Below are 121,896 nucleotides of genomic sequence, written 5' to 3'. Positions count from 1 at the left end.
ATTAACATATGAAGAAATCCAGTTCTATTTTAAGTTGCAACCTTCTGAAATAATAAATTCTGTGCAGCTTCTCCCTCTGTTTCACCAACTCACCAAAGGGTGAGTTCTTGTTTTTCTTGGTTTAGACATAAAGAACATTCTCACCTGTCTGTAATCACTCTCTCAAGTGTAAAGATGGATACAGACATAACAGGTTTTGCACGCTAATGGCTTCTGTTGGTGAGAGAACTACAAAATTTAACATCTAAAATGCACTTGTAACAATGTGTGCAGTAGGCTTGGTTAATGTACTACAGCAAAAGTGATGCCAGGCAGGTATCTGGTACACTTCTTCAGTTCCCTACTTGCACTTCTTATCCTAGTCATCAAGCTAAGGCTGATGTAGATGTCAATGGACTGAGTCAGACAAAGGGGTTTTTCAAGGTTTAAAGGTTTCTGGAGGCGTCTACATGTTAGAAGCTGATACCAGCAGGTACAGCTTGCAGTTTGCAGCCTCAGGTAAAAGCATGTCCGTGTTCCTACAGTGTTGTCTTTTGAAGCAATATACAATCTAACTGCACTTACACAAGCTCTAAATATTCACAGGAATAACTTTATGATGTCATGAAATTAAAGATGGAATAAAAATCTAAATGCCTCATTTTTATTTAAGCGGTCCTTTGAAATGCATTATTTTCAAAACTGGAACTATCTACAGTAAAAAGCTTAAGCATTTCTAATTCCAGAGGATGCATAGTGCCTGTAACAATCAAAGAATGTAGTGGACCACCTAATTCCACTGTGGACATCTGATGTAGTGTCCCTGAAGCAATCTTCTGATCCGGAGCACCCACACGTGCAAGGCCAACACAAATTGTGTTTTCAGTAACTTCTGTAAGAAAGAAGATTAAATGCTTAATTTATTGACTAATGGTCCTATCATAAAGGAAAAAGTACTCAAAATGCTTAAACCCTAACACTGCTTTCTTAAACCTCCAATTAATTAATCAGTGGGCTGGCCTAGAAAGAAAATAAAGCTGTATCTTAGGGATGTTTAAAAGCAAGAATGGGAAGGCAGCATAAGTAGAATATGAAATTCATTCAGGAATTGTATTCACTTTGAGGAAACTGCTGCTTCTGATTCATTCTATATAAAGGATAAAATGAAAGGATTTTCATTTTAACAGTATTTAAGGAATAAACTTTTAAAAGGAGGAATATAGCTACATGAATTTCTGTTACAATTTTTCTGTGACACAACTGAGTCATCTTTATAGCTGCTATGATTTCACCCTTGGTCTCTAAATATCTTTCATTTTGCTCTTGACTACTGTTAAGAATTCAAGGCCAACAGTTGTGCATTGTTGGGTTAACCTAGATTCATGCTGGTATTCATGTAGAGCAGAGTGTGACCAGTCTAAATAAAACATAGCAGAGATTTTTGAAGCTTGACTGATCAGAATCCTTCTGTCTCCTGCAACTCTAATGGATCAAAGAGCTCATAGTTAAAGATGGATAGAAACAGCACAGGGTTACCAAAGTGAGGCTTTGACTAAACCTCCAGGAGCCACTAGTGCTCGTTCATCTGTGCTCACTGAACTACACTATGTGCAAGCTCTGCCAAGTCCATCTTGTGACTAGGATTTAAGGCAGCCCAATTCCACTGCAGAGCAAGAGAATGCTAAGATTAAGGGGAAGAGAGTAGAGTTCAGAGACTCATCAGTAAGTGTGACTTGAGAAGGGTAGTAGCAGATAGAAACACTGCAGTAATAGTACCTGGTTCTTCTCCTTGGAGCCTCCTGTTTTGAATAATGGCAAGAAGCTGTTCTGCAGCTTGATTCACACTCATGTAGCGTGGTGGCTCATAAATCTTTCTTCCTCTGCAGGGAAAGAAAAGTAGAGAAATCTCACATATAACCCATTTCATTATCCCTAGCATTCTTACAGTTTATTTCAAGAAACCTCTAGACCAGCAAATTGAACTTAAACAGACAAGAGTGCAATTTTTAAGGAAGACAGAAGTCTCTTGTGCTTTCACCACACCTGTGAAACAGCAGGGCCTCCAGCTGGCAGATCATTTGAGTCTTAAAAGCAAATTCAGCTGCTGGAAGCAATATGCAGGTTTTGCAGCTACTCCTGAAAGATGCATTAGACTTAAATTCAAGGGCAAACTACTGTTTTTCTATCAAATGCCCTGTAGACAGATGATTACAGACCAGAAATATATTCTTAAATGAAATGCTGCTTTCTTTGCCAACTGTGGAGTCAAGCAGATTTTATTTTGAAACTCCAGAATAAACAAACCTCAACGATACTGTGAGACTTTACAAATGTTAATTTAGACCAGAGTTGCAGCATGCGTATAAAGTAACCATTTATAATCACCACTGTCAAAACATACAGATTGCAGGGAGTTGATTAAGATGTGGCAAGAGCCTTTCTGAATACAGTTAAATGAACTTAAGAGCATTTTCCATATATTGCTTATTTAGCTGTTAAAAAGGGTGGTGTGTATTCAGTACTTCACACTTTCTAGCCAGTGTAAGGAAGAACGAATTCAGAACACTGTTTCAGCTCTTAATCTATTCCAGGATGGGACAGAACAGTAGTAAAATAACACTTCATTTGCCAAGCGGAAAGCTTACCCCATTCTGACTTAATGCTTCTCACAGAAACAAAGAAAAGATTATGCTCTGCTGCAACTTCATTCAGTTACTGTAAATAAAGCCAGGTCCTATTGTAATGAACAAAAAAAGTTCCACTCCTTGTAAGAAACAAAAGACCGTGGCTACTGAGAAGTACAAGAGGAGAAGGCAGGTAAGTTCATTATTAGACTATGGGCAAAGCACCTTTGTTCCTTGTACAAAAAAACCCTTTGTAAATACACTGTGTTTCTATATATTTTCAAAATGGTGACTCACTTCATTAGATTCTCCAGAGACTGCTCCTTCACTTTAATATCTGTAGAATAAAACAGATATTAAAACGCAGGTTCCCTAGAAACTTCCCACTTAGTTTTCTATGTAGGTGAAGCTTAATTTAATTAGCAGATTCTATAAACTTTGTAACAGCATTTTAGCTATTAAAGGAAAAAGGAATATGGATTACATACTACTGTTTCATGTTAGTTAATCACAAAGTATTGTGATTTATGCATGTGATTTTACCCAAAGATAGGGCAAGTTTCACAGATTTCAGAGCAACACAGACAAATAAAAATGCTCCTAAGTATAGAAATCGCAGGCATATTACCACAGGATAGCTAAATGCCAGCATGTTTAAGCACACCACGGCATTGGGACTACTCTTAAATTATGAGTACATTGTGGTCACATAAGGTAGAACAGTGTGACTGATCGACAGTGATTGCATCAGTGCCGTGCAGGAACCTGACTTTCGTTAGCACTTCCTTTCTGTCCCAATCAAAATTCAGAACAATCTTCTTTTATGGGGGAAAAAAAGGATTTGGACAAAAATAAAATACAGAAGGGGTCAGGTAAGACTCTGCACATCTGCAATTTTATGAAACTAATTGACCACAATTTCTCCAAGAGGCATTCGAACATTATATCTGTATTCAAATGCCCTCAAAATATTATCATAGTGAAAGCTGGATACATTTTTAATCTTGATTTTAAAAAAAAGTATTGCTTAAGTTATACAATCAACTGAGATTAAAATGCAAAGCTGCAAGTTTATTAGTGCACAGTTTACCAAATTGCTTATCTGTCCATGAAGTCACTTTGAATTCAGAAGTTCATCAGCACTAACCTTTTTATTTCACATTTACTTATCTGGTAATCTAGTCTAGTTGGATAAACAATCAATACATACCAGACTGACCAAGTAGTATTAAGGGAAGAATTAATTTGGAAATTGGTAGTTTTCAGCTGTGAGCTACAATTAGACTCAGGTACCACAACTGTCCCCAAAACATGAGATTTATAATGCAATTTTAAGGTTTCAAAATGTATACACTCTTGCTACTGTATAAAAAAAATTAAAAAGGGAGACTGTAGAAATGATTATACAAAATACCTAAAGAATACTTTGTTTTAACATATAGTTGTAATAACCCTTGTTTAAAACACTTGTGAGGTCATCCTTCTTTAAAACAAATTATCAGAATTCTGATTTTTAGTGAATTTTGAAAACAAGTTTCAAGGCATTGGAAAGTCTGATGTGCAGTGACGCTTAACATTTAAATTGTTTCCTGCTCAGGATCCTCCAGTTACCACAGACTTTGTTTTTACTCAAAATACTAATTTATTTAGCACTGAGAGATCCCAGCTGTGTCTAAAAGATGATACAGAAAGGTGTATATATATACACAAATATGCAAGTGCCTTATAGTTTATATGCAGGCAGTTCTATAATCTTTAAGGAGTTACCTAGACTAGGAGAGTTACTCAAAAAGTGGCTTTCTGCTGAGGATTGTGGGGTAGGATAAAGATCAGATGGCACCATGGGAGAGGCTGGGGACAGTGGTCAGGCGGGAGCAGTATTCCGTTCCAGCTCCATGATCAGCAAGGATTTTTTACACCACTGAAGCTTCTCACATGAAAATCGCCTTTTGCCAAAACTTCCTTAGATAAAATAATTTAGAAAAAAGACTATCACATTACAAAATAGAAATGTGGTTAAATGTATGATTTAGCTCCCCGGAAAGTCAAATGTGTTGAGCTCTAACCTAATTACATCTTAAGATAGCTGCTAGTCACTGCAATCTGACTAGATCCTGAGCTACATCTAGCTTAAAATCACAGTGATCTTTAGAGCAAATATGGGCCTCCTGCTCTTACTTGACTTCTACAATGGCATCATTTCTTACGGATTTTCTGAAGAGGAATTAAGAAATTCCTGGCTGCTGTAGCATGAACAGTGGCTGAACTGACTCTAGGTACACGTATACTAATGTTCCAATTTTTGGTATATTTTCAAAGATACATGTTAGGTAAGAATATTTGTTTAATCACAGACTTCATCTAATGCTACCACTATTGTCTCTGGATGCTGTGGAAGATGGTAGCTAAGGAACCGGGGTAGCTGCTGCTTACCAAGTAAGCACAGTGTGTGCATTCCACTCTGCCTGTTCTTCTCGATCTTGTCAAAAAAGCTTTCTGGCTTCCACGTATCTGTCCAGAAAACTATAGAAACTGTCTCTCCAAAACTGTACAACTGTAAAACAAAGCATATGCAGTAACACATATACACAATAAGAAAAAATAGAGCATGCAATAAAATGCTATGAAAACCATGAACAATTGGCAGCACTGAAAAGTCCTCAGCCTAGTTAAGAAAGAAGTTTCATACCACAGGGAGAGTAGTCTCCTATAAGATGCTTAAGTTTGCTCTTTCATAGATCCATAACAAAACATCGCATTAAAAATAATGCTTCCTTTTAAAAAGGCTGCCCTGTGCTGCTCTCTCTCTTGCCTAGTTTTAGTGCATTCCGTTGCATTCCCTCCTTTCTTTTTAACAAAATCCATAATTAGTGAACTGTTTTTTCTCCTTCATAATAGAGATGTGCTGTTCTTTTACTCTCCAAACAGTAAAGCATGTTAAAGAACAACTAATGAACTACCTGTAAAGTTTTTACCTATCTCTGCATTCACCTTTCCAATGGATATTAACTAACTTTCAATCTACCTTCTATTCTTCGTTATTTAATTCTGAAGTCCTTTTAAAGGCAAAAATTTTGTAAGATTAGCACCAAAATTATTACTTATTATTTCTTATTTTGGTTAAGGCTAGGCAACTTCTAATAATGCCATAATACTTACAATGTTTTGATTCTACTGATACAGTAGTATTTGTATTAAAACAGCACTTTCCTGCAGATGAAAGCTGTATCATGCAAAAGAAGTTACAGTCTAAAGAGACAGTGGATATGAGGATCTGAAGACAGGGACAGATTGTGCATGAAGCAGAGAGGTGCAACATTTTTTATGCACATATGGTAAGAAGAATATTGCTAGCAGATTCTAGGTCAAACATCCTCACTGATTTTATTCTCAATCTTAACACTATTACTGTAAGTCCCTAATCTTGGTGAAGACATTTGAAGCAATAGTCTTGCCAATCATTTCCAGTGATGCAAAAGCAAAAGTCGTGTGTAATGTAAGGCAGCATTTGGCTTGGAAGCTTTTGTAACCAACTTGAAAAAGGGCAAAACCATGCATCAATTTTGGTCATTTCAGCTCTGGAATGGGGCCATCCCAGATGGATTTTACAGCTTGCCAATATTCTGTCTGCTCAAGCCTACCAGAGAAGCCACGACTATATGGACTAACCTCCCCGCTTTCTCTGTTAACCTGGAAGGAAAAACTGCTTTTCCAAGCCCACTACAGAAGGCACTGTGCGTGCTGTTAGCAGAGAAGAGGACCCTACATAAAAGCAGCTCTGTGCCATCTGGGGATTTCCTTATACATACTTATTTTACTGTGCCATTAGGTTGTGGTTTTAACTCCTTTATGCTGGCAGAGTAGAGTTTGAATCAAAGCAGAAACATGTTTGTTTTCAAGGGACCAAAAGCTCAAATTTTAACCATTCATGCTGATAGGAACAGCATTTATTCAAAGGTTCCTGGAATATTACTGAAAATGTTTCCTCTCTTGAATATTTCATTCTAACACAAGGACAAGAACACACAGTGTACATTTCACAACCTAAAGGTTCTTCCAGTATGCTAAATATAGGTTAAACCAAATGAATTGCTCCTGATGTAACTTGTTAACTATTTCAAGGCTGTGTTCTAGAGAGAGAAAAAAACCAAGCTATGTTTTGCCTATTTTTCATGTGGCTAGCTAGAACTCTTTCCATTTTGTACCAAATCTGAAGAAAAACTATTAGAACAAGGAGTTTCTCTTTCTCCCCTTCACGGTTAGAGCATCTGGGAGCAAGTTAGCCTTTAATCTCATTGGTAGTATACCTTCAGTCATCAACAACTGCTGAAATGTCCAGTACCAACCTAACTAGCTAGCTTACCATCTGCCACCTGAAGGCCACTACAGTCATTTCCCAAAAGCAGCAGCCCTCCTTCAGTACAGAAAGTGGCCTCAATTAACCTCAAATCTTATCTGAGTCTCTTTGGCATTTTGATAACCTGAAGGAGAGAAACTTCTACCTCTGCCTTTTAGCAAAGAAATGGATGTGGAGAAGTGGGCAAAATGTTACTATCTGGTAAGTATTTTGTTGGGAATCAGATCTTTTAAACCACTCTGCCACATATTAAAAACAAGTTGGGCATTCAACTTTATACCCTACAGCACTTGTTCTGATTGTTATTTTTCTCTTTTCCGTTGATCATTACAAAGATTCTCCATCATCTTTGCCAACAAGAAGTTAAGCAAGTTATCCTTTTTGTGCAAGCACTGCCAGTCAGATTCACTGAATCTGTCCTTTGTGTACCAGGTTTTGCATTAAAACTGAAGTCTGAATGTCCAAAAAGAATAAAACATGTTTGTCAGAAATGGCCTGTCTATTCAGTAGAAATAACTTCAGAATATCTTCATGAAGTATTGATATCATAGAAAACTGTACTTACAGTCTCAAAAACCCACACTTGTTATCTCAGCACCTGGACAGCAGAAGTAGCTTCTACACCAACAAGATGGAATGGGGCATATTTTACTACCTCCTAGAAATGCCTTTGAAACTTATACCCCTCTACTAACTAAACTTCTAAAGAATAGATTTCCTAGCATTAATATGCACATATTTTTACTTTAAATTAAAGAGGGGAAAATACTGCTCTGGAAACTTTCTGGTACACCAACAATCTATGAATGCTGGGAAACTGAAGCAATAAATGGATACCCCTATCGTGCTTGACTACTTGTAACCAATTACCTTACAAGCACTTCTACAGACATAAACAAGTATTTCTTTCTCATCCAGCATTTGATCTCTGTGGACATTTGACATTTATGCAAACATAGGCACCGCTCTTCCACCACAGCAAGCCTGCATTAAAGCAGCAGCACGTAAACTGCATCAGAATTACATTTTTAACTCTCTCCCTGAACCTCATGCAGATTCAGTTTGTTCCTAATACAGTTTCCTGTGCTGTGTTCTAATTTCTACCTCTTGAAATCTAGCATGAAGTATCAGACTTTCAAGAAAAGCCTTGCTGCAGAGACAGCAGTAAATACCAAAAGTTCCATTACTATCCTAAGGATTCAGCAGTTACAGTGGACAGCAGATCTACTAGAGCCAGAACCCACTGAAATTAAAAAAAATTCTTTCCATCAACCATAAAGGACTGAATAGGGTCCCAAAATTCCAGAAATCATGCTTGTTGTTGGAATAAAACTGACACGTTTGTTAACCAAGGTATATTACAACACAACTAAGGATTAATGTCATGCTTTGAGATTGTTAAGAAGTTTAGTAAGACAATGAAGAGCTCTGTATATTTTCAGTGAAACAATCATGCTCTACAGTTGCTGGCACAGCTTTAATGAGAGGCAACAGCAAATGAGGTTTCACAGCAGTCTTCTGTGTGCTGCACTCCACATTAAGCAGCTGGGGTTTAGGAGCGGGCAAGATCTGTTCTGTACAAGCTAAAACATCTCAAGCATCACACTTGCACTAATCATCAGATTTGTTAGAGTGCCTACATTCTGCTCAGGCACAAAAGTGCCAGAATTTCAATGGAGCTCAGTGAAATGGTTGGACAGACATTTCGTGCTCTCAGCTTGGAAACTAACCTTCTTACCTTCTCCCTAATGCTCAAAAACTTCACAGAAAAATTTCAAAAGGTCATTTTGAAAGACCTCTGTCTTTGGAAATACCCCTCCCCCCCCACCCAAGTAGTAATTGGCTTAAGCAAAGCTTTGTTCACTCAAATTTTGCAATGCAATAGCTGAAGTCAGGAAACGAAGCCAGAACTCTACTCCGAGGCTCTGTCTGCTCGAGTTTTCTGCCTCTCACAAAACACTGCAGAAAGCTGTTCTGCAACTCACACTTTCATTGCCTCAGAACAAGCTGTAACCTCCTATTTTATTTACACACATAATATGAAAGAACGTCTGACAACTTTTGGTACTGAGGTGCCTGTTTTCAGTTAGTATTTTTAACCCTTCTGTTAATGACACTTCTTATTTGTTGTTTATATAAGCAGAATTGATTACTAACTAAGAGGCCAGAATAAATGATGAAAGAAAAAGTGCTGTACCATGACCTCAGCTTGGAAAGCCTGCACGCAAGCGAAATTTCAATGAAACTACTGAACAACTCCGTTAATGGCCAGCCTGAATAACATCAGACACCTGAAGCTGTCCAGATCAACAGTCCTCACTTAAAATACTGGTGTGGCTAATCACCACAAAAATATAGGGCATAAAAAGAAGGAACAAGCTGAGACTAAATAGGGAAATTAAAAAAGGAAGATCCCCCAACCCCTCTAAAAAGTACTAAAGCAAGCAGGAGAGAAGATGCAAGATAATATTAAAGGTCAGTAGAGCAACAGCTGCGGAGAAACCAAGAAGTAAAAATTTCAAAATGCAGACATTTATTTTTACAGCATCTTTCCCAGAATTACTGCTGTATCAGCTGCAACAGTGACAAAGCAATTCTTCACTTACAAGCCTACCTCCTCTCCTAAAATTTCAGCTTCAGAACTGGATATGTGTCAGGGGAAGAAGGTAAAAAGGAGTCTAATCATTACATTTTTCAGACCTGGCACCTGTATACACATGCAAATGCCTGTAAACCCTGTAGGACTGAAACGCTACTCAGCGATGTTCTGTGTTGAGATGGTCACAGGTTATGCTGCAGATGATAGTTCTCACAGGACGGGTATGTTCTGCAAATGAAGATACTGCACAGCCTCATCACATCCCACTGACAGACACCAAGAGGCTTTTTCTCCTAAGGCTGTTCCTCGATGGAATTTGGAGACCATAGAGCACCTTGCATTATCCCAGGTTGCTCTTGATAAATCCCATACAAAGAAAGAACATACAAAGAAAAGCTAAGACATGTTTTGTTTATCCTTGTCATAAGAGTTTTGATGTGATGCTATGCAACATTCATCCTCAAAACAAGAAACCTAACAAGTCAGATTTTTTCCCCTTATTCTCTGTAACCAGTTAACAACCCTCCAGACCATATACATCAGATTAAAGGGCTCCTGCTGTTCTTTATATTATATATTACTGCCAGAGAACAGCTTAGGAAGTAGGACAGTCATCAACAAAGAGGTAGCAAGAATCAGTCAAACTTCATTTTTACTTGTAATTCATCACATGAAACAACCACAAGCCTAGCTCTAGCCCTTCACACTATCTTATTTAGTACCACAGACCTTTAGCAACTTTGAACGCCTCTCATGAGAGCCTTCACATAAAATTGAAAGTTTTTACCATCCACACACACAGGGCTATGACTCCTTTTTGTACTGCAAGCCAACAGATTGGCTCAACTGTCCCCAAAACCTCCAGTCGCCTTTAGTACATGCCAGAGAGAAAGGAACTGCGAAGAAAAGGATGTTTGGCTGAGGGAAGCCCACTCCACACGATTGCAGTCTTCAGGAGGCAGCTGAGACAAATCACATAAAAGCAGCTGAAGGAAAGAACACATTTTTCTCTTAGCTGCCTCTTGTATCAGTACTTAGGAAATAGCCACCCCACAAGCAGAGCAAAATTCAGCTATCAAAAGACTCAAACTCCAAGCAAACTTGAACAGGACAGGATTTTCCCTCCAAGATAATATCACCTTATCTTCTTATCTTTAATAACCTCATAAGAGTCTTCCCAGCAATATCAAACAATCATTCCTTCCCACCCTGGTCGGTTGGGTTACTAATCTGAAATGAAGATATCTAAATTGAGAAAAAAATCTATTTTGATTAAATTGATGTTTCTGGGTCATGTTTGCTGGTGACAAATGGCACTAAGTTGAACAGCAATTGTGATTAATGAAGTAGTGTCACTAGCACTGATTTAACCTTTAATTGGTTTGAGAAACAAATGCCGACATCTAAAAGGCTCAGAAGCTGGTAGTAAAGGAGAAAACCAACCAGTGATGGAAAACAGTTTGTTTTAACTGTCAGTGAAAAAAAACATTTTGCAAAGAACCCCTCCTACTAGAACAAAGAGCATTTTTGAAGATTAGGGCACAGAGAGAGAGTGGAACTCAGAGGTTCTGCTCCTGCAGCTACTACAGGTTTTCTATTTGACTATGAGCACAGCAAGTAACGATAGCATCCTTCAGCTTCCTTATCTATAAGTAATATTCTTCTGCTTGACACCGAAAATGTACTCACCTGTTCAGTAAAGACTCAAAAATAACATAGTAAGCACTGCTTTTGCATTTAAGTGATCAGCTAGTAGTGAAAAGACAAAACTATTTTATAACCGTAATTGTCTTACAAGAATTAACTGGACTGCAAACAAAAAAAAAAAAATCAAGATGAGTCACTGAAAGAAACAAGAGGACATGCAGATGTTTGTACTGAAGCTATTCAGGTGGAAAGTGGGTATGTCTCAAAAGAAAGGCAGGTCTTTGCCATGACATGTTTTTTTCCTAGCTACCCTACCAAAATAAAAAGTAAATGCTTCTCATCCCATGGCTTGCCTCCAGCTTTGCACTTTAGTTCTCAATCCTCCTTTTTTACAGTAATGCCATTATCTCAAGCCATTTCAAGTTGCATCTTTCCTTCACATGCACAACAGGTCAGTATGATGCAGAGTCTTCCTCATGTGTTTGACCATCCATACTGCTGCCTCAAAGATATGTTAACAGAACTGGGTCAGAGAGGATTCTGGCCTGAGAGCACCACTCTGGCCAGTGAACTTCCTAAACTAACCCAGATGTCATGCAGATTAGGAAGAAAGGAAAAAGGTGTAAATTAGAGGTCCTGAGTTTTCTGCCTATTTATTCTAAGCCTAAAAGCCTTAGCGATCAGCCCTATTCTGAAAAACTGAGTGTGGGTGCAGATAAAGCCATGGAATTCAGTCTAGGTTCTCCCTTTGTTCTCAGCCTGCAATGCTGAATCCTAGTCCGATAGAGCCAAGGCAATGTCTTGCTCACAGGGTAGCTGAGCAGTGGTAAAACAGAGGTAAGCCTGTTACCTAAAATACTCAGCTTTCCAAAGCTACGGAACTAAGTGCAGCTGCTGGTGAGGAAAGCTGAACTGTCTCACTGGTTACCACCCACGAGAAGTGCTCTCTGAGAATTCTGGCCTTCCCCTGGGGACTTCTGTCCCCTCTTCCTGACTTCCCTGGCAGTGTGCCTAGATACCAAACTGATGACTTTCTTCACCAGTGGTTGTTCCCCACTACAACAGGAGACGGTGATCAACATACCTACATGTCAGATTCCAGGCAAGAGAGGTGAACCTGCAAAGAATGTGCTAAGAGGCACTCACACACAGGCACTTTTCCTGGCTTCTCCCCCTTGGCAGTGTTCATTTGTTTTTGAGGGAAGAGATGTTCCTCAGCCTTGAAAATAAAAATCTGACACAGTGAAGCACAGCAAGAACAGTGTAAAAGAGGGAGCCACAGCAAGTCATAGAGCCTTATGCCCAGTCAGACTAATGCTTTGCTAAGTTATACTATCCCCTGCTTTCAATAGCTATAGCTCATTGTATCAATCTGTGAGAGCTTCCTAGATGTTCAAAAAGTTTAATTTTCAAAACTAAAAACCTGTTCTTTGTACAAATACAATCTTCACCTGTGCAGCTTTCAGAACAGCTGCACTTATTCTGTTAAATGGGCAAGACAGTAAAAAATAAAGTATTTGAAAATATATATTCACCCTTCTTTACAATTTGGCAAGAAATACATCTATGAATTGAAGGTGACAAACCATCACTACTGCTCTACTGACTTCAGTAACTCACTGCTGCACAGGAAAAGTGCGCAACTACCAGAATGTTGTTGACTGCACAGAAATATTGCTCTGATGACAAGCGACACGTTTGTTTGTGAACAGACTGGGCTGTAGCTGCATTTTACTGAGGGCCTAATCAGCAGTTACAGCTCACTACGCACAGAGCTTTCAGAACAGCGTATAAAGGTGTTTCCTGTTTTTCTCTAGTAAGAAAGAAAGAGGTTTTGTATCACAATCAGATTAAAACAAGAAAAAAAGCCAAGCCTTTTCTGTGGTGAAGCAAAAGAGGAATCCCTACTATACTTCACAGCAACTTTGCAATCTGAAACACAGTAACTCCAAAACTAAATTGATGGCAGGAGACAGCCATGAATGTAAAGACTGTTGAAAGAAATTACAAACTTCCACCACAACTCTAATTAAATCACAGGCTACTTTTTTGTAAGACACCCCTCACTTGCAGTTTATGCCTATAAGGAGCAATGAAGAGTTAAACACACAGCTGGTTATAGTCTGTCTGGTAATACAATATGATCACTATTTCCTAAAATGCTTTATACAACAACAGGAATGTTGAATTATGAGAAGGCAGCCCCTCCCAAGCCAGAATGGAAAAGGGGACTAATGCCAGAGTGAATAACATCACATTTCCTTCACGGTCTGTTCCCTTCAGCATGGGATAAGGAAATAGTAAACTAATCTCCAAAACTCTGTGTATGTGAAAAACCTTATGGACTGTTTGCAATATATTCCCAGTTAGTTTTCTGCTCTTGTTTTCAGTTAACCTAGAGGCTCTATATTCCTCCTTCCTATGCCTAGCTGGAGTTGTGGGGGAAGCAAACTTCCAGAAAACTTAGTCACCTGGTCTCTTTGGGAATATGAGCCTTACATCTTCCTTCCTAATGAACGTTCAAGAACAGTAAAAAGATAGCAGGTAGCAGAAACTACTTCTCAACAGCTTGACAGCAGAAGCAAACTTTGTACCACCATGAAGCCAAAAGGGGAAAGAGTGAGCCCCGGCCTCAACTATTGTGTTACCCGCCCCAGTAAGTGCAGTCATGCGACAGCTGCCATCTGTCTGCTGTACATGTAGATTTTAGACACCAAGGAGCCTATTTCCTTCCTAAAAGATAATTTTGCCGAAGTCTTACAGCAATAGGCAGGTATCACTAAGGAAGTGCTCACAGGAAGAATTATAAAGAATGTGAATCCTGTCCTGCATTCCCTTTAGCGTTAGCATTCATATCTCAGAACAGGTGTCAATGCAGCGCTGCTGAACTGCCAGATCAGACAGGGCGGTTGTATTTCTAAACCATTCAGATGTGATCAAAGCCAGAGATAATACCCAACTTATTGGAACAGATTTTCTGCTGCTGGGCAGCATTGAAATAAGGCTACTGGAGTCTGTCAGTGTAAATCTGAAGGTGTCAATTGTTCGCTGAAATTAAAAAAAAGGTGTTCTTTCATGTTAAGCTAGGGAGGAATGCTTCCTCCTTCAGTGATGAAAACTTATTGTTCAAACCCTTAACTCTTGTCTGTAGTACACTTACATTCCTGTGCTTGCTTTTGGTTTTGGTAATGTGAGAGCTTGATTTAGGGGTTCCCACACACAGGGAACCGTTCTGAACCTTAAGAGGGCAGGTTCTATGTTAAAGTAATGAATGAAAACAAGAGGGGGAAGCTTCAACTAATTTATATGTGATTAGCTATGATACATACACTGCTGTAACGTTTTTCATGCAGTAAAAGTAATGATGGACCTATACATGTGTAAAAGGAAGTAGTGAAGTATTTTCTTGGGGGACACTAGACCTTTTCTACTTTAGCCATTCAAGAAGCACAAAACCTGTCATTTCTTCTTCTAGTTCTTGGCTCGGCAAATCCCTCCTCACTCAGCAGGTGGGTAGAAAGTGAAGACAGGTCAATCTCAGAGAGAAAGAATGCATCATATAAAAGATTTTAGAATTAGTTATGATCTGAGTTGGGCTTATAGACAGGCTTGTGCATGTATCCCTTTGATGACAAGACCAGCACATTTCTCAACAGGATAACAACCTAATTTAAGAATAAACTTAATTTATAAATTTATAAATTTTTTAAAATAAAAAAAAAATCAGGTGACCATCAGTAGTAGAAGGAAGCCAACATGAGCAAAGTTTTATCTGTAAAGTAACTTAAATATCAATGTCTCCTGGGGCAGAGGGAGGTTAGAGGGCAGAGAAGAATAGAAGTGCTACTATTCATTTTCACATGCGCTCATCAAAAGGAACTTTTGCTGACATGTAGCACACTGAAAAGGAAGTGTTAACAAATTCTGACAACAGAAGTGTACGGTTGCTACAGATCTTCAAACTTCAGATTGCAAGGTGCACTGCTACATCAGTAGCAGAGCTTACCAATTCTAAGTTTAGCAGTTGTGGAATGGCATATATACAAAAATGTTACCTGTAAGCCACAGCAGCCCACTGCATTCATTATTGAAGCATTATGAATGACCTTGTACGGAACCCCCAATTTTACTGCACGTAGTACTAAATCACTGTGCGTTGTGGCCCTGTGTTAAGAAAAGAAAGGAATTAAAGATTGAAAAGATAAAGTGACCAAGTGTTACTAGCATTATAGTTTGTTTTGAAAGTAAAGTTAAACCCTTCACAACTAGAGCAATGCAGAGGTGCCAAAAGGGCAACAATAACTTGACTAATTGTTATGGGAAAGCAAAAACTCCAATAAGGCTTCCATATGTCATCTTCCCTAGCTGAAAATACAGGCACCCTCAGTATGTTACGGTTCTTTGAAGCTTTCTGGCATCATTAAAACTGTAACACCAACACAATTGCTGCTTTTTAAAGTAGCTTTGGCAAGTACTTGAAAAGGAAAGGAAAGGAAAGTTCCATTTATCCTTTGTCTTCTGCAGGTGTCTGTTGGACATCTGTTGAACTGTAAAGGTCAATTCTATTTGGCATAGACTTCAACAAAACTCGAATATTTCCTTACTCGCTACACAGCCAGGCCTTCTCCTATCTGCACCAGTGCATGCCAGGAAAGCAACACACTCAGACAAGAACTTTGAACAGACTGAGGTAAACTGCATGCAGTACTTAGAAAAAACATCCTTAGACTAAATCAACTTTTATAATATTTAAGCCAAATTACTCAAATTAACAATGCCTAAGTTTGAGTGACCATGTTTATTATGAAATAATTAAGAAAATTCTAGTTAAGCTTAGAACTGAGCTAAATTTGGCTCCAGGTCTAATGGTCAATAAACACCTTGCAGTGACTGGTGCAAGAATCACTGGGCTTGTAAACACAGTTGGGATTAGGGTCCTTCTAAGATGCTAAGTATATACAGATCCAGCAAATCTTTGAACTGCAACAATGTTTACATATGTATCTTGCTTGCATGTATGCTTACATACATGCTAGGCACTCCATTTTCCATGTGAAATATGAAAATGCATCTACCTGTTGCCTAAATTTACCAAACCTCAACAACGACCTTAGCCATCTCGTTCCCACACATTTCTGTGTGGCCATTCCAAAGAATGAAGCAAAGAAAGAAATAGCATATGCCAATCAGAATAATTAAATAGGAGGACTGCTTTCACCCTGGCCTGGTTCAGAATAACAGAATTCCCCTCATTTTTAGTCTGATAATCTTGACACTGCATGTCTGACTAGCACCAATCAGCAGATTAGGTGCTTCAGACTAGAACACAAATGTGGCAGCAGCGGGCAAGGATCAATCATTTAAAAAAGAAATCAGTTTCACTGGAGGAAAAAAAACAGAGGAATCTGAATTTGGGAAATCAGAGACCCTGATACAAACAAGCTCCCAGACCTAGGAGAATGCAGTAAAGTGATGTAAAACACCACTATGGTTAGTAAACAAACTATGCTCCTGACTTCCGCAAGCAAAGGTGATTTAAGAACGCCTGCTCTAAGAGAAGGAGGGACTAGTTTTACAGCCTTGTATTATTCCCTTCATATACACAGGACAGGAAGCACTGGAGGATTTTGTGGTTATGATAATATTGACCAAGGGATCAGCTGACTTTATTCACTGAAATTTGCTCCAGCCAGTATCTTCTCCCAATAGATCTGTCCATAATGACTGTTATGGCTAAAAGCAGAAGTGCCCTCACGAACACTCAGCTAATACCAGCAAAGGCTTCATAGTCAGCCCTCTGCACCCAGAGCTATACTAGTATTTTCTGTCACCGATAGAGATTTTAAGTTTTATGGGTAGTAGTAATATGAATGTTAGCACCAGGCTAGATGAAGGTGGGCTTTCCAGTATACTACTGAGAGCGTCAGGTTCCTGCTAGCACATCCATAGCTGTTACCATACATGCAGATAAAAGCTTGCAGTGAACAACAGCAAGGAGAGGGACACAGCTTGTCTTATCACTTTAACCACTAACCACCAACACCTGAGACCTCCTAGGGCTGCCAAGTACACTTCTTACCTGCAAATATACTTGAAACTCTACGATCAGCTGCAGTCACATGGTTTCTATCCTCCTCCCATACGGCTTGTCTTAGGACAGAAACATTCAGTACTCTTTCCTAGTAACCTTATGAACTCCTAAATCCTTAGGGCTCTATGTGGGCATAGGAGCAGGTCTAGCTGCAATATTAAGAGCTAAGAACATAAACATTTAGAGAGAAGCAACTACAATGATGTAGTATGTTAATCAGAGTTGAAGTATTTTGACACTGAAACTAATGATAACTGAGGCAGATCAAGATACTGCTTACAAGTAGCAATTACATTTCAATACATGTAGGTTGGTTTTTTTCATCTTGTGTACAGATAACATGGCTCTACACTCTACATGAATCCTAATTTTAATGTTAACATGCATTGAAAGTATAATTAATATTTCTGAAATACAGCATCATCTGCCCACAAGTACTAGTTTAATATAACATTCTCTTGCCGATTCCCTTCAACATGTATTTACATAAATTATCCGCTTTTGACAGATGTGCACACTGCTCCTCTTTTTCCATACACTATTTTTTCACTCACAACTAGGGTGCTCAGTGATTTGATTTTTCCTGTGCCCCTTAACACTGTGGTATAAATCTCGAATCACCAGCTGGAGACTAAAAGCTCTTCTGTATGGCTTGACATTACAGATTGATGATGCCTGAATGAAAAGACAGAAGGAGATCCTTCTGGTGATAGAAAAAGACTATACTTTTCAGCAGGAATAAAAAGCAGAAACAAAAGCCTTAATAAACCAAAATGAGAAGACATTTATAGCAACCTAAGTGATTTTAAAAACTAGCATATATCAAAGCAGAAGCACTGTACAACCAACAATCAGTATTCATTCTAAAACAACTCAACATAAAAGCTGTTTATAAGTACAAATAGCAACTAAAAGAATACTCCCTCAAAACATAGCACACTTCTTAATTATGCGATATCCTAGAATTTCTTCTGTTAGCAGATAAAACCTGGAACAAAATATTCTCTATAAAAGCTAGCATGGAGAATGAAACTATAAGTGACTGCTAAAGGAAAGATTTATACATCCTGGAGGGTCCACATTCCTATCTATAAGGGGTATCTGGGCAAGGAAACTCCAAAGCAAGATAAAGCGTAGACAATTGCATGTACCTTTTTAACGCAAGAAAAAATATACAAAGACATAAAACGTGCTTCTGGCCTGAAAATCAGCTTCTCCATAAAGAATTACTGTTATGGAGTATGGCTCCTTCCTATTGAAAAAAAAGAGAGTGATCAAGCTACAGCAATAATTAAAATGTTGCTTTGTCTTACCCAAAAGGATCGCCAACTACAAGAAATGCGACATCACAAACATCAGCTTCTTTTAAAATGCCATCTGCTTCTTGTTCCACTGTTTCTCGGTCAGCCAAAATCAATTCTTTTCCATAGAACTCTTCCTAGAAATTGAAATTAATAAGAAACACCAAAATAAGACAGATAGGAATGTTTTCGTATCTCTCTGGGTGCTCACTCAGGAACGCAGACAATGGACACTGGAAAGGCCAACTTTATTATTCTCCCCAGCAGTCTGACTCACGTCATATAGAAGAACCCTGCCTCCCCTTGCAAGAACACCTAAGCTTCCCATAAAGCAGCTCCCAAGTTGACAAAAATTAGTCAAGCACATTATGCTGATACTGACTTGGTTTTTTATGCTTTCTCTGTCAGTTGAGGAGCTGCTCCAAAGGTAGCTCAATTACACCTGCATACTGAAGGTACCTGGGTGAACTCTGGGTATCGTTAATTTAACTGGTCATCCTACTGTAAGGCATCCCGTCTCACAAGTCTGAGCCTAACTGCTTAGGTTAGTTATAACACTGAAATCAAACCAGATACAAACATGACACTAGCTATACCACAACCTAGTGTTTTAGATTTTTCCTTAGTACATTGTAACTAACCACATCTAAGGAATGACTTCATATTAATCCTTCACTTTCAGTTCTCTGTAAGAAATACTTTACTATGGATACAGGTAAACATGTATTTGATTGTGTCCTTCACTTTTCTTCAGCAGCTCAGTAATCATTGTGTCTCTTTGTATGTTTTAAATGCCTTTGTTTCTAGAATCAACCTCACGTTGATTAATTAGAGAATATATAATAAGCACTCTCCTGACAAAAACTAAAATGTAGACTCAGTGGGACGTCACTGGGTCCAAACAGTTCTTTTACCAAATTGAGGGCTGATTTAGACGGTCAACATCAAATAGCTTTTAATATATGTTTTAGGCCAACAAGATAAACTAAGCAAGTCATGTCATTTCGAGATCTGATTTTAGAAGCATCAGCACAGGAGGATTTCTAGAAAATCCCTGCAGGAGAGAATCTGTTCTTTATCTCTTCAGAGCTTTCCCATAACTTCTCATGTTGCTTAGGAGAGACTGACCTTCAGGGGCTGTATTATCAACACTTGGTGATTAATTCCTATATTCTCTCTTAGGCAGTTTCAGGTAAGACAGCAACTCTTACTTTGTTTTTATTGATCACTTTTCCCAATTACCTCATCTTTGAGACTTCAAGGTTTCCAAAAGACTTAAAACAATGAAAAACAAAACAAAGAACCCCCCCCAAAATAACCACGCCAAAAATATTCAGCATTTTTCTATTATTCAATATTTTATTTTCAGCTGGCTAGGAATCCACCAATTTTTTTCATAGCAAATGCAGATTCTGCAAAGTAAATATCCAAGTAATCACTTCTATTCTGCAATTTTCCAACTATCCAACAACAACAAAAAAGTAACATTCTGTTCTGAATGGGTTAATTTCAATTCAGATTGCTTCAGTGTACTGAAAAAAACAGAAAAAAATGGATGTCCTGGTTTCGGCTGGGATAGAGTTAATTTTCTTCTTAGTAGCTGGTACAGTGTGTTTTGGATTTAGTGTGAGAATAATGTTGATAACACACTGACATTTTAGTTGTTGCTAAGTAGCACTTAACTTAAGGATTCTTCAGTTTCCCATGCTCTGCCAGCAAGCAGGTGTACAAGAAGCTGGGAGGGAGCATAGCAAGGACAGCTGACCCGAACTAGCCAAAGGGATACTCCATACCATAGAATGTCATGCTCAGTATATAAACTAGGGGGGAGTTGGCCAGGAGGGGTGGATCGCTGCTCGGGCATCGGTCAGCAGGTAGTGAGCAACTGCATTGTGCATCACTTGTCTTTTCTTGGGGTTTATTTTTTAATTATTATTTTTAAATTTTATTATATTCCTTTTCATTACAATTATTATTATTGTATTTTTTAATTATTGTTAGTATTACAGTTTATTTTACTTTAGTTATTAAATCGTTCTTATCTCAACCTATAAGTTTTACTTTTTTTTTCCAATTCTCCTCCCCATCCCACTGGCAGGGGGGTGGGGGAGTAAGCAAGCGGCTATGTGGTGCCTAGCTGCTGTCTGGGCTTAAACCATGACAATGGAGTATATCTTAATTTCAAAACACAGCAGATATACCAGAGGTGGCCCCAAATATTCTAGCCTAGCTTGTATCTGGAAACCACATAATGCTGACTACAAGCTAAAAGTCTCACATGCTGTATGTACGTACAGGTATGCATACAAGTACATTATGCCTATACAGCATCCAAGACCCAGAGAGCATCTCTGGATAGTACTACACAGCTTATTCAGAGGTGAGATCCCTGTTCTGTAGGTAGGTAAGCTCTTTTTCTGGTATTGTTTCAACATTAAACTTTATCTTTCTATGACCAGTGAAGCCATCAGAGTTATCTGTACATTTTTACTGTCTTCCACCATAAGGTGTGTTTACTAACAAAAAACTTATCTCTATGTTATTCAACAACCCATCTCTGACTGAACTGTATACATTCTAGAAGTCTCAACACCGTGAGACAGTTTGGCCCACAACGAAACATGGAAACACGAGACAGGCAAATTATTATTCCCAGCAGGCACAACATAATAGCTCAGGCTGATACAGAGGTTCAAGGCACCAAACCATGTATTTTTCTGTTATGCCTTTTGATTTTTTTTTTGTTTGTTTTTAAACAGATCAGACATTTTTCTAAACCAGTTCTCCAGTATTTCAGGATCTCCATACATGGTTAGAATGTGAGATGAAAACCAGTGTCCATACTTGTAGGAAGAAAAATTTTATTTTCATTCCAGTCTTCTGACAAGGTAGCGAAACGATTTCTCCTATAAAATGTAGTACGTGAAGGTCACGTATGCACTTTTTCCGAGAACGTGCACCTTCAGTATCTCCTGTTGGCGTTACTGACCGACCAACCCCAGCATCCCCCTCACTCCCTGCTACGAGGCGTCGGGCCTCTGGGCGACAGCAGCGGTCAGACCTACCAGCGCTTCCTTGCCCACCGTGAGCACGGACGTGTAGGCCTCCAGGTACACCCTGCGGCACCGCCTCACCGCCTCCAGCCCCTTCACTGTGATGTCCTTGGCATCTCCCAAGCCCAGACCGACCAGGTACAGCATACCTGGGGAGGCCGTTAGGACCGCCAGGCCCGGTGCCGCCGCCACCTATCACGGGAAGGAAACGGGCATCAGCCGGGCTGCCCCACTCCCCACCACGCCGCCGACCGCCGAGACCTCGGCCCACGTCTCCCCGCTCCTCCTGCCCCCCGCCTCTTCACGCCAGGGCGCACGCCTTCCCCGCCGCCCCCGCTCCTCACACGCCCCCGCGCGCGTCCACCCGCCGCCAGCGGCCCAGCTCCCGTCACCTCCCACCTGCCTCCCGCCGGCCTCGCCGCCGCCAGCGGCCACACCCCTTCCGCGGCCCCCGGCGGCCGCAGGGGCTGCCGGGAGGTGTAGTCCCCCCCCGTCGGGGAGCGCGCGGGCCGCAGCCGTTGGGTATGGCCGCGGCGGCGGGGGGGCGGGGCGCACGGGTGTCCCGCGCCGCCGCTCGCCAACGGTCGGAGCATCCCGGTGCTGGGGCTCGGTAAGTGCCGCCTCCCTCCGAGAGACGTTGTGAGGTGGCGGGGGCCGCCGCAAGGCCGGGCCTGGGCGGCTCGTCAGGGTTCGGCTCTACCGTTGGCCCACAGCTGGGCTCGCCGCGGGGGGGGGGGGGGGGTTGGGCTTGAGCCTCCTCCTGAGGCTGCCTGCGCAGAGCTAGGCGGTCCCTGCGCCCCTGCAGAGCCTTGTCTGTTAGCGGGTGAATCTTCGTGGTCCTGTGAAACGGGGCCTTCTGGGGCTCCTCCCGCTCCCCTGCAGATCTCTCCTTCCGCTTTCCCCACGGTATTATTCCGTGGTTTGGTGGGGTGTTGCTTGCTTGTTTTTTCTTATGAGGCCTGGGAGCAGGCTTTTCTTTAAAGCAGACTTTCGAGCTTGAATTAATCTTACTGGAAGTTTTTTTTGTCAGTTGCACCTGTTGCAGTCGAAAGCCTGTGTAGGAATCTCAGCTTCGTGAGAGTCGGAAGGCCTGTGCCTTGTGGTTGCAGGAACACGTGGCCTACGTGTATGTTGAAAGAATTCAAACCCTGGCAGTGTATCAGAATCTGGTGTGTGATTTTTTTTTTTTTTCATTATTACTGTTATTCTTATTGAAAACCAAGGTTTGGTGACGTTATATTGAAAGTTTACCAAACACATGGTTTTGGCTGTTGCTCATACAAATGTGTATGATATTTTTAATATTTTTAAATGAGAAAAAAAGTGTGCCTGCAAATATGAAAATGCAAAGGGAAATTGACTTTTACAATTTACATTTAATTTTATTATCAGTTGTGCAGTGAGAAGTTCTGCAGTATAATTGGTTAAACTCTTAAAAGAATTTGTTTTCTAAAACGTGAACATGGGGAAAAATTAGAAGTTCTTACAAGACCGTGTTAGTTGTCCCAGTTATTGCTAGTGATAGTTCAGGAACGCTACTGCATTCAGTCCTAGCAAAACAAGACTACAGCCTAACCAGAATACACTCCCGCAATGAGAACTTGAGCATGAAAGTGTCTGTGAAATTTGAAAGGTGGTTTTTTTTTTTGTTTTCTCTCTTTTTTTTCACAAGGCAAGCAAAGCATTTATTTTCCCTCAGCTCTTTGGGAAAAGGATTTTCTTTTTTACTGAACTGTAGATGGTATAAACCCAAGATTGGCTTGCTGTAGTATACTCCTTTTAGTTGTACATAGGAATGTTGGCTTTATACTATTCCGAATTCCAAATCCATTTAATTGGTGGATTTGCTAATGGTTCAAAAGAGCCAAACTATTAAATGATTAAAGGCCATTTTTCCAAGACAGCATAGGACCATGTGAGCAGAGGAGGGTTAATACCAGTAATTCTGTGGTGTCAGAGCACTGTCCATGCTGTACAAATAACAGAAACCATTAACTTCCAAAATGGGAGTTGTAGCAGAGTGCCTGGAAGGTATGCCACAGAGGCAAACAGGTGCGTATGCATACCAATGACCATTGCATACTTGACCAGATCTTTCTGGGTTTTTTTGAATAATTGTCTTTTTATATAGTTGACATTAGTTTTTATTTCTTGTAAAAGTAAGGAGTTAATCTATCTCTTGATTAAAGCCTCATGTTCATTTGGCACAGTATTTGAGCATCTCTTTCTGCTTCTTCTTAAGAGTCTTTCCAGAAGCCTCTTTCATTCATAACGTATTCTAAAACATGAATACCCTTCCCAATCAGTCTTTCATGATGCAATTTTATCATGGGTCAATTTGATATCCCAGATTTTCTATTATTTTACATAAACATACAAATCAAAGGCACTTATTTATGTTCTTTGTCTGTGACACCAGAGTTAATCAGTCACACAAGTATCAAACTAAGCTATAAAGTAAAATGACCCTTGTGCTCTTTTTTCATCTTTATCCTATGAGTGTGTACTGACTTCAGAGCAATTATTTAGGATTTTCATTAGTATAAAGGAGAGCAAAATTGGAGCTGTGGATTTTAGAGCGTATTAAGCCACTTAAGTCAATAGGAGTTGGCCTTTGATTTTAATAGGGCTGTTCTTTCATCCAGAAATACTAAATGAATAGATAGAGCTTGTAATGCTTGTTTCGAAGTACCCAAAGTCATTTGAGCTGCACGTATTAGTTAAAAAGTTTTAGCAACTCAGCATCATCAGCCAAAAGATTTAAAAAAAAAGAATTTAAAAGTCTACAAAATGTTGGTAACTGCTTTACCATGTGTTTATGTGCATACACTGTTCATAAACATGTGGTGTGTGTATGCCCAATGTATGAATTTGTTATTTTAGTACCTGTTAACCTTAAGAATACTTGATGCAGCTGTCCCTTAGACAGTCCTTATATAATGAGCAAAAAGGCCTATGTTGTTCAAAATTACTGGGCTTTTTTTTTCCTTTTGCTGTTTTTTGGGGAGAGTGGATTGATTGGTTGTTTTAACCTGCAATACTTTTTGCCACTTTAGTTCACTTGAAGATTTTTTTATAAACATTTTAAAAAAAAAAGTAAATAGTCTTTTTTAGAGAGTGGACTCAGTTGTCTTATGTCCATTGTTTCAGTATATGCTGAACTGTATTTCAGACTATCTACAGAACCACCTTTTTTTTAATTGGAGATTCCAATACATTTCTTAGGTTATTGGAAGAATAAGCTGACTAGAAAGTAGACAGGCAGAAAGACTCCTTTGTACTCTCTACCAAATAGCAGGCAGCTTGCTGTCCTTTCATTGAAGTACCAAGTAGTTGATTGTCAAGCCTGAACTCAAACCACAGTAAATGGATAGTAACGTATAAGACCAAGAGAACTAAGTCTGATATTTTCTGGCCCAATAACTTCTGTCAGGTATGGCTTTCAAGGAGCGTCTCTTGACTTACAGTGGTGTCGTGAACAGCAGGATATGGTTCTTTGACTTCACTTACCTATTTTAGTCTTGCTAGAGTAACACTTGACATACTGCTTTTATGTTCTGCAGCTTTTTGAGGATCTTGTAGTAGATAGGGACTAGTCAGGTAATTTTAAGAAATCCTTGACATATGTCACAAAACACTGTGGATTTAAGAAAAGGGGGAAAAAAAAAAAAGCTCAAGACTCACCTCACTTGATTTTGTGCTCAAGCTATAAATACCATAATATGCAGCCTAACACAATGGGATCTTTATCTGTGGTAGGTGTTCCCACTTAACTACTCTTTCACAAATTAATGGCTTATTTTTGTTACAGCCATACTGCATTAACTAATGTTTGCACTGCAAAAAATTTACTCAGCTATAAAGTAGAGGAGAACTTTCTTCAATGAGGATGCATTTTCTGCAAGGCCGTTTTCTGCAGGATTTAATATTTGGTTGTTTCTTTGTCATTTCTTATCCCTCTAAACATGCAGACATAATTGTTATCTATGAGAAGTCCTCTTTGAGGACTTGTATGTTGTGTCTGTTGTTAGGTAACCTTTGTAAAAGCTTCAGAGAGAGATAAATATGCTGTGTTAAGATGGTTGCAACTATCTAGTCATGTCAATTGGAAGTCAGCTCAGATAGGTATGCAAGTTATTTCCAAGTGATGAAACCTCTTTTGTAGCAACTGAGAGCTGGAGTAGGAGAAATGTAAAGTGTTTCTTGGCCAGACGATGTTACTCAAGAGTGCAATAGAGCCTAGGGTAGCATTCTGTCAAAAATACCCTTTCTTTCTGTTCAAGCTTCAGTTGTCATAAGGTGTTGTGGTTTAACCCCAGCTGGCAACTAAGCACCACACAGCCGCTCACTCACCTCCCTCACAGTGGGATGGGGGAAAGAATCAGAAGGGTAAAAGCGAGAAAACTTGTGGGTTGAGACAAAGACAGTTTAATAAGTAAAGCAAAAGCTGTGTGCACAAGCAAAGCAAAACAAGGAGTTCATTCGCTGCTTCCCATTGGCAGGCAGGTGTTCAGCCGTCTCCAGGAAAGCAGGGCTCCATCACGCATAGCGGTTACTTGGGAAGACAAATGCCATAACTCCAAACGTCCTCCTGCCTCCTTCTTCTCCCCTGCCAGCTGTATATGCTGAGCATGACGTCATATGGTCCGGAATATCCCTTTGGTCAGTTGGGGTCAGCTGTCCCAGCTGTGTCCACCTCCAGCTTCTTGTGCACCCCCAGCCTGCTCACTGGGGGGTGGGGTGAGAAGCAGAAAAGGCCCTGACTCTGTGTAAGCACTGCTCAGCAGTAATGAAAACATCTTGGCATTATCAACACTGTTTTCAGCACAAATCCAGAATGTAGTCCCATATTAGCTAGTATGAAAAAGATTAACTCTATCCCAGCCAAAACCAGCATGCTGGGGTGGTTTTTTTTAATGGGCTTCCATGTCACAGCTGCTTTGGCTTCCAAATTTTTGTAGGAGAATTTCAATAAGTTGGTCAAGGTTTGATGCAAAAGAGGAGATGGGAAGGAAGGAGGTTAACTGGTCTTTTATTAGGCTACCATTCTCTTTCTGAAGCTCTGTGCTTGCTTACACAAACTATTCTTGGTGAGGAGAATCCATTTCCATTAAAATATCTAGTGAGAAGGATGGATTTGTACACCAGAGAAGGCGATGTAGTGTGCGAAATTTATGATCAGCCTGAAAGGTTACTTGGAATAACATGCAAAATTCTGTACATTCAAAATTCTGTATTTACTTAGATGCATATTCATATTGTGTTGTATCTGTCTTGTGTCCAGCAGAAAGACAAGTCAACTAGCAATGGTAAAACAAGCTGACTTTCCTGAGACACCTACTGATTATTATAAGGCAGCCCACCTTTATGTTAGAAATATGCTGTATAGCTAAAGTTTTAATCAACAAATAAAAATAATTTGCATCTTGTTTATTGTATGATTATAAAAACTGTTGACAGCTTTGTATTTCTTATGGTTTGATTCTAACAATTGTGTTAGCCAATATTATTCATATGTAGAGGGTCAGGCATGTTTATGGTCAACAATAATTTTCATTACAAAGGCTGCTTTCAACTAGAGTAGGCTTAATTCTAAAATGAGTTGGCATTTTGGCCCTAATACTTGATACAAATGTAAAGCTGTGCCCCAGAGAGTACATTACTTCATAATGGCTTTAGATTGCTTTAGAAAATTGATATATTCACTATCTTGGTAATAAAATAGCTATAATTTGTTTCCATATTTGCAAGACTTACTTTATTAGTGTTTTAGAAATACAGGGCAAATACCTGATATAAAATGACACTGTTTTGAAGTTGGTGTAGTTACACTTTTTCATAGGAGCTACATGTGTCTGAGAATCGCATACTTTGTGAGTCTTTGTACTATAGTAGAGAATTACATATTCTTACATTGTCTTAATTTAACTACAGGATACTTGGTGTTTACCTAAAGCAACATCCTCAAAAATGGATCACTTGTGAAAATGGTACACACAATATCATCCTTTTCAGGCTTTGAAAGAAAAATACATAGTTTGTCCTGTTCATGCTTACTCCTGTTAAGTAGGAAGCCCCCACTTAAAGTTGTCACTTTTTTTTTTTTTTTTAAAGTCTGAGGGGTAAAAATGCTACCCTCTAAAGCATTTGGATATAATTTGGTAGTACAAGGGCTTTTCATCTTGTAACTGAAACATTAGGAAGCTTCTTCAAGGTCGTGTGCTGAATGGTTAAATTCAGCATGGCATCGCTCTTTGTTGAAAGGCTTTGTGATATGAGGGAAACTTGATAGTCTCTTAGTGGTAAAAAGTATTTGATTTGTTCATGAATGTTACCAACACACTTCTCTTGGTTTTATAAAAAACCCAAAAAATTGCCCTATTGCAAAAGGTCCACAAAACACCAATTATAGATATCTCTTAAGGCTTGTTCTGGTCTCTCTAGTGAGACTGTCTTCATCCCCTTGATATGGTAGTTATATTCCCATTAGAAGAGGGTTTTTTTATGGTTTTGGTTGGTTGGTTGGGGTTTTTTTTGTTGTTCTTGGATTGGGCTTTTTTGGACAGTAATAATAAAATTCAGGGGCGGTTGGTCAAGTAGCATGTGATTTCCTGACAAGATGTGCTGGTGATACCAAAAATTCATAGAATCTTTTCATGTAAAGTTGCTTTCTGTGTAATCCTTGGGGTAGCTAGAATTAATAACAACTTGATGAGGTAAAAAGTTCTCTAATGATCCCCCTCCTATTAAAGTATAAAATTAATTGCATGCTTGTTTGGGAAGGGGCTTCAGGACAGGCAATTACTAAACAAAATAATCAGGTCTTCGTACTCATTGTGTCTTACCCATGTCACACACAGTGAGTATTTTATTAATAGTAATGATGTTCTTTATGGAAGATCATTCAAGAATGGACAGTGCCATTATGCTAGGCACTGTAACTGGGAAAGCAGTGAGGTACTGCTCTGAGCAGCTTCTAGTCAAATAGCCAAAGCCTGGGAGGAATTAAAAATCAATCCCAATAAATACTATGATGTCAGTTAACTTATAGCACTACTATCTTGCTTAAATAGCATTTTTACTGCATTTGTCAGTATGTTGCACTACTAACATAGTAAAATAATGCACACAAACACACACAGAATCCCTCCATGCTCAAGGGAAACCATTTAAAATCTCTCTGTCCTCGTTTCAGGGTGTTCCATAGATAAGATTCCTGATGTTCAGCTGTAGTTTTATCTAAGTAAATAAATTGTAAGTTTTTACTGACTTCGCTGATTGCATTGTTCAAGACATTGCATTGTTTGCATTGCAACCATACAAGACTTCTTGTATTGTTCCCAATTCTTTTCACGAGTGGTATTTTTCTGGAGAAAATCATAGAATCAGATTACTCCACTTTCATTACATGAGGTTGTGTTGGGTTTTTTTTTCATCAAAATGCTACATATAACTTGAATCTTAATGCTGAGTGGAAGTATTTTAACATTCATTTACATATTACTAATCCAGTTACCTACTTCTTAATTATTAATCCCAGAGTTGCTCATATTCATTCTTAAATTTAGCTGTGGTCAAAAAAAGACCCAGTCCTGTGGGGATTGGAATCAAATGAGATTTTGCTTTTCAATTCAATGGCAGTAGCATCAAGCCTTCACTTTTTGTCGTTCTCTGCTGTTACTGCCTTTTTTTTTTTATTCATGGCTCTTGTTTCTTCATGGCTTCAGTTCTTAAGGAAATTTATGGAACAGTGGTCCTGATACCAGGACCTATGGCACTCCTCCCTATTAATCTTATCCTGTAATAAGAATCGACTGTTTATTTCTTCCCTTTGTTTTATGTCTCAACCATTTTTTTTATTCTGTTGGGACTTTGCTTCTCACCCATGGTTACCAAGTTGCCTTAATAGTCTCTTGTGATGAACAAAATGCCACATCTATAAATCTTTCTGTCTCAATTCATCCACTGTTTCAGTAGATCTGACCTTGAGAAGTTCTACTTGAGCTTTGAGGGCCTCCAGATATTTAACTTCTCTCATGTACAAAATGTGGCCATATCCCAGGCAGCTGTGCATTTGTAGACAGTGGAACAAAGCAGTATCCTCTCCTAACCTGACTAAACCTGCTAGGCTCCTACCTTCCTTGCTTTCTTCTAACTTCAACTACTTCCAGTCTGGTGGTGTTTTATTCCTTAAAAAAGACCGAATGCTGTACAAATATTGTTTTAAAGGGTACTAGTAAATGCATCTGGGGCAAAATGTTGGGCGAATTTTTGCTTATATCAGAGTGTACCCAGTACAGAAATAATTTTTTTTTCTGGGGGAAATTGCTGCTTTGTCTCTGCTGCCTTTGTACACCTACAAATCTATGAGGTCAGCTTTTTATATTTTTGCTGGGGGTTTTACCTTATTTATATTTTGACATATGAACTGTCATTTAATAGCAGAAAGATAAATTCCTTTCTCATGCTGGATTCTTTTTGGTAATGACCTTGTTGCCGATGTGATACAGATGAATTTTAAATGTCCATCTCTAAGTAATAAAAAACAAATTTCGGTTTCTATCCCTGTTTAATAATTAAAGCCTTTATCAGTATAAGCAGAGGTACTTTATGTTTATGCTTTTAAATTTCCTGTTGCCATTAATACTTTTAAATGTTACAAGCTTAATTGCCCACTAGATGAACAAATTATTTGTAACCAGTTTGAAATGAACAGAGAAGCAAACTCCAGTGTATTTAACTTTTGTCTTTCACCATGTTTCTGTAATGTAGAAAAATGATACCACACTTGGGGGGGGCGGGGGGGGGGAGAAAGCTGACTTTTACCTTTCAACCTTCATGTAGCAGATTTTAGTCATCATACCTTTTTTCTTTGCCAGAGCTCCCTAGAATAGTTTTGGCAGCATTGAATGGTGATGTCACATGCTGTAACCTAAATTGCAGTAGTTCCTCTTGCCTCCAAGTGGGGAGGAGGGTGGTGCTGATTCCTAAACTTTCTTCACTTCTTCTAATGTTTATGCCAAGAACCTCCAGCACAGAGTGATACAAAATCCTCATTATGGGGGGATAGAGGAGAGAAAGGGTAAAGCCATCTTTGTGGCTTTACATCAGTTTCATAACTGTAAGGTCTGTTCCCCAGGCTTAATGCCTGAATGGAAGTGCTTTGCATTTTAATACATACTATTCTAAGGTTGAATGTGCTGTGTGAGAGGAGGGGCTACAAGAAATGTTGTTTGTCTTGGAAACCTTGAGAAAATATATTTTAAATTCTTAGATGATGTGGGGGAAAAAAAAAAGTATTTGATCAGAAACATTCTTTATTTTGTTCAGTTTTAGTTTGCTCTGTGGATAGCTGTATTGCTGCTGTCCTTCGAACTCATGAACACAATTAGTTAGCAGTGGGACACTGCAATTCTCAGACCTTGCAGTGTCATGTAGTACTGCAGGAGTAGAATCTTGCCGTGATTTACAATTGCACTTTGTGAGTGGTCTGGTAGGTATAAAGGGCACTGTTATGATGCCAAAAATTAGCCATCAGCTTGAATGTCATCTTGAATTAGGATCTTATAATCATGAGTTATTGTACATATATTTTCATCTTGAAAGCTACAAGTCACTATAAATTGCAGTTCTCTTTATAATTTTTTCTATAATATTATCTTTATCATATTCAAAGTGGTTTTGAATTATTGGTTTCATGGTCAACTACTTAAAATTGCTCTCCCTTTAATTAATTATGTTGATTTTGCTTAATCACAAATTATTTACATAATTTATTTTTAAGTCAAACTTTCACAGCAGGAATGATTATGATAATGTCCCACTTAAGTACAGAGTATGGGCTTAATTATATATTTTTTCTTTTGATCTTTTTTGTGGAAGTTGGAGAAGGAAAAAATTGTCACGGGTCTGTCTCATTTATTGTGAAGTATTTCCAAATGTCTAATGTTGTTAATCAATTAATGTAATCTTTATCAGATAGAGTAGTTTAAGGGGGTGTATTAAAGGGGAGGAAAATAATATTTTATTCTATCTATTTATTTGCTGTACATAGTGCATATCCTTATTAGTTACATAGTTAAAAGTTCTGTCCAGGTATGATAAGTACTGGAAGTAATTTCAATTGAGTTAACAAAGGGAATAGAATGAAAATCATTTAAAACTGGTTCACACCAGCAATTCTTCGTGCACTATTAACTGCTAAGATCTAGTCACAAAACATTATTCTGAGGAGAAAAGGTTTAGTGAACCCTAGAAATTGGATTTGATTTATGCCAGAAAATCTGCCTTTTCACTGCTTGAGATTTCTATGGAAGGAAGCCACAGTCTTTTACCAAATGGTTTCTAAGGTAACATCTTATAGCAGAGCATCTGAAACCAATTTGGTTGTTAATGAGAAATAGTTCTCACGGTGGTGGGAAAGTGTGGAGTGAAAGAAAAGGCTTCAAGATTTGGCAGTCTGTCTGTGAAGGCATTTAAATAAACGTGTGCTGCTGCTCTGCTTATGAAATTTCTACATGGATTACACATTCATAATTGCCTTTCAAATGTATAGGTCACTTTCCAGAGTTGTCCCTCCCTATAAATTTCAGAAGTTCTGCATGGTAAAAATATTTGTATACAACAGCTGAATAATTTAAATAGCTGGCACTTTCTAGTGGAAATCTCTTTACTCCTACAGAAAAATATTTGTATTTTGGGGGTGATAGTGTATTTTTGCTGCCAGAAATACATTAGTGAATTGGTGCCACATCAGAGCCATAGTATCCCAGTGATGATAGATGCTACTTGCAGACTTTCTGGACTTGTTGTGAGACATGTTCTGAGAAGTTGCTTTTATACCTCCTTTTCTGAAGTTCTGACTAGATAAATGGTAGGTCAATGATCAGAGATATATGGTCATTTTACAGTAGATGATCTGAATATGCTTTACAGTCAGGGCCTCCTTCGGGTGAAGGGAATAGAGTGCTTCTGTCAACGGTGGCTAATTGCCATTTCTTCCTTCCTCTCAGGAAGAGAGAAAACTATCAATTCTGGCTTCCCTTTCCCTGGATATGTAATAAACATGTAATGTCTCTCTCCTACCCTTTTGCATTGCAGCAAGGCTGTATTCCTGCACTCTGTTCCTTGGTGCCTGTGTAGAGTTGCCTGAGTAGAATTGCAGAGCTTAAAATCACGCTTGCCTACTTTTCTTCCTCATGTTATTGAATTCTATAAGCTTATTCTGAGTCACACAGGAGAAAAACAGTCCCAGAGTGACCCCTTTGCACTAAGCAATGGATCATATTTAGCGCAAAAAAAGGAGAAATGTTACCAAAGTAAAACATATATATATATATATATATATATATAAAAGTAATATCCATAATCCAGATAGCTTTTACAGAGGCAAGAGAAACTTCATGGTGTAATCTCTAGACTTTACATAGGCCAGGTATATTAACAGTGTTTCACTAGCATAGTGATATTATTTAGGAACATGAAAATACCACATTCATACAGTACAGCTGTAATGCCATGAAATGTGTGTAAATGCAGCAAAGACCTCTATTGTGAATTCTCTGGTGAATCTTGTACCAGTATGTTGTTACAGTATGGAAGTACCTGCCTTACTGCGGTGCTGGCAGAGTGGTCCTCGCTGTCCTTTGAAGTTTGCAGAACCAAATTCATGCCCATACTTCAACTACTCTAGCTCATGTTGCACCATGCTTGTACACAGCAACCTCTATCGGCACCTGTTTATTGGAGTTACAGCACTGCATTGGCATTTTTGTGTTGTAGCCACATAAAATGCAATTACTCCTGCAACTTTTATACAGCCTTGATGGTCTTAAGTGACTAAGTTTTAGTTAAACCTGTGTGCTGCTTTAGTTCTGACCAAAGCACTGGTATATAATACAAGTCTGCTCAGTGCCTTTCTGTTATCGTTGACATTGTCCTACCAGTTCTTCTAGAAGTCCATCTTCTCTATAGGTTCCATTCCTGCAAGGGCAGCTGCTCCATTTATATTTACATTAGGTGCCACTCTTGGAGTCCGAGTGAAATGTCCAAGTTATTTTATAAAAGTGATTGTGATTAAATTTGGGTCCCGTAACTTGAAATGCTCTGTAGTTGCATTATGAAAATTGTAGAGTATAATAGCTTCATAACGAGCTTGACTTTAATTTCACCTGCTGCAGAGGGAAGTCCTACACTCTAAAAAAGAAAAGAGAATGCTATGAATACTTCTGTCATGTGATACTAAATATGATTTTCAGAGTAACTGACCCTGTTAGGTGAAATATAGCAGTAAGAACACTTGGTTTCTAGTGCTGTGGTTATAGAAAGTCAGTGTGCCATTATGTGGTTGTCTGAGCGCAGCTCTGGGGATGGTGTTGGGGAACATAATGGAAAGAAATGCTCCAGGAGACAAGTTTGTAGAGAAGGTCTTTCTGATCATTTGGTGGTTGACTTGAACACAACTGTGGTTTTTTGGTTTTGTTTTTTTTTAATTTTAATAAAAGCACTGACTATATCAAATTATTTAACTGCTGTTGCTAAAGGGGGAACTTTGCTTGCCCCATCCTTTGCCCAAAATTCAATGTTTTTTCCCCTGTGGGGAGTTTTTCAGGTTCATGAATAATTCTAAAACTATATGCTTTTTTTGGCCATTTAACAATCTGAATCAGCTTGTTAGAAGATCAGATGAATACAGAAGTAGGTAGAGGAGGTAAGACAGTAAGCAAGGACAAGCAAGTAAGGATTGTCTGTCCTTGAGCCATTCCATAGAAGAGGCATGTGGTTTTGTGAATGGATTAGCAATAAACCTTGAAATGTCTAATATGTTCATTTGCTCTATGTATAGGCAACATTTTATGTTTTATCATCAAATGTGCTCATAAGGTAATCAGTGAAATCAAACTGTGTTGGAACGAAAAACTTTAATATATTCATAAGATGCATTGTGGCCCTAATGTTGATGTAATGTTGAAATAATAGAAATAAAACTAATAGAACAAGGTATTTCAAGCCTGTTATGGTATACAATACCATATATATACACAATGAGTATGTAAGCATTGACACAAGGATTGAGCTTTTGCTTTTGAGAGTTCTTTTCTCAAGTAATTACTTGGAGATAAAAAAAATCAGCAAAGGAATGGGCATTTTTGTACTGATGTCAGAAGATCATTAATCTCTGATAGGATCTCTAAATATCCTGGCTGCAGTTTCACTAACAGGAACTCTTCTAATTTAAGTGATTCCATTGATTTCAAGTAGCCAAAGGTATTAATGTCACAGATCATTTTTATATATTCAGATAAATAATATTTTCACAGAGAACATGAAGACACACTTCTCCACAAAAGGAGGGGGAAAGAAGAGATAGAAAGTAGGTCCTGATTCTTTTTTGAAAAATTGTTGGTGCTTTGGATCTCTAACTGTAGTTCTACAGCTTCTGTGAAGGAGAACAGAAAGTTTAATGAGGCTGAGAGTCAGCTGAGATGGTGCATAAAACTGGGAGAGGGGGAGTAGCGTTTTGGTTTGTTAGTTGTTTTACATTTTGGCAAAGGGGAGGGGTGGTGTTGATTTTGTCTTTTGGGGGGAGGTTGCTGATTGGGATTCCCTCCCCCCCACCCCGGTCCCTGTAGCAACTGCATTGCAAACAGGATTCTGCCTTCCTAATAATCTTTGGAATTTTTATGGATTGCCAGAGCATGTTTCTCATCCCAGTTTTGATAGTAGTGTTCAGGATATCAAAAAAGTGATGAGTAATCATGACAAAATAATAACATAACAAATTAAGCCTATTTTTCAATGGATTTGTGTCCTTTGATCTATCCATATTTCCACTGCAGTATCCTTGTCCCTCCCAACCACCAATTTTCACAAAATCTGTAGGAATGTAATTATCTCAGATATTTTCAGATCTGTCAGATTTGTTAGTTCCATCAGTGAGAGAACAGTGCTATTCGCCTAGGAAAACAAGTTAAAATACTAGCTAAAAAATAGGGAGCTTTTCTAGACTTACTTATATTTGACTTCATTTATTAAAAGGAATTCCTATTTTTTTATCAGAGAATTCTAGAATAAAAATATATTAATTCAGTATTTTTAGAAACAGTAAGGGGATGGCAAGGGTGCTAGTTCATATTAGTTTTAAATACGAGATTGGATTTTGTCTTGTAATTCACATTGTACATGTATATTTAATCTCTGTGAACAAAGGGTAGTCCCAAACATGTAAGAATGTTAATGTGCTGAAATAATGTTAAGTCTGGATTTAAAATATTAAAAAAAAAAGAAATTTAAGTTACTCTACCTTCTTTTGTCACCCTTCTGCATCTATGAATAGTAACATATTTAATCACATGAGTAAACACAAGAAAACTGTGATTTCTAAAGTCTAGAAGCTGTTATGTTAGTAGCATAATTAACTTAGAAACCTGTTGTTTATGATTAAGTTGGCTTGCAAAGTAGTCATATTAAATAATTGTTAAGCTTACTTTTTAATTACTGTTTAGTGCATCAGGACTGTTGTAGTTCATTTTTAGGTGTAGAAATTGAGATAATTCCCTCCAGACTGATCTTGGTCTCCATTTCCTGTGAAACAAGTGTGCATGCCATCACTGAATGGGGAACAGTAACAAAATCATTCTGAATTTTTCTTCTTTCCCACTCTCCCTTTAACTTAAAAGGGTTAAGTTAAAAAAAAAAAAAAAAAAGTTGTTTGTCCTAAATGTTCTTACTGAAATCCATTATGCATGAAAAGAGTCCGAGTCCATTTGCAAGACCTCTAAATGAACTCCATTCATTCTGTGCTTAGAAATGTCCATTCAGCCAGAAACAGACACAATAGTTACAACCTCATTTATTTGGCACCAATGCCAGCTTATTAAAAGTGAAGGGATTGTTATGAAAAAGTATAGTAATTTTTCTATGCTAGTTATATAATTCTTTAATAAAATTCCTTTAGGATCTGAATAATGTAATAATTGCATCTATATTCTTTGCCCATAGTTGCAATGTAGTAGCATTGCATTCATTTAAAGTTCTTAAACATTCATGAAGATTTTGAAATAGCTATTTTGAAAACATAAGTTGATCTATTTTAACTTATTTTCATGTAAAACAAGTTATAGGGACATCTATTTCTAAATGACTCAGAAATTAAGCCAATTATTAATCATAATTAGTGGCTGTGGAGGAAAAAGTTTTAAAGTTTTGTCTTTTGAAACATTTGGGAGGTAAAATACTTACAATATGCATGTCAAAATTGTAGGAATATAGTATTATAATTTCATCACTTTAAAATCCATGAAGATAAATCAAGAATTCAATACTGCAGATTTTGTAGGTCATAAACTTAAAGAGGGGATTGTCCCATTGTGATCAGCAGAATGTCATGATCCTCAGGTGTATGTGCGTGATATCAGACCACATTGTATCTTATTTTAAATGACTTGGAGTATTGAGCAAGATTACAGAGGTATCGCTGGCTTTCCTTCTGATATTAGGAATGAACAAAAATGATAAACATTTAGGAGAACCTGGCTTGCCTTACATGCAAGTAAGACTTTTGTAAGTTCTCCTCATTCTTGCATGCGTTCTTACGACATGTGTGAGAAAGTCATACAGACTCCTGTGGGGGTTCTCCCTCCAGTTCAGGTATGGGAGGTTCTGAGGATGAGTCTAAGGTAACTGTGTGTGTTTTCATTTGTTTGCTTTTTCTGACAGTCTGGTTGCCTATATACATTTGTTAATTTCATAATTATGTATGTAATGTAGAAATAAATATTATGTTTGGAGGGAAAGAGAAAGTTAACAGCAGATACATATTTTTACTTTATATTAGTCATCTTTGACCTGGAGTCCTTTATTTATTCAGATTCAGCAGTGGCTGAAGACCCTGTTGCTGTCAGCTGTCACAACTGTACAGGGCCCTTCTGAAGTCAGTGACGTAGCCATTTGCGTGCCGACTACTGTTGCACTAGGGCCTTTAAGTACTAATCATCATCTTGGACAGTGGCTTTGGTAGCTGACTGGAACTGACTGAGCATTTCCTCCAACAAACTGTAGAAAATACTGTTTGTGGGAAGTGTGTGACTGAGGGTGAATGGGTGAGGGGCTCATGGCAGGAAAAACAACTAACAGGAAAGGGTAAGTAGAAACATCATCCTCCTTGCTCTCAACCAGTTCTTTATCTGACAGTCCTCCTGCTGGTTGCTTTTCCTGCAGAGTCTCCTCCTCCTTCCGTCCCCTTGACATGCAAAATACACATCTAGTGAATACCTACACAATGAAAGTTACAGTACTTTGTTACTGAAACTCCCTGTATGCCTGTTCTGTAACTCTTGTGTAGGATTCCATTGTTTTGGTTACTGCTGAGCTTGACAATATGTGAGTTGCACCTGCGGTATGGTCCTGTCTGGGGTTGTACAATGCAATAATAACCTGAAGCTACCGGGAGTTCAACAGAGTAAAGGTTTCAGGACATGCTTTCTGCAAAGTAAATTGCTTTTTAAGTTGTATTTTATTTCTTATTGTTAATATTTTCATCTGTAAATGTTGTGCTCCTATAAAGGATGTATTTTGTCTTTGATGTTCTTCAGCCTGACTTCTGAAATCAGTTCTTTACAGTTAAATGCTGTTGATGTTTGATTTTGGTGGAGTTATTTCTGATCAGCATCAACATTCTAGCACTTTATGTATTTTCCCAGCCTAGAGATCTGTCAGTTCCCATTTCTTTACTATTAGGAAATGAAAATTGAATAAGAAGGTTCTGTGACAATATACAAAAAAAGGAAAACAAAAATTAAAAAGAATTAAAAAATATGTCCTTCATAATTCACTGCTGACAATTCATATCTGATTTTGTTTATTTAGGTACTTCCCATCAAGGTGGCTATTCCCATGATGCTGTGGTCCATGCATTACAAAAATGTGGCATTCGTCATATTGACACAGCAAAAAGATACAGCTGTGAATCTCTCCTCCAAAAGGCTATCAAAGAGAGCGATGTGAAGCGAGAGGACCTCTGGATAACTACCAAACTGTGGCATAGTGATTATGGCTATGAAAGCACAAAAAAAAGCCCGCTTAGAATCATGTTGAAAGACTTGGTGTTGAATATCTTGGTATGAATCTTTACATATAACTCATTTATTGTGCCTTCTGTGTGAGTATTTGCAAAGATGAATGAATTCCTGAAAAAAACTATGTAGTACAGATAGATCACAGACACCAAATTCTGCCTTTATACATTTGCAGATTTCTTGTAATGTTTCTTCTCAAGGAAGTTCACATGCATATAGTTGAGACCACAGAATTTTTCCTTGTTGCAAATGTTTTAAATCAGATCAAGGTATGTTTTGTAAAGTTACATTTCATTGTTAAATCGATTTGAGGAACCACTACATGAGTTGTATATTTTGCTAAAAACACCCAAAACCTATGAAACAAGAATTCATAAACTTTACAATAATTTATTGGTAACTGGGTGACAAAACTGCCACATTTCTTCTGCAGTCTGTTAAATCTCAGGAATGGGAGTCCTTTCTAAAACTTATTTTGTAGGTCTATGTCGTGGTTTAACCCCAGCCAGCAACTAAGCACCATGCAGCTGCTCACTCACTTCCTCCCCCACCCAGTGGGATGGAGGAGAAAATTGGGAAAAGAAGTAAAACTCGTGGGTTGAGGTAAGAATGGTTTAATAGAACAGAAAAGAAGAAACTAATAATGATAACACTAATAAAATTAAAACAGTAATAATAAAAGGATTGGAATATACAAATGATGCACAGTGCAATTGCTCACCACCCACCTATCGATGCCCAGTTAGTCCCCAAGTGGCAATCCCTCCCACCCCCCCTCCCCCTAGTTTCTATACTAGATGTGACGTCACATGGTATGGAATACCCCTTTGGCCAGTTTGGGTCAGCTTCCCTGGCTGTGTCCCCTCCCAACTTCTTGTGCCCCTCCAGCCTTCTTGCTGGCTGGGCATCAGAAGCTGAAAAATCCTTGACTTAGTCTAAACGCTACTTAGCAACAACTGAAAACATCAGTGTTATCAACATTCTTCTCATACCTAGCTCAAAAACATAGCACTGTACTAGCTACTAGGAAGACAATTAACTCTATCCCAGCTGAAACCAGGACAGTCTATTAATTTTAAAAAATTCTGAATAACTGCCTTTGGTTTGGTCTGTCTCATGCAATATACTTTGAGGAAAACGTTGAATGTACCTACAAGACATTGAATTAGACTTATGCACTTTTAAACTTACCCTGATCATAAACTTCTTGTAGTCAAAGATGTCATTGTTACTGTCTTACTAGACAGGCAAAGAGCTGCAATAATGATGCCAATTAATTCTTTGCAACAAGTCATAGGAGAGGAGGTACCTGATAAAAATAAACATGATATTTTTTTAAAATGCTTTTGCTGCTTGTTCCCTAGCTGGAGCAATGAAAAGAAAGTGGAGGTAGAGGAAGATGAATTTAAAGTAATAATCTAAATAATGACACTGGTGGAGGTAGTGTTTATGCTGGTAATCAAGGAATAATTGACCTAACCATCAGACATTATCTGTCAGTGTCCTGAAGAGCCTCATTTTGCTTCTCTTTCCTCACCCTGTCCATCTGTTACTAATAAATAAACTTCAATGAAGGAGTGAACAGCTTTTGTGAAGTACAGATTTTGCAGAATTAATGGCATATAATATTAATGGCAGCTGTGTGCTGTATTCACTGGCTTTTTTTGCTTGATGAAGGGGGAAAAAAAAACCCAACCTATCTCTGTTAAAGATGGATACTTGTATGCACTTCTTTGGCTCCATTCTTTCTGGAAATGTATCCCTTAACTTCCTGCACCGGTACAGAATAATGCAAAAATGAATTAAAATCTGTTTTTGTCTGTCCCATGCAAATACAGGTCACTACAAGGAGACTTTCATAAACAAAGTTTCAAGCCCTGACTTTCTTCTCTAAATTAAGAAATATCATGTTTCCTCCCCTCTGCTTTCTGCTTATGTCTTGTGTTTGCTTTCTTTTTTCTTCTGCTTGCTATGACACTGGTGCTGAATGTCGATGAGAGAAAAACTTGACTGGCTTCCAGGAAATCATTTTCAGTGATTCCTTTTAGTACTGCAGTTTGCTTTTATTTTCTCAGGTAGTAGACTGATTAAAGTAGGTGGTCACACAAATACTCAGTTTACTGAGTATTGCTGCTAAGCAGAAATATGTGAAATGAGGAAAAAAATATCTGAGAGCAAAAAATGCACAAATACTGTCACCATGTGAGTGAATTCTTAGACTGGCATAAACAGAACTTGAGTTTGTCAGATATGTTCAGCTCTTGAGACTTCTTTTGCTCATATTACTAAGACAAATTAAGGAATATTACAACTGCCTGTGCAATCTGCCTCCATACTAGATTTTTGTCCTCTTTGGTTTTTTTAATACCCTCACCCATCTTCCCTCCTTCTTCACCTTTCTTCCACTGATGTGGAGATGTCTGAAAAATTTATAAAGCTCTTCCTGAACCACCACTTAGTCTGACATAGTGATCTAAATCAATGCTGGCTTTATCTTGCTTTAACTTGATTTGTAAACTGTGGTGGCTTAGAAAATACTTCACATGCAATTCACTTACCTGTCAATGAGGATGGTGACCTCCACAAGAAGGATGGGATGGCAAGTGGAGTAACGGTTTTGGCTGCTTGAGTTTAATCTCTGTTGGATCAGCTCCACAGACCGTATTATGATCTGCGCTTGTGTGAAAGAGATAAGGTTGAGTTCTATGTTTAGTGCTTATGCTGGTGAAGTAGACCCTTAGAGGAGGTACAATACATGGTGTGTTTCATGGAGTTCATAGAAAGCATCATGCTTTAGGGAGTCCCGTACCTCCTGTCTGAAAGCACTCAGAAGTGCTTTATATTGGAAGGATTTTTCAAGCAAAAAGTGGCAATATCTTGAGACGTGAACTTTTCAAGTGTTTCAAGAATGCTTAGAATAAGAGCTTTTTGTTGGAAATTGAGGCTTATCACAAGTCTAACAAAAGTAACTGAAACGCAGAAGATTGGTTTAAAAATATGGTCATAGCCTTGTAGAACTAAGCTTAGATATCCTAGCCGTTTTCATTCATACCTGCATTTTGTGTCCCTTTTCTGCTGGCCAGTCTATACCATAGAGAGGACATGAAATCCATGACAAGAAGAGATCTGGCAATAACAGAACAATTTGTGTCCAAGCTTATTTAGGAAAGGAAAGTAAATTCTTTAGTTACAAGCATGTGTTAAAGCTGGCAGTTTTTCTGTGGAATAGGAATGTGAAATAAATGTATGTGAAAGGTACCTAAATCAGTATTTCTTGATTTCATTATATGATATTAACCAAATATGTGGGGCTTTGTAGCATTTCCATAAAGATACGTGGTTCATATAGAAAACTGAAGGATCCTAAATAATATATCTGTGATGGTAGACCTTTATGTTGGAGGGAAAGTTAGCCATTCAGAAGACTGCAAAAAGAAAAAGCTGTAGGAGCCCTGGCAGCTAAATGTGCAGCTAAGCTCTTTGTTTCAGGGAAGGTCCTGTTAATTTTCTTGAGGATCCTTATGGGCTACACAGTCCCTCCATGCAGAGTGAATTAGAGTCTTGGGAAATAATCTAACAGGAATTGATAAATCTGTGCATTAGCAGTATATAGAATGGCTGTTGAAACATTAACTGTTGAAAGCAGTCGCAGCTTTTTAAGAGAAAAAGTGTTCCATGTAAAATACTGTTATGAAAGCTTTTTGATAAACATTTTTTGGGCAAATGGTATTAGGAGAGCAGTGTTCCAGGATTTTTATTTGAATCAGTAGATTATATATCCATGAGAAGCTGGAAATTTGTATTATTTGTGGGTAGTGGTTGTAACAGATATTCTGCTCCTTGCATTTTCTAAATGTGGTCCTTAACTAGCAGTGACAGTAAACCAATATGAAATGGCAGCAAATCTTACAGGTTTGGCAGTAGCAGAATACATTCCTTGGGATTTGGATCAAACCTCCAAAGTAACTTCTTGAATGTGATTTGTGGGTTACTGAATTCATAAACAATTTTATTTTCCTTTTGACTGTTCTGAGTCTATCACATTCAGGCAAATCTAACCTATCCAACAAATACCCAACTGGAGTTGGACAAATGTTCTATCAGCATATGTAGTGTAATAGATGAATCACATGAATTACGATAATACACCCAGTTCAGATTGTGTGTTAATTCAGAATATTTTGGAGGTTGCTTCACATTGATCTTTGTTCCAATAGAATAAAAAAAACAACACAAAAAAAGATTGGGTAGGAGCAAAAAAATACATCATGTACATACTAAGTGCAGTGATGATTCAGAAAAGCAGGGAAAATACAATCATTGCATTATGATAACTGTGCAAAACATTGAAAAATATACTTTTGCTTTTAGGTTTGATATGAGCCAGGGCTTGTTCTGCAAAACTAGGTTTGTTTTAGTGGATTTTGACTTTTTTTTTTTTTTTTTAATATTGTATTAGGAATTTGAATAGAATTGCAAACTTTTATTTCCATGGCAACATGCTGTTAGCTTTTAAATGTTTAAAATGTCCCTGTACTTTTAAGTTAAGAGGAACTGTGTTGATTGTGGGTGCTGCAACCACTAAGAAGTAATAAGACACTCTATTTTAAATGTATGTGTGAAAGTAGTTCATGTGTTAATTTTAGTTTTCCTGCAGCACTGTGTTTTGACATTTGAACTTCAGGCCTTCACTTACCACTGCAAGACTAGAGCTTGATTGTGTGTAAAGGATGCTTTAAAAAGCTGGTAAATACAAAATTTGATTGTGAATGTTTGGAGGTTTTTTTCTTCTTTCTCAAGTGCATCTTCATACTGTGAATCATTGGAGGTTTTTTGTTTTGAGTTAGGATTATTTTTTAAAAATACATGGTTGGAAAACATCAAGGTATTGATTAATCTATCCCACACTACAAGGCACAACCCCATTGTTCTCAACAGATGAAAATGTAGTCTGTTCTTAAAAACCTCCAGTGATGAAGTTGAATGTTTCTTGATTACCAGAACCGTAAGCTATTTTGATAAATAATTTAAAACTAATTTCTTGCCTCCAAAATGAAAATAAGAGTGTTTGTGTTCTTGTAATCTCCCAGGAGGGGAAATACTTTAAGCAAAAGAAAGTGTGTAGGTGTGAACGTGTGTACAAATGAAGATGAAATCTTAGACCTTGGTTTGTGAGGTGCTTGCTGTTTTTATTGGCCTACAGGTATTATGGAAAGTTTTCTAACAGATTCAGGAGAAGTAAGCAGATCCTAATTTAAAATTAAATATGCTTAGTTTATTTAAATAGAGTGGCAGCTCTGTTGCTTATTGCAAGGTACATTGTATTTCTTCCGCTTCTAGCTGTGTTGGGGTGGTTTGTGCATGACTGGCAGAGAGACGATTCTACTCTTTATCTCTGAGATAAGGTACCTTTGCCCCACATCTTTCATGAATGCTTCTTGCAGTCCGGAGTATTTCTAACTGTGAAGTAACTTTTATTTCAACAAAACGCCTAAATTAAAATAAACAATAGGATGATATGGACATCACATAACTGATAACATCACCTTTCTAAAATAAAGGACGAACAGCTAATCATGTTTGCATTGAAGAGGTCTCAGACACTAATACAGGGAACGGTGATATACTGCATTTTTTAAATATCCAAGGCCAGAGATCTTTCAGTTATCAAATCTGTTAAAAGTCGTTCTTCTGAGAGTCCTTCAATTTCTTGGGCTGAGTACAAAGCATCTTTGTATGCGGAAAGCCGTTATGAGGGTATTTCTGTGAATGTTTGCAAACTGTTATGTCTAACTGATTATTCAGGCTTTTGGAAAAGTAGCTTTTGGTGAAATTCTGCTGAAGTTAATGATTATTTATTGGTGGTGCTATACAACATATTTTTGCATAGTTAAGCAGTTCTTATTAGTCTGATTTGGAGAACATAACAAGCAACAATTAAAGATATGCAGTTCTTCCATTTTTACGTGAGGTAGGCATCACATACCAATAACTTACACCTACCTACCTATGACATTAGCTTTATCCAAGCAAAAAAGCTTAAATTAAAACAAGGCAGTCTCTATGCAGTAAGTACTGACAATGGCATATATAATTTTGGCTTAAAAGGAACGCTTGATATTAGCAATTCCTAATGCTAATCCTTGGGATTGCATCTAATATCAGTCAGTGGAAATTGTAAAAGAGAGTTTATTGGCAACAGAATTAGAGTAGTCCTGAGCTTTGAACATAACCTTACCAAATGCTTTAATCAATATCCTACTATTAGTTTTCACTTAAATGTGCCAGAAATTGGTATTTATTCCAATACCTTATGTTGGTGTTTATTCTTAATAAATACAACTTCTTTTTTCAGAGCAATTAGAGAAGAAGTAATTATTTGCAGATCAGTGATGAACAAGACTGCATCTGGTTTTTTACTCTTCTAAATTGGGAGTGGATTTTATGTATATAAGGGCAAAGAATGAGCAACTCTCTCTTTAAACGTGACGTAAATCCAGATGCTGCATATCATTATATATGAGTGATATTTGCTTGTCTGAGCAATTGTATTTAAAAGTCTGATGGGTTATTGATACAAGAAAGTAAAAATTTAGCTCATGATTTTTGTGATACACCCAAAGTAATTTTTTCCTTGATACATCTGTAATGTATCTTACTGTACAAAATTCTGTGGTGGTCTAATTAGATTCTTAATCTAAGCAAATACTCTCTTTAACAGTATTGTAATGATGTACCCAAATGGGGACTAGTGTATTATAGTGAATGTCATGTTACCTTTTCCTCTTAAATCAAGGTTGAATTTGTATTTATAGAGGTGGAAAGCTAATATACCAGCCCAGTGGTATAGTAATCATTAGTGCAGTCCTTAAATGTGAATGAAAAAAGGTATGGTAGAGGATCTGTGTTTTCACAAAGAGGTGCTGTAAATGAATGGTGCAATGCATTCAAAGAACAAATAACTCTGCTCATTGCAAACGAGTCTATCTTTTTATTCCTTAACTCAATATTTGAACTGCCAAAAAAAGGAATATTATAAAGCACTTAAAATTATGCATATCTCAGTCATGCATTTATTTTCTTTTCCTGTTTTGTGTCAGACTAATGATGCGGCAAAGACCAACACCTCTTTGACTGGGATGCCTACAGTTACCTGTTTAATCTGCAGTGAGAATTTAAATAGAAATGTAGTTGTTTTCAAAGTATCTCCTAAATTTCTCCTTCAGAATGTCTAGCAGTGTCTACAAACTTACAACGGCATTAGATCCTATAATTTTTGAAATTTAGATAACCTGATTTGGAACTCTGAGTCCAATACGTGTGAATTTCTCATTTTTAATTTATGTTGGAAATGCTTCCTTTTTCAGTAGAAGGATAGTCTTTTCTTGTGTGGAGACAACACCAAAAAAAAGCTTTCCTGAGACAGCCAGTTTCAATAGCCGTTTGGATAATTTCATCAGTAAATCTTAATTGTGTTTGAAATTGTGCTAACATTTCATAAAATATAGTAAAGCATGATTCTATTCCCTTAAAAATAATATTAAAAAAAAAAAGCTTAAAATCACAAATGCTGGCACAAAATTTAATTGCTGGCACAAAATTAAAAAAAAACCTGCATGACAGAATGTGCTGTAATTTCCAACAGAAATTCATTAATGCAAGTATTCTTTAGAAAGGAAAAAACCAGACCCACTGCTGAGGTTGTATAAAATATCTATAGAACTGCCAAACATATTTATCTTCCATAAACTTAAGACTTGTAGCACTTCAGCAGTAGTCCAGTCTTAATTCCAGTGACCAAAATTGCTTTGATTTAAATGGGGCTTGTTATGTGTTGAAAGTTTAAGTGCATATGTGACCATGGAATTCTGATTACAGTGACCTAAACCTGTGGCACATCTTGCAACTTCTGCTACCTTTAGTTGTTAAATGAAATCTACAACATCACATTATTAAAACTAAATGGATGTATACAGTGGTGATCATGGAGTAGTAATTGTAACTATTTTGATGATAATATGTTAGGGGGTATTACGGAGGGAAAATGCTGTTTCACATGGTTTGATTTTGGGGGTTTTTTTGCACACTTTAATGAGTAGTCTGGTTCTGTTTCTTTTTTATTTAATACACTGGCCTGATGCACATATTCCAGGTAATAGCAATCGAGAGGTCCAAGCTGAAACCTGGAGAGTGATGGAGGAGCTCTGTGAGAAAGGTGATATAATGATGAAAACCTATCTTGGCAGAAGGAGTTACAGTGCATTTTGGGATTTGGGGAATTTGTAGTGAGAGATGTTCAAAAACTTAATTTGAACTGGATGCTCATATTTCAGTGGGATTTGGGTGTGTAAGTTATGTGAATCTCTTTGGAAATTGCAGCATTAGCATTTTGGTAAGTTAAATAAGAGAGCTTTGTGTTGCTTGTAAATAATACATTGCCACATTCTGCCCGTGAGATTAATGATGGTGTGCATACTTTCTTCAGGAAATCTACAAATTACATTGAAATCTGTATGCTACTATGGCACATCTTTGTAGTAGCCTCCTCTGTTTTAAGTATAAATCATGCTAAGTTTTACTTCCTTTAGATTTTTTTTTTTAATTGTATGATGCCATTTTCTAATTTATCATATATTGTGGTACTTCATAGATCCTTTTCTGTTTTAGAAAAGGTCAACAAAACAAAATGGCTAGATGAGGAACAAATACTCAACTGCAGATTCTTTTGGTAGTAACTTTTGGAAAAAAAAAATCAAAGAGGGGAGCGATTCTCTCAAATTCTGGTAACTGTCAAATTGATTTTTCATGCACTGCAAGCTTCAGTTTACATTCATAGCAATAGGAAGAGTAGACTGCCCCAATCAAAATTTATCATATAGATTTAAGAGGAGGATTTTGCTCCTGAAGTATGTAGTATTATTAGAAACAGTGTCGTAAGAGAAGATCCTGTCATGCAGTTCTTGGGCAATGTGGACCACCCTCTTTACAGCTTCAGAGAACTTCCACTGACAGGGAGAAGACTTCCTGGATTAAGTAGTCTATCTGCTAACCCAGAGTTACTGAAATAGCGATTGTCTCAGGAGAGTTGTACAAAGCCAATTACAGGCTGTGTGCCACTACCAGTTTTATCAGAGCAATAAATAAACCTGTTCTCTTACACTTCAACCCTTCAGTTACTTTTGGTCTGCCTCTGGAAACACAGAAGTAAGTTATCTTTGATACATCTTTTATTCTTGCTTTTTATATTAAGCATAAGGGAAGTTGCAAAAAGTGTTTTCTGCCATGTAAGGGATTACAACATTCAGTTGTAATCACTACACCAACCTAATATTTCAAAGCATCAATGACTTTTAAGTCCAAAGATGGATTATTTGACAAGGTACTTCATCTTTCCATTGAGAATTTTTTTTCTGATGAGTATTTAAGTTAGTGCATGTCATTTGTGCCTAGATATGCCATCCTAATTTGCTGCAAACAGGTTGTATTTTCACCTTCTATTATTATTCCTATCCTGTTGGCTTTATTCTGTTTTTGCATGTGTGTTTGTGATCTTTCCTGTCTTACACAACTATTTCTGTCTGTATCTTCCTAATGGGAAAGACTGTGAGCCATTCAGTGGTCTTCCAGTAAGACACTGGAAATACTATCACTGGCCTCATAGGCAGAGGAAAAATTACTTTTATTTTTTGTTCCTGTACATGATACCTCTTTACAGACATGCCATGTTATATTTATTTTTCCTGCAATTGCATTTCTTCAGCAGTTTTGTTAATCTGCATGTTGCTACCCACAGTCTTTTTCTGTAAGCATTCTGTAGACTCATGATTCCTTTAGCTTAATGTAAGCTTTCCAGCTCTGGTTGTCTAAATTACCTCAGTTAGATCATCTACAAGGCAAGGAAAATTTATTAGTCTGGTTGAATCAAGTGCCTTAGAACATCAACCTCCACATTTTTGCTTTAGGGGATACAGACTGTGGATGTCCTGACCATAACTGTGTGTTAGTGAAATGACACACAGATGTTAACCACTCTGGAGATAGAAATGCAATGATTCCTGAGGAAAATGTTAAATAATTTGTTTGCATGGTTAACCACTAGACTTTCCACTGAAGATTAAACACTTGCTGCATATCTTTATGTGACTTGCTATGTGTTATGTGAGCAACATGTTAGCCTTGGTCTGAATTGAATATAATACCTGGTCAAAATTCTTACTTGAGGGAAAAAAAAGTCATCTTCATTTATTGGAGGAAAAATTGTAAGTTCTATACTAAACAGGTGAGTTCTTTGTCTTCTCTGAAGTTGACATTGGTTCAGGTAGTCATTGGTTCCTGTTTGCAATCCTGTTACTTTTGGGTTTTAGGAAATGTTTATTCTAGGAAAAAAAAAATCAGTAGAAACTAAAAGCTTCAAATTTAAGGATTGACCATTTAAAAGAATAATATGCTTCTGCAGTCAATTCACGAAGGAAATATTGAAATTATTCGACTTGCTAGTGGGTTTAGCAACTAGCTGTGTCCACACTGATGAGCGCCTGAAAGTGCAGTGACAATAAACACTGTTCTCTGTAGAAAAAAAAAAATTGGTTTCTGTTATGGGACTGATGATGCATATGTATCTGCAAGATACTTACAAGATAGTTAAAAGATCTCGATGTTGACCTAAGTCTTTGGTCTGGCTGAAGTTAACAAGATTTTCTTTAATCACTTCTCAGTATTCACAGATTGTTTGAGTGCAGATATTTGAAAATCTTATTCTTTCAACTTCAATTTAAATCCAGGTTAATATTTATTCTGCAAAATTCCACTTACCTGGGGCAAGCAACATTTTAAAATAATGTAAATTATTAATAGTCTTTTTTGTTATTATCAATTGCCCTAGGAGGAGGGTAAATAAACTGTTAGTACCCAAGACTGTAAAAGTCTTTAATGCAGGGTTGGTTTTTTTTTTTCAGATTGTGTTAAATTTTAGAGTGGTCACAATGGTCAGAAGTTGACACAAGAAGAATCCCAACTACATCTACATTCATAGCTTTAAGAGAGTTTTTCTTAGGTCATGTGTACAAAGATAGATTCAACCAGGTTTATCTGAGAGCCAGCACATAGCAGCTGAGACATAGGGCTGCAGTAGCACAACTTGCAGGGCTTCTGGCCTGAAGTATCTTCTCACCCAGCTAACTGAGGAGAGACCAGAGGTTCTGGGTCTGTGCCCCTCTCCAGGTCAGCATGTACTAATTTATAACTCTGCCCCCAGATAATAAAAATTGTCTGACAGATTAAAAAAAAAACAAACCACCTGAATTATTTGTCAAAATTATTAAAATAAATATTTTAGGGAGCAAAAGGCATGCATAAAAAGTTAAACAAAACTCCTTGGATTATAATGAGTCCAATTTTAGTAAACTCCTAAGTACCTCTGGCTGTAGAGAAAATAGCAGGTTTATTGTTATTTGAATGCAGCATGTGCCAATGAAATTGTTGTGTAAACTGGTAGATGTGCATTCATTGAGATGTGTGGGCATCTGTAAGTTTACTGTTTCTTAATCCTTGACTGCTTAGTAGTGCTTCCTATATATACTCTTAATGAAGCTTTGGAGTTGAGCTGTAGCATCAGAATATTCTCATAAATAGAAAATAATCGATTCAGGTGACGAGAGAGGTCCTTTTGCTATCACTGAAAAATCCCCACTGGCTTACCACTATACTGTTTTTGTATTTCATCAAAAGGAATTTGAGGTTAACATTTTTCAAAAGAATCTTTTGTCCTGATACGATTTGAACTGGAAATACAAACAATTTAAAATGAGAATCTGAATAGTATTTATTAGAGATCTGGTTACCCTCTCCAGTTGATTACTTACCATACTGAAGTTTTGAGCTGTACTCCTTGGATCCAATGCACTTTGTATCTTTGGAAATTAAACAGAATCTGGTTACTGCCCCAAGGCTGGGGTCTCAGGAACACACTTGAAAGACAGTTTCATATTTTAGCACTCTCACCCTTGTGCTTGAATCCACTGTTCAACTGCCTAATGTAACTGAGCAGCTATTGCAAGATCTCATTTAAGGTTACAAACAATTTCCCAGAATCCTGGGCATTTTTCTTGAGATTTTCCATGAGGGAGACCATGACAGATATGAGAGCATGCCCAAAAACACTTGTAGGAATTCTGAAGCCACTGTTGTCCTTTACTGTAACAGTATGACATAATACATTTATTATCTATGTTAAAAAAACACATCCCAAAATTTTTACCCACTTCAGGTGTTTTAATCCCTCTGGGTTGTGTCTGGAACATGGTCTTTCTGGTTTGCCCTTGAGCTACAGAGTCTTTGGCTAAACACACTTATCTTTTATTTATTCCTGGCTAAATCCTTCAGTATGTGTCTTAGAGTCCATTAAAAGTCCTACCAGCGTCTTTCCCTCTTTAATCTGAAATTTATATTTTTACCCTCTATCCTCTCTTCCCTACAAACAAGGCCAGGTTATACTTTTAGTTTGACTTTTTTTTTTTTAGTACTCCTGTTGTATAGCCAAAGCCCAGTCACTAAATTTGCTGGTTTCCCTTAACAGCTTTCCAGGCAAAAATGTCATACAATCCTGGTCAACAAAGGTAGATATGTATTTAGAGTGGTATACAAACCTATAGCAATTGTATCATTCTGTAACATGAACCAAAACTTATAAATTGTATGCACATTTCCCCAAGTCATACAGAAAGTGTATTAGAACACTTATTCCTCATATTAATGAATTATAACACTGCTTGATTCATGAGGCATTCACATGCTGGTTAAGAAAGGATTCAGTGCAGACATTTTTATTTTGTCTTCCAGTCTGTTGTCTTCCATAGTCTTCAGACCCTGGGATTTGCATGCATTTAGGCCCAGCCTTGCTTCCAGAGGGAGTTGTGCCATCTCTTGTGGTAGCTTGAGGATCAGAATTCTACACCTGATCTGGGTAGTCGGCCCAAGTGATCGGAAGATTTTCTAATTGAAAAGCTCCTGAGGGACTGCAGCAATTTCCACTGCTCAGTCATTGCAGCTTCTTTATGTTGAGAATTATGAACCAGTGAATGAGGAAGGATAATTACTATTTTATTTACTGTTTTTAGAACTGTAGCATGTACTTGACAATATAGGATAAAGGCACTACCTGCACTAAAAACTCCCAATTTAAGAATGCTGGGTGACTTCTGATAGACCAAGCTGATAGCTCTCTATTCATAGCAGGAAAGATCTTACTGTTAAACTGATTTCTACTAGCTGAGGCAGCCTTACAGTTTCAAGAATTAGTTTCTTTAAATGCTGTTATGTCTGAGAATGTAGTTTTGGGTTTTGTTGTTGTTGTTGTTGTTGTTTTAAATCTTCTCTGTCTTAAGGTTGCAGTCAGAGTAAAGAAGTCTCTATCTGCACTGCAGTGCTGAGAGGCAGAGAATTCTAGACGTGAGTCTTTGTTCAACAGCCTGCATACAGGTTTTGCTTTAAAGAGTTACAGGATAAACAGTGCTGAGGGAAAAGGGAGAAAAAAATTCTTAACGTTGGTCAGTGAGATGTTCGTGTATAATAACTGGTTCTTTGTTGTAACAGCTGACATCAACTAGGATTCTTTTAATATCAAGGCTATAGTTTGAATTTTTGTGGTCTCGTACATTGTCATTTTGTGGAATTATCCTCTCCAATACCTCAGGACAGAGGCCAGACTGCCTACAGAACCCATTCCAAGATACATATATTGAGTCAAATATTCCCTTGACAGCTGCAACATTCTTGTATAAGCATTTGTCTGCTGGCAGATGAAAGCAGTGTGGCAAGCTGCTTTGACATCATGAATAGTCATTATATATGCTCACTGGTAATTGGTCTGTTCCTAGCAAAATGACCCTTTCCATATGCAGTGTCTTTAATGACCTTGATTTTGGCATTGTGGCTAGCCCATCATCTTGGCAAGCTTTTCATACACACATGCACATGATTACTTGTCCCTCTATCTAAAAATGCTGGGAAGAATGAGGGCCTCCAGCCAGCTTTTGCCTGAAGTTGGCAAGAGTAGTAACGTGGTGGTTGTTCTGCGTTCAGATCCCACTGGGACTCGGTGCCATTTTACTAAGAGTAAAATTTCTTGCTAATCTTGTTAGTGTAAGCAGTGCAGCTTATGCTTACATGAAATATTCATATTTGCATCAGAAATTCCTTAATATGTTAACATGATTTTTTTTAAACATGGAGAAATGCTTTTCAGAATAAATACAATTATTCCCTTAATATGTTAGTATAGTAGTCTTCATGTAAGATTTGAAGGGAGTCCCACAAAGTAACAGAAATTGTTTAGCCCAGTAACTGAAGCAATGCCACTGTGTTCTTTGAAAAAAAGTTATGTTTGGACTAATTCCAAGTGAGAGAAGAAATCTTATCAACCTCAACAATATTCTTGTCCTTTGTGAGAGAAGAAGTCTTATCAACCTTAACAATATTCTTGTCCTTTTCATCTTTGAGCATAGGTCAGTTCAATCATCATCTTTTCTTACTTCATTTTCTATCAGTTCTTAAAAATGTGAGTGAGGGTTCAGTAAAACAAATACAGTTTTTGTGTAGGTGGCACAAATTTCTAGTATATCCTTTCCTAGATGACATCTTCTGCTTATTCTACTGAAAAATTACTTTAAATCTATGCTTATATTGTCAAATGATGAACAGTTAACCATTCACAAACATTTGTGTTACAGCTCCACAAAATGTTTGTCTCAAGAGTGTTTTTGCTGGTAGAAGTCATATGTGAATGTGTATACATAAGTTGCAGTAATGAGTAAAAGCAAGTAACTAATTTTCCTAGCAACACATCTTTTTCACATTGTCTGTAATAATCTGTCTGTACAGATGAAGATGTCTCATGGGCTTGTTATTATCAGGAGCACAGTTCAGAGATGTGTTTTCAGGGGTTGAAGGTGGTTGCAGTTGGTGAGGATGTTGGTTGCACCACACCCTGTTGATCAGATAAAACAGCAATTAAAGACGTATGGAAAAAAAAAAAGACTACGCATATTTATGTTAAAGATCATAAAGAAGTCTTTATAATGTGCAGTATCTTATTTAAGAATAAGAAATTGCCATAGAATAAGTCATTTTGGTGCAGATGTAAAAGTGGGAACCAATCTAAACTTGCATGAATGTCTATCCTCATTTGTTATGTTTTGCTGTTTTTTCTTTTCTTTTTTTTTTCTTTTTCTTTTTTTTTTTCTTTTTAATTTTAAGGACTTAATGGGTAATTCTAAGTGTAAAAATAAGCCCTCAGACTTCTTTGTTTCATGATTTATTGCAGTGTATGGTTTGTGCTTTTTCCACTGGCAAGTGAATCCTTTTTGTCCAAAATTTAGATAAATCTTTTTGCTTGGCTAACATAAAGCAAATGTACACATTTGTGTACCAACATAGAAGTGCCTAGAGGTCCCAGTGTGAACACAAGAACTCTTGGGAAGAAGGCAATGCTGAAATACATTTCAAAGGAAAGTCCTTGTCTGAAATAACTTTTTTGTCTCAATAAATAATGTATATGATTTGGGGAAAAAGCATCATTTATCTGTTTTGCATATGTTGAATTCAAGCCCTAGATTCTTAGCTATTGTAAATAATTTTTGCTTTATTGACATCAGTTAGGTTGCTGTCTGTCATACCAGCTGGGAATCATTATCCCCTCTGATATGTAAGTCCAAAAAGCTTCCCAGTTCAGGAAACTGTGCCATCATAGTTACAGGGGGGACAAACTATTTAGAATCTAACTATGCACTCTGCATAATACTTTCAAAGTGTGAGTTTTAAGGGTACAGCTGAGTTGCTGATAATTTTGATCATATTTTTACCACATGGCATGTGGTGGCAATACTGACTTAAGGTATAGTGGGATTGATTCTGTATCATGTTGCGTTTGCAGTTTTGATTGCCCAACTGTTTTTAGCAGCTGCAGAATGTTCTAGATAAAAAAAGGCTGAAAATACATTTTTATAAACCTGTGTTCTGTTCACAGTGTGATTTTTACATGCTTAAAACTGGCATAAGAGAAGGGTAAATCTGTAAGAGTACAACGGAATTGATTCAGTTTTGAAAACAACCAAACAGCCTTTTTAGTGGATTTTTTAAAATCTGATCTGGTTTGTAATGTCAACTCAAGATAAAAATATGTAAACATAACTAAGGTAGTGCTGCATTGAAGCAGTGAGAATGAGCAGCCAGGGTCAAAGAGACAGAATACATTAAGCTAGTGTTGCTGCCTTATGATATTTAGTTAGCCATTTAACAGTGGTGTAAACTGAATGTTTATAATGAGTTTTCAGTCACAGAAGTTGACACTTTGACTTCTGCTCATGCCTCCTCTCCTGTTGGCCTTACAGTTTATCATGGTTTACAGGTGATCTGTAGCAGGAGTAATGATTATGGAATTGTAGTAGCAGGAAAGTCATTTTAAGGGAGATAAGCACGTATACTGTGGTAATGAATAGGATAAAAAGAAATTCTTTTGGGGAGGAAGCATGATTTTTGTGTTTTCAATTTTGCCACAGTCTTCCTGTGTGTCTTAGGACACTTAGCCTTTTGGTGACTATGTTTTTTGAGTCTGTGAAATGGGAACAAGTGTTAATTCATAGATTTAGAAATTAATTCCTTATTGGTTCTGTCTAAGAGTCATCTGCTTTATTTATCAAGGCTTTGGCTTGCAATCTGGATGTGGGGCACACTCAGCCTACAGCTTTGATTTAGCAAGCTGTGCTAAAACCAGATCTTGGATGGTTTCTATGAGTAATACCATTTACCCACAGAGAAGTTCTTAGTGTGCATATCAGAGAGAATGTGGACCTTTCCAACCTGTGTAACCTCCTTTAATAAAGATACAGTTACTGCAAATGAGCTCTTGTGAAAAGTGGATCTATTTGTGTTTTTATTCTGTGGCCTGAATAGAAGATACAACAGAATGGGCACTGTTCACTGGACATGGGAATTCTCACTTGCTCTGACTCATGTAGAACAACAGGGAGGGGGAGGAAAGTGGGCTCCACAAACCCAGTATCCAGTTTTGTCATTTAAAAAACCTTTTTGATCTGAACTTTGTACATTTAATATTCCAGAGGTATTTAGAAGTTTGATAAAAGTCCACAGTAGTGCTAGAGAAAGATAAGGCTCACTACTGTACTAAAACAATGTTGTGGTGCCAAGACAGTATATTTATGCTTTTTTTGTTGCAAGACTAACAGTGCCCATCAAACTTTGTATAATTTGGTATTATACTAAGTAAAGGAAAAAATACCCAATCATTCTCTAGGTTGCCATAAAAAATGCTTTAAGCTTAATATACCTCTACATTGCAAACCAGTCTGTTAGCATGATGTATTGCTTCACAGCAGCTGGGAGTAATACAGTGTGGTGAAATTACTGATGTGGTGGAGGCCAAGATTTTTTTTGTGTAGAATAGAAAGGATACTAATTTTTTTCCCATTATAATCAACCGTTATTTTGCCAATGAGTTTTCTAATGCGTCTTGCAGAGTTTCATGATAGTTTTTCAAAGCTGGATGAAAATTTCTGTGCTACCATTGTGGTCAGTCAATTTTTAGTATGCATAAAAGAAGCACTGTTGCCAAGTTTTCCTTCAAGCCTGTGAAGTCAAAGTAGCAAGGAATAGGACAAAGCCTCAGTAAGCTTTGGGAGCTAATGGGGAATTGCAAACTTCTGTTTATTGCACCAGGCACTTTCTCGAAATCTGCTTCATAGGGGCCAAACCACTCGTTTCCTCAGGCAGATAAGGAGGATGCTTTCTCTCCCTGAGTCAAAGCTCTGTGACTTTGTAAATAAGGCAGTATAAATGTATATTTTAAAAGTGTACTTCTAGAGGGATTGCAGCTAGCACATTGCAAACTTTTATCTCAGAAGACCTGAACTTCAGGACTAGTTAAACTGGTTAAGTTAAGAAGTATAGACTTTAAAACCACCTGCTATCAAAACAGCTAAGACATAAGTTGTGCCTCAATTATCTGAAATGGAATTTTTAAGCACACTACACAGGTATTAAATTGAAAATAAATGCTCCTCCTCCCCCCCCCCTTCAAGAGCATTCTGGGGGGTTTGAGACCTGTGGCACAGATTCTGGGGAACTTGCCTCTGTCGGAGCTCTGTGAGAGAGGAAATATAAGGAAATGTGCTCCCCCAGTTGTTTCAAGGCAATGAGTCGGGACCCTTTTACACAAGTTTCTCAATATGTAATTTTTTTATTTCTACTGCTGATGGGATCATTGCATGGATCTTGTTTGATATACATAGTCACAAGTGTTGATCTGTCAGATAAGGCCCAGGAGCTAATTAGACTTTCATTGTCTTGTCCATCATTTTCCAATTCTTCATTCTTAAGAATTAATCCAGCAGATGTAAATGTGGAAATAATTCTGTATGATCTCCTGCTTTAAGGCAGTCTTTCCCAGATTTGGACAATGCAGAGCAAGTGTGTTAATCTTCCATCAAGCAGATGGAAGCAATGCTCTAGAGTAGAATCCATTGATTGTTCATTGAAATTTAAACTCTCTATTTTTCAGGAAATTCCAGTGTTTTGAATTCATGTTTCCACCATGCATTGCAATATTTTTAATACAGTCAGGATGTGCAATTGTTTTCATATTTATTGTATTTTATATTGTAATTTAATAGAAAAGTCAAAACACTTTGACTTTCATGTATTAGACTGTAACTAAAAACAAAGCAATGGAGTCGAAACAAAGGGTCCTAACTTTACCAAAACTAAATATGTGGATTTAATGAAATTAAATGTTTTAATTGTATTCTCTTAAAAAAAAAAAAAAAAGCTTTAAGAAAATGCTGTTTCTCACAAAAACATTGGAATTCTAATTGCTGTTTCTCTGTTGTGTGGGAAAACGTTTGCTTTCTTGCCAATTTTGAATTTAGCTTTCTTGGTGTGGCATCACTCTAAACACACGAATGCCATAATACTGATTTTAGTAGGAGCAATTCAGATTACTTTTAAGACAAAACATAACTGACCTGAAATTTCTTCATGGGAAATCTAACAAAAAACTTATCAGTGAATGCAATGAGACTATGGAACAGACTTCAAAGTCTCCTACGAGAAGTATGCTAGAAGCAAAACATCTTAGAGTATACTGCAGGGGGGGGGAAATGGAAGCTTTCTGTGGAAATGAACAAGTTTAATAAGCCATTTCATATTTCATGTCTGTGAGTTTTGTTTTATTTCGGCCTGAAATAAAAGCTTTATTCTTCAAGGGCAACAGCAGCATGTTTTTTGTAACTCCTTAGCTTTCAACAATAGAGTATATTTTGGTTCACCATTGTGTTAAAACTGCAAGTGTTTTTTTCTGACTTCTTTGGCATAATGATTTATTAGTGTTGACACTCCAGGGTTGTTTCTCAGTAGAAGCTCAGGTTTTGCTCCTTCTGGCAGATTACATACAAATTATGCAAATTGCTATAGTGCAGGTTATAACTTAATTATGTTACACATTTTGAACAATGATAATTTCTGTAAGGAAAGCTGTCTAGCATTTTAGTTGCTAATGTATTTTTTTTTCTCCTTTTTGTATTCTACAAAAGAAACCACATTAAAAAGTGATAGTATATGTGCAGGTTTTGCTGCTGTGCAGCTTATCTGGTTGTGCTGCTAAAATATGTGAAAACAACATAGCAGTCATTGCCTATATTTATATGGTTAGTGGCTTTCCTAATGCAAAACTGTTTGGTTTTTTTTTCAGGGCTTTAATAATATGTTTATAATAATTAGCAATAAACTGTAACTTCACTTATGGAATTTCATAGAAGCCTGGAAAAATTTAACTTCTTTGTTTTGTCCAGGTAAATCTAACTTGCAAATTCAAGATACTTTGTAACCTTATAGCTCATATTTTGATATCCCAATTTATAGTCTACTTGTGAGGGGGGTTTTTAATACGTAAAACATAGGCATTTTAGGAATAAGTACAGTTAGTACATTTTTCTCCAACATTTTCGTTAGCTTTTGCTTCAAGTGAAATTCTTTCTTTTAATGTAATCGCGCCTCTCAGTTGCATTAATGAGTGGTTTTTATGTGTCTGTATTGCAGCTTCAAATTAAGGCAGCTCCACATAGTTCCCTGCTGACCTCAAGAAAGTGGTGATTCTAACTGTAGAATGAGGGTAGTTTCAGTCCAGAAATCGTTCCTTTGACATCAAATGGCTGAAATTGCCCAATGCTGCCTTTTTTTCTGAAAAAATAACAGTATAACTTATGGCTTAATTCCCTTCTTTTTTGCTATAGATACCTGTATTCATGTATATACATAAGCATATGCATATACATTATATAGAACTGGGCAGCATAAATACTGAATTAACAACAGCGCTTGGATTTCTGTGTTCGCATACTTGAGACAGACTTGCCACCTGCAGTGTTACAGATTGAAAGTCAGTCAAGATAAAGTTCACATACTGAAGAAATGAGTCTGATTCATAGTCCACGGAATCCACAACCTAAGGAGACCCCTACTAGCATGGCCACAGTTGGTTTCCCTATTAACTGTGTTTAGCACAGAATAAGGGCCAAAAACTGTCTAAGATGAGTCAGGTTTGAGGTGTGGTGGCAGGCCAATATTGGGAGTTGTGCTTTATTGTATCTGAGGTTTGAAGGAAGACATCTGATTTCAGGACTGTCAGCACTTAATTTATACGCATGCATGCACACTTAAGGCTTCTTTAAAAAAATAACCTTTGTATCACCTATGTGCCATTTAACTTTATTTGCATGTCAAAAGGAGCTGAGAAATCTAGCTACTTTTTTAAGCTTCTTGGTTCTTGTTAGATACTGCTCACTTAATTGAAGTTTTTATACTGAGTTTTATATAACATCTCATAATGATCTAATAGAAATATAACCAGTGCTACATAGTTCATTTGGGCTGCATGTTCTTGTGTTGTATTGCTCACACCTTATTAGTCTTCAGCAAATGTTCCACTTTAGTTTTGGCAAGCTGCTCGGAACACCATTTCCTTCTTTTCATTCTGGTGGAGTCCAATTGTTCTTTGCTTATACTACGTTAGCCTTTCCCAGAATTTAGCCTGGAGTTTTTATACACTGGGGAGTTTCCAGTGTGTTTAGATTATAAAATGATTTCCTAGTGTGACTGTGGCGAACATGCTTTCAGATAATACTGTCAAACTAGATTTTGGTGCTGGTTTTCTGTGTTTCTTTGCAATATTTTGCTATACAGAAATGATGAGTACAATCATTTTGTCTCTTGAAAGTGGTATTTTTCAAATCATGCTCCCAAATAGTTAGGATTGTCCCAAAACTTCTTCTATTTCTCATCAGGTTTGTGTAGATCAATTGGTGTAAGCAACTTTCTTATCAGTCATCTTGAGCAACTAAAGGAAGACTGTGATTACTCCACATGTTAATCGGGTGATGGATAAATATATTTAAAGTGTCTGGGTTTGGGTTTTTGCTTTGGTTTTTTTGGTTAAAAATCACCACCCCTATGCCTGAAAGACTACACCCAAACTAGCCTTAGTCATACAATTTCTTCTCTTTCATTTCTATATATGCCTTGAAAACCATTCAGGAAGATGACACAAAGTGGGGGGAAGTCCTTCCTCCTTTCTTTCCCCCAGTTTCTCCTAGGCTACTTGTTTGTGTCTGGTTTTAAGGCACAAACAAATGGTCCACGTGCCAGTTTTTGGTGATAAAACAGTTTAGAAATAAAATTCAAGGAGCACTGAACATTTAGCATCTCCAGAGTGAACGAGGTTTTGGAGAGCCTGTGTTCAAATACTATATATAATTCCTCTAAGCAACACTGAAAGCCTCAGGTGATTACATATCCATGCAAGGGTGCTGTTTCCCTTGCTCCCTCTTTATTTCATTCATATTTCAAGTTCATATTAAATTCAGTGAACTTCTCATTTAGGAGGGTGCTGCGAGAGCCCTGGCAAAATTTTTTTGCTGTCCTAGGCAGATAAAAAATGGCCACCTACATACCAGCAGACTTCCAGGACACTGACAGCTATTCCCTTGTTGCAGTTTTCTGCCTACAGCTGTGCTGGAACTTCATGCTCCCATTCCTACCACCTCCTGCCAGTGAAAGTGTGCTTATGCTGATGTGGAACTCGGAACTGGAATGGTTGAAGTGCAGGTGCATGCTTTTTCCCTTTGTACAGGTGGTGAGGATTTCTGGCAGCTGTTTGTGGTTTAATGTCATTAAACAGCCGTAAAAAGGTTGCTCAGAATGTGACTGTCAGAACCTGACATCTCTGATTTTTGCTGTCCACTAGACTAAAGGTTACTAAAGGACAATTATGAGTAATGTTAAATTAATGTAAAATCATATAAGATATTTAAATTCAATTATTCAAAATAAGCTATTGAAATATGTCTTAAGATGGGCAGGTGGATGACTGTTGAAGAATCAGTGAGTTTGCCAAGGTTCAATTGTGTCTCCTTTTCACAAATATACATCTTCAAAGTCTTACTGGAGTTTGGCGTAAATTGTTACTGTCTGTTAAATGAGAACCGCCTACTAAATCACTGCAAGGAAAAAAGTTATCTTGGATTTGTTTTGAAAATTCCTGTTACACACCACGTCAAAATGTTACCAGGCTTACTGTGTCAGTAGTGTTAATGGAGAAAAGTTGTTTCTTGATACTATTTGATGGCATCTCTTTTTTCTGTTGCTGAAAAAGAGGAGACAAAAAGTTGAGACAGTAGTGATACTGGGGGCTGGGAGGGTGCCCCTGCTGTATTCAAATAGTCATTTCTTTAAGGTGATGCACAGCATTGTTCCAAATGAAAAATGAAAAAAACAGCAATGAAATAAATATCCATGCCACTGCAAACTGCTCCACTTTGAACAGTTTTGTTATAGCATTAATTTACACTTTTTAGAGTTACAAGAATGTTATAAACCATAGTTCAGGTTATCCTCAAAAGACTATTCTGTTTCTTGCTTAGTGTTGGAGAGTTGCTGAGTCTGATGGTGAGAGTACTTAAGCATTATCAAATAACTAATGAATTCCTAAATTTAAATTAGGAATGGAAGTGCTATACTGAATTCTTATTTCACTGTCCAGAATTTAAAATACAAAAGATCTTTGCTATATTTATGCATAGAATAGCATACTCTTTCAATGAACTTACTTCTAAATACAAAACATTTGCAAACAATCATTGTATACAAAGGCTAAATATTTAAGAAACAAGTGAAGGAAGATCACTTCCCTCTTAGCTGTGTTAAATTTGTATAGAGAATTTAGGGTGTTCTTACAATTCCAACAGTTCTTGTGATGTAAAAATTTAAAGGGGTTTTTTGTTTTCTGTGAAGAGGAAGAAGTAGGAGGGCAGGAGAAAGGAGGTTATTTATTAGACTTTTATAGTCTTTGCAAACCAGGTAGTAAGCAATGCTTCTATTTTACAGACCAAGTTGTAAGTACTGCCTCTCTTCTTGGTTCCTGAAAAAACAGTATCATCATGGCTTTTAAAGAAGTAGGGAGGGCCTGTCTTTTCAAGAGTACAGCATTGTTAAGGTATTTAGTAGTAAGTAAGCACCTTTTAAAATTACAATCTACTGTTAAAAATAGTGTTAAACACTGTAAAATGATGATAAGTATTCTATCATGTAGAATGAAACTTACAACCTAGAAGTTAAAGGTTTGTATTCCAGAGTTTGTAACTGACTTTGCAGTAGTAAGCTTGGAGTTATGCTCAAGGAAGTCTTTGAAGTCTCTTTCAAGGCTCCTATGCCTGTTACTCATTAGGGAAAAAAAAAATTACATTTTATAAGAATTTAATTAATATATGTTTCATTTAATAAAGTGATACACTGAAACCAAATATAAACTGTTTGTCCCTGAATTCCATGTAGGAATGCTCATCAAAATTTTTTCTACTTTTGTAGAAGTGCAAACTACTGTGTAATGACCTCAGAGAGGTTTAGTAATGTTGTTAATATTGCCTTTAATATTGAGGTCTGTTATGTAAATTTGTTAAAGGTAGAAATGTATTTTAGTGTACTGAGGCATTAGGAAACCCTTTGTACATAAACTCACCGGAACTGTTCCTCTATAGAGAAAACATTTCTAGCCTTATATTTCAGTTTTATAAAGAGAAATAATTGTAAGACTCTGCATTCCCATTGAGAAACTGACTGAAGTCCAAATGCAGGGAAAGTTTACCAGGTGAAAAGAACCCACAGCAGGCTGGAAAGAGTAAGGCTTTTGTATACCATCATCCGGGGTATGACTTTCTAGGTCCGTCTGTCAGGATTGTTATTAAGCTCAACTTTTCCCATTGCGCTATGACTGTCCTAAAAAACAGTGCTTATTAGAGTTCCCCTGTGGCTGACCGAGTAGCAGCTGTGAAGAGTTCTGTAATGTGAACTGCAAACTGTTTTATTAAACAAATGCCAGTTGTTACGCACAAATTACTCAGGGTAGAGTGCCAGAAAAGATCGAGATCTTCCTCTACCACCATTTGATGGACAGCCCTCGCCTGAGAAAAGTTTGGGGACTAAAATAGCAAGGGTGGGGCAAGCCAGGAAGTAGGAATTATTATTTTGAGGGGAAGCACATGCTGGCCACTCACCCTCTGCCTCTCCTAGCTGAGGATGCCAGTCCCTTGCATTCAGATGCTGCTAGAACCTTCCAGAAAGTTTTCACAAGAAAAATAAATTCAGAAGTGCTTACTTTATTTTAGGCAGTTGATTATTTTAGCAATATATTTAGGAAGAAAAATACTTGCTGCTACCAACACACAACTGCATGTGCCAAAATTCAGTTCACAAAATTCGGGAGTCTCTTGATGCAGTGAAAGGCACAAAGTGTAATCTTCGCAGGTGGGCAATAGTTGTTACTGTGTATTCTGCTTGTGGAGCAGGCAGGTGACATCTCAGCATGCTCTTCTTGCTTTAAGTATTTCTGGTGTACCTGGAACTGTGCTGCCTAGAAATCTTATTAGACCAGCAGGTAAATTCTGCTTGCAGTTATATTAGTAGTAAATGCTGAATAAGTCACCTGGTGCCATAGGAGTACTGCAGATTTTTCAGCATTTGATCCTAAATACCTCATTCTTTAATATTTTCTAGGCTATGTTATTTGTTACACTTAGCATAAAGAACGTCTACTAAAATTGCTTATTGCTATTGTAATAATTGAGTAATACACCCTGCTTGCTCTCCCCCCCCCCCCCCCCCCCCCCCCCCCCCCCATAGTTTTGCACAAAAACAATGAGAATATTTTCTAGTCAGCTCAGGTGCCAACACATGAATAACTGTATGACCTAAACACTGGTCTTACACATACAAACACGAAATACAAAGGCTACTCAAAGGTCAAGAAACATCAAAGGTTGAAGACATGGATGTCTGCTGCTTGAACCGTGTTCCCGAGTCCACCTAGTAATTTAGATCATAGAAGCTTTAGGCTGACTCAGCCCAGCCTTCGAGGGGCACAGTTTTTTCTTAGCACTTATTGAATGACTGCCAGCCTATTGTTCCCGACTATTGTTGTCTGAAAAGACAACATGTACTAAAGATGAGAAACAGGAAATGTTCATTTGTCCTCTCTGTGGCAGAAGAAACTTTCCAGATTCCATGTGTTGAGGTAATTGTTCGGAAGGGTATTTTTCTTCAAAATGCGCAACAGTTAGATCACTGGGACAATGGTGACGGCCAATACATGATTATGTATTTTATAAAAGAAGACACTACCCATTTTCATCTGAATGCAGAGGAAGGTATGCTTCTTACAATGTATAAACTGTGAAATACTTTATTTAAATGACATATTAAGGAATATTACAGAGGTTCTCTTTTGGCTTTTGCTACATGCCAGAATACATGGCTCTTCTGAGATCCTTACTTTCCAGTAACTTCTGTTTCCTTTTACTTCCAACAACTATGTCTTTGTAGCTTGTTACTTTTCCTCTTTTAACTGGTTCTTGGCAATCTATGATCTTCCTTCCTACAAAGGGTCTCCTTCACACTTCATTCCGCAGCATGATTGCTTCCCTGCATAAGCTGCTGGTGACACCACACACAGAATACAGGATTTTCCATGTACAGTCCATGCCAATAGGCTTTGCTTCTGAGGTCAGGTCCTCATCCTAAGCAAATTGTTCTGGTTGGTCTCTTGTAAACCCAGTCCCTGCGCAGCCCTTCTCCCCTTGCCTGTGCAACTCAAAGATCATTAGTAAAGAAACAGGAAAGGAAGTAGATTTGTGAAAGAGAAGGCAGTCTCAAATCACCAGTAAAAATGACCTGATGCTGACTTCCACTATGCATTTTCATATATTTCTGCAAGTCCAACTGCAGGAAGGGCAGACAACTGCTCCATGCACCCTACTTCTTGGGGAAACATAAAATACATAGTAAACTATTGTGCCAATTAATGGCAAAATGCTTGTGGATTAATATCTTTCACATGTCTTATAAAACTGGTAACTTACATCTGTCTCCCAGAAGCAGTGATTTTGCTCGTGTTGTATTTTTAAAACAAGAGAAAAAGTATTTTCATTTATAAGTTATGTTTTCTAATATATGTACTCTCAAGGTTTTTACTAAAAGTTTATTTCTATTTATCTAAGGTTGAATACCACCCTTTCCAAAGACCTCAGGAACTGGTCAGTTATTGTAGGAGCAGAGATATTGTTTTTGAAGGCTACTGTCCTTTAGCCAAAGGTGAAGTACTCACTCATCCTAGTATCATTCAGCTGGCAAAGAAATATGGCAGAACCCCAGCACAGATTTGCATACGCTGGAATATACAGGTAATGGAGGGTGGTAATAAAAACGTGTCTCCTCTCTCAGGGAAAAAAAAAAATGCAAATAGTTTGGGTTTTGTGCATCAAACCAGAATTTATACAGAACATATTTTTGCCTTCAGTATGTCAATATCGTGTGAACTAACTGTGTACTAGAAATTTGGAATGTAGTATGCAAAGCACAGTAGTATTTTAAATAGGCAAATAATCTGATTGTAGAGAATAAAAAGCACCACCAATAAAAGAGATGTTTTCAAACTAAATGTTACAAGCAGTATGGTGCATCTTTCCATTTCTGTCACTCAACACAAAGTACTAAGCAGTGAAATAGTGTATTAAGTTGACATAAACAACATAATCTGTGTTGGAATTTAATGCAGTGTATATAACTGCAATTGAAAATAGCATATAGAAATGTCAGTGTCCTCTGAAAAATGAAATTAAAACCTCAGAAGACATGAGGAGTGTCTTGAAATGTTTTGGAGAGAGATCATTTTCTTTGAAACTATGTAAATTTCAATGACAAGAAGCATTATGTTTTTCAGAATGGGATTGTCACTATTCCAAAGTCCACAAAAGCAGAAAGGATAGAGGAAAACTGCAAGGTAAGATTTGGTTATGCACTCAAGTCTGACGAACGTTCACATTACTGTTTTTAATACTTGGTTTGCCTTCCCATTTTCCTATACCAATTTTATATTGGGGCAACTCAGTTAAAGCTGGCAAATTAGAGTACCTTAAAATTGCAACAATATATAGTAGAAAACCGTAATTTACAAATGTCAGAAATCACCTGGAGAGCTAATCACTGTGTATAAAAAAGATATCCATAGAAAGACCTTTCATAGTTGATTTTTATTATTAATATTTTTATTTATTACTTGGCTGATTGCAGAGCATCCTAATCTGGTTATGGTTAGGTCCTTCTTGTGATAGGCATACAGGTCAAACGGAAGGAGTTTGTCTGCTATGGATAACACTGTATGAAAGCTGTAAAACTCCCTTGGGGATATCCCAGTTAGAGACCTTCTAAGGAAATCACAGTCCTGCCAGAGCTGACTCTTCCCCTACCTTTTTCATTCTACTCGACTTGCAGAGAACGTCCCAGCATGAAGGGGATGGACAAGGAAAAGTAAGGGATGAATGAGGATTGACAGCATGATTCCCCCCACCCTTTTTTAATTTCCTTTTCATACCTAATGTTTTTAATTCATTACTACTTTTTTCTCTTCGTGCTTTCTTTGGGGGAGGGGAAACCACAACCACCTTATTGTTACTTCCAAAAATATTGTAGGGGTATGAAGTGTTTGGCAAATCAGGAAGAAAGTTTGCACCTGCTAGTTAAATCTCTCTGTGTGTGCGCTGTATTGTGAACCAGATCAGAGAACAAAACCAGGTTAAAAATCCTTCCTTATTATTTTTATTTTATTTTCCCTAATGATATTTTAAATCCAGATTAATTCTGGTTTTTACAGAGTTCATTCTATGGCCCCACAAATACATTTTGCACAACTGAGGGAATGCATTGCAGAAAAACTTAAAACACTTAGGCTGGAGAGGAGGAGGGGAGAACTGGCACAGTTACTGAGTGGTGTTTATCACGTCTCCCTTGTTTTTTCTTTCCCCCGTGCCAGTGTGTTGGCCTGAGTCTCTACTACCTCTAGTCAAGTTGGTAAAAGCATGGATCTCATTAAGCCCTCAGTATCTAATATAATATATAGTATTTCTAGTTCTGTGACTGGTCCCTGGTTTAGGTTTAAAAAGCTTGAGCACTGAAGTTTGACTACAAGGGTCATTCCAGCAGACAGTGATTGCTGGATAATGCAGGATGGGAGGAGCTCATTTGGCACAAGTTCAGGCTCCACAGGATCTTTTTATTGAGTATGGAGGAGCTCTGACAAAGACAACAGACCAACTTAAAGCAACTTCAGTCCTGAAGTGATGATGTCTGAATAAGACACCTACTAAGAAAACACTGATGCCGTCATTCATGTTGCAGGTCTCGCAACAAGAGAAGTCGGTGGCTGTAAGAACCTATGCATGAAGACAGGTGGTTGCTTTCAAGTTCAAGTTAATATTGAGGCACTATAGCACTGTATCTGTTTCTGTATTAGCTGCTGTATCTGTTTCTGTATTAGCTGATGCATGAGTGTTTTGTCTAAGTACACATAGAAAAGATAGATATAGCCTTTGGTTTGCTAGCTTTATGAATGTCCTGATACGTTCTAGTAATTCTCTTTGGCTAAAGTTCTGAGGAAAAGAACTCTTAACGCTCAAAACAGAACATTGGGATGTAAGTGAAATACTGAGCTCAGGTTTCCAGAGGGATTGCAGTCAGGCTATTCATATATCTCTGGCAGTGACCATATAGAGTGCTGTCAAAAACAGCTTTGATGCTACCATTTTCTTGGACCCTTGCCTGAGGCCAGAGTGGTACAAAACCATCTTAACAGAGTCTACAAAAAAAATTAGTCATAAAAGGAGCAAAGGACCCAGTGGAGCCCATCAGCTTAATGGAATTATTTGTCTATGACAAAATATAAGAAGAATTTCCAGAAGGAAAAACACAGAAAAAGTTCTGCCTTGCATTTAAATGAATCTTGGTCAGTTTAAATAACAGAAACACTCCTGATTCTGTCTGTGTTCATGATATTAACTATATATGCATTCCCATAGGTGTTTGATTTTACAATAGCAGAAGACGATGTTGAAATTCTGAATGGAATGCATGATGGGAGACATGTTTCCTGGGACTCAAGCCTTATCGTGCGAATGAAGGTTTGAGCTCTTTCCTTTGTCAGTGATCAGTGAGTCGCACCATGTAATTTAAAATCAGGGAAGGTTACAATAAGAATATAATCATAAGATTAATGGCTGCTATTAATCATAACTGATTTGGAATCCTTAACATTGATAACAGACAAAAGGTATTTTTGAGGGTAGCACTTTCGTACAGACATCTTACATTTCCATCTCAAATCCTGATCCATAGTTCATTGAAGCCCATGTAAAGCCTCCTATTTATGCCATTGACCCTGCATCAGGCCATTTAATCAGAGCATGAGGAGATCTCCGTTCTTTAAAAATGTAAGAAGAAATTATACCTACTAGTGTACAACACAGGTGTTAAGGATGAAATAATTTTTCAAGTACTTTGTTAGTGGGATACAATGTACAAAGAAGAAAAAGCTGGGTGAAAAAAATGTTAATATCATTATTATTATAGTATTTATACTGTACAATATACTGCAAATCCCCATCAAAAATACAATCTCCCTGTAATAAGTAGTATCTGGGCATCACCAAAAAAAGTGTTATGCATATTGTTGCATAATAATAGCACTGACCCAGAGAGTTCTATGCATATTATTTACTAGCCTGTAGATATAACAAAGTAGAAATCTCTCCAGAGAAGTCCATGTACAAATAAACTATCTGCATGGCTAAGAGTTGAGCAGCAAGTTCTAAGAGCCAAAGAGGCATCTTTGTTATTACTGATCTTTATCTCTTACTGGAAATTCTGGTGAGTTTTGTGTAGCTTTTAGTGAGAATTAGTTTAGCTTTCATTTTGGATTTGTCCAGGAAATCTCATTAAGAGACCATACTGTTCCTCAGATTTCCTTATAAAATATGTATGCATATAGAGAGATAGATATAGATGTATGTAGTTTACAGATCTGTTTTGAGAAATATGTCTGCAGAGTCTTTTATCAGCTGGGTATTCAACTTCTAGTCACATTGGTTTGATATTTTAGGAGTTCCTGTGTCTAGAAAGGTATGGAAAATCTGACTGATTTATATTGTGTGTGGACTTCCTGAGGCAGTTTTCCCAGTGCTGTTCTGCTTTACTCATATTGTGAAACAGAGCTCCTTAGTTTTTTATCAAGAAGTGATTTACAACAATCATATATTCTAGCCTGCATTGTTTATCCTCAAAGTAGAGCTTCTATACAGCTTGGCTAAAATACAGACAAACTTACCTTTTTGATAACAGCTCCTCAAAATAATTGGCTGGTTTTTCCTGGTAAACATTTTGGCTAAAATTTGTCTAGATTTGCCTCTGGAATAATTAATGTGTTATTACTTTAAAATACAAGATATTGTATGAAATGCTGCGCTCACTAATACCTGTACAATGTACTGTTCCAAGAAAGAGACACAATCTCCACAGTAAGGTTATTTTCTAGAGTTTCAAGTGTGGCCTGCAGTTTGGGGTGCTTCAGTATCCGGGAATGCCACTTTAGGTGTCTAAGAACAGCTACGTACCTGGCTTCACTGTTGTGATGAGGGGTTCAATAGTTCCAAAAAGTAAGGCTTATTTATAAAATCAAGGTAACTTTTAGGCTTTTTTTAGCTTTTGCAGAAAATGGTGGCAATGACTAAGTGAAAATTGGAAAGATTGCACAGAAATAAACCTTTCTACCAGTGGTCATCAGCTAATCCTGCTTTTGAAAAGTCACTTTATAGAGCAATACCTTAGTAATATGAAAAAAACCTGTTACTGTGCTGTTGAGGGACTCCTTGCTACACAGCGTTTCTGAATTCATAAAATGAGGACTAGAAGCGAATCATGTGCCTAGTATTCACTCAGTGTGGCTTTTTGGCAGTGAAGACTTCCTCGAAACTACAAGAGAAGTTGGAGTTTTACCTCTAGTTCTCCCTAAAGAAACAGACATCACATCAACGTACTATTTCCAACACAACTGATGTATACAAAGTGAACCAAATCTTTATGTATCTAGCAAATTCTAGCTTTAGTATTATCAGAACAGTATCAGTTAGGACTAGCTACATGGCTAGAAGTCCCGTGTTGGTTAGAACAGCTGTTTTTTCTGCACTTATTTCTGACTGATTACCTCCCTGTTCTGAGCTAAACAGAGCTAAACCAGATTTTCTTGCTAATCCCCCACATAGATGACTTTAGCCTACAGTGAGGATGGCTTCCTAATTCATTGATATATTTCATTGTTTCCTCTGTCAAAGAGATTTTACGGTGGTTTTTGTGTCTGCATCTGCTTTTGCTAGGAAGTCAAGCCACCATTTTCTCTGATCTAGATCATGGTATCTAAGCAGTACAATGACTAATGAAAGGAATAATCAGATAGAAATAGTATTACTAAAAAAGTATTCTTCTTAAGGAGCAGTAGTGGCAAGTTACAGTTTTAATCTAATACTGACCTAACTACCTTCAGACTTAATAATTGTTGTTTCAGGACTTTTTCTGGGGTTTGGGTTGGGGTTGGCTTTTTTTGTGACCTTTTCTAGCAATTCCTTTGCTACCAGGTAGTAGCTTTAGAACTAAAGAGTTTAATTTAACTATGTACAAAGTCAAGTGTAATTTCAGGCGGTATAAGCTTTTTAAGTGCCAGAACTCAGCTGACCCATGCTATGGTGTAGCATGCAGTTTTGCACGTTGTGCCATCACTAATAGCCATTGCTTTCTGCTAGAAGCTGTAATTGCCCCAAGAGACTGGAACCCTGTTATCTCCTGTGAGCTTGGGATATGTCACTGGAGCCTCTTCCTTTGAATACGGTGTTCACAAGTTTTATACTATGTTAGTTAACTTAGAATCATTGAGCAAATCCTTTTTTGCTTTTGATCAGGTTGCAGAAGGAAAGGCAGACTCAGTATATTCATATTTTATGCTCTTCTCTGCAACTCAATTGACATTACAGATGTGGTAGATAGTTTTCTTTTTAAGCAAAGGCGCTGAAGAATAAGTCACATCACCTTATCTAAATGGACATTTCTGAAGTACTGACAACTTTGATCATCGTATAAAGAAATAAGACAACTAATAAGAAATTAGAAAGTGAACAGTAGTGAGATTTAGGGGTAGCAGTAAGGAGTGATGTTCTGTAATAGGAGCAGAACTTAGAAGACCAAAAGGATATAAAAGTGCTGAACATACAAAATCAGGAAGTTTAACTCCTTTTTTTTATTTCTTCTTTGGTCAGTTAGCCTGCAGGTGCTCATTTTTTTTTAAGACTTTTTTTTTTTTTTAAAAAACTCAAAATTCATCCCTCAAGTGAATTCTTGGAATTATATGCATATTCTTCCCCGGGGCTGAAATTCTTCCCCTTGTCCATGTTTCTGTAAGACAAGCTTTCTCTAGAGAGAAAACTTTTTCACCTTTCTACAATGACCATTTTTAAGATACAGCAATGCATCCATTTTATCAGTGTAACCCATCATCTTGCCAATAGGAACAGGGAATACATCTGAAAATTGAAGGCACTTTTTCTTCCATATTATGTAGGTCATTTATGGTAGTGCCTGACTGGGGCACTCCTTTCTAGTTGAGATAAACCATTATTTAAAATAAGATACAATTTATCAGTGTTATCTAGCTAAGTGCAATCAGCTGCCTTTGCGGGAGCACTGTGACTCTAACTGAAGGGAGTTCTCTTGAAACAAGGAAAGGAAAAAAATAAACTGAAAGTCAGTGGAAAGGGTGAGGCCATTTTCTATGCAGCTAAGTGGCTTCCTGTCTGAGTGGCTCCCTCTCTACTTTTTCTTGCCTATTTCTGAATTTAATCTTTTATGTTACTGGAGGTGAAGGCACCTGAGAATGCTTAATTGAAAAATAATGGGAATAGTTTTGTAAAGTGCATACTTGAGGAAAATATTTTTTTTTAATCAGGCTGCAGAAGTGTTTCTACCACACCTGACCTGCAACATAACTTTCAAGACATTGTTCTTCTGACTAGCACGTGTAATAAACTATAATACTAGTAAGTTCACAAATCCACTAAGCTCAGCAGACTGCATAATATTCACCCTTCTTTTTGCACCGTGGTTAACACCAGCTGATTTTCTTTTTAAAATAGCAATGCTGAACTGTTCTGACAGGAAAGCTGACGTTAACCCCATGTTTTTGAAAATGGGGACAAAGGTGGAGTGGCTCTTGCTGACACTAATTGAATCCAAGCAGTTAACTCTTTCTACGTTGCCACACCCCTTCCAAAGCTTTGAAGCTCATCTCTGACTCTGGTGCATTGGGTAAAAATAACAGATACACCAACCTTCTGGCAATTTTTCATGTTGCTGTGCTGGGAGTCTTTCTCTGTACTAAATCTTTTGACACTTTTTTCAGCCTCCATTAAGATGTCTGCACTTTTGAAAGAAAATGTTGAGTATTCACACTGCCTTGTAGTGAGCCTATGTTATATTTATGATGTAAATGATGCAGCCTTACTATTTGTCTTTATGAATGGCTGCTTATCCATCTGCAGCATCACATAGGACTAACTATAACTGCCAGCATGTTACAGAATAGTAATGACTTCTAAGGGACCAGAGCATGAGTACTATCTCCAAAACTGGCCACTACTCATTAGGGGGGGGGAAAGGTGGGGGGGGGGGGGGGGAAGAGCACAAAGCCTGAAATTAATTTAAATCAATGACGCTGATGCTACTTCCCAGTGATACAACATGTATCACTGTGTAAACCATTGTAGGCATGACCAACATTATGGGATGTGCTTCTCTAAGCAGCTTTGCACAGATCCATTTTACCAATCTCAATCACTGTGCCCGAGAGGAATATTTAATAGTGGCTTTGCTAGCCGGTGTCCTTTGAGAACCATTCTGTAGACAAACTACTAATAGGAAATTCAGGAGTATGTTAGCAGCTTTATCATCCTATTAATGATTGTTCTATTTTTTTCCTCCAGCAAAATAGATTTCCTGGACTTTCTAGATGATGCTTCAAAATTCCAGTATAATGAACTAGTGCTGAGTTCATAACTTGGCTGTGAAATTTGGAGGGGGCAGGGAGTGTACCATTAGTTTCACAATTTTCTGGTAACAAGGAGAGCAGAGATTGTTGGGTTGTTTTGTTCTGGTTTGTTTTTCTTTTTTCTATGAATTCATTTTTTCCTAATGGTTCTTCATGACCTGGATTCATCCCATTGAATATCCATAAGTATAATGTTGCCAAGGTGAATTTACAGGAAATCACTTGCTTTGAGTGCAGTATAAAGGTGGTGGAAGATTAATCTGAAGCATAGCTGTCAAGGTTATACATATACTTTGGTATAAATTCACTTTCCTGATGTTGAAATATATATATTTGATGGAGTCTTTATATTAATGAAATGGCAACCAGCTATTTTATATCACATGGTTTGTGAGATTTTTTGCATGATTATCACGAATGCCTTATAAACCAGATAGAAATGCCTTTGATTGATTAATCTGAAAAATTATCACAGCTGGTTTTGGGTTTTTTTTCCAGGAAATGGTTATTTTACTTCTTCCCACCCTCCCCATGTTACTGGTAAGTAATATCTATAATCTGCCAAATAATTGCGGATTTTCCATCTAAGAATTCTGTTTCTTCAGAACAGCACGTTAAGTTCAGTTATGTCCATTAAGGTCTTTACATTTTCTTCTAGGGTAAACTAGAGTAGGACTTCAGTTGACTGATGCGTATCACTGGAATAAAAAATTAACCTTCAAAAAGTTTTCTAATGCTGCGTTATACAGTTTCGTTACTGTAGAACTTCTGCTATATTTTAATATATATGAAAAAAACATGTATCATGATTAGATATATTAAAGTGTGTTACGGTTTTGGGTGCAGTGATACGCAGTAAACCTATTGCATGTCACTTTTTCAACTACTTCAATTCTTTCCACTTGGACTTAAGCTTTTCCTAATGTTATGTTCAGCTTAGTGATCTAAAAAAAGTACAAATTCTCACAAAAATGAATATAGCAACCTTTTTACAATAGCCTTTTAAAACAAAAAAGGCCATTTAATTAATATTAATTCATTATCAATAACTTAAAAACAGACCACCCGAATTATAGAATGCTAATACTAAACAAATATGTGTGCTTTAGTCTTTGCAGTGTTCTCATCAGTTGGTTTTTTTTCTCTCCAACCCAGGTTTTTGATTTTAGTCTGAGGGAAGAAGATATGGAATTTTTGAACACTATGAATATAAACAGAAAATTAATTCATCTAACCTATCCACTGTGCAAAGGATAATTTAAAACCAGATTGTTCTATACTGCAAAAGTGATGCAACTGAAACATTCATTAATTTTAAACAGAACAATAAATCTAACTTGTTTTCTTGGGTACTCAGAGTACCTAATAAATATCAATCAAAAAAATGAGTATCAATGGCTTATATATACTGTTATGTTAACAAATTAATAAAATCATTTTGTTTACTCTTTTCTTCGTTGATTTCGTACAGATACAGAAATGCTTACTTCCAGCATTTTCTCTGCTTTCTTGGAACTTTCTGGCATATTCTCCCAGTATGGGTTGAGCTATCTCACAATATTATCATTAAGTTTCTTTTGCCTGCATGTACTTCATTTAAGGTGTCATTTTAACCCATTTGAACAGATTGGGGGGGGGGGGGGTCCCCGTTACAGATTTTGAAAAGTATTTGTTACTTCAAGGCACATATAAGAGCATGCTACAATGCATGTAAATCTTGAAAAATTATTCAAAATATGGAATATTTGTTCTGGGATTGCAGTAGAAATCTGAATCTGACTTTTTACACTGTTTTTTACATTTCATGTAGTCATGAGAATTTTGGGGAATTCTGCAGGCCACTCTTGGTACTTTCTTGGTGAGCAAACCTGTTCTGTTGGTACTGTTTGAACGATCTCCTATCTTGCCCTAGCACACCCGGGAGGAATGGCTCTAGTTTGTGGCCGAAGTTGTGTCAGAATGAATAAAAGTACTTTTCGCTTATATAGATAAAGATTTTTGAAGGTGCAGAAAAGTAATGTGTTGGAGAAAAATCCTTTGCTAATCTGTCTTGCAGGGATTTTTTGTATCTTTTCAAGATGGATAATGTTCAGACACTCCTCTGATGCAATCGTGAGTTGTCCAGCAGTGCCAGCACTGAGAGAGTAGGGTCTTCTGGTGGTGTCAGAGTCCACTGATCCATTAGTATGCAGGCTTTGGGAGTACCCCAGCTTGCAACTTCTTTTCTGACAAGCTCAAAGCGTTTTCCTGCAAGGAAATTGCCCTGTGACTAGCCAGCTTTCTGAAATTCCCACTGCACTTAAGTTCTGATAGGAGGTTCCACAAGAACTTTGGTTTGTCACAGGCAGTCATTTTTTTTTTCTGTTGCCATGCCCTAAAACGTGAGTGTCTGCTCATCCTAAAAACTCAAGTATCTAAGAGCATATACATATCCAAGATCCCTGTGAACAAAAGTGTCTGCCTCTATGCTTGTGGACATGTTGCGGAAACTTTGGGGTTTTTTAACCGGTTTACCCAGGTCAAGCAGCTGTTTGTTATGTATCAGTTTGGTGTCCTGATGTGCGCAGCCCTCCTGCTGGCATTCGACAGAGACCTGCATTCTGGTTATTTCTGAAATGGTGTGTGAATAACATTGTGTTGTCCTGTCTCCTTATTCTGACTGTAGGCAATTCCAGAGTCGATTTCTCAAAGGAGCTATATATACCTTGGATTTCTGTAGTGTATTTCATAGAAGTACAAGCTTCCTTAACACTGGACCTGGCAGTTGGGGAGGTACTGAGAAAAGAGTTTTTGTTCTGCTGGTGGGGATGGAGTGTAACGCTGATGTAAATCACCTCACCAAGACACCTGCATACTTTTGGTAGAGTTGGCTGGACCAACCTGACTTTACCTCTGTTTGTGTTTCAGCCCTTGTAAGCAGGCTACAACCTGTGCAGTTGAGCCACGTTAACCTATCATCTCTGAGGTTTTGGACAGCCTTCAGTGCAAATCCAGCTGATCTGGCTTCATTTGCCTGAGAAGAATGAAGCTATATTTCAGTTTCCTCTCTGTTGAGATGTCAAGAGGGCTATAAATGTGTGTGGTCCTCTAATTTTAATGATGCTTTTTGTGATACAAATACCCAAGTATTTGGAGTAGAACTGAAATTGCCCAGGTATTTTACACAGCCTCGGACAAATAATTTGTTGAATGTCACATCTCTGAGTTGGAGCCCTCTCAGTTGGTTAACCAGTAACCTAAACATGAAAGCCTGTACATCTGACTGCTGAAACCCTGAGTCATTCTATCCTTTAATTAAAGCATGTTCCTTTAATATGTTCCTCTTGCTTAAAATTATGTGAGAATTGTTTCCTAGAGGAAAATGCCTAATGAATGCACTTTTATTTAGTATTTTCTGTAAATTAGCTAAATAAGGGGGAAAGCTTGAAATATCTAGGGTATGTCAGGCAGTTGCAGGGGATGCATATGTCAACCTCAAGCATGATTTATCTTACATGCCTTTTCTGACAGTTGTAATTTAACGGCTGTATTTTCCTCCAGGCTCTCAGGAGGCTAAACATCTTTTCAAGTTTCTAGCTTTGTGGTGGAAGAGTAAATGTCTGTTTGCCAGTGTAATTCATCTGAGTCATTCTGGGAGAGGCGTGGAACAATTCAAGCATGACTATTATAAGAGGGACTCTCTTCCTGAGGGTAGAGTTACTCTTGCTGTCTTTCAGAGGAAAGTTCCCCATAACAACTGCTCCTGCTAATTGGCTGGTGCGATGCTATGAACTAAAAGACCTAATATATTGAGCTCTGGTCTATTGTGATATTCTTTTGCATTTCAATTTGACATGGAGTTAAAGAGAACAGAGCAAAGAAGGAAGAGGAAAAATTACCACCAGAGTTAGCATTTCACATACACTGAGGTGGTTTTTCTTTAAAAGTTTGAAGAGAGAAGGAATTATAAAACCTAAACTCACTTCTTAGTCTCCCTGTAATAGTACTGTTATCGTAAGTAGTTGTCATTGCCAGTTTTGTTTTAAAAAATGAATTTAAAACGTTTTTCATATTGTCAAACGCATAGGTTATCTTACAGCCTCCTCTGAAGGTTTAAAGACTTTTTGGCGTATGGAAACACCAGCGCAGGGTCGTGTTTGACAGGGGCACGAATTGGGTCCTCTATCCGCCGTGGGCTGGTGCTGACTTCTGCCTTCCCCTCGTGCGGGTTGGCACCCAGCCTTGCCCCACGGGGCTGGTGCCTGCTCTGGGGCAGCCGCTGGTGGGTTACCCAGCGCCCCGCGAGTGTGGGTGACACCCTGCGCGATTGCTCCCGCAGCCACCGGGCCTGCCCTGCCAGGACAGCAGCACACCTCTGCACGGCCCCACCTTGGTACAGAGGGAAAAGGGAAGAGCCTCTTCCACGTATTTCCTTAAACATTACTTATCACGTCCCCTAACAGCAAGGACTGAGGTGGCGCGGACTGCTTCCTTTGGCCTACTTGTGCCTACTCAGAGGGGGAAGAAAGACGGCGGCCGGGGGGGAAGGGTGCCCAGCAGCACCGCCGAGGCGCAGGGGCCGCGCTCGGGGCCAGCGGCGTGCCGCCCGTGGGAGGCGGCGGCGTCCAGGGCAGGGACGGCCGGAGCCCGGCCGGGGCGTCCCCCTCCCCGCCTCCCGCGGCCGGGCAGGGCGAAGCGGGTCCCGCGGGGGAGCTCCCCGCCTCACGCCTTCCTGGCCCCTCTTTCTTCCCCAGGCCTGCGGGGTCCATAAAAGACCCCGCACGGCAGCGCCCGCGGCTGCTCCCTTCCCGGCGGGCGGCGGGCCGGGCCGCGGAGGGCCGGGCCGGACCGGGCCGGGGCGGGGCGGGGCGGGGCGGCGGGGATGCCCCGGCCGCCGGCGGGGCGCTGCCAGCTCCCCCCTGTGCAGGTCCTTCGACCCGAGCCGCGCCGCGGCCGCAAGCAGGGAGGAGTTAGCAGGGAATAATCGGAAACGGGGTGGAGAGCAGCAGCTGCAGAAACATTAAAAGCACCGAGCCCCCGGCCCGGCCGCTGGAGTCGCTCCGCGGGCACGCAAGATGCGCAGGGCCGATGGGGGCTCCGCGCCGCGCTTGAGCGAGGTAAGGCTGGGGGAGCCGCGGCCGCGCACCGCGCCGCACCGCACCGCAGCCCGCGCACCGCCGCAGCGCGGGGTCGGCCCGACCCGGCCGGAGCCCGGGGCCGCCGCGAAGTACCAGAGCCGCGGGTCGCCTCTCGGCGCGTGCCCCCGGAGCTCCCGAAAGAAAAGAGGCGAGGGGGCTGTACCCGGCCCCGCCGGGCCCGGCTTGAGGCTGCGTCCGGCGGAGGCGGTGCGGGACGGGAGCGGTGCGCGGTAGCGACCGAAGCGGAGCAGGAGCGGGCCGGGAGCGGTGCGAGCAGCAGAGCGGGAGCGGTGCGGGCCGGGAGCGGTGCGGGCCAGGAGCCCGGGAGCAGCGCGGGGAGCCGAGCCCACTGGCCTCGCACCTCCTGCTTTGCTCTGCTTAGGCTGTAATTTAACGACTCTGCCTGTTCTTTCCCGGTGTGATTTCATGTCTTTACTTTAAATGTCCATTGGGAAATGTTTATATGTAAAGAGGGTTTCCTCTATATCTGTATTCTTTAATCACCCCCGTTTCAAAACCTTGCAATGCTAATTATTCAAATGCGAGGTATTTTTTTGCCATCCTTTGTTTCAGACCCACGGAATGGGCTTGCTATCTAGCTTATCTACGTATTTTTCTTGATTTTCTAAACTTTTTACTGCTCCGGGTTTTGCAAAGCACGTTCTTTCTTTTATTTAGCAAGGGCACCCCCTTCCTGTTTACAGCTTTGAGGTGATCTCTTGCTTATATACACATCAGTGAATTCACCACTGTTCGAGATGGCATCAGTAAACTGCGTAACTGCCCCCTTCCAAAGCTTATTCAGACTTTATTAATGGAGGAGAATACAGGTCTTCTGCCAAGTAATTTCTATGCAGGCTTTCATGCATTTGCAGTTAAATCAAATCAAGCCCTTTCCCTTTCTAAATCTTTGCCATTATATTACAAGGTGTGTTTCCTATTGTAGAAAAAGATACACTAGAACTTATTGCTGGGGAGCTTTGAGATCTTTCGCCTTGGAAGAAGTCCAGTAATGCAGCCCTTGCTGACTCCAATTTACCTGTTCAGCTCTGCATGACAGAACTTTTTTTGTCTTATTAGCTTTACTGATTGAATATGCCTAACCATCTTTTAAATGTATTTTAGCAGCTGAACGAAACCGATTCTTGTGTGAATACATGGGTGACTCTTGACATATAATTAAACTAGCAGATTATTATAAACCGTTTATCACTTGTTACATTGTTTGCTTGCCTTCTTTTAACTGTGGGCTTTGTTCCTCTTGTTCTCAGGGCTGCGGTTTCTGAGGCTGTGCGGCAGCGCCAGGCAGGCTGCGGGGCCAAGGAGCTGCGGAGCAGCCACCGGGTTTGCGCTCAGCGTCACCGTCCGGTGGCCGCTGGGGAGGCGGCGCCCAGCCGGGCACCATGAGCTCCGGCACCACCGCCCCGCTGAAGGTCGTCGGCAACCTTGCCAGCACCGATGTCAACTATGTCATCAAAGAGCATTATAATTACACAGGAAAGCTAAATGAGAACACGGACAGTGGAATAAAAGTGACGTCGGTGGTTTTTATCATCATTTGCTGCTTTATAATCTTAGAGAACATTTTTGTCTTGCTCACCATCTGGAAAACCAAGAAGTTTCACAGACCCATGTACTATTTCATTGGGAACTTGGCTCTTTCAGACTTGCTGGCTGGTGTGGCTTACACTGCCAACCTCCTGCTATCTGGACACAAAACCTATAGCCTCACCCCCTCCCAGTGGTTTGTAAGAGAAGGCAGCATGTTTGTTGCCTTGTCAGCTTCTGTGTTCAGCCTGTTGGCCATTGCCATTGAGAGATACATCACCATGTTGAAGATGAAACTCCACAATGGCAGCAACAGCTTCCGCTCCTTCTTGCTGATCAGTGCTTGCTGGGTTATCTCCGTGATACTTGGGGGACTCCCAATCATGGGCTGGAACTGCATCAGCCTCTTGTCCAACTGCTCCACCGTGCTGCCTCTCTACCACAAGCACTATATTCTCTTTTGCACCACCGTTTTCACTGGCCTTTTGCTATCTATTGTCGTCCTCTATTGTAGGATCTACTCCATGGTGAGGACTAGGAGCCGCAGGCTGACATTTCGGAAAAACATTACCAAAGCTACTAGGAGCTCAGAAAAGTCACTAGCGTTGCTCAAGACAGTGATCATAGTCCTGAGTGCCTTCATCGCCTGCTGGGCTCCCTTGTTCATCCTGCTTTTACTGGATGTGGGGTGTAAAGTGAAGACCTGCCCAATCCTCTATAAAGCAGAGTATTTCTTAGTACTGGCTGTGCTCAATTCAGCCACGAACCCTATCATCTACACCTTGACAAACAAAGAGATGCGGAGGGCTTTCATCAAGATTCTGTGCTGCTGCAAATGTCCCCCAGCAGATTCTGGGACCAAATTCAAGAGGCCGATCATTGGAGGGATGGAGTTCAGCCGGAGTAAGTCTGACAACTCCTCCCACCCACAGAAGGAAGAAGGCGACCGTCCTGAAACCATCATGTCTTCGGGCAATGTTACCTCATCTTCTTAGGAGTAACCATGGGGGTGTATTTCAGAGCTTTCCTCTGAAATCGGGGAGCTGAGACGCCTCCTGCTCACGGCAGTAGCGCTGGGCTAAGTGAGCAAGTAGCATTAGTTCTAATGAGGCAAACGGTGCACTTGTGAGGCTGGAGTTCAAGAAATGGGACAGACTGTTCTGGCTCGAAAATCTTTTTCCCTGGAACATGTTTTGTCTTTGCACTGAGGCAGCTCAGGATTGTCAGGCGCATTCATATCCTGAAATCTCCTTAGTAACTCTGAAAGACTGATGCCTTGGTGAAATGATGCCTGGTGTGTGTGAGAGAAAGAGAGAGGGGGAGGAGGGAGAATGAAACTTTTTTTTTTTTTTTTCCCATGTGAGAAGAATGTGAAGTTATTTCTCCTTTACTTGCAGCAAACCACTGACACAAAGATCTTTCTGTACTGAATTTAGTGGTGGCTCTTGTATAGTTGGTCAGAAGTGTTCATTTAGCATGTAACAAGGAAAGAGATCACACAAATATAACTTACACCATGTACAACCATAATTTGGTGTCACTTTCCAGAGTTTTAAGTCATAAGGTTTTATTTGCAGAGTCCAAAGCTGTTGGGGTTTTATTTAGCAAGGTCATAGTTGTGAATTTTTGCTGTCAGTCCGTATTACATTTGAAGACCATGAGCCAGACTCTGCAGTTACTTTCACCTGTACAATTCTATTGACTGCATCAGATTTTATGGAGTAGCTCAGAGCAGCATTTAGCCCCATACATTGATTGCCTTGTTATTCTATAGCATTAAATAAACTGCATTATCATGACAAATGCAAGGTAGAACTAAAGGTCATTTCTCTTTAAGATGACTGAAAGTAAATCTAATAGTATAAGATACTATTGACAACAGCAGGATTTTTGTCTAAGTAAGAAGAGTTAAACACTGAAGGGGCATTTCAGTGTCAGGTTCATAGTCTTTCCAAAGGTAAAGATCAGTTGGAAAATCTGAAAAGAGAACCTTGAGTTTCAGAAAAATAAAAGGAAAGTTGAAGTGAAATGACTATAGATAAATGCACTTCCATAACAAAATGCAATACATTTTGGCACATTTTATTAATGTTTATAATTTCAGCAAAGATGTCTGTATTTTATCAGTTCATTGAGAAAGTATCTGTCATTAAATTGAATGTATTTGTTTTACAGCATCATTTTTACTCCTCTATTTTTCTAACCTGTGCTAATGGGGTTGAATGTGTACAATGTAAATAAGTTAATAAGATGCAGGAGTCTTCATGTGCCTAGAGTATTACTATAACAAAAGTGGTATATCTGGGATAGCTGAGAGCAACTGATTGATTTACAGTTATTGGCAATTCCTAGAAGTGGTATTTTGTAAAGAAAATTTATTGCCTTTGTAGTAAAATTTCCAGTGCAATTAAACTGTTTTGTTTTGGTTTTTTTTCTGGTTTAAAAAATAGTATTTAAAATGTTTCTGACTTTTATTGTTCAATTTGCACATAGCTTTATTGACTTCTAAACATTAATAAACTGATTTTTTTTTAAAGATTCTGTTATCAAATTACTAGTAGTTTTGCAGTATTGTGGGGGTTTCATGCCAGGTGTGGTTTCTTGTTGACAGAAGTCAGTGAAAGAATTCCTTGATTTCAGTACATGCTGGGATTAAGCCAATTCTGTGGGGACATAAGATGCATAATGCCACTTACAGGATCATGTAAAATACAAAATGAATGCTAGAATATAATTTTTCATCAGCACATGCTGTATCGATGAAATGCCATTAAAAGAATCTCTACAGTAGCAATTCTTCTCCAACAGCTAATGAAGTACAGAGGAAAAGACAGATGCCTGCCAGTTTTACCATGACTGTCTAGAGTAGAATAAGTGAAATAATTCATTTATATCACTAATATAATTTGTAAGTTTAATTCTTAGCTTATTGCAAACATCAGGGAAGTTTATGAAACGTAGAATGGTGGCCTCAGCTATGTAACTGCTGCAGCTCTGTTGGGTCCACCAGCAAAGACTGTGGCAGCATAGTTGAATAGGTACTGCATTACTTCTTCCAAAGGCTTGACTTCCATTTCCTCTCTTGCGGCCATTCCCTCTCAGCATTACTTTTAAGTTCCATGGAGCTTGTACAGGATGCAGTTGGAGTGTGAAGATAAACCTCACCTTCTTGTACTGTATGTCATCGCTGTGCAAGGTTTACTGTGGGAAACAAGAGCCTACTCACTGAGGAAGGCTCTGGGTCATAACCTCACTTCCTGAAGGAAATTCCAAAAATGCCCCAAAGACAAAAGAGTGGAAACAGGCTGGAATTTCTCTCCATCTGTCTGCCTATATGGAAGGAATGATTTCATGTGTGCTCACTTCCTAAGCTTTTAATTAGTGACCTGAGCAGGGCTGGAAAAAATGTCAAATCTGTATTTACGCACAAGATAAAGTCTCTCTTGGCTCAGGCCTTCATTTGGCCAGGGATGGTTTATGCTGGGCGCTGACAGTCATGAGGGAAAGTGCTGCTTTGTCCCAGGGATAAAGTCACTTCTGTGCAGAGCACCAAAAGTATATAAACCATGAAAGTCCAAGTTAAGCCCTCAATGTGCGACCAGTGAGTAAATAAAGGCAATGTAGGGGGACGAGGCAATGTACAGGGATGACTGAATTTGTAAGGGTGTTTTCATCCAAAGGATGAGGGCCCTTCCACTCTTGAAGCCTTATGAGCATTAAGGTTGTTTGTCCCACATGGGTCTGTGGCAAGGGACGAGCTGTGTCACAGCATGGCTGTCTCACTGGCCTCTCATGACTACCACCGGCCTTTCTGTATTTGTAGCTGATAGACCACAGGTGAGTCACTTCCCTTCCTTTTGCCTTTGTTTCTGTATCCCTCACTTATCTATCTCGTCTAATTGCACTGCGGGCCTTTGCGGAAAATGACTGTTTCCCCTATGGAGGTGACTGTGTGATGGGAGCCCAGTTTTGGTAGGGAAATCAAAGCCCTATGTAATTCACGCAATAAAAGAAGTGCAAACGCCAGAGTGTGGCACTGGGCCATGGGAAGCATTTCCTATGCTCTTGATCATGATGACTGAAATCTGTTTCCTCCACAGACAGGCCACATGTATGCATGCAGACAAGATTCAGACAGGGAACAATAACTGTAATAAATAATAACAATAATAAAAGTAAGGGTTCCTGCTGAGAAAAAAATAAAAGGCCATTTGTACTGCTTTTCACTTCCTAGGGGGGAACTCCACAGCTCCTTGACCACGGACATGCATTACCATACACCAGCAGGTTAGGCCAGATGTGTAGTGCACAGTTTTGAAGTGTGTGATGAAGAAAGCACCCTTCCCAGGCCCTGGACTGCCTTCTGTACACCCCAAAAGGGAGTGCGGCTTTGTCCCATTGTTGGACATGTGACAAACGGGCAGAGAAAATGAACTGAGAACTGAAAAGGTGCATTATACCAAATGTCTACGTGAAATAAAATAGCCTGAATTATCTGGAGTAACCTGGCCCTTTGATTCTTTTTCCTAGCTGTTCTTCCAGTGTAAGGAATAGAACAGGAATCGAAAATGATCATAAAATCTGTCTGTTGCTTCCCTGGCAACTCCCTGACCAGGTATGCCTGTGTGAGACCCAGGTATAGCAGGGTGTATATTGGGCAACAGAGGGGCTGCAGCCAGAATGCCCTACAGACAGCTCAGAAGGAACAAACCTTGGGCTTGCTGTACAATGCAGGCAGCCAGGACCAAAACTAGGGGACATAAAAATGTAAAAATACTGTTATCAATCCTTTTCTTACTCTGTCAACTAAGAAATATAGGGATTGCCCATCTGTAACATTTCCTAATTCCTAATTTGGCCTGGAAGATCTCAATACTGATTGCATTTTGTATGGGCTGAGGCATTATCGGATGTTGTAAAAAGGGTCACATTGACAAAGCATCATGGATGTGGATATGTAGATTAGAGCTATGTAACCTACTCAGCTCTGAAATGCTGGAAATTCCTCAAGGACAGGCTTCGTCATTTATGGGGTTCTGAAATTCCCCAGGAAAACATCTATTGTATTTCAATAATTCCCCATACTCTTTTTCTTAGAAAATGAAATTAACCCAACTACAACTGAACCTTCAAGGATTTAAGAAACAAACAAACATCTATCTAAATTCAGTTTCCACAATCAGCTTTCACAAACTTTTCTAATCCCATCTTTGCATTTACAGATGGAAAGAGTTCACTCATTCACTATCACCTAATTTATTCTGATAGAACCTTATTTCTTTTTACACAGTCTGCAAGAATCACATTCGGTCAAGAAATCTCCCTTCAATTATTACTCTATGCACAGGATTTTCTATGATAATTAACAGTAATCAAGTTCACCCTGCACACAGGAGCTAGATATAAGAACATGTGGTACAGCTAACTTGTTCCAGTACAAGTTTTCTGCTGAAATAAGAAGTGCCTAGAGAGATCTGAAACTCAAGCATCTAATATAAGTTATTAACAAAAAAATTGTGGGTTTTTTTAAGTTGAGAACATAATTAGTGTACACTTATGTGATCCACTGAAGAGAACTACAATGTTAAGGACCCTCTCCCCTGCAGGAACAGGGTGACACATTCCTTGTGTCCCCCCTGCTCCCTCACAAATTCAGAGAGACAATGTATCAAAGCAGCAGTTTCCAAACACACATACACACACACCCAGCACAGAACGCTCTGCACAGCCACATCTCTTACCCTACCAAAAAATCTTATATGGGAGTGAAGCGGGAACCATTTCCTTGCACTGGGACCTTCTGTGCTACCTTCACAGGAAAAAAAGGCAGGAAATCCCATCAGCCACACCCAGGAATGCTCCCGCATGGAAAAGTCCTAATAAAGCAGTGCTGACAAAGCTCTGTCAACCATCTGTGAACCTTCCACCAAGCCTGGTTTAGTAGTTGCATAATGGAAACCTGATACAAAGGCCAATATTTATTTTGAGCTTTTGTGAATGATTGTTTGGAGAAGATCCATTGTTAAATACATGGTACAATAACTATACATCAAAATGGCTCATCAGAAACACGTGTGACCAAAGCCGCATTAAATATTAACATGTGTATGTAGCATTTGTAGTGTTTATTTGGACTCACTCTTCTCAGCTGGAAGCGGGCTCATACAGACCACATAATTTTTGATGACTAATGAACATTTGGAAAACACAGGCTAGAGGGAAATCACTGTATAAATACTGGGTTAAAATTATCTGCTAGGCTCCATGAAATCATCGATGAACCCTGTATCACTACCTGGGAAAAATCTGTGGTTTGAATCATAGCTGACAGCTGACACTTTTTGGTGCTGACCTGACCTGTCTGCTAAAGGTAGTTTTGCTCTCTTAAGCATAGGTACGCTTGACATAAGCCAAGACTTCTTGGCTTAGCAGGACACTAGTATAAACTGCTGGAATACTGTCTCAGACAAATTCTTACCTATATTGAGCACCTACGGTTGTATAATGTGAAGGTGGGGGCATGAATTGCTATAAGCAATAGAAATAGAATTTATATGGTTACAGAGAAAGTGCAACAACAATTTTCACAACATGAAAATTGAATTTGGCATGAGATTGTGATTGAGAGTGCACAGGAGAACAGGTTTCAGGGACAATTTGGGATTGGTGGGGGGCTGGACTACAGTCTGATATTTTCCACTTGAAATGAAGGCAAGGAATCCTCTCTGGTAATATAGACACAAAGCTGAGGATTTTCACTTGTGAACTCTATCCTTAGATCTGCAATTCTTTCCTGAGCAACTCTGGGCAAGGTCTCATGAATTCTCACCTTCCCACAAAGATATATATCTAATATATACACAAGGATGTTTACAAGTGAATATTTTGAATTTTGTGATATTATTCAAAGAGCTGGTATCTGTGGCATTTTGAATATGGTATATGGTCTGCCAAGTCATTTATTGCCCAGCTACTTGCAATATTGTCTTGTGCTTTGATGAGCTGAATGCTGCTGTATCACAATTACTGTAAGATGAGGGAAAAAAATCATTTCTAGCAATATGTGCAACTCTATCCTCGTGGTTGGAAGAAGGAATTGAGATCTTGGCTGAAAAACACATTCTGAAGAGGTGCTATTATTGAAAAACAACTCACCAAAGCCTGCATTATTATCTTTCTTGCTTTCAGGGAAGACACAACTATGGTCTAACAATTTCTTCTAATCTGGTGACAATTCAGATGCCTGTTGCACAAAGAATACATGTGAGCCGTTTCCCAAACACCAGGCACTTTTAGATGCTTTTTATTTCTATCACAACTCCCACTTCTACTGCTGGTTTAGGCACAAGATAAGAAATTGCTTGCAGCTGGTGTGTAGTTTCTCTGCACCTTTTGAACAAATCCTTAAGGTTGGCACAGACATTCCTTCAAAGCAGCCTACACCTCTGTTCCAAAAAGCGTTAACAACTTTTCCGCCCCCCCCCCCCCCCCCCCCCCCCCGTCTTAGAAGTTCAATACATTTTGCATTTTATCAGCTCTCTTACTGTTTTTATATGTCATATTGCAAAAGTTTCTTGAGGGAATCTTTAAGATTAACTATCATCTCAGAGGCTGTCCATTTCCCATGCAAAAGTGGTTGCATTTTATTTTTGTAATAAATAACACAGGTGTGAGGGAGAAGAACTTGTCTGCACAATGGAGGTGATAGTGAAGGAATACCGAATCTTTTAACTTAAAATGGTTCGTCAGTGGAAGCGGCTCTAGTCAGGACTCTTTAATGATACAGGCTGAAGTTTCTCTTTCCACTAAACTTGCTGAAAAATGCAGAGGCATTAAAGAGGGTTCAGAGGACAACAAAGCAAGGCGCTTTAATAGGATGAACTAACATAAAAGGCTCAGTGAGCAAAGCCTTTTCCCACCAGAGAGATGAGAATGGGGAAACACAATACTCAGCCTAGCAGCTACGCTATGGAAGTGTGCTGGGCGATACAGAAAGAAAACTTTTTAAAGCTCCAGACAAAAAGCAGACTCTGCCTCTGAAAACCAGAACCAGCTGAAACAAGTAAAGTATTTCAGATTAGGATTTGCCTTAATTTTGATGTTTGAAGACTCAAAGTACCTTAGTATTTCAGAATATAATTAAGGGTGGGAAGGTGGGTTTTTTTTTTTCCTTTTCTTTCTTTTAAGAAGCACGACTCTTCTATTTGAACGTGAGGTCTTCCCTGCTGCACCCGAAGTCACACACCACCACCTCCCACCTCGGAACAAAATGTCGGCGGACGGCCGTTTGCCCGCCGCGGGGGAGAGCGGGGCTGCCGGCGCCCCTCACCCGCGCCACACCACCTTCGGGGAACGACAGCTCTCAGCCGTCGGAAAGATCAGGACTGGCTCCGAGTTGCTTATTCGGAGGCAAAAACCACCCTCTTTTCCTCGCCACCCCCTTTTCGAGGCCACTGAAACCGCTGCCCTCGCCCCCGGCCCCCTCCCTGTGTGCCGTTCCCGCGCTGCCCCAGGTTTTCCTGCCGGCCCGGCCCGGCCCGGCCCTCCTGCGCCGCGTTTCCCTTGCCCTCCGCTCCCCTCCCGCCGCGCTCTGTCTAGGTTTGCCGGCAGTCCCGCGGGGAGGGCACGGGAGCCCCGAGCTCGCCGGGCGCGGCAGCAGGGGAACAGCAACAACAAAAAACCAAAACCAACAACAAAAAAGAACTGAAAAACACTTTTATCTTGGTAATAAGTAAATGAATAAAAAGCGTGTGCTGTAACGGGGAGGGTAAGTAAGTTTAAAGGGTCTGCAGTAAAGCGGGTGCCGCTGCCTGCCCGCTGGCGGGCCGCCACAGGCACAGCCCCCACCCGCCAGCGTTCGCAGCCTCAGAAAGCGTGAAATGCCGCCCGGCCTCCATGAATGCCGGGTTAATGGGTGTTAAGCCTGAACCTTAAAGGTGAGAATTTTAAGTGCAGCAGCTGTAGAGCAGGCCAGGCCTTCACAGAGTCAGTATTTTTGTTGGGAAGTACTTAAACACTTCTATTTACTGCTGACTATTTCACTAGGAGCACTGAATCACCCGCCTTAAAGCAGATACAGCTTTTAAAGCGCAGTGAGGAAACCGGTGGGCTGAGGGGACAGGTGTGTCCTCAGGAGAAGCCGAGGTGCAGTCACAGCTCCCCAGACCCTGCTGGTCCTCAGGTGGTAGCAAGCTGTGTCCCCTCCGGCCCCTGGACACCTCCAGCTCCTCCTGACAGCTTCTCTCCGTACAAACAAGCCACCCTGGGTGAGCTTTTGGGGCAATGTGAAAGCAACCAGAAGTAGGGGTTAGTTTTTATTTTGGCAGAAGTGCCTTTCAGGTCTCGGGTGGTTTATGAAAGGATTTTTCTTGAAATCTCGACTTTTATTTTTATTTTCACTTAGCTGAAGCAGCACTGACTCTGCAGCCAGCTGTATGAGGTATGGCTGAGGGCCTGCCAGAGAGAGCCCCCAAACCTGCCACAGTCTGGGCATAGCTCAGCATGGGTGCTGCAGGGAGGAAGATGGGAGCCGAGAAAGCCTCCGCCTGAGGTGCAGGGCAGTCAGCGGGGAAACCTGCGGCCCTGTGTGGTAAGGAGGGAGAGCAGGTAGGGCTGAGGCCCGGCACAGGGAAGGTGGGTGAGGAGGGGCAGTGTCCCTTGGGTGTTGTGTCCAAGAGGAGGGAGGACCTTGGGTCTGCTTGATTTGTCCCCTCACGCTATGGGGGGCTGTGGTGTTTGTGTGGGAACAGTGTAGACCTACAGTAGTTGTGGTGTCTTTGTGTGCTCGGGTAAGTATGCGTGGCTGCAAGATACTTCCCCCGCTGAAGTGCGGTAAGAGTGGATGATGCTATGTGAAATTACAGCCCAAACTAAGAAAGCCTTGGTTGCTGGATTTTAATTATAAAATCCGCTGAGCACAGGTGCAAAAGCTGTGGCACAGATCATAGACAAAGTCCTTATTTCAGTTTTTTCTTTACTGTAGTCCTCTAAACTTACCTGAGTACTGTCTGTGATCCACCTGTGGGCAGCCTTTTGGGAACAGGTTATTAAAGACACAAGTCACAGAACAGGTTGGTACCACCCCAGCTTGACACCTTGGGAATTATCATACAAATTAATGCTTTCTCACACAGGTTATCAAGCAGCCTTCAGACTGGCATCTGTTGATCTTGTATGTGTTTATGCAGGTACTTTGTTGATAAAATAACCCGAGTTTTGATCTTTCTTCCTGAAGAAGCTTCCTCGGGACTTGTTCATTTCATCAAAGCATTTATTTGCAGGGATAGAAGGGACTGCAAACAAACAAATCTGCTTAGGTACACTGGAGAAAGCATAAGTATTCCTAGAGGTTATGCTTTTCATCCTGTTTGACTGTGTCCCTGCACAAAATGAGGCTAGTATGGCTCTGAACCACACTTGTCTTCAGAGCAAAGTGGAACAAATAGCAAAGCATTTTTAGCTGTGTTTAAAGGCATTTTGATGTGTCACTTGCAGCCTTAGCCCTGTGTGTGGCCGCTCTCTGTTATGGGAAATCAAGCTAATAAAACTTCTCCTTCCCTTCTAAATGAATGTCATTGTTACAATACAGTGAGTCAGAAAATAAACAGTATTAACCACAAAACAATGGCAGTCTAACCACCAGCATGAGTTCTCGCCGTCCATCAATCAACTGCAATGCCTTAACTGTGTTTCCTCATTGTGATCATAATTTGGCAATAATTTAATGAAACTGAAAGTGGAGGAGTTCCCACAAATCAGAAGTAGGATTTTCACTGGTACAATCACGTGCATGAGACCTCCTATTCAGAGCCAGGGAACTGAAAAAAGCTTGTCACCTATGAGCACTGCCTGGATACATCAAGCAGGTCCATGTCTGCCTGGGTTTTGGAGGTAGTACAATGACAGCTTTCACATGCTCAGAGTTTTGATGACAATGAATTAAACTATATTAGGTTTGTGTGGCAAGGTTTTGGTAGTGGGGGGAGGGGGCTTAGAGGGGTGGCTTCTGTGAGAAGCTGCTAGAAGCTTCCCCTATGTCCGACAGAGTCAATGCCAGCCGGCTCTAAGATGGACCCACCGCCGGCCAAGGCCGAGCCAATCAGCGATAGTGGTAGCACCTTTGTGATAACATATTTCAGAAGGAAAAAAAGTTGCAGTGGACACAGAAACAGCAGCCAGAGAGAGGAATGAGAACATGTGAGAGAAACAACCCTGCAGACACCAAGGTCAGTGAAGAAGGAGGGGGAGGAGATGCTCCAGGCACCGGAGCAGAGATTCCCCTGCAGCCCGTGGTGAAGACCATAGTGAGATGGGTTGTTCCCCTGCAGTCCATGGAGGTCCACGGTGGAGCAGATATCCACCTGCAGACCGTGGAGGACCCCACGCCGGAGCAAGTGGGTGCCCGAAGGAGGCTGTGACCCCATGGGAAGCCTGTGCTGGAGCAGGCTCCTGGCAGGACCTGCAGATCTGTGGAGAGAGGAGCCCACAGAGCAGGTTTTCTAGCAGGACTTGTGACCCCGTGGGGGACCCACGCTGGAGCAGTCTGTGCCTGAAGGACTGCACGCTGTGGAAGGGACCCATGCTGGAGCAGTTCGTGAAGAACTGCAGCCCGTGGGAAGGACTCATGTTGAAGAGGTTCATGGAGAACTGTCTCCCGTGGGAGGGACCCCATGCTGGAGCAGGGGAAGAGTGTGAGGAGTCCTGCCCCTGAGGAGGAAGGAGTGGCAGAGACAATGTGTGATGAACTGACCGTAAACCCCATTCCTCATCCCCCTGTGCCGCTGGGGGGGGGGGGTTAGGTAGAGAATCCGGGAGTGAAGTTGTGCCCAGGAAGAAGGGAGGGGTGGAGGGAAGGTGTTTTAAGATTTGGTTTCATTTGTCATTACCCTACTCTGGTTGATTTGTAATAAATTGAGTTAATTTTCCCTAAGTCGAGTCTGTTTAGCCCATGACGGTAATTGGTTGAGTGATCTCTCCCTGTCCTTATCTCAACCCATGAGCCCTTTGTTTTATTTTCTATCCCCTGTCCAGCTGAGGGGGAGGGGGAGTGATAGAATGGCTTTGGTGGGCACCTGGCATCTAGCTAGGGTTAACCCACCAGGTAAGCCTATGACATTTTATGTCTGATACATAGTTTGCATTTGATTTAGAAAGCTTGCAAAACTTGCAGATTCAGGTAACACTGTAATCCCTACAATTTGTTGTGCTCTAGGAGAAAAAGATTGTCAAAATATGAACTTCTTACATGAAGGCAGAAACAAATATGTCTTAGCTTTCCTCTCGGTTCTATCCCAGGGCAGCTGGCTGCTGAGCTGGCTTTGGTCTGTGACTGTGACCCTCTTTGGCACATGGCATGCTGGCCTGGAAATACTCTGTTTAAAATGACAGCCCTTAAAGGTTGGCAATACTCTGCTCTTAGCCCTGCTGTTAGACTTGGAATTTTAGACAAATGTGGAGGTAGTGGAGGACTCAGACAAGCCCTGCAATTTAAATAAAGTTTTGGTCTAACAATGATCAGCACAAACATAATTCATGAGAGGTTCATGAACAGATTGCCCATGTTGTCAGAATGATACTCAGGGGTTCAGTCACACTCATGCAGGTTGTATGTTACTGCTGTGTCCATTACAAAGAAACGTCTGGCCTGTTTGACTAGTTGTTGAGATACAGCAGTTTCTGTCACTGATGATACATGAGAGGAGAATGTAAGCAGTCAGTCATTTGCCTTTGACTCCTCGTTCTGAATGGCTGTGTGTGTGTTTGCATTTGAGTTAAATGAGTGTGACCTGGAGAGTGATTTAGGGAAAAGGCTTGGTCTTGCATCTGCCTTGACCCTAGCAATCTTTAAAACGCTGCCACAGTATCCTGTGAATTTATTAGAGTTTGCAAAGGTGAAGTTTGTTAAGAGTAAGTGAGATGACAAGCAAAAGGAGACCAGAAGAACAGGCTGCCCTACTTGTTTCCATTTGTAGCTACACGTTTCTGGAGGTTTGTGTCTGATTTTAATTTACCTTTCACATGTAAGGTATGTCAAGTACTGACACATCTCTATGCTTTGACCTGGTCATCTGAGCCTGAAAGCTGTATAGCTGGGTAACCACAAGGCAGCCTAAGCTAATGTACCATATTTTGTGTGGCTTGCTAGTTTCAGCAGTGCTAACATGGCTAGCTGGTGGCTGGACTTGATCTGTCTTGCATCCTGCCAGCCCTAGATACTCAAATTTATCTGCCCCCGGGCATGCAGATGTACCCAGAACTGTTTTGATTGCAGAGACATTACTACAGTTCCGTTTGTGGTTGCTGTTATGCATTTCAAAAGAGACCTTTTATATTTAAAGTGCTGGGGAAGCTGAAATGACACTGTTTACTTGTCTTCTCTGCAGAACAATGAAAATTAATGCTTTTTGTCTTGTTTTTCTTTAGTGTTTTATTTTGTTGTTTTGTTTTGGCTTGTTTTTTTAAGCAGGTCAGGCATCATTCTGCATTACTCCTTGTTCAGTGGTCTGTCACAGGATCCTGCTGGTTCGCTTAGTCTTTGTTATTATACAACAGTTAATTAGCAATGGGTCTATGAGTGGAAAGCATTGTAAAGCAGAAAGGAGACTGCAAGAGTTGTACAGGGACTATACTCTTTTAATGCAGATCTGCGCTCAGATCAAATTTGTTCTTGGCAAAAAGGTGGTGCAAATTCTATCAAAGTTGTTAAAAGTTCATCCCACTTATACCAGACCTGCATCTGACCCTCTCAGTGGTCACAGCCTAATACATTGATGCTGGCTCTGAGTCAGACCTTGAACTCTTGCTGTCAATGAAAGATTTATCATCAGTTTGCATGGGAGTGGTGTTGGAACTGTGGTGAAAAATGAATGATTGTTGCACTTCTTAATTTTTCCTGTGCTGCTCCTTGCATGCTGGCTCAGTCGTTGCTCCCAGCATGAAAGGGAAATCCTGCAAAGTTGATCACGCCTGTAAGTTTCAGAATGACAATATGAGATGTTTAGAAAAACCAAACTGCAGCTCCACCCTGCCAGGCACGGTTGAATGTTTATTTGAGCAAACCCAGAAATTCTGTATCAGCAGAAAATAAACTGTTTTGTTCACTCATTCTTGAGAATCCAGAATAGTGCAAAACGAGTGAATGGCAGCTGTGTGAATGTTTATTTCTGTCCATGAAATTGAATTAATGTCATAGTCATAACGGTATTTTGTGAAATAGCATTTGCCCCAATTTATGGTTCAGAACATGCACTGCAAATGGTGTGCTTCTTTCTCTGAAAGTACGAGTATTTAACAATTAAGTCCTGAGCTAACTCAGTCTCTGCTAACTCAGTTAACTTGCACAAAATCATAACCTGAAGAATGGGTTGATTGAGGGGGCAGGGGGGCTGCTGGGGAGCTGAAAGTTACAGAAGATCAGAAGAGAGAGCTGCTTGGTCAGGACAGGCTCTGAGGTAAACTTCCCATGTTATCCACACAACTAGAGTGCACTTCTCTGCAGAATTACAAGGTGTTTTTTAAATAGACGAATTACTGTATTTTACATATGAAACCATGGTTTCTAATAACATCTGGGTGATCAGTGCTATGATATGCTGCTCCTTCCATGTACCTTAAAAAAAAATAAAAATGGTGAGTCCAGGGTGCTCACAACTCGCACCTTGTAGGAGATTAAACGCTTAACCTAATAGCAGTTTAGGAGGTGCAGTTGAAGGTTTTCCTGTTTGTCAAGGGCATCTGCACCCTCTTTCTGTGCCAGATAGAATTTTTCTGTCTCAAGTCTTCACATATCATGTGAATAATGGGAATATCCACTTAAATACATTTTAGTTTTCTTTAATCTCCAGGAATGTACTAGCATCTTTGTTTGAAGCTCAGGTTTTTGGGGAAGATGAACTACTTCTGAGTTTGTGAGTTTTTGCTCATTCTTAAACATAGGTGATTCCTGGAACTTGGCTACTGTTTTTCTTTCACTTTTTTGGAACCCGCCTCTGCCTTTCTTGATTCTGCCAGGCGTGGAAGGAGAAATGGCAAAAGTCCATGAGAAATGAATGTTCCCATGGGGTTATAGCATGACTGGACATAGGGGAAACACTGCTGTGTGTTCCATTAGGGATCAGTCAACATGACCTACAAAACTTGTATGTTATGAAACTTGCAATATCACAAAAATCTTAGTGTTGCATAAAATCATGTAACAGAAAAGATGACAGAAAAGTCATCTAATATATTGTACCTGCAATCATAATGAGTATGCAAGGTCATCCTAGAAACATTTTTAACTTGTTTCTAAAGATCTTTCTGGGTGAAGACTTGCAAGTTCTTCAGGCCATCCATCCTAGCACTTCACTATCCTTACCACTAAAATCCCTAAAATTCTCTTTTTGCAATTTAAGTCCATCACTTCTTATTCTGTCTACTCTGCGTACAGAGCTTAGACTTCCATTTGCACTTGCAGAAAATTTTTATGTATTCAAAATCTGGCAGGCTGCCACCTCACTCTCTTAGTCTTTAGACTAACTGTTCCCAATTAATGTAGTCATTCCTCAAAGATTTTTTTTCCTAGACCTGCAGTAATTTTATTTTTTCCCTCTGGACTCTCTTTAATTGGATAATATTTGTATGTGAGCATGCGTATACATGTTTTAAGAATAAAATGAAAGGTCTTACAGCTTTGAACAGATAGCATCATGCACACCAACTAACAATGTCTGTGTGAAGACAGTATGTTACTAGTTTTCGAACTGTCTTTAAAAATCAGTGAGTATGACCCCTTGCAACAAACAATAGTGATGAGAGTATATGGGATTGTTCCAAATGTTGCAGACTTTTTCATCAGCTTATCAAAAGCTGTTATAATTGTCCATTCAGGTGAATGAGAAATACTGGTTACTTAATGGGGACAGCTTTGTAATAAAAGCAGAAGAAATGTTCCAGATTGCATGTGGATTTGTGTACAGATGCTCTCTTAAAGGGTTGTCTGGTTCTCCTCTGTACTTGCAAGTGAAAACTTAGGAAATTCTGTGCTAGTCTAAGTGAATCTTCTCTCTTTTTTGGTACTTTGCTTGCAGCCTGTCACCTGTAAAGATTGCAGAGAATTTGTTCAATCCGCTCAGCTTATGGCAACTTAGCAAACAGGAACTTTTCCTGTCTTCATTGTTTTGTGCCCCAAAATCTAATTTAAAACCACATTCCTCTGTGACTGCCGAGGGCAATGGAATGTGTTTTCCTATGGATGCATGCTCTGTGCCTACCTAATGCGATCATTTCAGCTACCCTCATCTTTGTTATGGTCTCCCTGACATCTCAGTGTTCCCATGGCAACCAGGTTAGGGAAGGGCTCCTCCAGGTTTGAGCAATAGTGAGAGCCCTGGAAAACCCCACTGCTTCAGGATCATCCTGTTCCTCCCACCTTCACCACCAGCCTGCACTCACCTCTCTACTTCTTCTAGTCTGTTCTGCTTCTCATTTTCCATTAAGAAGTGCTTGCTTTGTATGGTAGAAGGGAGCTGCCAGGAAGGGATGCTTACAGCATTGATTTGGGGGGGGGGGGGGGGGGGGGGGGGAATAGAAGGGAAGTGCATTGCCATCCTGGAGAGGGGAAAATAGATGGTCCTACCCTAGAAGTTCATTTTCCCATGAGCCTGAAACCGTTGTTGTTGGTCCTTGTCCCATTTCTGTTGTATCACTGGTTTATCCTCCCACACCTCCTGAGTTCTGTCTAGAAGCAATGTTTAGTTTGACCTTGCTTGGATGCCAACCGGCCAATTTATACACCCAGCCAAAAAGAAGAGTTAATTACTGAGCCTGTGATTAGGTAATGTGTAATCAGGTAACAAGTGACTACTGGATGAATTAGTTCACTTCCAAGTTAGTATCCCCTAGAGATCTCAGGTGCTTTAGTCGTAGCGTCTCGGACAAACTCGCCACGACAGCAGGGGCAGGGAGAGGAGAGGAAGCTGAACTTCTAGCCGCGCATCAGAGTGGCCCCGCACGCCGGGGCAGAGGCCCCGCCGCGCGGTCGGACCGACCGGTCGGACGCTGGAGTCAGGGGAGCCGTGCGGGAGCAGAAGTGTTTCGGGATACTTCCCGGCACACCTTCCAGCTCTAACGAGAGAGACAGCGGCGATCCCTTTGCCGCGAAACAAACTTGCAGGGCTGCCGCAAAGGAGCGGAGGGCGGCTCAGCCTGCGGCCGCTCCCGGCCGGGGCCGGCGCGGGCTGGCGGCCGGCGGGGCGCGAGGGCCACCTAGCGGCTGCCTGCCCGGCCGCGGGCGGGGGGCGCCGGGAGCGGCCGCGGGCCCAGCTCGTCCGCTCTCGCCGGCGGGCGCTGGCTGAACTCGTCGCCGGACGCGGGCGTTTTAAACTTTTCCTTCTCCTGGTTCGCGTAGTCGAGTACTGTCAATGCTGCGGGCAAGGAGTTGTGTGGCGCAATGACTTGGTCCCGTCTGATATTTTGGTCAAGAAAGCGGCGCGATACAAAATCAAATGTATACGGTGAAAGGAGTTGAAATAGTCGATAGGTCACAAACTGCCGTTGTTTACAGGGGAAGCTTTCAGACTTCTGTTCTTGGACTTACGGTATTTAGTGTTTCTGTTATTCTGGTGTATTGGCTTTGTGTGGCAAGGTTTTGGTAGTGGGGGCGGGTTACAGGGGTGGCTTCTGTAAGAAGCTGCTGGAAGCTTCCCCTGTGTTCGAGAGAGAGCCAATACCAGCCGGCTCTAAGACGGACCCACCGCTGGCCAAGGCCGAGCCAATCAGCGATAGTGGTAACGCCTCTGTGATAACATTTTTCAGAAGGAAAAAAAAGTTGGGACAGAGGGAAAACGGCAGCCGGAGAGAGGAGTGAGAACATGTGAGAGAAACAACCCTGCGGACACCAAGGTCAGTGAAGAAGGAGGGGGAGGAGATGCTCCAGGCACCGGAGCAGAGATTCCCCTGCAGCCCGTGGGGAAGACCATGGTGAGGCAGGCTGTCCCCCTGCAGCCCATGGAGGCCCACAGTGGAGCAGATATCCACCTGCAGCCCGTTGAGGACCCCACGCTGGAGCAGGTGGGTGCCCGAAGGAGGCTGTGACCGTGTGGGAAGCCCGCACTGGAGCAGGCTCCTGGCAGGACCTGTGGCCCCGTGGAGAGAGGAGCCCACAGAGCAGGTTTTCTGGCAGGACTTGTGACCCTGTGGGGGACCCACGCTGGAGCAGTCTGTGCCTGAAGGACTGCACGCTGTGGAAAGGACCCATGCTGGAGCAGTTCGTGAAGAACTGCAGCCCATGGGAAGGACTCATGTTGAAGAGGTTCATGGAGAACTGTCTCCCGTGGGAGGGACCCCATGCTGGAGCAGGGGAAGAGTGTGAGGAGTCCTGCCCCTGAGGAGGAAGGAGTGGCAGAGACAATGTGTGATGAACTGACCGTAAACCCCATTCCTCATCCCCCTGTGCCGCTGGGGGGGGGGGGTTAGGTAGAGAATCCGGGAGTGAAGTTGTGCCCAGGAAGAAGGGAGGGGTGGAGGGAAGGTGTTTTAAGATTTGGTTTCATTTGTCATTACCCTACTCTGGTTGATTTGTAATAAATTGAGTTAATTTTCCCCAAGCTGAGTCTGTTTTGCCCATGACGGTAATTGGTGAGTGATCTCTCCTCTCCTTATCCCGACCCACAAACTCTTTGTTATATTTTCTCTCCCCTGTCCAGCTGAGGAGGGGGAGTGATAGAATGGACTTTGGTGGGCACCTGGTGTCCAGCCAGGGTCAACCCACCACATCTGGCTATTGTGAACTAGTCAGGAAAAGAGGGAGATGGGAACAGCAGAGAGGATTCTGTTACCGGATTTTTGTTTGTAAAGGCAATAGAAAAGTTGAGACAATAGTTTTTATAAATGACCTCTGGGGTGTGACTGCAGATCTATTTCTAGATTAGCCAGAACGTGCCACTGAATCTTATGGAATCTCATTGGAGATAATAACTGTCCCAGATTCCTAGATTTTTATGGAGACTCTGTATATGGTACCTAGATGCAGTAGCAAACTGTTAAAAATATACACAACAACTTTATGCCTCTGCTGATGATGTTTCTCAGTATTGCTATGGGCAACTGTCTTTCTTAAAATAAGTAATGTTCTCACTGGAAACAGCAAGAAATAGTGAAAGCGGCAATTTGTAGTGAAATTGCCTGAAATTAAATTTGTCGGCTTCATCTGCTGGGAAAAAACCCAACCAAACAAAACCACAAAAAAACCCAACCTTAAGCTATGTAGAAAATTGATCAATTATGAACAAGTTGCTTCTAAATGTTACCTAGATATACAAGTTCAATGAGATGTAAATACATAGAAGGGTTCTTCAACTCTTATTAAAAGCAGGGCAAAAATAGACATTGAATTTTGTAATGGATTAACTACAATTAACCTAATCTCCAAATTAGTAAGGGTGTAGGAGGCTGATTAAGTGAAAAAAACCCCACCTTATTGTTAACCTAATTACAGAACAAACAGTCTTTTACACTGGAGAACAACCTATGCATAAAGAAAGATGCTAAAGGCAAACAATGAAGGAAAGCATTAAAGATGTCAGATCTTAACCAGTTTTGAGGAGAGCAAAATGTAGTCAGTGCAGATATACAGCAGTACAAAATCCTGTACGCAGTATCCTTCTACCACCACACCAAATTCAGGGAATATTGGTATGTAACAATTGAAAACAAAAAGGGTACACTAAAATGCTAGCCTGAGAATTTCACACAGACTAGCAATTATGCTAGGCTTGCTGTGTGATTCCGAACTTGTCTGGGCATCAGGTGCAAGGTGTGACACTGGGTCACTTTTTAGTCTGCGCTAAGTCAAGGTTGGCTGATGACTGGGGAGACTGCATCCAGCTCTACTCTGTCTCTGCAGCCTCTGCGGCTCCGTCCTCCACAGAGGAGAACTGGAGGTATGTTGCCTACTGTGCCTCTGCAGAGCTTCTGGCCTAGAAGCAAGTTGCTGCTGCTGCTTTGATGTGCACGTAAGAAACAGTTGGTGTCCTGAAACTGTTGTCTGTCCCCTCCTACTAGAAATTTTGGATAACACCGCAGTAATTATAGCTTGTACCTGAGAAACATGAGACTTCACTGTCCTGACATTCTCTAGGAGCAGAGTAGATGCTATTTTCTCTGAGACCCTCTGTGTATGCACTCTTTACTCTTTTAAAACCTATGTACATTAACAGTCCTTGATGTGTACAGCTTCTCTTCTCCATGTGCTGATACATGGAAACTTGCACATACACAAACAGAGAACAATGAAGGTCACAGGATGAAATTAAAAAGGGGAAGTTTAAGCTGAACACCAGGAAAAATACCTTGCCAGTGAAACGTATTCTGTAGTGAGTCCAACCTCCCCAGGGGAATAGTGGAAGCTCCATCCACTGGAGTATTTAAAACTAATGTAAAAGTCAAATAAATATGCAGTAGGAACAGTTTTGCCTTGGCAATGGAATAGAACAGATGGCTTAGCAGATATCATCCATCCCTAACATCTATGGTTTTGTCTGTAAGATGTTAAGTCTCTAGAAATATCCTGCACAGGGCTTGTGTCAACTGAACATGTATAAGCCATTACAAAATTCCATATCCCTCTGGGTTTTATTTAATTTTCCTTTTAGAACAACAATAACGGTTAAAGTACAGGGCATACACTGGAGATAAGTAACCGGCTGGGATTAGTGATGCTTGCTTGTATGCTGTGCCATCAGTATGCTGTGTCATCAGTTTTCATCAGCCGATCATGAATTGAAAGGGTATGACTTCTGCCTCAGTCACTATTACTTAAAAAAAATTTTCCTTCCTTCACCTCCTGGATGCAATCAGCCTGTAAACCTCATATGCTCACTTTGGTCCAAAATTGTCGAGTCATAGGTTGGACACCTGTTGCCATTTATTTATATAATTTGATTGGCCCAGACATGCTTGGCAATAGCTTAGAAATGTACTGCTATAATAAACAGTCTTAGCAAGTATTTCACAGCATTGTCCTAGTGGAATAAATCCTTACTAGACCCCAAATCTTCTGCTGAGCCTCACCCATCAGTCATATCCTGCCTGGCTGCAGAGAAAAAGACAGGGTTTGCATTGCATCCTGATGGTTAATGCATTTAAACTGTTACAGACTAAAATGGGGGAAAGAGCTCCCCAAAGGTGAGGAGCTGTGCTCCAGGATGTATCACTTGTGTGCGTTGTTCCTTCTGTGCGGAATTTGTGTGTGTCTGTAGCATTAACGTGTGCAGACAGACATGTACAGTCTGCAGTATCAAAGATTCAGTAGAGGGTTTTGCTGCTCTGAAACAGTTGTTAACCTGAAACGTTTAATTTTGTTAGCATTCATTTTTATGGCAAGGTTTTAAAGCTTTACACTGGAAGCTGACCTCATAGTGAAAGTAGTGATAATATGGAATGCTTTCGCAAAATGCATGTATGTTTTCATGCGACCTATATTGCTATCATGTATTGTGCAATTACATAATAAAGGCTACCTGGATGTAAGGTTGTAAAGCCAAACACTCAAGAAGTCAGAAAGCCCAGAGTACCCCTTGCACCACAGGGGACCCTTGACTTTGACAAGTGACTCCTGGGAAGTCCCACCCCAGGGTGTTGCAGCCTTGTCTGTAGGTGGGTGTTTTTGTGGTTTCCTTGCCTGGTATGAAGTGCTGGAACATGCTCAGTGGGAGACACTCCTCAGATAATTCAGCTCCCAAAGTCCATTAAATTTTTACTGAACTAGCGTTGGTTAAGATTCTGGGAGGATTTAGGCAGATTTTGGTGGTGACAAAGCATAACAAAAGTATACTACTCAGCTGGACCCACTTCAAAGGTAGACATGTTAGAACTTCCCAGTAAATGTGATAAATTTGCAGTGATGAGAAATGTGATTTTGAGTTTTTTTTGTTTGGGTGTTTTCTTTTTTTTTCCCCTTCCTTTTTCTTCTTTTTTTCCCTCCAAAAAACCTTAGTCTGTTGCAGACAGCCCTGTGGTAAATGAAGGCAGAATGCTTAAAGTTTGGCAAATGAGAAATAACAGGAGAGTTTACAATGAAAAGACAATTGCTAAGCAGTGTTGGCTTTATATTTTGTCATTTTTCATTTATGTATTATGAATCATGGACCTTATCCTCTCCTTTTTTTGTAACAGAAATCTTCATTCATACAGAACAGGATCAAACTGTATAGCAGCATAGCTAGCTGTTTTTTCTATTTTATACTTGTATGTTTTAAAACAAATAAAATGTTAGGAGGAACTTTCTAAAATACATCTGGTAGATGGATTCCTAACCGTTCTTTGCAGCTTTGAAAGCCTCTTGTTTAATACAGAATCCCTTTCAGCAAGCCCAGAAGGCAGAAATGGATTGTAATCCAAAGTGCAGCTCAAATACACATCTAGGAGCTTGTAAAAAGGAAGAGCATTGCGGTTGAGGCTGATACCAGAGATAAATGTGAATTAGAGGGCTTCTAAGGAGCAGCTTTAGCACTGTGTTTAAATTGCCCTTTTAGAAATGCTTTTAACAGTACATGATAAGTGTATGTTTAAAGGAGGAATGTATCTGGGGTAGGAACTGATTAAAAATTAATTTACAATAACAGCATGAAAGGTAGAAGAGGACAGGCTAATGTTTTATTTAAATGGCTTTACCATCTTCTGTTTCTCTAGTTTAAGTTTTGGTATGAAGGAGAAGCCCATAGGATGCAATTTAGTCAGAGCCTCTGCAGGGCATGAAATGTTTCTTTGAGGAAAGCAATTTAAAAAAAAAAAATTATTTTATAGATATAAGACTAGCAGGATCAAAGCATCATGTAAAGCAATAAAATCAAAAGGCAGTTGTGTTAGTTTTGAATATGATGTCATTTTCCATCAGTAAGAAAAAACCACAAACGGTGAAGGCTTTCACTAAGTGAAGCCAAACCAAGCCCAGAAAAAGTGCTGCATGATGGCCAGTGCAGTATTTTTGCATTTTTCATTATGATAATATACACCCTCTGAATGCTGAAGATCTGCTACCACATATGGACTAACCAAATTAATCTAAAAAGCATATATAGTGAAGCACAAAGAGCAATGCTGCATATATGCCTTATAATCCTAAAGGTTGTCTTTGGAAAAACATCTGGGCTCTTTGAGGTTTGGCTGGTCTGAATCAACTTGGACGAGGAGATGAGCTAAATGCAGAGCAGGCAAAAGAAGCAGTGTGATTTTTAGAATATAATCTGCATGCTAATTAGTGGGTTGTTTCTGTCAGTTTTAACTAACCATGCTTTTTCCTATATGTTAGCTAGAATTCTAGGTTAGGATGATGGTCTAACAGATAACATAGCTGCACTTAGGTTAAAAAAAACGAGTAATACTGCAAGAACATCTTCTGTCTTGTGACTGCCATCACTAATAAGTTATTGCAGAACTGCTGGAAAAATGCATGTTTCACTCAGGTGCTTGAATCCCTCTATGAGCCTTCCCTCAAAAAAAAAAAAAAAAAAAAAAAAAAAAAGAAAGCTAAAGCAACTCATGGAAGTCAAGAAAATAGAAGCAAATGCTTAAGGAAAAATAACATTTTCTGATAATGTTGATTATGGGGAGGAATGACTTCAGAAGTATGGTAAATGTGCTAATGGGGCTGGACATGTTTAGTGTTTTTGGCAGGTCCTTGCTTCCTCACTGTCCTAGGGGTAGCTGGTATAGCATAGGTCTGTCTACCCCTGGTTTTGATTAGTAGTGTCAGTTCCTTTCTGAATGTGGTGTTGTTGAGCCCTCACTCTTCTTTGATCTTTACTTCGTCTTTAAATCAATCAGTCATTCCTAATAGTCCTGTAATGTGTACGTGGCAAGCTCTTGTGAACAAGCTGGTTGGGCTCAGACACACACAGTGTCTGCAGAAAGTTTTTAAAAAAATTTTGCTGAATAATAATCAGATTTCTGGCAACATTTTTTTTTTTTTTAAATTTCAGGTGACTTAGGATTTCATCCACTTGGATCAGTACTGTATTCCCGCAGACATGGACCTAGTATATGTAAAGTGCCTCTATCTGTGAATGTGGCAATCCATATTTTACCGGGTACATTTCTAACAGTATAATTCAGCTTTCATTTAGACAGTTTTGTAATAGTATAATTCCCTTGATTTCTACAGAGATGCTTTTTATTTACTCCAGTTTAAGTGGGATTAGGTTGGACCCTGGCAATTGGACTATATATACTACTTATATAGTAGAGTGAAGTCAATACTGGACAAATAAGACAAAATTTATTTTGACTAGGTACATTAAACAAAACCCAACCCGCGTGTAACTGCTGAATTCATGATAAAGTTGGTCTTCTGTATGTGGAGGGGGAACCATTTTTGCATTGTGCAGATAAGACAGTGCTGACAGTGCTGTATTTTTGCTGTGTGTTTCCAGCAGAGGGCAGATAAATACGCCTTTTCCAACCTCTGTAATATTTGTAAAGGAAAGTTCCACTGCAAAAACATGAGCAGCAAGTTTTATATATTGCAGCAATAAATGATGAATCTGTAAAAAGAAGAAGAAATAAAATCAAAACAAGCTTTTCATGTAAAAGCAAAGACAAACAAGAGACAAAATTTGCAACATCGGCTTTTCAGTTGATGCTTTAGCATCATCCTTTTTTTAACCTTACTCCTGTGATATATTTAACCTTACTTTCATGACATCAGCTGTTTTCTTTCCAATTTTTCCCTCTTTGGTTAGTACTATAATTTTCTAGCATTATATAAATGATATATAAGGAGGGGTAAATTATATCTACTGTCAGTGTTGTCTATTATGCAAGGTCTATTCTTTATTTTTCTTAGCTGCAGATCCTGGTTATTCACAAGTTTCTTGCCAGATTTCTTCCAGCTGGTACTGCGGTACTCATAGTGTGACCCAGGCACAGCATATGCTTCTCCCTTGGACTCCCATTACTTCTTTCCTGAAGCAAAATCTGAGTAATCTCTGGATCTGAGAACTTCAGTTTGGTTAGTTATAAGCAATTTATCTGACCTGCCTTTTCAATATCTCACCAGACTGACTGCAGGCCGTGGTATCTTCCAAAATAGAATCTGTGGCTTCTGGGAGAGTGGGAGGATGTCACTCTTGCAATGAAATTAATTTGCTTCCTTCAGAAAACTGATTCCCCAGCCAGGGAAAGCCCCTCTTCAGGACATGACAGAAGAAAAATTTGTAGCTACAAGAATTTCACAAGCTTGTAACTGTCATGCAGAGAAATTTCAGAGGTTCGCTTCAGCCCAGTCATACCTGCTGCTTATGTCTCAGTCTGACTCCTTGTCTTTTGTATACAGACCACTTTCATTTTCCTGTCATCTAATGAGAAGTCTATGCAACCTTCAAGAATTTGCTTTTAGCTCTGAGAAAATATTCTGAGGAAGTGTTGACCTGAATAAATTTGCTGTTTTCTCTTATTCAGGTGTGGCACAAATGCATACAATGTGAGCACTATGATTTTTACTATGTCATTGTAGTTTGCTTCATATGTCCTGAAGTGGACATGTCCTATCATTTCTGGGACCTAAGTCAGTATAAGAATGCCTATGTGATTATTTTGTGTATTTGAAATAGACCTGAATTTCCTGTTAGATTTTAGCTAACAAAGACCACAAAAAAGAAGAAAGATACTTGACTTACAGCTCTTTAAATGTCTAGATGCAATACAGTTGTATTTTCACTGCATTCCACATCTCCAAGTGGTGTCCAGGGACCCCAGATTGAACTATATTTTATCACATTAAAGTAATTCTGTGACTTTCTGCAAAGTATGTCACATCAGTTAGCAGCTGTTGTTATAATATTGGTAAATGAGGGATAATTCCAAAACCAACTGGACTTTGCCATGTTTGTCTGCATGATGATGCCACTATTTATTTATACCATTATCATGTCTACAAATTCCAGTGACAAGCATCTCTGTCTAGGTGCAGTCCAGTGAAGAACTACAGTCTAAATCAATGAATAACTACAGATGCAGCAGAGCATCCAATGCTACTCTGCTTGGATAATCAGAGGCTTTGACAACAAGTGGATTATTTTCCTGGTCAAGTATACAGTCCAAACTCATGGGCTTTGAAAGTCATGACTTCTCTATTGGAAAAAAGTGGCATATCTAATCAAACTCCCTTTGTCTTTGTCTTTAAGAAGTACTTATTCAGCATATGGAGGGAAAGGAAAAGGGCTTGGGCTGCATTTTCCACAGCTGGTGGTCAACAGGATTTCTGTTCTTCAACAGGATTGCTGTTGAAGGGGAGTGTAGGCTAAAAGTCACTGTGTGATTGTACTCTATGGTTAGGTCAGAAACTGCAGGCTTCTCAGTTCCCCTCTTTTGTTAAGCTCTAAGGGCATAGTCAATGAAGTAAGGAGAATCTAGAAAATGGCAGCTTTTTCTTTTCATTTACCCTGCTGTTCTGTTTCATGTAATTATACACATAATACAAAAACAATTACAGCATAAATTACTAGCCCTTTACTGACGATTTTGTCTTTCACATGCTATTCTTTTCCCAAAGGCTGATGCCCTCCTGCATCACATTGGATTGCTCCTGGAGCTGGCTATTAGGTTGAATATGAAGGGTCTAAACCCACAAAAGGAAGCTGGAATAGAGGACGGATGCTGGATCTGGCACAGGAGGAGGCTGTTTGGCTGGCTGCAGTCCTAGGCTGTTGTCCAAGGAGAAATTAGACATTAAATGTTAAGAAAAGCACTCCCACCCGAATTGCTCCTACAGCAGTTTTGCTTTGCTTTCCTCATGGCTCAGTTTAGTGTCACGTCCCTCCAGTTTCATAGCTTGAGAGAGCTGAAACTTGAATAATTGCATGTTTACAATTCCTAAGGCATTCTGACTGTTTCTGTGGAGGCGGGAGAAGAGTAAGATGTATTCTGTAATAGAAGCAAACTCCTTCAGTAAGAAAAACGGAGAATATTTTTATGGGGCAATAGAACAGTTGGACATTAACTCATAGATGTCAAGTGATGTCATGCCTGCATGACAGAGACAGGCTGTTTGCAAGCCACAGGGCTGGTTCTTTTTTTCACACGGGACATGTAAGGCCGTTTGGATCATTTTGTCTGGCTTCCAGCAAGGGAGCGGTGATTTCTATGCTAAATGGGACAGGGTTTTGAACTATTTGGAACAGATGGAGAGAAAATTGGACTGTTGTGATAAGAATGGGAAGTTTCAATGCAGATGGATTAAGAGGTCACCTTTATATTCTAAACTGCTTCCCCCTCCCCCACCCACCCTGTGCCCAGCATACAGCTAAAACTCTGCACAATCTATCCTAGTCATACTCACTCTTTTGCCAAACCAAACAGTTAAAAAAATCCACCTTTTCTATGAACTAATAACACCTTCAAAATTATCTTTCCACTCTGTCATAACCAAGAAATACTGCTCTGCAATGGAGGATGAAGATATTTTAGGAAAGATTATAAGGAAAAAAAAAAGATGTTCCAGTAAAAGAAAACTTCTTTTGTCCAAAGTAAATAAGATGATCTAAAACACTTCTAATTGCCCTATATTTCTGTGGCCTATGAATTGTAACTTGGGTGTAAACCTGTCTTCCTCTGGAGCTATTAGGGGAACACAGCTGCTTACCTGGAGTGTTAGGAGGTTTGGTCACTATTGTGCATTCTGTTTAATGATTTACTGACACTGTTATTCTCCAGTTACAAAGAACATAAAGTAAAGTAAAAGCCATAAACACCTTACCTTCCTCTCAGTTAACGGTGCTCTTTGGCAGCTGTTAAGCCCTTGGGATATCTGATTTTGTGGTATTAACATTAATTACCGCACTATCTATAGGCTTTTAAAATATTAGCCTCAGCTAAGTGGTGGGAACTGAAGTAAATTTGCTGTTGTTTTAATTGCCTCTTCATAACTGATTATGGATTTCTGGACATTTCCTGTAGCCTTACAAGATGTCCATTGCTTGTTTGGTTTTTGGGGTCAAGAATATATTTTTTTCAACAGTGTTTCCCATTCCCAGGGCTTTTCAAATTTATCCACAACAACTGGTAAATATTTGCATGTGTTTGTGGAAATTGTAGATTTGATTGTTTGGAAAAATTTCAGGGGCTTTTTTAAAAGCTTTTTAGTGTTTCTCAATCTGGTTGCCTGGGAAAAGGCCAAATAATAATATCTTCACATATCAGCCTGCACAGTAGCACAAAGTCCTACTGTTTCTATGACAACAAATAGCTTTTTTCATCTCACCCAAATCAGTTCTATGAAGCAGAGTAGCCTGTACAACAGATCAGTGGGAGCATGGCAAGCCTTCTGGATTTGAAGGTGTACAGGTACCTATAAAGGCTCATATTTCTCAGACTTTGGTTATGCTAATGCTATAGTAACAAACTGACTGCAGTGCAGCATGGAGATGCCTGAATGAGCTTCAGGTTAGGTAGCTCAGGTACAGGCAGAAATCTGCCCAGTGTGTAAAGAATAGAGAGTTCATTTGCTCTGCTGAGAAGTGACTTATGTGTGTTGGTTTGTTTTGTTCAAATGCTTCCCAATGAGTTGCAAGGAAGCTGTAGTACAGAAGGGAGTTTTTCTTAAATAAAAAACCTGTTTGATTATCTCCTTCCCGTCAGCATTCAACAAGCTCACATATCACACTAAAAGAAATTACTTCAGACTAGGAACAAGTTTTCAGATTTTTCTCATGTCTTCTAATTGTTTTGCTTCCCCATTTCCAAGAATGCTTTATACAGCCTATTCCTCTGTTCTTCCTGAATCTCCACTGAACATGTCTTTTGCAGTCTCACTTCACCAAATTTGCACTTCACTGCTTTTAATGATTGTTTTTAAACGGTCAAATTCCAGGTTGTCTTATCCTTCCAATGCCTTCTCTGCTACCCTTGATCCTCACTTTTTTTTTCTCACTCATCTTTCAAAACTCAGCATTTTTGGTTATCCCTCAAGCCTATTCCTCAGCATTTTCACTGGCTGTGTCTGCTCTCATTACCAAAGCTGTGACAGCAGCTTGTGGGGAATTCCTGGCTGTCTTTTGCACCGCCTGGCAGGGGGACAGGCAGCAGTGCTGCTGTGTGCTGATAGCATGGGCTTGCTGCCCTTCAGGCGCCTCCTCTAAATCTAGTTCATGGAGCTGCCAGAGTGGTAGCCCTTTGTGGCCTCTTTCTAGATGCCAGGCTCCTTGTAACTGTTTAGAGGAGAAAAGACTTGCAGCTTGCCTTCTCTGCTGGCAACAGCAGCAGTCAGTGAACATGGCTACATTTACCTTCATTTTTTACTCTGCATCCAGGACAAATGCACTTCTCGCCCACCTGTTGTTACAGCTTTAGAAAAATCTTCCTCTGCTGCCTGACTAGGCCGAAATACTGATAGTTGGCAGCAGGAGACAGTCTTTTCTTCTGCATTGCCTATTGAGATTTTAAGTTTCAAAGGGAACAAATTGTATTAAAGATGATGCTGAACAAACTGTTGTCCTTACCCAGTTGTTAGTACTGTGTGCTGTGGACATATATCTGTAAATGTCACCCAGTTGTTAGTACTGTGTGCTGTGGACATATATTTGTAAATGTCATTCTGTGTTTTATGGAAAGAAGGCCTCTTTTTAAATCTATTTTGCTTCAGCACTTCATGTACTGTATTTACTGAAGCCCTTCCAAATTGTAAACTAAATCAAGAAAACAGCTTCCCTTCACTGTCTTTTAAACAAGCACTCTCTTTTATTAAAATATGATTACTTTGCTGACATAAGTCATGGAGGGACAAAATGAACCAATAGCAGAAGCCTTTTCATGGAGGAAAAGCTGTTAAAATTCCAGCAGGGTGTGAGTTTGACTCTAGTATATATGATATTTTCTTAAGTGCAAATGTGCCAACTGTACTCTGCATTATGTCCTGGATTTTGCACCTCATAATGGTGGATATATTTATCAAATGGTCTGGAATACACACAGCAAAAAGTATTAGTATCCCAGAAGTAGTGATGGGCCAGTGTTAAAATGCCCCATTGCTCCTCAGGGAGCCCCAAAGTCATGCTAGCATTCTACTGAAATTCAGGTCAGTTATTTAGAGCTAGAATATGAAACGAAGACAAAAAATGAAGGAGAAGGATGGGGATTTCAGTATTCTTAATCAAAGTAGATGAATCTTCTCCTAGATGAAACTGGCTATGCAGTTTTTGAGGAAGAAAAATAGCGTTACAGGCTCCTGTAGTAGACTTTATGTTTGAAAAACCTTTGCCCAGACAAAATTGAACTACCTGGAAATGAGATGACAGAAACTGAATCATAGTATAAGAAGGAAAACTTTCAAAATCTCCAATTTCATTTGCTGTTTTCCTGATGAAAGGCCTGGAGAGGAGTGTGTGATCATAGGCTGGGGATGTGGAGGGCAGGTGAGGTAGGGGTGTGACACAGACATAAGGTGCAGTGAGTAAAGCACCAGTCAGTGAGACTGGAGTTTGCTTTTTCATCTCTGCCTCTCAGCTAATTTTCAGAGAAGGGGACAAACAGCATTTATGCATGCTGGGGATGCTGGTGGTTGGTTGCACTCTTGAAGGCTGGTCCAGATCCATTGGTAGGACTGGAAGTATTTCCACAGACTTCCATCATGCTCAAACTTCGGGAGCAAACCAGCAATGTTACAGACCTTATTTATGCTCTCTAATCGCTCTGGAATGGGATGGACGCTTGGAGGTATTCCATGGCCTGTTTGAATGCCCTAACCGCTGAGCTATTTGCGGCTTATTTTTTAGGCCATATTTTCTTCTATGTTTTTGTGGAAACAGATCCACAGTGCACACTCCATGAAGCTCTACTATATTGATTTGAGTGGAGGACTGTATTGTTTGTCAATAACAATGCATTTGGTCAGTTCCTACTCGCCCCATGACTGTGAGATGAGAGCTGGGCTCAATACTTGGACTTTAAGGTTACAGTTAGATAAGCCTACCCATTATGTTGTAAAATAACTATGTGTTGAAGATGAAGACCATTTATTCATGTTGCTTGTTTTTCTCTGACCCAGGAATGAAGTCCAGTTGCTTTTAGGTACAAGAGAAGAAATAAAAGTTCTTTAGTAGAATTAATTTTAAAAGATGTCAACCAGAAGATGTCCTTTGCTGCCATGTCAGCAAATTTCAGGGAGATATTCCAGGACAGGAGGATTAATGGAAAAAGAATTGTCAGGGGAAATGTAGCAGGAGTTTAAAGAACGGTGTGTGGTAGTAAGCATATTATATTTTTTTATTTGCCTTCTGCTCAGAGACTTACAAAAAATCAAAGCAATTTTCCTGGCTGCAAGCTAGAACTGTAAACCTCATGAATACAAAGTATGTAGATAATCCGAACACATTTGCAGTCATGGTTTGTACAAGCAGATAGGCCATTTCTGTGAGCCTCTTGAGGAAATCTGCAAGTGCTGTGGCAGGGTTTGACCTTGCCAATATTTTATACCAAAAACAAGGAAAGTTGTAATTAGGAGGTGCAGACTTGAGAGGGGAAGGTCAGATAATTCACTAAAAACACTATTTAATGTACAGTTCTCTGAGCACAAATGCTGATGTATGAGAAGTACTGTTGATTAAATCTGATGTGTTAAATCTCTGGTAATACCGTAACACTTAATGGATTACAATGGAAAATCATAAGCAAGAAAAACCACAGGAGGAACAGCGTGATTCTTTAATTATGCAAGCAATAAAAGGGTCAGCTGTTTTTTCCTAATCAAAACTACTAGCAGCTAGAGAAAATGTGAGTTGTTGTTGTTTTATATGAAAGTAATTCAACTTTCCTTTAAAAAATATTTCCTGCTAGTGACCAGTACATGACACTTAAATATTCAGCAAGCCAGTGTTTGTGGGGATAGGGCAAATGCTGCTACCTAGCAGCACCTGCCAGAGACTTGGCTAGTGGATCTTGTTGCAGTTTCTGCCACAGATAGTGTTAATAAGTAATAGCATGATATGGATGCCAGCTTCAGCCCCACCTAACACTTTTGACATACTCGTTGTTACTTAATAAATTAATAATGTCCAGTCAGATCTGAACCGACAAGTTAGGATTTGAGCCAGTCTGTTAAAGTCACTGCCATATTCTGGCAATGCCTTTGGAGTTTGCTGCTCAACTCGTGATCAGAGAGATGAGGAAGGGCACAGAGAAGTCTGCAGCTCACTCATTCAGTCTGTCTGTGCTTGAATGGTATGTGGTCCCTTGTAGCCAGCTGTGATATGACATAGATTAAAGCAAGCCTTAGCTGCACTGTAAGCCTGATGGAGAGTCATTGAGCCATCCTCATGGCTCAATTGAGTACATCCCCAGTATATGCCCCATGGTATATTTAGTCCTGTGCTAATAAGTAAATTTGAGACAAAAGCTTTGCTTGAAATGTAAGGCTGTCCCTCAGGGGCCTCTACTGAACCCCCAGTGCTGCAGGAGGTGGTGTGACTTTCCTCGTTGTGGAGTTTGTGGCATTTGGCTAAACATAACCCAGACGAAAAGCATGTTTTTATGAGGAACAGTAGCCATTACCTCCTCTACATTAGCCCCATGTGGAGGTCAGCCATCAGTCTGGCGGCAGGTTAGAAACACCATAAGCATCTGTTCCCCAAAGCACTTACCCAGGAAAAAAGCTGTGATTTCATTATGATAGGCGTCTCAGTTAGTCCCTGTCTCATGTCTTATTCCTGTCTCCAGGAATTTTATTCTTAGAATACTACTCCCCTGTAGGGTACGGCGTTCGGAAGATCTCGCGATGTCACGGAAAGGTAGAAGGCTAGTCGTCGCCTCCCTATGACGTATCAGTGATCCCACCTACCGTTGTTAGTATAAAAGGAATTAACTGCGCAATAAAAGAGGAAGTTGACGCTCACACCGTGTGTGTTATCTGTCTCTTCCCTGCTCCGGGCCGACCAGTGATCTAATCGCGGCACCTTGATATGTAGCAACGCTACACTCCCCAGCTCTGCAGCAAAATTATTAGATGAATTCTGAAACTTCTTCCATCTTGCCTTACTATTGCATGAGTATTAGTTTGCAAGTAAACATGTCAACTTGCCCTAGTTCTTTCGCAGTACATGGCAAGTGGGTTTTGCAACCTGAGGACTTCCTATACTTGGACCTCATCATGGCTTAGCAGATCCTGTCATTAGGTATAAAGCTCTTCAGCTGCATCATACAGATGGTAAGGTCTTTATAACAAAGTCCTTGTTTTCCTGTTTATATGAGTCTTTTGAGGTAGAATTGCATCAACAAGAATAGATGACGGGGGCCTTGTGTCCAATGGTAAAGGCCTATAAAGTGTGCAGTGATACAGACAAACAGAGCACTGATTCTTTAGAAATATGGATGAAGAATACTCAACAAAGTGAACATTTCAGTGGTTGTGTAAACCACTGCTTTCTCTTTTGGTTGACGGGTTGGTCTTTTTCTGACCACATCACAGTGTCAATCTGGGTTATTCTTCGGAGACAGAATAATTTTGGATTTGCACTGGCTACATAAAGAACAAAAGACTTGTATATAGTTTTAGGTGCTCTTTTATTCTGTGGAGCTTTGGAGCAAAGTCTTCTTTCCTCCCGCTTTGGCTTTTAAGTTTTGATGAGAATAGAAAGACATGTGGCACAGTTTCTCCATCAGTTGCTTTTAGAGGTATTGTTTAGGACTGATGTAAACTTCAGGGGTTCTGAAAGCAAGCTAAACTTTAACTGGAATTGAATTTTAAGCTTCTCTCACCATGAGATTGCATCCTGTCCAAAATCTATTCTGTTATGTTTACACACTAGCACAGCAACCCTTTCTACAAAAAGGAAAAAGTGATGAAGACAAATGACCCAAAGCTACTGTTCTCTTCCATGTTGCCAACCCTCACTTTTTATGACACTGGCAGCAGCAAAGAGGCAAATAGCAGAAGGAATGCCCAGTTTGTAAGGGCATCGTTTTAAAAGGTGAGGAGGTATACATAGCTAGTTTGTTCCACAGGACTGAAGTAACAGTCCGTTGGAATGGATCCTCCAATCTCTTGAAAAATTTGTGAACCCTAGATAGTATCAAAGGGAAATCCTCCACACTTGGGATTTGTAGGCAAACTTGAAACCAGGTAAATTACATGTGGGATTTCATTGTTCATAATACTTGTAGGGCCATGCCTATTAGCACATCTTTTCCTTATTACTTTTCTTCACTAACTCTGTTATGTTAGACTGGAGACACAAGCCTAAGGGGCAAAGGATCCCATTTTTATCCATGGCCCTCAAATATATATATATTTTTTTTTAACTTGCATTGCATCATTTAACAGTTGATTTTTAGCCTTTTCCTATTTCCTTTACATCTATTTTCTTCACATCTATTTTCTTCTACTTGGCATGCTAGAAGGTCACACAAAGAGCTCTGACAATCTTGGCTCCTCTACTCTAACGTGCAAGTGTTCCAGTAGAACTTGCCTTAGGGAATGGAAAGGGGATATGGCCACAACTCCTTTCTGAATCTCGTATCAGCTAGTAATTTAAGGCTGGGCAGCGTGCGCTAAGCATCTCAAACCCTGCCGCCTCCCAAGCACCACCACTCCATTTTTCAACATCTCAGAGGCTTTCTTTTGATGTTACTCAGCATTTCACAGCCAAATGTTGTGTAACTGCTGCTGCAGGGTGATTTTAATCCCTGCAACAGATGTGGCTGTTTAAGCCATATCACAGGACTGCATTGTTGAAGAACCCATCTCAACATCTTTTCATGTGTGTATATTAAACGGGATCACCACTTTGCAGGGAATGCTCTAGAAGAAACAGACGTAGTCTTTGTGGGCCCTTTGTCCATGTAAACAAGCACTGTTGACTGCCACTAGAAGATATTTGTAAACTCCAGAAGTGAGAATTTGAGCATACAGTTGTTTTGAACATAAACTGACAAGAAAAAAATAGTCCTAGTGTGGTTTTGGAGAAATGCCTGCTATTGTCTTAACACTTTTAATTCTGACATTGACAAAAGAGTCATATAGTAATTATCCAATTTTAATTTTTAAATCAAATTATAGGGGAACGGGGAAGTAATGGCTTTGTTCATGCACTAGCAGTTATCTCCTGTTTACCACCACTCAGAATATCCCTGAGTAATTTGTTATATCTGTCCTCCAACTGTGTTAAAACTAGGACAACATTGCACTGAACTTTGCATGCAGACAATTTGGTTGCTTTGTGCTAACTCAAGATATGAGTATGGTCAGACTAAAATATAACTGGCCAATAATATGTGTGAAATTAAAAAAGAAATAAATGCTAGTTTCAATCATAAGTGTGCTGGTAATAAATACTGTCTATTAAAAAGGGCTATGCAGAATTTAAAAATATGTTCACCAAATACTATAAGTTTGCAGAAAACAAACTGATTTAAACATCCAACCAAAATGAATTTTCTTCCATTTTAACACATCACTTTCAGACACAACAGTATTTTGCAGATAAATAAAAAACTGCCTTCAGTAATAACCCAAAAGCATTAAAGAAATAAGAACTGTTGGAAATGTATTAGAGCTTTTAGATTTACTACTGGTTTCCTAACTGGGAATTAAAAATATCTTTTAAATGATTATTTCATCATTTGACTTCATTAGAAAATCATACATGAGTTAGATCATAATTGATCTTAAATTACAAGCACTTGTTTATAAAATGTTCTAAAACTGATGAGCTGTGAAACTGTCTGCACACTGTGTCATTTCCAAAACACTGTGAAATAAACTGTTACTCTGAGTTAATTGCTCCAGACTCTACAGATTTAAAAAGCTGAGTTGTGCTAATGCTTGTATAGGTTAGACTAGTCCCTCCTAATGTTCACAAAGTTTGTCTGCTGTGGAGATTAAAAAGTCGGAAACAGGAAGAAAATTGATTTTAAAAGGTATTTGAAAGTCTAGACTACATTATGCTCAAATCGAATCAAATCAAATTATGCAAGGGATTAAGGATAGGCTTTTTGTGCTAAGAGAGTTTTGGACTAGGTTTTGAAATTATTCCTCCTTTCTTCTTTACTGTGGTAGCTCACCATTTGCAGTCTCTCCAAATGGCTCCAACAGCAGGGTTCAGAAAACACACAAGACTTAATAAGGTGACCTTTATCTCTGGCCCCAGTGGGATATCTTGGGTCACTGTTACAAATGTGTGCTTTGCTAGAAGCAGGGCAGGAATCACTATGTATTGAATGGTGGCCATGTTACATTTGTCTTTTTATTTATTTTTAAAATTTAAACCAGTTGAAAATAAACTCTGCTGGCAAGCAAGCCCAACAACTACAAGGAAAAAACACAGTAATGGAGAAATTGCTCTGATGGAAGATAGTATAAATGAACTCAGCCATCTGAACATATATGAGAGGTGTGTTTATTAGAGATATCTGCCAGTTGGAACTTTCTCTGAGTTTTACTGGTTTTCTGGTTGCTGTAAAGCAATTGCATTTGCAGAGACCTAATTGATTCTTGAAGAGATTGATTCTCCTTTGGGCTGAGATGACCTGTGGGTTTTTTTCTTTTTTCCATTTTTACATCAGCACAATCTTAGCTGCATTCTGAATGTCTTGTAGATAAGAAAATCACCTAATTTGTACAACACATTGAGTAGTGGTGTAGAATGAGTTCAATGGAAACCCGTCCTGTTAGAAAGAGCCAATTCATTTTACTTTTACTTTTTACTGAGAGCTGTGCTGTCCTTTGAGCAAAATTCTTTCCGCACAAACACTGGGGGGAAAGAAAAAAAAATCCTGAATATTAACAGAGCTACTAAATTGTCATGGAGAAAGGATTTAAACGGACTGAGAGATACAAGCAACTTCATTTGCCCTATTTTCACTAAAGATTAATCTTCCGATTTCCTTTAATGATACAATGATGAATGGGAGCACTAAAAACACATTAAGATTTATTCCTCACTGGCTGTAGTTCTTCGGGGTGAATGATGTGCTTCTTCAACAGTGAGCTTCAACAAGGCAGCATCCCACTAATTTCAAGGAACCACCTGTCAAGTGCCCTGAAGCACTGATAGCTGTTAATGCCCCTGATGAGCCTCACCTGGGGCCTTCCAGCCCCACCCATGGGCCCAGGAGCACTATTTAATCTCAGCCCTGGGCCCCTGGTCTCCGTGAGCAATGCTGTAGGGGTGTTGGTCTCTAGCTTAGCCACAGCTATGTTTGTCCCTGTCTGCGGACCCTGGCCCATGCACGGGCTTCCTGGCTTGGTGGCAGAGCTGTCCTGTCGCTATGGGTCTGTCTGGCAATCTCTGGAATGCGTCCGATCCCGGTAGATCGACCACCAAGCTTGGCCTTAGACCTGCCTCATCACTGCAAACTTACCTGAAGGATAAGGACTGTGGTTAAAGCTGGCTGCTGTCTCTGGACCTGCCCTGCTGTTGTTGTCGGGTACTGTGGGATGGGCCCTGCTGTAATCCCCAGTTTCCCTCTCCAGCGAGTTTGAGCTCACAGCTTTATGTCTGTAGACCTAGTATCTCCCACTACTTAGCTAGTTCACGTGCATATAAACCCACATTTATTAGAACTCAAGACCTCAGGAAAGTAGTTCTTAATTTCTTCTTAATTTAGGAGGGCAAAGAAGAGTTTAGTATGCACAAATAGCAAAAGAGACCTGCAGGATATCAATAAGATTTTTTCTGCTATGCCTCCATTTTAAAACTGTAAAAATTTTAGCAGTAAAAAAGTTCTATAAATCCAATTGTTTTAAAGCTTATGCCAGTTTGGTAGCTGTGTTTGATTTAGGGTATTTTATTTCTCATATTGGAGCAAAAATTTTCTTCCAGTTTCTCCTAAACCTAGTATCTGTTTCTAATTTGATCTTCAGAATACTTAACTCATGACTCTGTATAGCTAAAAATAATAATGTGTCCAAATATAAATCAAATCAGTAGAGGCTGAAATATGCCTTTATCCATCTAGTTTCCTTGGTTTAATACTGAGAGAAGCATAAGAAAAAAATACCACTGCACGACTTCATAACCGTAGCACAAACTAAATTTAAGATAACTTTGCCTAAGCAAAGCATCCACAACAGAAATATGATTTGGCTATAAAATCAGAATGTATTTTGGTGCAGGGCTTTAATTTGGTTTATTATAAAGATGTTGAAAGATGTGTTAATTTAGTCAGGAAAGACCTATCACTTGTGACTAAAGAATGAGAGTGAGTTGTGTGTGTAAGTATTTAATTTTTTTCAGCAATTGTACTTATGCTTACCCATGTGACTTCCTGTCAGAATTCAGGTTATACTGGACACGGCTGGAACTAAAAACTAACTAGAGCTGAAAGAGCGGCTATGAGAAGATACACTCCAGAAGATGCCAAGGGTCCTTGAGGATAATGAAGCAATGAAAAAACTAGTGATTTATTTTTGTAGCTTCTGCTAGTCTGGTGAGGGTTAGTTGTCCTAGACTTGCAGTTAAGAACAAAGGAAACCTTTAAAATGTTGGCATAGGGAAGAGGAAAAATTGAGCAATTTGCCAGGGGCTGCCCCATGAGCCTCTCAGAGGGCTGATGGGAATGCAAAGATAAATGAGAATGACATCAAGTGAAGCAAGCAAGCTGTCTTTGCCCATGGCTGAGGTGGCGATAACTGGGTTCAATAAGACTTAGTAGTACTTTCAAGGAAAGATTAAAGTTCAGGAAAGGGTCAGTGTGCAGAATATGAATAAATACCACAGGAACAAGTGCAAGTACAATTTGAGTTCAAGGCTTAGTTGAACTGACTAGTAAAGCATGTTTGTGTCAGGATAATTCCCTCCTGTGTGAGGGCTTTTCAGTGACCACTCTCTTATAATTGCCCTTCTTTATTTGTACAATGAGTATTTACATGTGTTCACTGTCTGTCTTTTTTTACCATTTTTTAATTGGCTCCGACTTCTGTCCAGAGGACCATTTTTCTCCAAACAGAGAGGAAACTTACCACCCGTGAAAAGGTGGTGGAGCTTTTTTTCTGAAGGTTTTTTTAGACTAGATTAGACAGGTATTTGTCAGGAATGATGTACGTATAGTTGATTATTTCTTGAGATCCACTTCCAACACTGTGATTCTAGATATATTTGAAGCTAGAGCTACAGACACATTTTTAAATTCAAGTTTTAATTTTTTAAGAATCCTTGTTTTGTTGGCTTAAATAACATTCTAAGTTAGAATTGATAAGTAGTTTCAGCCAGAACTGCCCCTTGACACACTAGACTTGGCTCAGCACTGTAAGTGCAGCTCTATGCATTGTCCATGCATGAGGAAAGAGAAGTGTGGGCTTCCAAAGCTGCTGGAACTTGGCAGCCTATTTCATACTGAATTCTTGTGGCTTGTGCAGACAGATGAGAATACATGTGGCCAGAAAAAAACACCCCCCAGCCCTACTACAGTCAGTATTTCTTTTCAGATAGTAGGCCTTCCTGTATTAAGTGCTTGGTATTCTTAATTGGTGTCTTACCCTTCTCCTGATCTTTGTGGGTTATGCTATTCCCCCCCATATTCAGTAGAAGCCACCTGCAAGCTGTTGTTTTTGCACATGCAGGAATCTCAAATTCCTATGATTCTTCCTTTGTTTTCCCCTGAGCACTAGCTTTGTCTTTTTGATTGACTCACTGGTCCTGCTTTCAGCATGACTCAAACAGTGTGATGGAACACTAGCTGAGGCAAATACAGAGGCTTGTGGATGTGTACTTGAAATTCCACTGAGATGGCTATGGCATGCAAGGCAATCCCTTTGCAAGCACTACACAACAATTTTTGCAGCAGCCCTGGCAGTTGCCCCACCACAACAACAGGAGGTTGAGATGGGGGAGAGACAGTGTTATCCAGCTGTCTTCCTCATCGTGGTATTGTATTTGGATTCATGAAACAAGCATCACATAGTATTGGAGGATTTGTCAGCAAGTATTTAGCTCTGCAGAACTACTGCAAACCAGTAGTGGTTGTGGAATGTCATATCATCGAGACAGTTTGCTAGAGATGTGTGGTGGGTTGACCTTGTACTGCAGCCAAATGCCCACCCAGCTGCTCACTCATTCCCCCTGTCAACAGGACAAAGTGAAAAAGCAGCATAAAAAAACCTTGTAGGTTGAGATAAAGACCAGATCATTTACCAATTACCATCATGGGAAAAACAGATTTGATTTGGGGAATATTAATTTATTGTCAATTAAAGTAGATTTGGATGGTGAGAAATTACAGGAAATTAAAACAACACAATGATGGAGGGGGAGGGATAGGGTGTTACAGTCAGTCCATAACAGTTCCTCTCTGCTGCTCCTTCTTACTCATTCTTCTCCCTGCTCCTGTGTGGGCTCTCTATGGGCTGCAGTTTCGTTCAGGGCATCTCCACCTCTTCCAGTGTGTTTCTCTCACTTTTTGCCTCGCTGCCAGGCAGTGTTTTGCCCTTTCTTAAATGTTTTTCACGGAGGCACCACCAGCTTGGCTGCGGGGCACAGCTGTGCCCTGCGGTGAGGCTGTTGTGGAACCGGCTGTGCCCAGTGCGGGGCCGCCCCGGCCCGTCCTCACAGCGGCCGCCCCTCCCGCCCCACTGCCAGCACCTCGCCACAGACGCTTGGCACGAGATGTCTGACAACTCACCGCGGAGGTGCATTGGCCTGAGGCTGCCCAGAGTGTTTGGAGTGGGGGAATGTCACCACCCTGAGACCTGCCTCAGCCCACGGCTGCGATGGCTGGCTGACTCGCGTGGTTAGTGTCATGCGGGGGCCCTGCCGCTCATGCGGGTTGTTGCCTTGTAAATGTTGGGAGCTATTTGGAGTTTAGCAAGCTATTCCCTGTTGCGTTGTGACAGTCAGCGAAGCTCCAGCTTTTAGCACTAAAAAGGAAAGTCCTCCTTGGTGAAAGGCCTGCTTCTTTGTCAAGGAAGGCTTGTGATGTTCGGGTCCAGCACGGTCTTGTTTATGGGTTTGCTGCCCTGGTCACCACGGGTATGAATGTTGGTTGTGGCCCGTATTATTCTGGGAGACTGATCATCTACTCCACCGCTAGTCTTAATTGCTTGCTGCTGACTTCGGTCATAGAAAGAAAACGTGCGAGTGTCTAAGCTGCTGCAGAATAATAATGTGTGTTGGGGGCTTGGGGAAGGACGGTTTTGGCCTGTGACAAGAATTAGGGGACTAAGGTCTGGAGAGGCCAGGGCTCTGTAAGCAGATGCTGAGACAACCTTCTCAAAACTATAGTGACCAAGGACACTTGCCATGAGCACAGGAGCCAATTTTCCTAACTTCTGGAGTTGTGGCTATGGTATGTATTTTTTTAATGCTGTATGAAGTTATTTAATGAAAACAGGAATGTTTCATGAAAGCATTTTGGAATAATATGTCTTGAGTATTCTTATGAAACCATAAATGTTTTTGTTACATATGAAAATTATATTTTCATGTTTGTGAGCTATTTTCTGCAACTTTTTCTGTGTGAAAAGTTTGTGTGTATGTTTATTAGAGTTTTGACTTCAATTTTTTTATACTCCATTTATATTGTAATAAAATATTAAAGTTGCAAAGATAATGGGGATGTAATCTGGTGAGTTCTTAATGGACATTTTTCATGAACTTCATGAAATATTTCAGGAAAAACAGTTAGCTTATGGTTTAGTGTTGTCAAATATAATTTTGATAAATATTAATTTGAGTATTTTTCCTCTTTAATGTTTCCACAGAATATCAGAAATAGTTAATGAAATGTCAGGGATGATGTTATGGAATGATCCGTTAATATCTTTTAATGAATTTCCATGTTTTGTTTTGTGTTTGATAACTCCAGCCCCATTTTGGGAAGTCTGATTTTTGTGGAACTTGAATCAAACATTTGCACATTTTCACAAGTATAGATATGTGTGTATATATATGTATATGCATCTACACAAATACACTGAAGTTTTAGTATTCTTTAGTTTTACTGAATGGAATTATTACAACTTTTGTGAAAGCTTTGGGATAAAAGTGCAAATGTTTAAGTCCAATCAACAACAGTC

General features: G+C 39.6%; 3 protein-coding genes across 6 annotated transcripts; 2 read left to right on the top strand and 1 right to left on the bottom strand.

Annotated features, from left to right (window-relative positions):
* Nucleotides 1–629: 629 nt before the first annotated feature.
* On the bottom strand, nucleotides 630–22,710 carry DPH5 (diphthamide biosynthesis 5). Of its 4 annotated transcripts, none has more exons than XM_030031978.2 (8): nucleotides 22,467–22,710; nucleotides 21,664–21,845; nucleotides 18,611–18,735; nucleotides 15,262–15,370; nucleotides 5,037–5,157; nucleotides 2,901–2,940; nucleotides 1,756–1,859; nucleotides 630–871 (listed from the first exon to the last, which is right to left on the bottom strand). In XM_030031978.2, the coding sequence occupies exons 2-8, from the start codon at nucleotides 21,796–21,798 to the stop codon at nucleotides 648–650; spliced, it is 858 nt and encodes a 285-aa protein (XP_029887838.1). In that variant the 5' UTR covers nucleotides 21,799–21,845; nucleotides 22,467–22,710; the 3' UTR covers nucleotides 630–647. The 4 variants fall into 4 exon arrangements, with proteins under 4 accessions (XP_029887838.1, XP_029887837.1, XP_029887835.1 ...); XM_030031977.2 differs by lacking the exon at nucleotides 22,467–22,710 and adding an exon at nucleotides 22,051–22,095 and having other exon boundaries at nucleotides 21,664–21,843; XM_030031975.2 differs by lacking the exon at nucleotides 22,467–22,710 and adding an exon at nucleotides 22,044–22,062 and having other exon boundaries at nucleotides 21,664–21,843.
* On the top strand, nucleotides 22,141–74,702 carry LOC115348771 (uncharacterized oxidoreductase ZK1290.5-like; the record flags this gene model as incomplete). Its single annotated transcript, XM_041127857.1, is given in 10 exon segments — nucleotides 22,141–22,261; nucleotides 38,518–38,732; nucleotides 38,735–38,768; nucleotides 60,077–60,143; nucleotides 60,145–60,166; nucleotides 65,339–65,521; nucleotides 66,061–66,120; nucleotides 68,192–68,293; nucleotides 73,756–73,797; nucleotides 74,413–74,702. Coding segments are annotated over 10 exon segments (948 nt in total), but the record flags the coding sequence as incomplete, so codon positions are not given.
* Nucleotides 74,703–77,833: 3,131 nt separating this feature from the next.
* On the top strand, nucleotides 77,834–82,458 carry S1PR1 (sphingosine-1-phosphate receptor 1). Its single transcript, XM_030033758.2, has 2 exons — nucleotides 77,834–78,353; nucleotides 79,646–82,458. Exon 2 carries the CDS (start codon nucleotides 79,778–79,780, stop codon nucleotides 80,915–80,917), a length of 1,140 nt encoding a protein of 379 aa, XP_029889618.1. The 5' UTR covers nucleotides 77,834–78,353; nucleotides 79,646–79,777; the 3' UTR covers nucleotides 80,918–82,458.
* Nucleotides 82,459–121,896: the final 39,438 nt, after the last annotated feature.

Source organism: Aquila chrysaetos, chromosome 12 (genome assembly GCF_900496995.4).
Source record: "Aquila chrysaetos chrysaetos chromosome 12, bAquChr1.4, whole genome shotgun sequence".
Lineage (NCBI taxonomy): Eukaryota > Metazoa > Chordata > Aves > Accipitriformes > Accipitridae > Aquila > Aquila chrysaetos.
Note: the sequence above shows the minus strand (reverse complement) of the source record. Positions and strands in the feature narration are given on the sequence as shown.

Excerpts from the sequence above, each read along its gene's own strand:
- DPH5 (XM_030031978.2), bottom strand. The coding sequence starts at position 21,798 with ATGCTGTACCTGGTCGGTCTGGGCTTGGGAGATGCCAAGGACATCACA. Across the intron at positions 5,158-15,261 it reads TGGGCTGCTGTGGCTTACAG|TTGTACAGTTTTGGAGAGAC; the intron begins GTAACATTTTTG and ends TTTGTTTTACAG. Across the intron at positions 2,941-5,036 it reads GCACACACTGTGCTTACTTG|ATATTAAAGTGAAGGAGCAG; the intron begins GTAAGCAGCAGC and ends TTTATTCTACAG.
- S1PR1 (XM_030033758.2), top strand. The coding sequence starts at position 79,778 with ATGAGCTCCGGCACCACCGCCCCGCTGAAGGTCGTCGGCAACCTTGCC.